This window comes from Lethenteron reissneri, chromosome 22 (genome assembly GCF_015708825.2).
Source record: "Lethenteron reissneri isolate LAM-NWPU_2019-01 chromosome 22, ASM1570882v1, whole genome shotgun sequence".
NCBI lineage: Eukaryota > Metazoa > Chordata > Hyperoartia > Petromyzontiformes > Petromyzontidae > Lethenteron > Lethenteron reissneri.
In genome coordinates this window covers 8385854-8495639 of record NC_083800.1, presented here as the reverse complement: position 1 = coordinate 8495639, position 109786 = coordinate 8385854, and the positions used below count along the sequence as shown (strand labels likewise).

The 109786-nt window shown below is 45.6% G+C and overlaps 3 protein-coding genes across 4 annotated transcripts; 2 read left to right on the top strand and 1 right to left on the bottom strand.

Annotated features, from left to right (window-relative positions):
• Window positions 1-252: 252 nt before the first annotated feature.
• ZMAT4 (zinc finger matrin-type 4) lies at window positions 253-8333 on the top strand. 2 transcript variants are annotated; one of them, XM_061556515.1, is made up of 7 exons: window positions 253-412; window positions 3126-3230; window positions 3338-3421; window positions 3880-4063; window positions 5789-6025; window positions 6487-6583; window positions 7800-8333. In XM_061556515.1, the coding sequence occupies exons 1-7, from the start codon at window positions 347-349 to the stop codon at window positions 7936-7938; spliced, it is 912 nt and encodes a 303-aa protein (XP_061412499.1). In that variant the 5' UTR covers window positions 253-346; the 3' UTR covers window positions 7939-8333. The 2 variants fall into 2 exon arrangements, with proteins under 2 accessions (XP_061412499.1, XP_061412498.1); XM_061556514.1 differs by having other exon boundaries at window positions 254-412; window positions 3338-3424.
• Window positions 8334-16682: 8349 nt separating this feature from the next.
• On the top strand, window positions 16683-22837 carry TM2D2 (TM2 domain containing 2). The gene is made up of 5 exons (XM_061556513.1): window positions 16683-17248; window positions 18608-18740; window positions 20025-20112; window positions 21016-21131; window positions 21884-22837. The coding sequence occupies exons 1-5, from the start codon at window positions 17017-17019 to the stop codon at window positions 22095-22097; spliced, it is 783 nt and encodes a 260-aa protein (XP_061412497.1). The 5' UTR covers window positions 16683-17016; the 3' UTR covers window positions 22098-22837.
• Window positions 22838-25553: 2716 nt separating this feature from the next.
• Window positions 25554-101731, bottom strand: LOXL4 (lysyl oxidase like 4). The gene is given in 15 exon segments (XM_061556512.1): window positions 25554-29748; window positions 30660-30771; window positions 32057-32193; window positions 34076-34191; window positions 38188-38431; window positions 39217-39310; window positions 39312-39383; window positions 45971-46126; window positions 49741-49895; window positions 53202-53385; window positions 54354-54570; window positions 70793-71010; window positions 88738-88913; window positions 94262-94641; window positions 101618-101731. Coding segments are annotated over 15 exon segments (2385 nt in total). The 5' UTR covers window positions 101671-101731; the 3' UTR covers window positions 25554-29677.
• Between the last annotated feature and the right edge of the window lie 8055 nt (window positions 101732-109786).

The following is a 109786-nucleotide window of genomic DNA, read 5'->3' as shown; positions in this document are numbered from 1 at the left end:
GGGGTGGGGGGGAGGGACGAGGGTTGGGGGGGAGGACGAGGGGTGGGGGGGAGGGACGAGGGGTGGGGGGGAGGGACGAGGGGTGGGGGGAGGGACGAGGGGTGGGTGGGGAGGGACGAGGGGTGGGGGGAGGGACGAGGGGTTGGGGGGAGGGACGAGGGGTGGGGGGGAGGGACGAGGGGTGGGGGGGAGGGACGAGGGGTGGGGGGGAGGGACGAGGGGTGGGGGGGAGGGACGAGGGGTGGGGGGGAGGGACGAGGGGTGGGGGTCTCTCCACCGCGGCTCCGAAACGATTGAGGCGAAGGTCTGAGCAGCCGCGGGCGACCTCAGCGCGGCGCACATCACGATGCCTCTCTCGCCTGCCAACACGTCTGGCGACGGCGGCGGCGGAGGCGACAACAACAACAACAAGGTTTGTTTGCGAGCCACGGGAGGGGGAGGCTTTGTCTTCATGTTTCTACGCCGAGCGAGAGACGAAGCCGCTCCTCTGAGCTGCTGCTGCGGCTTGGGAGCGCGGCGGGTTTGTAATGGCGATTGACGCCGAAGCCTCGGGCCTAAGGCCTTGTGGCTCACGGCTTCGGTATTTTCTAAATGTAGAAATGAATTAAAATAAAATAAGCTCTGTTATCGGTGTCGCAACGCGCGTTGAAATACCGATGTTTCATTTGCTGATGAGTGATGTTTGCCGGCGTGTATGTGAATGTTGCGGTGTTTGTGTTGTGTATCACTGCTGCTGCTGTTCATTGTCCTGATGATGGGGAGATGCAACACAGCGGGCATTGAAGGTGTCCCAAGTGGCACCGCAGAGAAGACGACTTTACTATTTAACTACCTTTGTGTGCACCCTTAGAGGGGACATTTGTCTGTGATTGATGGGTTATTATTTCGGGTATCTGGTATTTTAAGTCGGCGGAGGGGAGATTGTGCTTAAAGTGTGTTTGCGATGGTCACGGTTTTGCAAGGTTATCACGTAAATGTGCGTTGCTGCCCAATTACGTTATACATCTTAAGTTGCAGAGTGCAAACCACTGGAATTACGAAATTATGTATCAATAGTGGACGGTAAGCTATCTTGTAATTATCACAGGCACAGTGCAGAGAAAGCAAGGGCTTTTGTTAAACTTATTGATGGTCAGTCACCCTTATTGAGTTCTAAAGTGGATGGATTAATACGTTTAGTAATGTTACTGATATTGGCACATTTAAATATAGAGTGGGGTGCGATATGGTTTTTAATAGTAAGTTATGCTTTCTCATGTAATGTTGGCTTGACACCAGCTTTTGATGAAGTTCTGGTATGTTAAGCTCCACGTGTTTCCGATCACGCGAGAAGGTTTCAATGTGTTATTTAATTTGCAAGGGACAGCCGACTATAGCCTAGGTGTACATTTATTATTACTTAGAGCAAACTGGATCGGTTCATCAAAGAGTTGCCTAAAAACGTTTCAATCATGAAAACCAGTGCTAAATAAGTCTATTATTCGACAAGGAAATGATGTAAAATGCTATGTACTTAAGCCTCTCCTCCCCACCACGTGAGCATGCCTTATCAGTGCCCTAACTTACTACAGACCAATTCAGACCTTACTGGTCACCCCGTGCCCTTATACATCTCAACGTTCATCCTACAAAGCCCCATCACAAGGGAGAAACACAAACAAATAGACAAAAAAACTATTTTTTTTACCGTATTGAAACGGCTGTACGCAGTATGGACCTAAAAACTAAATTTTCCTGTACAAGAATACGGATAAACAAGTTTGCTTGAGCTATTTCGTAGGTCATCTGCCGTGTGATGTCTCGCTATGTGGCTTGTTATTATCGCTAATTGAACACTTGTGAGCAAACCAATGTCAGAAACGCCTTCCAGAATCAATGCAGTTTGCAGATATGTTCTCATTCAACACAGTCGTGATGGTCTTTCGCAGCTGCAGGAGATGCCTGGCTAACACATTAAATACGATTTGAAAAAACAACTTTTTTTAGGGTTATGACTGTACAGAAACTAAATAGCTTGATTCAAGTATCAACAATTTTGTGTCTTGTTTTTACTTTCTATAGTATCCGTTTTGTGTATTTTTTCATTAGCTACAGTTACATACCATTTGCATATGTGTAAGACCATTATTTTTTAAACATGCGATTGAGTACATGTGGAGTGAGTACTAATGATTGATAATGCATATACAGTATTTACTGTTACACGCCTAATTTGAGATTTGATGCACGAATCGTATTTTTTGCGAATAATAAATAATTTCTAAATCTCAATCTGTCGTTGGGTTAAATCTCAGCAGGCCCACTCCAAGAACCTTCGTTGGCTGCATATTTTAATCTTAAAACCAAATGTCACATATTTATCCTCTTTAATATAACACACATTCACATTGGACTATTCATATTAATGCAAATTTTAAGACCTGAAAAGGATGATGATGTTACTATCAAGAAAACAGATTGATTATGTTTTTTTTATAACCGTGGAGTCGAAGGCAGGTAAAATCTGGAGCCAGCATGGAGTTGAGCTACTGGAGTGAGCACTTCGTACCATAATTTTAAAAATTTTTAAGCAAAAGATTTCAGACAAGCACGATTAGCCATGTCCAATTACTCAATTCAATTCAACATTATTAACTACAAGCTGTAGTTCGTGGTTAATTTTGAAAGTTGAGTTAACAAAAAAAAATCTTGAAATGAAAAGCAGCAGGCCCACGAGACTTCCAGCTGACTTGCCAGGGACTTAAGATGACATCTGATATAGCCACTTCATCTCATGGATGAATGCAAATTGAGGGACAGTGGCTTGCAATGACAATTATGGTCAGAAGCAATCCTCGTATTTTTCAGTGGAACTAAGGCAGTTGGGGCTGTATAATGGTTAGAAGGATATTTTGTTCCAACGAAAGCTGACGGAAATGCAGTACTGTAAGAAACCAATCACAGAAATAAAAGTTAAGGGTATTGCTATATGTCACATGCCCTCCAAGCATTGTGGTCGAAAGTACAAAAACACCAACCACAAATTAAGGAAATGTGTAAATATTGTCATCAAAATTGTCAGATGTTAAAAGCTAATACGTAGTTATTTTGTTTGAATACATTCAAATGACACTTTTTGTTTACAGATGAAACCAGAGCTCGAGTTGGATGGCGTCCTGTTCACTGAAACCTTCTGTAAAGTTTGCTCTGCAAAGCTCATCTCCGAGTCACAGCGCCTGGCTCATTATCAGGTGCAGTTTTCTTCATCTAATTTAATTTGTGGTATGTTTCAACATTCATATGTGCAAAATGGATGCTAAATATATTCATGTCCCTGTCCTATAATTTTTGTATCCAGAGCCGTAAGCATGCCAATAAAGTGCGCATGCATTCAATGCTGAACTCAGAAGATGGTCCTGTGCCAAAGATGCTCCGAACAGAGGTGGTGAGTCTGATTCATAAAATTCTTTGGACTTAATTTTTTTGCAAGAAGTTCTGTTGCTGTTTTGGCCAAACAGATGACAATACATGCACTGTCGGCTTCATTTTTTTGCAATCTTATCTACAAATTGTGAAATACTAAGTAAAAATACACTAATGTATTAAGGAATCAATGATTAGTGTTTTTTATTCACGTGCATTAAAAACACGTCGAATACTGTATCTAACTGCTGTATGGTTTAAATAATTTGACTGCTTTGTGAAATGTTTTTCTTGTCCCACAAGTCATGCATATTTTAACAAATGGAAATGTGAGGCCTTGCCACTAAATAACAACTCTTATTATATATACAAAATATCACTTTTATCTAGTTCTTTAATAAAGATTTCCATTATTCTGTAATTGGGATTTGTCACGTACAGAGATGTTACTTTTTGCATTTACTGTGTCACTGGCAGCCTGGCGGCACTGAGGATTCCACAGAAGTGGAACGTATGAAGGCATGCACCCTTTGTAGCATGGTCTTCAATTCAGCTGTAGTGGCTCAGGCACATTACCAAGGCAAGACCCATGCCAAGAAGCTGAAGCTGATGTTGGGCACTGAAGATGCCACTGCTACTGTGAGCCCTGCGTCCAAAAGGGGTAAGTGCATTTGCAGTGAATGGAAGGATTTTAACACAATGGCATGCGCAAACAATTGGGACAACAACTTGTATTAACATGCTATAGCCATTTGAAGGCACATTGATTGAGCAATCATATTTTGAAAGTTACTGTAAGGTTGTGTTCACCAATAGATGCACATGAATAGGCAATAATTTACCAACAAACTAGCTTGAAAATGATATACTATGTGGCTTTTTCAATATATATTCACAGTATTTTTGAGGCTGTGTAATCATTATGCATCAGCTGTTATCTAAAATATGATGTAACTGTGTATCGAACTGTAGAGTAAAATTGATAAATTTTCTTGCAAAATACATTAAATGTATTGTGTATAATAATTTGTTAATATGTATGTACATGATTGAATCATGAAAACCCTGCAAACACTCAAGTTTCTTCACCAGAATGCCCAAAACTGATTCGAACTTAAATTGGGAAAAATAACTTAATTGGTATGTACTTGATTGTCTTAATTGGAATTTGTAAATGTCAATCTATTGCTGGATGATGGCCTTTCCATGCCACACGTGATACGAGGGCTATTTGACCATCCTTCACGCTGGTCAGGGTTTGTGAAGCCAGGGACCTTAGGCATTGGAACACAGTACAATACAACAATGTATTGTGCTTCACTGCCCTCTGCTGTCAACGTAGCTTCACAACCGCCCATCATACCTATGTTTATGCACGGTAGTCACCCATTCATGTGATATCCAGGATCAAGCGAGCTTAGCTTATGAGATCTGATGAGATCGGGTGTATGTAATTTGTAACATTGCTATTGTATTCTCTGAGTTGTAAGACACTACATCATGGGACCTCCTTTGCCAGTACCAAAATATGGGAATAGGTTTTCCCCTTTTTTCTAGCAACAAAACAGGTGTTAAGATGTTAAAACGCCAAACTGAAACCTTTTACAAGGAATCATGTCTGCATTAACCACAATACTTGTGGTCAGAATGCAAACCAAAAACATACTTTGATAATATATGCATTGTCTTTGAAACTGATCCACACCAGAGACAGCTTTCTTATGAGCCTAGTCTCGAAACGGTGTTAGACCAGAGGACGCCAGTTTCAAAGACAATGCATATATTATCAGTGTTTTTTGTTTGCATTCTGACCACAAGTGTATTGTGGTTAATGCAGACATGAAGGATTCAATTTAGTGTTTTAACATCTTAACACCTGTTTTTTTTGCCAGAAAAAATGGGAAAACCTATTCTCATATAAGACACTTTTTTCTCTGTATTTTAAAGCAAAAGTTGGGGGGGGGGGTGTCTTAACCCTCCAGAGTGTCTTATAATCTGCAGAATATGGTAATATATTTAATACAGTATATTTTGTTGAGTGAGGAGTAGGCCTCGGCAAGGAAAGGTAATTGTACCTTTTTTTACCGGGTAAAAGGGTAAAGGTGTCGACATGCCAAGGGGTAAGGGTAAAGGGTAGGGTAGAGTGATTGTATTGTGGTAGGGTAAAGGGTAGGGTAAAAGGTAGACTCGTTGCTTTTTACCTTTTACCTTACCTGCTAAAGGGTAAAAGATAGGGTAGAGTGATTGTATTGTGGTAAGGTAAAAGGTAGGGTAAAGGTGTAGGCTCGTTGTTTTTACAATTTTACCTTACCTTGCCGAGGCCGAGTGAGGAGACTGGTGTTAAAGTATAGAGTAATTCACATGTGTTGCCTGTTTATATCCGCAGTGGTGATCCCTCCAAGTGGTGCTGCAAACCCGGGCCCAGTCGAAGACGCTGCATTGGTCAATGCTTCTCCTCTGGCAGGATCTGACCCACAAAAGCTGTGCAGGCTTTGTAATGCATTTTTTAATAATCCTGGAATGGCAGCTCAACATTATGAAGGAAAGAAGCACCGAAAGAATGCTGCACGCGCTCAAACATTAAGGGAGCCTGCAAGTGTGGTCACAACTCCTACCCCTGCACGTAAGAAATAATTTTGTAGTTTTACATTAATATACAGCTTGTTGGTTCTTTCGGTAAAGTCACGTAGAAGGGAAGTAATAAAATAATAATAAAAAATAATAATTCTCACGACGTTTTGGCCACAACGCAAGCAGCCGTCGTGAGAATTATTTTATTATGTTTTATTTTTATTATTTTATTACTTCCCTTGTACGTGACTTTACCGAAAGAACCAAGAAGATGAATCCCTGCAGTCACGAAAGCTTTAAATCGAAAATTAATATACAGCATAATGTGAAGCTAGCACTGTGTACTGGATAATATATTTCATGTCACCATTGCTTTGTAATACTAGTTTTTCTTCAATGCAGTACTTTTTTAAATAAAATATTTGTATGTATAGTGTTGAAAGCACATGTATTTTAAGGAATGGTCATATCTTCATCTTGTGATGATTAACAGTGTAATTTTTTTTCTTTTAGCCGCCAAGACCACCTATGTCTGTGATTTGTGTAATGTGAACCTAAACTCAATGGATCAATACCAGAATCATCTCAAAGGCAACAAACATCAAAACAAGTAAGTCATGGTCTTTTGCAGCACTTGATACAAATAATGTTTTTACATATGTAAGATAAATTTATTCCCATTAGTTTCATGTAATAGTGGTATTGAAATATAATCGACGATAATTATTTAGATTTTGAGGCTTTTGCACGAGGGAGAATTTATAATTTGTCCTTGATGCATTGCAACATGAAAACTCTGTCCATATATTGTTTGTGCAGAAATAAGTTATTTAGCATTTTTAATTACATGTTTTAATCTATAAAAAGCTAAACAAAAAATACTACCTTTTAGCATTATAAATATTCCTCTAGACTCCAATATACTGTCGTAATAGTCACATTTAAACAGGCGAAGCATGTTCCTCCTGACACGGAAAGGTTGATCAACTTCATATAATGTAGTTTTTCCACTAAAATACTTCAGTTCTACGTGGCTTTCATTTACAAGTCTTGAGATGTTTGTACAATTTCTTATTTTGTGTATTTGACAATCTGATTATCTGGAGAAAACTCCTCTATACCTGGGGATATAGTAAAACATCTCGGCAGATGTGAGCTACTTGCTAGTAAGCATGAAATAATTCCTCTCCCTTTGACACATCGTGAAATGATTAGATTTGAGCGGATTATATTTAAGAATTTTTTGACCATCTGTTGCCTTTGTCTTGATAATTCAATTCGCTTAAAGGTTGTGTATAATTTGTATTAATAAATACCTCATTCAGATATGCATGATTCATTACGTCGTCTTGTGTGAGCGTTACCATAAGTTATAATTGAAGAATCGTTCGTTCATTTAATGGTTATTTGCTGCCATCTGCTGGTCACAAAGAATAAAAAAAAAATAGACCGACTGTACGGGAGCCGGAAGTTAGTACTTTATTATATTTACGTGTGATTTAATTAATTATATTAATGTCCCTCCCACAACATGCATATGTTCTCATGGCTCCCACACAAATGTATGCATATATAGCACGATTACCACTTCCTCGCTTCCTTTGCATCCTCCACCAGTGATCATGGCTTGCAACTCAACATAATTGTCCCCTACCCTTTTATTCTGCCCTTTACGTCCCTCTGAGCTCATCTAATCCCAAGCGACCAAACACGCCTCCCACTGGACACTAGGGAAAAAGATTGTTTACAGTTTTAGTTATAGAGAAGCCTGTACAAAACTCCAACCGAGTCGAGATTTTGATTATTATTTTGTGGTTGTTTTGCAGGCTGAAGCAAACATCGGCAATACGACCAGTGAGCAGTGACGCCACCGCTGAGGGGAAAGATGAGGAATGGAAGCCTGAGACATCAGAAGAGGCATTCGCCGAAGAACCCACTCCTGGCATGGACCCAGAGTGGCTCTGAACACCTCCAGTCACACCATCTCTTGCCACCCTCCCACTTTTGATGTGGTTTCTGCTACAGTACAAGTCCGTCTTTGCTTACGATATACAAATCTAAAAGCTTCACTGCTGAAATAGATTGACTAGTCTTTAGTGTATTGACCATATATTGTGTTTTAATGTAGTAAAATAAGTAATGCTCGATTTGTTTTAAACTTGCATAAAGCTTTTCAAAAGGCACCTATTATAGTACGGTGTGGAAAAAGTTAAACGTCCATAGTTACAGTATGTAAGGATAAAATGTCGTTTGGTTTAGCTTTTTTTTACATAATGCGTTTCAGATATTCAAATGAGTGTTTTTTTCATTACATTAGGTAGTTAATTCAACAAACAATAAAGTTGGGGTGTAAGAATCGCTATACTGTACTGTAGTCCACTAAATATTAAACTGACTAACCTCTATGGGGAGGATACTTTTCTTAAAACCAGAAAATTGGAGAAGCTCCGCATTAAGCGGATGAAATTGATATCTTCATTGGCGTTCCTCAAAAGGTGCAGAGATTCGAAGGTAATACCAAACTCAGTTAAAATTACAATAACCTCCCCCCCTCAAATCGTTGCACCTGATGAGTTAATGATGACGTCACCCTGCTGCTGCTCTATATAAGAACGGGAGACAGAGCAGAGCCTCACCATTCTAGCGAATTGCCCAATGTTGGATGCAATTACCAGCGAAACGTCGTACTCAAATTGTAAATGTAGTTTCACGCTTCAACACACACCGGTGGGCTAAAGCAGTGAACTATTTGTCTTTTGTCAACGTGACACTTTTTTTTACTGATTGACTGCATCGGGTGGTGGAGGGCTACGACACATTTATAAATAACGCGGTCTAAACCCAAAAACGTTGATTATGAATACTGTACTGTAGTCCACTAAATATTAAAATTGGTATGAAGGGTCTAGTTTGATTCGCCAGAGCATTAGTTTCAGCACGTGGGAATGGTGATGTCAACTTGAGGGTTTTTATTGCATTACATACACCGAAGGATCGTAACCTCCTTGGTTCTTTTGGTAAAGTCACGTAGAAGGGAAATAATAAAACTAAAACATTTTTTATTATGTTTTATTAAAGTAATAAAAATAAAACAATTTTATTATGTTTTATTTTTATAATTTTATTGTAATAATAAAAATTAAACATACTTTTATGTTTTATTTTTATTATTTTATTACAATAAAATTATGTTTTATTTTATTATTTCCCTTCTACGTGACTTTACAGAAAGAACCAAGAAGATGAATCCCTGCAGTCACGAAAGCTTTAAATCGAAAGATCGTAACCTTATTGTGGTGGTGGGGTTTGTGTGTTCCAATAACCTTCAGAGCTGTTGCCTGGAGTCCTTGTACTCAGAGTTGGCTCTCCCTTTGTGACCAGGTCTGGGGGGGAGGTTCCAGACAAATAATTGTCCAAAACAAGCCCTTTATGAATGGTTCTGAAATATAAAAATCCTGAGAACCTTTCCCAGACAAGGTATACTGGGACACCCCCCCCCCCCCCCCCCACCTGGAGCCAGGCCTGGGGGTGGTGTTTGCTGGCAAGCGCCTGGGTGACCCACGTAACCCAGTTGGACCCAGCCCGAAATGGCTATTTGGTGCCGTCCTGTGGGCCCACCATCCGCAGGACGAAGGGTGAGGGCGGTTGGGATGCCAGTATAGCAGGGAGAGGGATGGTCTTGGATGGACTGGACTTTGGCAATGGATACTAGTTATTGGGACGTCCAATGTCAGGCTGCTGGGGGGAATGAGCCAGAGCTGTTGGAGGTCAGTCTCACCTCCACACACAGAATTGGCACGAGAACCAAACTTCTCGATCGGGGGTGGTTTCTCTCCTATTCCAGAGTATCCCCTGATGAGAGGCCCTGGATGGTTGTGGGGATACTCACAAGGACCCCGGCTGGGTGCTGTTCAGTTGGAGAGTGTCCCAGTGGATGAGAGGGCTACCTCAATGAGACTTTGTGTCTCGGAAAGGAAAATTCTGTGCTTATGCACCAAACAGCCATTCAGAATATGCTGCCTATAGACTCCATATTCTTACTATATTTCAATGCTCACGTGGGAAATGGAGATACCTGGAGAGGCGCTATTGGGAGGAATGGGCCACCCTGATCTGAACCCGAATGGTGAGATGTTATTGGAATTCTGCAATTGTTATGGAATGTCAATAAACACCTTGTTCGAACACAAGGATGCTCATAAGTGTACTTGGTACCAGAGTACCTTGGGCTGAAGGTCAATGATTGACTTGATAGTTGGATCATCGGACCTAAGGCTGTATGTTCTGGACACTCGGGTGAAGAGTGGGGCAGAGCTGTCAACTGATCACCACCTGGTGGGAAGTTGGATCCAACGCTTGGGACACTGACCAGATAGACATGGAAGGCCCAAATGAATAGTGCGGGTTTTCTGGGAACGTCTGCCGGAAGACCCAGTGCAGAAAGATGTCAACTGCCACCTCCGAGAAAACTTATTCTACACTTCGAGGTCATGGATATTGAGTCCGAGTGGACGATGTTCATGACCATGGTTGTCGATGTAGCTGCAAAAAGCTGTGGCCTGAAGGCAGTTGGTGCCTGTCATGGTGGCAACCCTAGGACCCGCTAGTGGACACCAGTGGTGAGGAAAGCTGTCAAGTTGAAGAATGAGGCTTTCTGAGCTATGCTCAGGAAAAAGGTCTCTCCACTCGATTGAGAGGTACGGGCTTGCCAAGAGGGCGGAAGCGGTAGCAGTCACAAAAGCCCGGATGTGGGAGGAGTTTGGAGAGGGACTCCTGGGCATCCTCAAAGATGTTCTGGCAAACCAATCGATGCCTTAGGAGGGGTCGACGGGACGTGACCAAGGCTGTTCTCAGTAAGGGTGGCGTAACATTGAACTCAAGGAGATGGTCGAGAGGTGGAATAAACACTTTCAGGGGCGCCTCAACGCCGTGGATATGCCCTTGTCTCAGGAGGCAGCCCTGGAAACCGCTGCGGGGGGGGGGGGGGGGGGGGATCCATCCACCTGCTGAAGTCGCTGCAGCGGTCGAGGGCCTTCGTAGCGGCAAAGCTGCTGGGCTGGATGAGATTTTCCCCCAGAGTTGTTAAAAGTGCTGGAAAGTGTAGGAGTGTCATGGTTAACACGCCTTTTCAATGTTGCATGGGAGGTGGGTACAGTACCTCTGGATTGGCAAACGGGTTGTGGTCCACATTTTTAAGAAAGGGGACTAGAGGGTGTGGTCCAACTACAGAGGGCTCAGCGTCAGAGGCGTAGCTAGGGGGGGCAGGGGGGTACATATGTCCCCGGGCGCCAAGGTAAAGGGGCGCCAAAATGAGGCTTACAACGTTACATTATAACTTATTGCGGCGGGCGCGGCAGCCTGAAACTACTGCACAAATCTACACCTCAACCTAAAAATTTATATGTCCCGCCACACACAGCCTACATGTCATGTAATTACATTTTGGTATGTGATTAAACGGGGGGGGGGGGCGCCAATTTTATAGTTCGTCCCCGGGCGCAAAATATCCTAGCTACGCCACTGCTCAGCGTCCCAGGTAAAGCCTATGTCAGAGTGCTGGAGAGAAGGCTACCCGTCCGGTGGTCTAGCCTCAGATTCAGCAGGAACAATGCAGATTCCATCAGGGTCATGGAACAATGGACCAGCTCTTTGCCTCTCAGATGTTTGAGGGGTCATGGGAGTATGCTTCTCCAGTCTACCTCTGCTTTGTAAAATTAGAGAAGGCATATGACCATGTTCCCCGCAATGTCTTGTGGGAGGTGCTGCGGGAGAATGATGTACCGGTGCTGCTTTTGCATGCTATCCGGTCCCTCTTCCCGCAGTGAGAGCTGTGTGTGTATTCTTGGTGTTAAATCGAAGTCGTTCACTGTGGGTGTTGGACTCTGCCAAAGGTGCATCTTGTCTCTCCTCATGTTTGTGATTTTCATGGACAGGATATCAAGGCGCAGCCGAGGTATGGAGAGTATCCAGTACGGGAGCATGGAGGTAGCGTCGTTGCATTTTGCAGATGATATTCTCTTTCTCTCGTCAGTCTGTGATCTCCAGTGTGCACTTGAACGGTTTGATGCCGAGTGTGAAGCTGCTGGGATGAGGATCAGCACTTCCTAATCTTAGGTCATGGTTCACTCCTGGGAGACAGTGGATTGTGCTCTCCAGGTGAGGTGGGAAAAGCTGCCCTTAGTGGAGGAGTTTAAGTACCTCGGGGTCTCTTTCACGAGTGATGGTATGTGGGGAGCGGGAGATCGGCCAGTGGATCAGTGTGGCGTCCGCGGTGTTGTGGGAGCTTTACTGTTCTGTGGTAGTGAAGCAGGAGCTGAGTTCTCGAACACCTCTCGGTTTACCGAAAGAATGAGATCGTGATTACAAGGGGCTGAAATGAGGTTTTGCCACAAGGTTGCCGGGCTCAATCTCCATCATAGGGTAAGGAGCGCTGTAATCCTGGAGAGCCTTGGTGTCGAGCTGCTGCTCCCCCGGTAGACTCCCGCTAGAACTCTACTGGGCACGTCCCACTGGGCGAAGATCCTGGGGCTGGCTCAGGACATGCTGGCGGGACGATGTCACTCGGCTGGCCTGGGAACACCTGGGAATTCCCCAGGAAGAGCTAGGGTTTGTCACCAGGGAAAGAGAGGTCTGGACCGCCCTACTCAACATTCTGCCGCCGCGACCCTCACCGGGACAAGCAGATTGAGAAACAAACGAGCAATTTCACAACAAAAAAACAATTTTTTACAATTGGAACATTGGTCGCAAGTCTGTTTTTAACTCTATGGGGCCTGATAAAGGCCTTTATTTTAGCTGCTCTTGTAAAGTTGAGTGTGCAGCTAAAGACAACCTGAAAAAAATAATCCTTGGCCTTTTTTCTGCCGTGAGGATTTGGGGGAGAAGAGTGAATATCAACATTCTTGTAATGCAAAGTTGTGCTTAAATTTCAAGACAAATAAAATGTTGAAAAATATTTTGTGTTCGCATTTTATCTATCACAAGTCTGGAAAAAATATGTCACGTACCAGGAGGAGCTTATGCAAGTTTGGAATTACACTTAGGAAAAGTGTCTGGATCAGTTACCATCCTGTCACCTGACTAATTTGTTAATAGCCCTTTGTCACGCCACTGCTGGATTAAGGCATCCCCTCGCTGTTCTTTAATGGAGGTTGTTGCAACATTGTCAGCTTTACGTCATTTAAGTGCAGATGTTTTCTTACAGAACTACGGTCAACTCAACACATGGTGTAGTCTTGAGCCGTGGGCGTATAAACACCTTGCACGTGGAGTACTGTAGTAATGCACAAACTACTTAAAGTCAACACTAAATCATCTAAGGGCAACAAACTTTATGTGTACAGATTGTGTTTATTTAGAATTTCAACCGTGGTGAATAGAAACGTAAGAATACTCATTTTACCACAGACTAGTTTTGTGTTGGCCTGCCTCTTTACACGTAATCCATTCATGTACATTGTCTCATTATGCATATAATTTTGGTGATCTGTAATGCCTCACTGTATGCTGTGTGTAACGCTTGATATGCTCCGTGGATTATGCAAAAAAATCATGAAAGGCTTATTAAAATGGTAACTAATTGTTAGTTTGTTACAAGAATAATAAAAACCAAATGACCCCATGTTTTTGTATTTTATCTTTGCGTTTTGCACACCTTTACATAATGATAATAAATATCCGGTTAATATGTGTGTGACAATAGTTTTTATTTATTTCTTATACATAGAATAGAAATTGAAATAAAAAAGCAGCATCACTTAATTTGAACTCGATGCATTTCACTTTGACTTTTGCTCGCACTTATAGTGAAAATTAGTGAACACCGACCTGTCCTTTCGGTTTATAGTAATTTATTTTGTATTTACATCAATATAAAATCTAGCAAGTCTATACTTATTCCTGTAACGATAAAGGTGATTTACATAGAGACATTTTTGATTAAATTAATTCAATACAATCTTTACATTTTAACCTTTTCATAATTTTTTTAATGAACCCATCATACGAGGGGCAATTACACTAGTCTCTAAATGTTCATGAAATTGCTAGAAAATGCAATCTTGGTGTGTCGCGAAGTCATGGAGCTACACTTTATGAACCTTAGTTCTATTCACAGCCACAGCTAACGTGTCTGAACAGATATCATTTGTGTGGCACGTATCATTTAGGCCAAAAACACGTCAATGAAATATTTTTCCATTAATATCAAGTTTTCCAATCGACATGTCAGGCAGGTTACATGTCACACCTACGTTGCCATACAATTATTTACAACATTCCCAGCATTATTGCAAATACGGGGAAGAATTATGGTTCTGAAACAACTGGTAAACCGGTAATCGTTTTATAATCAACTAGTATTAGTAATTTTTAGCAATGATAGCGTGGTAAAAAAATTAACCCGTAAAAACAAAGTTTTTCACTATAAATCCTTTATATGCGTGGCAGCGGTTTTATTAAATCCTTTATATTAAGTTCACTTGCTTGCTTGCTTGTGCGCTTACAACCGTGCAAATCTTTTGGTCGTTTTTTAACCCACTTCCCGTGATCCAATCGAGCTGACATTTTGCACACAGACTCGTTGTGCGTGACAATTTATTTTCGTGAAATTTTTTTCTTCAAAATTCTACACTTTTTAGGAATTTTTTTTTATATTTAATTACCAATTGCTTAATGGTGGCAGGCAATCATCTGACCCATAGGTGGAAGCCATCTCAAGCCAGAGGACGAGAGTTTCATTTTTATCACATTGGTATTTTAAATTAAATATGAAAAAAAAATTCCCCTAAAAAGTATAAAATTTTGGAAAAAATTTTTCACGAAAATAAATTGTCACGCACAACGAGTCTGTGTGCAAAATGTCAGCTCGATTGGATCACGGGAAGTGGGTTAAAAAACGACCGAAAGATTTGCACGGTCCTAAGCAAGCAAGTGAACTTAATATAAAGGATTTAAAAAATGCAGCCCCTGCAATGTCCTGCTGACCCGACTGATGGTGGAAGGGCCTCGATTAGAAGGAACCCGAGAGGGTATTTTGGTCTAATCTTCCACGCTCAACAGACGTCTTGGAAGAGGTCAGTGTGCCCACCACACTTTACCCCATCGCACGCGAGTTGCCAAATCGCTTGTGGCTGCAGACTGCTGGGTGGACAGGCCAGGTGGCTGGGGATGGAAGAAACTCACACCAATGTTTCAAATGCCGCGCCGGGTGATGGGGTCGAATCGGAGACCCTCTGGACTGCAAGGTCCACTGTGATAATATAACCAAGGCCGTAATTATAATATATATTGGGGGACACACATCCCCCCAATCATCAAATATGCTCAAAATGTCCCCCCCCCCAATATATTGCTATAAAACAATTATAATTGCGATGCTATGTCAATAAAAACAACAATTTGCTAAACCTTGGCCACAATATCTGGATTTGTCTTTATATAACAATGCATCGATTTCTGTTGATAAGATTGTGGTTATGGTTGTACTTTATATCTCTGGCATTACATACAATGAGACAAGAAAAGGTAAAAAAAGAAAAAAACAGCAATGTAATACAATACACTATTAGACATTATTGTAAAAAATAAATAAAAAGTCCATCCCATGTGTTAGTGAATTTTAAAAAATATTTTAGGCAGGAAATGGCAGGAAATTAGTTTTTAAATTTAGATTTTTTTTATGGGGGGGGGACCCAGACCCCCTGGAAAATTTGGTCCCCCACAATGTTGACTCCATGGCTACGGCCTTGAATATAACCAATACACCACGGAAACTCCATACGTTTTTCACTTGAAATGTAAAGTTTGTGGTGGATATGCAGGCAAAACCCGGTAAGCGTTTAAAAAAAATCCGCTTTCAATGTGGTTACCGGTGATGCAAATACATAACTCAAGTAAGAATGAATACAAGTCTTAATTACCTCGAACACTAATTTTACGTGCATTATTATTGATTATTATTGAGCGGTGGCACAGTGGTGTAACACACTGCGCCTTGAACCCGGCAGACTTCGAAAAGCGGCCACGGTTAAGATCAGTGGCGTATATTATCAGAGCATGTTTTTGTTTGAATGTTCGCCACAAGTACGTGTGGTTAATGTAAACATGATTCTTTGCAAGAGGGTTTCTGTTTGGTGTTTGTTGAACATCTTGGCACCTGTTTTACTGCCAGAAAGGGTCAAACCTCTTATTTAAATCCTTTATATTAAGTTCACTTGCTTGCTTGCGCGCTTACGACCGTGCAAATCTTTCGGTCGTTTTTTAACCAACTTCCCGTGATCCAATCGAGCTGACATTTTGCACACAGACTCGTTGTGCGTGACAATTTATTTTCTTGAATTTTTTTTTCCTAAATTTTCCACTTTTTAGGATTTTTTTTATATTTAATTTAAAATACCAATGTGATAAAAATGAAACTCTTACTTAAGAAAAACAGAAATGAATAATAAAAATAAAACCGATGCCACGCATATAAAGGATTTATAGTGAAAAACTTTGTTTTTACGGGTTTATTTTTTTTCACATTCATTCATTGGCATTTTCCTCGAACGTGCTGTCACAGCAGATTGCGTCACGGTGTGGTAAACGTCAAATCCCGGTAAGGTTTTTTTCATACGGGACTGGAGTGAGTGAATCCATTCCAGTGGATTCCGCTGTTAAAGACCACTCCGTTCCATGAACTCCAGTTCAGGTTTCCTCTCCAACCCAGACCTGGAAGTCCTGCTCAAAACATCTTCGCCACTTTCCGCGTATTCTCGAGGCGAGCTCAATAAAAATTAATCAACGAATGCGCGCACAAGACGCGTGACAGCGGTAATTAGCACGCACAATGCACAACAGTGAGCGAGTTCGTCTTTAAGCAGCACAGTTGACAAGTCGGAGCCACATTCACAGCTCGTTCTCGAGGGCCTCGTCACACCTCGAGACCTCCGGCCTCGCCTGGATTTCCGCGGGGTCTTAAGCGCTCGAGGCCTGGCCGAGGCGACCAAGCGAGCCCGGTTGGGTGGCTTACGGGGTTTGCTGCTGTTTGTGGCGCTGGCAACGATGAAAGCGGCGGCCTTGAGCTACGTTCTCGTGGGCGTCCAGCTGCTGCTGCTGGCGACGATGCTGCTCACGCAGGGCTTTGCTGTGGAGACGGTGAAGCCACCGAGCCTGGAGCCCGGGGCGGGCGCAGGAGCCGAGCTCGGGGCTGAGGACGCGGCCGAGAACAGCACCGACCCACCGCCGCCGCCGTCGTCGTCGGCTTCATCATCATCATCACCATCGTCGTTGTTAGGTGTGAAGCGATTTCAAGAGTTCTAGATTTGAAGCTTTCGTGACTGCAATGATTCATATTCTTAGGTTTTTTCGGTAAAGTCATCTACGTGACTTTACCGAAAAAACCTAAGAATACGATTTCAAGAGGTCAGAGTGCTGAGCTAGCACTCGCTGAGAACCCCGTGGTCGAATGCAGGTTTACAGCCGCCCTTGATTAAACCGGGTTGTGTAGTGAGTTGATGGTCTTAGCCTTGGTCAACATTGACCAGGCACAGAATTAAATGCGGTTCCGCACAAAATGTAGCCAAATCGCAAGTGTGCGGATTGAATATCTCGACGTGGTTCCACGTCAATTGAAGCTTTCTCGGGGGTAGCTCTGTGGTATCCGCTTCCGTGGGCTGTTCTCTAGCACGAAGGGCTTTGCTGCTGTGCTTGATATGCGGATGGATACTTTTTAAATCCTTTATATTAAGTTCGCGCGCTTGCGCGCTTAACCCACTTCCCTTGATCCAAACGAGCTGACATTTTGCACACAGGACTCGTTGTGCGTGACAATTTATTTTCGTGAAAAATGTTTTCCATAACTTTACACTTTTTAGGAATTATTTTTTATATTTATTTAACAATTGCTTAATGGTGGCAGGCAATCATCTGACCCATAGGTGGCAAGCCATCTCAAGCCAGAGGACGAGAGGACTCTAGCCGCCACACATATAAAGGATTTATAGTGAAAAACTTTGTTTTTACGGGTTAATTTTTTTACATCATAACATGACGCGGATGGCGCAATTGGGAAGAAGGGAAGGTCTGGAAAGACTGACCACACACATCCTTCCGTTCCACCCGGTGATTTGACACTTTGTTTTGCTCAGACACATCCTGTTGGTGTCTCATTTGTATAAACTATTATAGTTTGATTTGAACTGTCCGTACTGTTGATCTCCTTTGTCTCTATCGTTCTATCTTTAGTGTCTTCTACTGTCCTCGATTATACTGTTTGTCTTTCCTGTATTCTCTCCTGTTCTATCTCGTGTGTAGTCAGTCGAATTCTGTATCATTTGTACGCCTATCTCTTAGTACTTGTGTGTACTGTAAGTACTATCTGTCTTCATACCGCCTTGCCTGCCTCGTTCTGCACAGTCTTGCTCTATGTCATTTGTACTTCTCTATTTCGTTTCTACTGTGTCTCGCATGTACTGCCCATCTGGTTTGTACTTGTTTGTTCCAGCCGTTTGTTTAAAGTGAAAAATTGCATGAATGCAAATGCTCAATTCGCTTGCCCCCCCCCCAAATTGCAATCGTGTATCATAAGCATGAGGATTGTTGACCTTAATTGATGAACACTTCTCAGATGCCTGATCTGTATCATCCTGCTCAGTGGCTGAGGAGTCGGCTGAAGTCCAGGAGGACACGATGGGAGCCGAAGTCAAAGACTACGACATCTACGAGGCTGGAGAGACGAGCGGCGTCCAATACGACCCCACGTCGCCAAATGTTCTGTGCAGCTTCTTGTGAGCAACTCCCTCGGTTCCTCCTGGCTGTGGTTTATTGTTGTTCTCAAGTATGGCCTCTTGTTGACGCGTCTTTGGTACCCCCAGACAATGAGAATTCAGCTATCTGTGAGGAGGGCAAATGCTGCATGTTTGATGTGTTTTGGGCTCTCTTACAGGGCAGCAGTACAGATTCTCAGGCATTTCACAAGTGTGAGAATCAGTGCTCTCCAAACAGTGGAACATAGCTTCTCTCCACAGCCACCCACCCATGGCCTCTAACGTTCACCAGTCAACACAAACATTTGGCGTATAATATATTCCCTCCTCACAACTGCAGTAGATACATTCTCTGTTATGAATGTAGCTCATCTAGTGGCTGCTGCAGGGTCACATTAAACTAGGTAATGTAGTTTTAAGTATTTGAGCGGAAGAATACATTTTAGTTGCTTAATTGATGCATCTCTCCCTGATTTATTTTCGGTTTGTACAATGTGTTATTCTGCATAATGTCCTCCATTTTGTTAAATTTATTCGGAGCTTCACGATTCAGTTCTTGAAGAAGCTCAGATTTTGAAGAAGCTCCCAGCACATTGAGAAAAACGTCGGACGTTATACAGAACAACACTGGGTACAACCCTAAAACACATCAGAAAGCTACACAGCATAACCATGAAAACATACACATCGGTAACTGATGAATCGTTACATGCTTGATTAGACATTCTCTTGGAGTCTTCACCAAACTGCACTGATCAGCGTGGCAACGTTTTATTAAATAACCCCCTTAGGGCGGCCTGTAGGGGGCCCTCGTCCAGCAGGAGAATGACAAAAGGATTGTACATCATGCATGTATATGGAACTTGTTTTGCACCATTGTGCCCAGATATCCATGTTATGCATCACCCATTTCTCAGGTTCTTCATGCTCCCTCTCTGTCCCCTTATGCCAGCTAGCCAGCAAAACGTTTTAAATGCTATTGTATGATAGTATGATAGCCAAGGTGGAGGATGGGTGGGGGGGACGTGTCTTCATCACACTTGCCTGCATGCTAGCCACCCCAGTCAGGAAGCCAGCTAGCAAAAGTTTTTAAAAATAATATCGTATGATATTGTTCCTGTCACATTCAGGAATACTAAGGCTTTTCAGGCCAGCGCTGGAATTGTTGTATACCCAGACATGTTTTTTTTGATCGGTAATGACAGCATGGCATGAAACATATTCTTCCGTAAGTTACTGAACTTTAGATCTGTTATTATATATTGTGTAACTTTATTTGTGCAAACTTTGTCCCTATTATTGCAGGCCTGATGAGTTTGTGGAATGCGAAGAGCCAGTGGACCATAACAGCAATGAAACAGCCTTGCACGAACTTGGATACGGATGTTTAAAGGTGCTCATGAAGCCTATTGAAATGCAATTCCTGATACTTGATTTCGCTGCTGTAATGGAAATCTCACAAGCATAAACCTCAAACGTGCATGATCCTTGAACATTATTCTCAGTTACATTCCCATGAATATTGGTTCAGACCTTTGTTGAAAGCAGTTGACACTGTTATAAACAAACCTAGGACATGAACAAAAGCAGCAATATATTGAAAGTGGAAAATGCTGCAAAAATTTTGCTTTTGTAAATTTCTTAACCATTCATGTTGCTTGTTACTTTGAACTGAGAACATTTTCGTAGTTTTATTTCGTTACAGCTATTAACAGGAATTTCAAAAAATCTGAAATTAATTTTCTGCATGCATATTGCCAAACTCTTGTGGCTTTCAAATATATGATAAAAACTATTGACTATGGAAATGCCTTTATCCAGAAGTAGATTGACAAAGTATTGTAAATTATGTTTTTGTATTGGTGACTGTCCCATACCTGTCAACCCTGAAGTTTTACCCGTATTCTTGTACAGATACATTTATTATTTTGGTCCATATGGCATACAGCCGTTTCAATACGAGCAAAAATATATATATTTTGTCTTTCTGTTCCTCCCTTGTGATGGGACTTTGTAGGATGAACGTTGAGATTTATAAGGGAACGGGGTGACCAATAAAGTCTTAATTGTCTGTAATAAGGTAGGCACTGATTAGGGGTTGACAGGTATACTGTCCTATGTGCATTGTGTTGTACAGTGCAATGGACATTAACCTCAAATTACATATGTCACCTTTTCTGCAACATGGTTTTATTAGAAAGTTATTGGTTGTAAAGATAGCCATTGGCAGTTTTGATGGGTTGAATAATGCGTCTTTGTGCCACTTCCTCGCATCCCTCTTCACTCCCATTCCTAGTTTGGGGGCCATGCTTACAAGGATGTGAATCACACTAAAGTAGTCTGCACGGCTCTCCCTAAGATTGAGTGCGTTGGCAAAAGGACTTTTCTTCGGGGACACGTGCCCTGCATCAAGTAAGTGATAAGTATCACATCAATAATATCAACTTCAAATGTGCAGTGTATTGCTTTTATGTCATCCGCATACAGGAAGTGTGCTGAAGTGTTTTACTTGTATCATAAAGAAATTCCGATATTTTTGAACTGCCAATAAGTCCCATTGATAGCAATTGACGGTATCAATGAGTTTCAGAGAAAATTCTATACATCTATTGTACAGTTTTTTAAACTAGTTTTTGATCATCAGTTTATGGGCCTTCCAGGATGATATTTTTCAGCAGCATTTTTGTTAAGCAGGAAAACTAGTCTTAGCAGCAGAGTCGGTTACGTTAAACTTCTGCTGGGTTGACCGATAATATCAGAGGCAAGAGCGAGAATATTTATTTGATAAACATCTTACTATTAAGGAAAATATGTAAGTTTTAATATATAGGCAAAGAATACAATTGTGATATATAATTTGCAACATGGTGATGTAGAACAGTTTCACAATGGTTTTGAATAAAAAATAATTGAATTCAGAGTACATTCAATGCCCATTGGGAAAATGTGTGGATAAGAGCTTTCATTCTATTTGTGAATATAACAAACTTTGACAGGGAATGTTGGAGCAGCTGCAACATTCCTTTGCGGTCATCAACACTGATGTTGAAGATACACAAACAAAAAATAAACGAGCAGTAGATGTGGATTGTTGTTCAAATCTAACATTGAAATTTCTGCTCGTTTTGGCATGTGTAAACATGTTTTTGCTTTGTCTGCTGCAGGTACAATGGGCACTACTTTGTCACCACGCTACTTTACTCGTTTTTCCTGGGCTGCTTTGGGGTGGACCGCTTCTGCCTGGGCCACACGGGCACGGCGGTTGGCAAGCTGCTGACTCTTGGCGGGCTTGGCATTTGGTGGTTTGTGGACCTGATCCTGCTCATCACAGGAGGTCTCATGCCTAGCGATGGCAGCAACTGGTGCACCTTCTATTGAGCCGTGTAGGCTGAAAGGAACTTGTGGCAGCGGACCCAGATTCTGCTAACCTGCAAATTTTGCTGCATCTGGAATGACAAACTTTCCCGCACCTCCGTTGGCTACGTGTGGCGCGAAAGAAGTTCTACATGCATACATATAAACTTCTAGAAAGACGAACACTTGTAGCTGGCCTGACTTCAACAGAATGACTTAACTTTGTGCAATCAGTAGAGATGTTTGTTCTTTTGTTTGCATTTATTTGGCACCGGGTTTGCACATGCACAGGTTTGTATAGTAAACTGTAAATGAGCCTGCTTAAGCAATGCTGTTATTTTTTTGTAAAACAATTTCTTATTTTCTAGGAAGAGAAGTCATTTGAATTGTCAAAAGGAAATGACCATTATAAATGCCTTGCTGCCGTGTGGTCAAGTCATAGTTTTCAAATCTTGATATATACAGTAAACATGCTCTTTTAAATGCATGGCATCATGTTCGTTAAAAGTTTTTTTTTTACTTTTGCATGTCTTTTGATTTTCACACAATGCAGTCCCAAAGTGGGAACTGTTTAAACAAAACAATTATTGGGCCTTTGGTCCAATGGGTTAATGTATATTTATGATAATTTCCGAAGAAGTGCACAGATGGTCCTAATTTTTACACGCTCAAATTTGTGACGGTTAAGTAATTTAACATATTTGTTTGTGTCATGTTACAGGTTGTGTTCTTTTTTAAGTTGAGTGAATAAATGTTTAAGTTTCTGGAAATACGAATTACAGCAATTTTTATGACTCCAATCTTTCCTGAAACAAGTCTGATTGACGGCAGCGAGGAGATCGGTTCTCATTAGTCAGAAATATCCCCGCCATCACTGGAGACTTAAGTAAGCGCTTAGGCAATCGAGGGGGGAGGATAAGGCTATGGGATGCACAGTTATGTATACAGAACAATTTCCACAGTGTAACTTTTATACCTGTTGGCTTTTAAGAATATGTGTGGATTAGAGCTTTCATTCTATTTGTAAATATAACACTTTTTATTTGATACATGTAAAACTTGTAGGCCATTTATTAGTGTACTTTTGCATGAAGACCTTCCGACACCATTTCAGTCTTGTGGGTTATTTGGACACTTTCACCAGGATGATCAGTGTGGGCTGGTGAAGGGGTGGTAATTAACTGGTTAAGATATCAGCCGACATTGATGCTAGCCATGGGGTGGAATCCGACTCGGGTGCCTGGTTTATAAAACGGTGATATAACCATTATGTCACTACTTCACGATGGATACATGGCTAACAGGCAGAATTTATCTCCTGCAGTGAGTACGTTTGGGATGATGTGGAAGAGTGAAGTGGTGTAGTGTAATGTGCTAACCTTGTGGCAGTATTGGCAGAATGTTAATGTTGGCAGAAAAAAAGAAACATCCTTACCAGCAGCCATTGCCTATACACTGCTGGATACTTTCCCTTCGCCATCGACATCTCAAAGTTCTGCGGTGCCACAATCCTCATTCGTGAAACATTAAGGAACATTTTCCCTTGTAGTAATCCTGCATAATGCACGGGCATAATATGACTTTGAAAACCCCCCGCCCACCTACGCATTTCACAAGTAGTACTAATCACATACCTGCATTTCCCATAAATATGCAAAATTCCTCTTGATATGCAAATTATTTTGTCAAGGCGCCCTCCCCCCCTTCCAACCCAGCTTAAATATACGCTCCAAGCGTGGTGGTGTTTCATTCAGACGCTGTCTCCGCCGCCAGACCTGGTCTTCACATGAGGACGGCTGCTTGCGTTGTGGCCGAAACGTCGTAAGAATAATTTTATTATGTTTTATTTTTTATTATTTTATTACTTCCCTTCTACGTGACTTTACCGAACGAACCAAGAAGATGAACATTTTCCCTCTTAGTCATCGCTGTTTATTCATTTATCGGCGCGTTCCCTTCTTTGGCTGTGCTTCAACGACCAGTCTCATCCACGAGCAGAGCAAACGACCCCGCACGGCAGGTGACCACGTCCAGTCAGGGGAAACCTCGCACAGCAGGCCAATGCGCACAATGGGCACCTGCACGGCGTGGGCGACTGCAAGCTGGCAGTTGTGCCAGTGAACACGTGAACCTGTCACCTGCATTCCGCAGAGCATGTGCGGCACAAATGTAGCCCCTGAATGCACTGCAGAATGTCTAATGACTCCTCCCCCACCCCCGCATTTTGTCTTGCAGCCCTCATACTTTGCATCATTATCACGATCATTAAAACAAATTTTTGTATCATATATGATCACCTGAGGGGGGGAAGGAGTCGTCACTGCATTGGCAGCATGCATTTTCATCATCAATTGTGAATTTGTGAGTATGAAAATGTAAACGCTAATCTTCCTATTATCTGTTGTTTTTTTAATAGATAAAAGCTCTGAGACCATTCATCATATGTGCACCCGCCCCCAGTGAAATGGATAATGATGCCGACTACGTTTTCATATTGGCCAATTTCTAAAAGTCGGTGTGGTGAAGTATGGTCAAACCCCGAGCGTAGGGAGGCCTGCACAGATCACTCGCAACACTGCAAATGTGAGGCCGTTATGTACCTACATAGGCAATACAGCACATTTTACTGGTAGGAACCTCCTGGTTACACCAGCCCACAGGGGATTATTGTGTCCGTCGTGCAGGGAGGGGCTGGGTGGGGAGGGAGGGGCTGGGTGGGGAGGGTGGGGCTGGGTGGGGAGGGTGGGGCTGGGTGGGGCTGGGTGGGGAGGGGCTGGGTGGGGAGGGTGGGGCTGGGTGGGAAGGGGCTGGTCACCCCGTGATGCCCTTATAAAACGAAACGTTTAACCTACTCACGCCGGCTTGTGCCCGCCCTCACAGTCGGGCATATTTGCGGAATACACCACGCCGCTGTTGACCCTGGCCATTGACTGAGCAACCCAACGTTCCTACCAGCTCCCTCCGCAGGAATGTGTTCTCAGCGAGATCCACCAGCCCCATACTATGGGTCAGTGCTGGAATGGTCCTGGACAACCACAAAATCGTGTGAGAAGCGTAGCGGCAGCTTGTGGTATTGTAGCTGTACTGCGGGATCGCCAGTGTCTGTGCGTTTGATGTTTGCTCCGGTCCAGTCTGCTCTGAAGTTTACTCTGCCAGTTTTCTGTCGGCTTTGCACTGACAAATGAGGCGCTGTCCACTTTTTGCCTGTTGTGGCGGGGCTTGGGATATGAAGGATTCACTCTCATTGAAAGACTTTGTCGGTGCGAAAGCTCCACTCACTTTGTATAGCCACCATAATCCCTCCCTTTAGCCTGCTGATGGTAGTGCCGGTGTCCTACTGCCGACAGGCTCACTTCCACATGGAGGGTAGTTAGGGTGTCAACGTTCAGCCAATACATTGACGTACTTACAATACAATTTTGACTCGTATAGCGTCAAAATGCCATTACATTTCATGACGATGCACAGAACAATCGGACATGGACAACCAGGGGAAAGGAGTCATTTATTATGTATAGTAAAGCAAGTCCGTCACAAGCAGAGGAAAATGATCAAGGTCTTGAGCCTGGACTTCAGGGATAGCGAGTCGATGGTACGCATGGCCGGGGGAAGAGAGTTTCTCGCTATGGGGGGCGTCAGATATATAAACAAGTACATAATATTCTTAGGTTTTTTTCGGTAAAGTCACGTAGGTGAAAAATTAAAATTAATAAAAGTAAAATAAAAATAAAATAAAAATCACGACGTTTCTTTTTATTATACTTTTATGATTTTGAATTTAAATGTTTCACCTACGTGACTTTACCGAAAAAAACCTAAGAATATGATTCCTTGCAGTCACGAAAGCTTCAAATCTAGAAGTACATAATATACATACGCACACAATATACAAACGAACACATGCAGACTACTCCCACATTGTATACTTGCCCACTTTTGGTCTCGATACACAAAGACACATACATTGTGTACATTTCACATGTTCAATATACAGCACTGTATTTCATATCGCGCACAGCTCCACGATCATTGATCTACAACTCTGATTCACATGGCTCAATCCGAACCTCAGTGTCATCCTCCTCCACCCAAGCTTCGAAAATGCAAATTTTCATTTCTCCAGAATCTGGTTGATCCTTCGGATCTTACTACGTGCGTAGGTTTTCGCGTTTATGCGACATTGCACTCCGATGTGTTTTAGGGTTGGACTGCGACTGAGGCATTATGTCTGAAGTTTCGCTCCATGTGCTGGGAGCCATTGAGTTCCGAATGAAGCAAGGTGGAGCATAACGTCGGACATCATGCCAAGCAACACGTGGTACAACTAGGGTGGCCACCTGTCTGGGTTTGACCGGGTTTGACCCGGACAGTTCAAGAATTGGCATCTGTGCTTGGGTGGCAAGAATTGATTTGTGCTGAGATCTGGTGGTATTGTGTTCAACTTTATTACGATTTACTGCACAATTTTGATGGAGAAATATGTCCAGGTTTACTCTGTGGAAAAAGTGACAACGGCAACCAGAGGCTACAAGCCAAAAACACATCAGAGAGCTATCCTTTGGGCCCAATAGGAAATGGAGCTCTATACATAACTGTCCTTCTCGTCCCTTATTGTGTCTTGGTCCTGTGCCAAGCTGTAGCGACCATGGAGAAATATAATGCTGATGATAACACAATATCCTTGTACGTGTCAATCCACTGCTGGATGAGGGCCTCCCACGCTTCACCGAGCTGGTCAGTCGGTGCGAGTCGGTCAATGTGGGTAACAGAGAGGTGGGAGTGTAGATGTACTGTAGTACAACTGGCTTTTGTTGCATTGGTTCCTGTGATCCACAATGTAGCCCCACAGTCCAATGCCAACCTGTTTGTGCGTTGTGATCACCCAACAAAGCACTATCCAGGTTAGGCCCTGCTGAGATCTGATGGGATTGGCGGTATTCTGGGTGATTTGGTCATAGGCAAATTCCCCACATTCCAGGATGCTGCGCTCTAGACTTGAACTTCAGACATCGCCTGTTCGATGCTATCTCCCGGTGCGGCAGTTGCAACAATTGACACGTTTCTTAAAATCCCACGCCTCTGTCAACCCAGCAGTCTATACTAGGGCACGCCACAGTGCGTCGATTGGCATGTTGTGGATGACGAGGGAAAGAGTGGGTACTCCCACCTCTTGCAAGACATCTGGCTCGTGTGGAAGAGTAGGCCAAATTCCCTCGGGAGAGGCTCTCTTGAGCTCCCTCTAGTGGAGGCCCTTCTGCCAGCAGTGGCGTGAGCGAGATATTGCAGGACTGTGCCTTTACCTTTTTACAATCTCCTAATTATAGCTGAAATATCTAGTTTTTATTAATGAAATGCTGGTATACCCCAACTTGTATTTTTTTTTTACTTCGTAGCTGTAACCTGTAAATAGAACAGAGTTGGGTAAAGCTTTACTGCTCTCAAGACTTGTATACGCATATAGTGTATACATTTTATTCTTAATTTAGTTACACATGTATTAAATACTTATATTGGACACTGAAGTCCCTCAACAACAATGATAATGGTTTAAGTATTTCATGACTTCCTTATGAGCAAAGGTTTAATATATTTCCTGATTTATAAATGAAACGACAGATTGCATAAAATCCAGGAAACAATTATGAAAACAATGACATTTTAATTCATGACATTTGTTTTCATGAAGTTGTGAGGCATTTAAGTGGCATATTCAATCACCACAGCAAAATAAAGATCTTTTTTTTATTTAAACGCACCAAAATAACGTGCCCACAATCATACCATTGTTAACCTTAACTTCAAGTAAACTGTAAATAATATCAATACAGTAACGTTACTTATGGCAAAGCATTCCTCGTAAAACTGAGGAGCTCATAGCACCAGATTGCTAAACTTGTAAGAAAAGACAGATATAAATGCGTACAATATGAGAGAATAAGAGGTTTGGAAGGTTTTTTTTTCTTTGCTGTATACATCTAAGAGTCAAAAGAGAAGGGTAAGGAAGTGATGGAATTAACCGCAGCCTACTGTATGGAGGCACGCTAAGTATGTAGTTCGGGCATGTGAAGGGAGGACGATCAGGGCCTATACAAATGCAGAGAAGCACAACAGCAGCCATCAAGAGCACCTTCAATGAGACTGGAGTGCAACCAATCAAGAGACACTTAAAAACTCACCTCTACAATCATGCTTTTGAGCGACTCTGAGCTTGGCTCCGCGCCTCTGAGTTGCGGCCACTACGTCTGCAAATTTGCGCGCGTTATAAATTGAACTATTATTATTATCAAAATCAATATCATAAAGTGCCCTGTGAAACTTTGTGCAGCCAAGACGAATGTCAAATTTGGTTTCCTTTCTTCCCAGAATAATTGGCAGCCTTTTGCCTGCTGGATGAAGGCCTCCCCGTACCGTTGGGTATTGTTTGACCATACTTCACCACGCTGGTCAGTGGGTGTTGAATACCCCAGATGAAAAATACTATCCGAGATGATTTGTCTGTAGAGATTGCTTTTAAATCTAATCTCTAAGTTATGAAAAGTTAGAGTTTATGGAGCTTTTTTTATTAAGTGCTTCTGTGTATTTTTATTGGTTCTGATGCTGTGATTTGATTGTATTAACCTTTTTTAGATGTTGCACAGCGAAGATAACTTTGAATACTGTATATATTAATTAAACACTATTTTTATTTTACCAGGTAAGGCCCACTTAGCTATATAGTTATTTTTTTCAAAAGCGACCTGGCTACAATCGTAGCTCAACCAAGTGGCTTATCACGTGGAAATTTATAGCAGCCAAATACTATAAACACGTTTCTAAATGTGGAGGGGAAAACCAGCGGAGACGGAGAAAAATCCACGCAAACACGGGGAGAGAATATGCAAGCTCCAAATATACGACAGTCGTCAGGGTCGGGATCGAACCCGCGACCTGCTGTATACCAGGCGAGGTCGTTGACATCTCACCACCGTGGCGAGATTTCCTCAAGTACTACCTGCATACATTAAACTATACACAGCAATTACCATGATCGCTGGCCCGATTTAAAATAGAGCGGTCGTCATATGATGTCTAAATAGGAAACAACAATCCAAACTGGTGATGGAAAGTAAACCAAGGCCCCTTTGTCCTTCCCCGTGCTCTCCGAGTCTATCAGCAGAGGTATCCCAGCTGCATGTCTTTGATTCAATGGAATGCAGCATTAGATTTAATTTACTTTATTTTCGAGCAGCATATGCCAAAGTACGTTTTATAACAACGTAGTGAAATAAAAAAAAAAGCTCTGCCGTTATTGCAGTAACCTTGGTGCCACCATGTTGTAAGGAAACAACATTCAAATGTGTCTCTTCTCTCCCCTTCCTGCCACCTCCATATGCAGTCCTAATGGAAAGTGCCAGCTCGAAGCTGGTGGCATAAACTATGGATAAACTTGAACTGACGTGCGGGCACCGTAGTGTTAAGACATGTCACCAGAGGGTAAAGAAGAGCCTTCATTTGAAAAGTACGTCCGTACATGGGACAATGATGTGAAGGCTCTGAGTTAGGGGGGGGGGGGGATTGTTGCGTGGCTTAAAGACCACGAATCTGTTGACGGTGGTGGAGTGGCGTTATGAGATGAGGTTGTTTTCTCCCGGATACAGGTCAAACAGCTTCTCCACTTCCGCACTGAAGGCATCGCCTGGAGGCACACAAAAGCAGTCCGGAAAAAAATGGTAAGATTCCGCAAAAATGTTGTTCTTGTGGAATCGTTTATGGGTACAGTATATTTCCTGAAAATTATAACTAGATTATAAACTTTGACCGATTCTTAATAGTGTCTCTAGGAATTTTTTTTAATTATTTGTAACTATTTTTATGTTAGTAGGTTAGGCCCACTGAGCTATTCAGCTTTTTTTTCCAGAAGCGACTTGGCCATAAATGATAGCTCAACGAAGTGGCTTATCACGTGCACATGTATAGCAGCCAAATACTCTAAACGCATGTTTATGCACATTAACCGACGTTTTTTTAACCTACACTGATATGTTTTTGCACGCATTGGCCAACGGCTAATTGAATGATTGATAGATTTCCATACACAATTCTCATCAAGTCTGATGACAATACTCGTGAAGTGTACGCAGGGTCAACTAAAGCCTGTTTTTGGCCAACCTTTAACTGAGTGAGAGGTCAGTCAGTTCCTTTCAATGACATGGGAACCTAGGAAATTCAGCGGAGGCATTGAAGACTTCCATTCAGCTTCCCCAGAGGCTGTCATTTAGCTGTCAGACCTGGATTTATGAGTTGCTACACGCAAGAAGACGAAGAATGAGAGAGGTGATGAAACATGATAAAATAATTCTCACGACGTTTCGGCCACAACGCAAGCAGCCGTCCTCAGGTGAAGAACAACAGACTTGTTCTTCACCTGAGGACTTGTTCTTCACCTGAGGACGGCTGCTTGCGTTGTGGCCGAAACGTCGTGAGAATTATTTTATTATGTTTTATTTTTATTATTTTATTTTTTCCCTTCTACGTGACTTTACCGAAAGAACCTAGAAGATGAATCCCTGCAGTCACGAAAGCTTTAAATCGAAATTTAAGTCGTACCATTGTGACAGTTGTACATCCACACGCGGTGTCCGTCGTATTTGCAGTTGCACTTCATGGCGTTGTTGGTGAAGTCAGTTTCCGAGACCTCGTAGTTGGGGTTTATGACAACCTGGAATTGTGTACAAAGCAGAGCGCCTTTACTTCACCGAATTATTAATGCCACTTGTCATCCCCAAAGGAGCTAATTTTTCGTTTGTGAACAAAACACATTTTTGATCGCACTCAATTATTATTGCTACTTTGAACCAATTATAATGATCGAATGGCTATATTTTGATCATAGGTAAGGGGAACAGGATGCTGTGTGAGCTCAGTTTGAATGTTAATTCCATTGACTCATACTCCTTAAATTTCTATTAAACATAGTTCAGGTTTAAGTCATGCACAGGTACACCGACAAAGGAACCAGATGCTTATTGAAATGCAATGTTTACATTATTTCATGAGCATCTTTGCCTCCTGTTTTCGCTAAAAAGCTTTTTGGACAATTTTAATACGTTTATAATAAAACACTTAAATAGTGCCTGGAATGTGAAATATCAACCTTGCTATATAGTTACTGTGATTTGTATTATAGTGGAATCTACACGTACAGCCCTTTTGCCAATCCACTGCTGGATGAGCGCTCCCCATGCAGTATGAATCATGTGGATAATTGACCGTACAGTACTTCCCCACAATTAATGTAATGGAATAAATTAATATATATTTAATGTCAAATATTATTTGGTTATAATGTATCAATTCAATATCATTATCACACAATATGATGTTTTCTCCCAGAATCTAACGAAACAATTTCATTATTTTATGACACACATGCTAGACTGTATTTAATACATTATACAGCTGATGCTTTGCTTTGTATTGTCATAAAATCAAATCTGGACAAATATGGCCAGTTCTTTGAATGAGACTAACAATAAATTAACAAAGATTCAGGTGCTTTGGAGATGGAATTAGTGCATCATGTATATTTTATCACGTGGGACTCCAAACTGCAGGTTCGTGAATTGTTGAAAACAAAGCAAGAGACGTCTGCCGGTGGCTCAAAAGTTTGGTGGGGCAGTATTCTGGGTGAGTCTCATGCAAATGCAGTAAATCCTTGGATTGCGAGCATAATTCGTTCTGGAAACGTGTTTGTAATCCAAAGCACTCGTATATCAGTTGTGATCACGTGACGCTCGGCAGACAAAGCGTATGCACGTACTACTCGTATTGCAAGACCTCGCTCGTTTATCAAATTCATATTTATTTTAAAAAATTGCTCGTCTTGCAAAACACTCGCAGACCAAGTTACTCGCAATCCAAGGTTTTACTGTACATATTATTATTATTATCATGATAAATGTTCAGTTTGTGTTGTTGGTTCATTACGTGGCAGCGACACTGACCTGGAAGATGTAGTCTCCGGGTGCCACATCCGTCACGTCGACCCACTGGCAGTCGATGTCATGGCGGTAGATGTCTTGGCAGCCGACTGCAATTCCCTGGTCTCCAAAGTTCGCACACTCGTAGCGCTTCTGCACACCTGCACGGAGCCACAATTCAAATTATAAACGAAACATTTTTTTATTTTATTTTATCAGCTAAGGCCCACTGAGCTATATAACTTTTTTTTCAGAAGCGACTTGGCCACAAATGAGAGCTCAGATAAGTGGCTTATCACGTGGAAATTTATAGCAGAAAAATTATATTCTAAACGCATGTTTTTAAATGTGAACACTGGAGGACCCAGATAAAAATCTACACAGCAACGAGGAGAACATGCAAACTTTAAAAATACAGCCGTCAGGGTCAGGGATCGAACCCAGGACCTCCTGCATACCAGGCGAGACGGTTAACATCTCGCCACCGTGGCCACTGGTAGTTAACTGTTCGTGTAAAGCCCTTAACACTTTTTTACCTCAATGAAACGGACATTGCAGTCTCTTGCAAGAAAGTCCTCTTGGGGCCACTTAGCCAGAGAACAAGCATCCTCGGTTTTCGTGTTTAATTAGTTGACTAAAACTAACAGTTTGTGTCCAGATTTATTTTTGTTATGCCAGTTTGCGGAATACACATTGTAAATGGGTATCCAACATTACGCAGGCCCTGCCTCGCGTACAGAGTTTAGCCAGCAGAGGGCACAGCGGATAAACAGATTAGCGAGTTGAGTTTGGACTGGGAATTATATATCTACAAATTTTGGGCAAATATACAACAATTATTCCATTAGTTTCAGCACACAAAAAATAATGTATGCGTGTCAAAAATATTAAACAGTGAAGGAAAGTAAAAAAACTGTTGCCCTTATTTTTTCAGGCAAAATATAAAAAAGTTATATAATGAACCTACGCAAGTTTTGTAGTTTTTAAAAAATAAATATGCAAATATTAACATTATTTGACACAGACAAGTTCTAAAGAGAAAAATATATGGCCAAACATCCTTATCCAGTTTCCCCCTGAAAAAAAAGAGTTGAATGTATTTATATATACTTGAGGGTGAAAATCAGAATGACATGAATTTTAATCAAATGAAAACAAAACTCCAGACTCAATGCAGCATTGATGAGTAAAAACTAAAAGATGCCAATGGAAACTCTGACACGAATTCAACTCGAAACCGTTTGTCGTATTTTTTTTATATTATGATGGTTAGCATGTGAACTCTTTAGTCCATCAGTGAAGAGTCATCAGTGGCCAAGACTGCCGTGCGTATTGAGCCAGAGGGCCGCCGTCCACGCGGACGTCCGAAGAAGCGATGGATGGACCGAATAAAGGAAGACATGAAGACGGTCAACGCATCCCCTGAAGATGCCCTGGACCGAGCCAAATGGAGAAGACAATGCCGAAAAGCGGACCCTGCGCCACAGCGGGAACAACGCTAGGAAGAAGAAGGTTAGCATGTGAACCCACGTTCATAGAAAGTCTAAAAAAACATTATACTGGTAGGAACCCAGTGGTTCCACCAGCCCACAGGGGATTATTGTGTCCGTCCGTCGTGCATCCAAAAATTGGAGGGGTGAGGTGGGTGGAGAGGGGAGGGTGGGGAGGGGCTGGGTGGGGAGGGGCTGGGTGGGGAGGGTGGGGAGGGGCTGGGTGGGGGGGTGGGAGAGGTGGGGCTGGGTGGAGAGGGGCTGGTCACCCCGTGGTGCCCTTATAAAACTCAACGTTTAACCTACTCACGCCGGCTTGTGCCCGCCCTCACAGTCGGGCATATTTGCGGAATACACCACGCCGCCGTTGACCCTGGCCATTGACCGAGCAACCCAACGTTCCTACCAGCTCCCTCCGCAGGAATGTGTTCTAACATTAATGACTCAAGCTTCTCCCCCACGTTGCTTCTTAGTGTGCGCTCTTGAATTCATTCACAGCAACGCAAATGTTGGCGATGAGTTTGCGTCGGCGCAGCGAGTTGCCGTCACGAACCTGGCTCGCACGACGTGTCCTCCAGGCAGAAGCTGGCTTTGTGTCCCTCCGCCACCTTCGTGCCGTTGAGCGTGAGCAAGTCGTAGTGGGTGAACACCTCCATACTGTGGTAATGCCTGCGGTGGTACAAGTGAGCAGAGCACAGTCCCATCTCCTGCATCGGTGAACAAAATGGGATCTCGCCAGTTGTAACCGCAGTTCAATGTGCTCACGAGACGACTGCAGTGACAAACATCGACACGTCGAAATCAGCTCAAACTTCCCGTAAACCACCACGTGACTTCTGTGTGGTCACTCTGAATCCCTCCCCTTTCCCAGCCCCCTATGAAAACACACGCTGCCGCTCCTCCGTGCAGCTCACTCTTGTTGCTCCTGATCTTTCCTTCCCTCTCAATTTCCCTCATCCCCAACACCTCCCGGTCGTTCCTTCTCCTCTTCCCCCATTTCCTGTCCGGCTTTCCTTCTATGTTTTTAAAAATTACGATGTATTTATTTATTCCTGCTGCTCATCTTGAGCTGTGCTCTCCTCTTTGTCTGGCTTGGGAACTTCTATCCCGCCATATCTTCCCTTTCCCATTCCTTTTTCTTGCTACGTGCATTATATCCTTGACTCTACTCCCCTTCCCGTGGTTTGTCATATTCATCAAGTAAGATTTTTTAAAAATATTAGTCAACAATAAATATGAGTGGACTAAAATCTTCAAGCGTGGCAATGACTGCAACTACACAACACGTACCTGAGCATGACTATGATGAAATCAAATTAATTATCCTAAATGAAGATGCAGACTAAGGTAATTGAGTATTTAATCATGTTTAATTTTCATTATTTTATTATTTCCCTTCTACGTGACTTTACTGCAAGAACCAAGAAGATGAATCCCTGCAGTCACGAAAGCTTTAAATCGAAATTTAATTGAGTAACGTTATCAAACAATACAGTGCACTGAGGAAGGCCAAAAATGGTAATTGGATATTTATGTAAATGTAAATAAAACATTTGTACAGTGTTCGCTGATTGGCTGACCAGATATTTTCTGAAGAAAAATTGGAACCTCTCACACAAACATTTAATAACTAATCGTTAACAAATGTTTTACTGCGATAGTGGACCAGACGACAAAAAAATTCTGAGAACTTAAGACTGGTTCTAACAGTGTATGAATGATATTCAAGTTGACTTTGGCTAGGCTTTTTGAGTTTTTCAAGACAACAGAATGCAGTGTTTAGCATTTTCATTGCTTGCTAAATTGTAAAGCTGTTATCACTAAATTAATAAACAACAACGTAATGTATAAACACTCATCGTGTGCTGCAGTGGAGGATTATGGGTAATAAAATAGATATCCAACTTTGTACATGAAAATACAATACTCTTTAGTCTATCAGCTGATAGGCCTTCCAGACTAACATTGACTTGCTTAAATAAACACTACGGGATATTTTATTTGGACGTGGAACGACTAACAGAGGCCGGATTATTCATTTCCCCATGATCATTTACTGAATTGCATAGTCCGATCTTATATAGTACAGCTGTTTTGTGCTGAAAAGGGGCCCTCTACATATCTCTTATGTGGAGTGCTCATGCCAATAACATCTGGCACCGAACAGGACTTTCTTTAATAAGCCTGACTCTGCTGATACGTCCTACAAGGTGAAAAAGCAAAACAGGAATGATATTCAGTCATATTAAAATCCTTTACACGTGGTGGCAGGGAAAGTATCCAGTGGATTGGTGTGACGGTAAAGCAAGTCTGTTCAAATCAACAATGTGTGGATTTGACCGGTGGCCTTAGCGGAGAGCTTTTGCAACTGCCAAGAGCCTTCGGAGCAAACTCGTCCTGGCGAAGGCACTGTGGTGACATCACCATCATTACAACGAGTTGTACTCATGTGTATACCTTTACTATTAATGTACTTACTGCGTGTTGAACTTATTTCGCACTGTACGTAGTCAACCGTGCTAATCGGATGTAGACATGTACATATTTCAACTTAATATGTAAAACAACTGCTCATGAGCGTGGTAGTTAGGGGCTATACAACTGTGTTTCGTGCATATGGAGGCACACTATAAAGCATATTTTTACGTGTGCAACATTAACCAATACGATACGCACATCGAAACAGATCGGTAGACGTCCACTGCTTGCTAAGTCATGCAAATTAATCAGGATGCCCGCATTAGGGCTCGCTTGTAGCATCAACAAACTGTGCAGAGAGAAGTCACGGGTTGATCACGCGCGTCCGAAGCAACTAGCCACCCCACGATGGTGCCATGAAAATGTCCAACGGTGACCTTTCCGTGGCCTCTGTTTGAGAACCTCAGACATGTGCCTCTGTGAGTTAGTAGACGGAGTTGCTTTGGGGAATTGTGACTCATCGGTTTGCTCATACGCGCACTCTGGGCAATTCCCGTCATCAATCTGCCGTGTTGCGTGCCTGTCGAAGGTGCTGCTTTTTTAAAACGGACTAGCCACGCACATTCTGTGGGACTAAAAGGAAGTCGCGCACAAAACCAGCTGCAGAATCTACATTACATTTCAGGGGGGTTATTTCTCAGGACATCAGTTGCCTCATCGCTTCCCATCATATATCGCTGCAATGTATATTCTTAATATACTGTACTGCATATATCGGCATTAGCTATAAAGATACAGAGAGGCGGCCTTTTGTCATCAGTTGTGAAATGTAGTGAGGCGTGATTATTATGATCTGCACCACTGCCAACAAAGTTTTAAGACATTTGAACTATTTGACTTTAGCATTATATAACACGGAGGATAAACCTGCCACCATCCGACACAGCCGATTAGTATGGTTTGTCACGTAAACAGAACATGCCAATCCAAAAAAAAAACCTATATTATATATTCTTAGTTCTTTTTGTTTTATATATTTTTTATTTTATTATTTCCCTTCTACGTGACTTTACCGAAAGAAACAAGAATATGAATCCCTGCAGTCACGAAAGCTTTAAATCAAAACTATATTATGTATTTAGCATTATTGAAATAGGCAATCAGCTCATAGGTAAATGAGATTGTGAATTTTATACGTAAGGCTTTCGTGACTAATATGATTGATAATGATCACATATCTTAGTAGATGCTTCCACGGAGTACTTTTTCGCTCTTGTCTTGATACATTGGCCGTAGACATTGCAAAATGCATCTGCCGGATACTTGGAAAGTTCTAGAATGTTCTAGAAGTTACTCCAAGTTTACTCAGCACAGAAGCTATCTGGAATGTTATGGAAAATAGGTAAATTTCAAAATATTACTGTCCTGGTCACAAAAGCAAAGTTTGTGGGGAATAATAGCCATTTTCTGTACTTTTGAGGCATAAGCAATTAGGAAATAACACTTACTACCCAGGAACAAAAAATTGTTACACAGTGTAATTGTAACAAAAAATTGTTACACAGTGTAATTGTTTTCTCTTGGGTTAAATCGTGGTGGTATAATGCCATTTTTTTACGATAACTCTCCACCACCCCGACACAGCCTATCAAATCTAGTTGTAACGTGGACAGATATGCAAATAGATTTTGGTTTATTATCAAAACCGGAATGTTGAAAGGCAAGCAACATTTTTACACTTTTATACATGCCGTTTCGCTTGGGATTACATCCAGCATCATCAAGATAGCTAGATTATATTTGATTTATTTCAGCAGAAAAGGCCCAACAAGCTGCTAGGTTGTATTGCAAGAGCTCGGATCTCGTGTGAAAGCTTTTTTACAGTAATACCTCGGCTTACGTCAGGGATGCGTTCCAAAACGGTGCGACGACGAATATCGAAACGACGTCAATCAAAGCAATTTCCAGGCTAGGTGGAGGTGAAGGCTGAGAGGCGATGGATACGAGAAAGGACAGATGATGCTGTCAGTGACGTAAGTGTGGGGTTGAGGCGACGCAAATCAGGTCAGTGGTATTACATAAAGTATACACGTAGCAATGCCCAACTTCTCTTGCCCTCTACGTAGCCAACTGTGCGAATCGGAGGTGCGACGTATTAGCGAAATGACGTAAAACGAGTGGGAGAAGACCGCATCTTGAAATGCCCCTGCCCTCCCTCTCGACCGGGGGCCGTGCCATCTCTCGTACCTGTGACACTGATGCCAGACCCACGCGTGGCTGCCGGCCTTGGGCCTGAAGTCGGTGCGTCCGACGTTGTGGATCTGCGAGGAGAAGCGCAGGAGGCGCCGCGAGCCGTACGGCCAGTTCATGGCAGAGGCACTCGCCGACAGGCAGTTCTCCTCGGCGGCGCAGTACAGCAGGTGCAGCGGGCGGTCCTCCAGGTAGGCCGACTCCTGCACGATGCGCGCGTTCAGCACCAGGTCCGGGGCACCTGCCGGGAAAGCCGCGCGGTGCTAGTGGTCACGGGGAGATCTGCGCTGTTGGTCCACAGTTGGACCACGTCTCGCCCCCCGACCCCGGCGCTTCATGTGTCTGTGTGTGTCCAATTTGGGGTGGCTGGAGTGAGCGGCAGACGTTCAGTTGTGTCTTATTTTTCTCGAGTCCTCTTTCTGATTGTGTAAGGTTACCGAATGACTGGAGTCGTAAGACTCAGCGAGGTTTTTCTGGGTGAACTGTAAATCGAAATATTAATACTGGGAGGCTCAACCGCCCGGGATGCAAGGTGATGTTGCACCTCCTCCCTCCCTCAATCCTCTCTACCTTTACAGTATTTAACAAATATGGTGATGCTGCGTTGGCAGCGGTGCACAAGCAAAAACATAACAACAAAACTCAACACATTCGTCAATAACACTGCATAGGCAACGTTTCGGAAGTGGCCCCCACGGTTTAATGTTTTTGTTACAAATGTCCAAAAATATTCTGATCAGCTGGTGACAGGCTGAAATGTTTTATTTTGCACTTTGGAGTGCACTTTAAAATAAAACCTTTGTTTAAAAAATATATATTTTTAAGGAGTTTATTTGTAGCTTTTGAAATAGCCATGCCCAAATCAGCCACTATCCACACCACACCCGCTAGGGGTGAGTGGCCTGCTCATCGGGCCCTGCCTGGCGCATGAACGCTTTCCACCTCGCTTAGAGTTGCCGACTGAACGAACGCCGCTCGCGATTTAAAGAGTCGGCGGTACGAGGCGGTAGCTGTTGTGCGGCGTACTCTCGGTGCAGACGACGCCGGCGGCGTAGCGGCCGCCACCTCTCTTGCATTTGACGCGGCTGCCGTGGTGGCGGCAGTGAGCCAACGACATCTCAGGTTCCCGAGCACTGCACGCCGCTCATGAGCACCTCCTCCACGCCGCTGTCGCCCTGGAAGTACCACGTCTCCTGGGGTGGAGGGCGGCCGGGGGTTCAGGGCAAGATGGTTAAATTGAGCGGAGCAGTGCGAGACCTCAAGACTGAACTAAACGAAACAAATTTTTTTTTTCCAGGTAAGGCCCACTGGGGTATATAGCTTGTTTTTTTTCAAAAGCTACCTGGCCGCAAATTATAGCTCAAAGAAGTGGCTTATGATGTGGACACTTAAGAGCACGTTTAGAAACGCATGTTTCTAAACGTGATGGGATCAAGCACGCGACCACGGGGATAACGTGGGAACTCCAAAATACAGGCGTTAGAGTTGGGATCGAACCCACGACCTCCTGTATACCAGGCGAGGTAGTTAACATCTCGCCACATCGCCTCTCCATTTTTCAGCAAAACAAACTCCACTGCCTGGGCCCATCCTCTTCTCAGATTTTTGTCATGGTCGATTACCTGCTGAAATAGCAACTATTGTATTATACAATGTGTGTGTAAGACTGTTGTAATATATATCCTTTGTAAGATGTCAGGGATTGCATTGGCAGTGGAGTAGAAGCACTAGTAAGGACAATTAAAACAACTTCAGAAGATACAGACGAAAACGCCATGAGGGAAGCTTATTACACACTGTTCCATTTAAAAAATGTGTCATATGTTGCTCATGGCAGCGAAAAGTATTTGCAATTTGTGTACTGTATAAACAAAAGCAGGGTATTTTAAAATGGGGACTTGAGATCATGCCTTGGCAAAGTCGCGAAGAACAGGCCGCTGCCGTCTGCAGAAGGCATGTGATGCCATGTTATTGTTGGGTTTCCTATTTGCGGGATTGCCAGCTGGGCAGGAGATGGTGAATGAGTTATGTCTCGGAAAGTACGTAAACTGCCATTAAAAGAGGATGGCCAAACGGCGCAGTGCGTAATTGCGTTAAGGACGGAAAGGTGAAATTAATCAACCCGACTGCAAGGAAAGCGGGTCTCGACCCTGAGGGGAGGGCAGCCTCACGCGCTGCCCTGCGCTGCTGACTTTGAGGTGGCAAATGAGGTTCCAATGGTGTAAATGCTTACGCCAAGCTCTCATACTCTGATGGTGCATTGTCTTTGAGTTGTGCACCTTTTGGCGTCATCTGGTCCAACCTATGTGAGACTAGGCTCTAAGGAAAGCTGTCTCGGGTGTGGACCAATCAACTTCAAGGACAGTGCATCTATTATCAGAGTTATGTTTTTTGTTTGCATTATGGCTGCAGGTATTGTGGTCTATGCAAACATGACTCCTTGTAAAAAATGTGTCAGTTTTGTTGCCAGATAGAAGGGTAAAAAAAACAATTATCGTGGCCAAGGTAGTTGGTGCATGGCTAGGGGAGCGGTGGCGCAGCAGTTAGCACGCTGCGCGACAAACCCGGCGGGACCCGAGCTTCGATTCCGGCTCGCAGCCAACTCCAGCGACGATTATCTGAGCTAGGTCTGGGCCTCCCCTAGGTCAACTCAGCGTAAAATTAGTACCTGTGTAAATATCGCCACTAGGAAGACAAAGGCTGCCAGGCTTGGTGTTGGCCACCCATCCCCTCGTGTTGAGCTTCCCAGAAATTTGGTGGCCTTACACGTGGATGCAATTCAACGCTTTGGAGGCAGGGCTGGTGGATCGTGCACAGATCTAAGGGCTTATGGCGGTAGTCTCTACAAGGCAGTACTGCATATAAAATAAGTTGCTGACCTATCTGTGTGGATGATTTGAGTGTTTTTCCCTAGTGTGTGGGTGTTCTCTAGGTACAAATGACTCGATTAGCCAAAAGTGCCACGCAGGATTCTCTTGAAAAAGAGACTTGAGCTGTTACGCGTAAATAGTTACTGTCCGTTGTATATATGTTTTATTGCAGACATACCCATTTATTAATACTCAAGCAGAGAGGAGGCCGGAGAGTGTGGATGGGCGACCACCATGCATGATATGTTTTATCGGCTGGTGGACAGCAGAGGGCAGTGCAGCAGAATCCATTGTTGTACTGTACCTATATGCACCCACCTCTGTGCTCCCCAACTTTACCAACCCCCTACTGAGCAAGGAGGTTAAGTGTGGCCCAATAACCCCCACGACCAGCACGGCATGGGAAGGCCCTCATCCGGCATTGGTTTGACACGTGGACCGTACATTTACTAAAGGTGCACTATTAACACGACCGGGCCCAATGGGATCCTCATTCAAATAACATCACCAAATTGGCAGTGCGTACAAAACCTCAGTGAGTTATGATTTTAGTGAGGCCCCCTCCTTTCCGTGCTCAGCATGGCTGTTTATTTCTGCTGTTGGTGACGGGAGAAATATGTGTGTCTCCTGCCCAGCTCCGAATTTCCGCTGACTCTGCACCCATTTGGACTGGGAGTCTGGCTTGCAGCCGTCAAGGCTACCGGTGTAAAAAAAAAGATGGTCTGCTGGCCAAACAGTAACACGTAACACAGATGTGAAATAGATTAGAATGGGGATTTTTTTTTTTAAAGGTGAAGTTGAAGATAAAAAAAAGTATCTTTATGTTGTCAGACCCGGAATCGCCGGCCAAACAGAAATATTAATGAGGTGCCTAAAAGGTTAATTCCCATACCGTTACCAATACAACATTGTAGCCATTTTGCGGTGCCATTTAATGTGTTAAATGCAATGACCTTAAAATGACATATACATATATACAGTGTAATAGATCTAAGATCAAAATTCCCAATGAGGTATAAAACAAATACTGTGCAAAAAAATGTCAAATTATTTCATGGCAGAGCTTAATAAAATTATACGTTTAAATGTCAGAATCTGAATTTTATGGACTAATCAGTGCCAAAGGAAAAGCATAATCGACATATGTTGAAAATGAACTAAGTAAGAAAAAATAAATGTTCGAGTTATACTTCATATCAATGGAAAGAAAGCCTAATCATTTGTACATTTTTAGTTTTTGAATCTTGAAAGCAATTCTATGAGCTTGCATACTTGTGCAATTGCACAATTCACAAAGAAATGAGATTGCAATACATGCTACATCTGCAGTGTTACACGGCGTTTTAAATAAAGTGAATGTTACTTGATGAAAGGAGCAGATAAAATACCCTGAGTGTGCACAAAGAAGCTATCCAAGAGTTGCATGAGCTCACAGTGTGCATGCGCATGTGTGTGAACCGGTCCTGGGCCTCCCCTAGGTTAACTCAGCCTCTAATGAGTACCCGGAGCGATGTATAAACATCGCTACTAGGGAGACAAAGGCGGCTAGGCGTGGTGCTGGCCACCCACCCCCTTGCGTGCCATACCGCCCTTTATAGGCACTGGCAGAACCAGTGGGGGTGGGGTGGCACGTGCCCCCCCATCCGATCGAAATTAGTGACGATTATCTGAGCTATTAGGGATTTCGATCGGATTATTTGGGTTTATTAGTAATAAATCGGCATTTTGCGACCCCCACTGACACTGTGTAACATATTATTACGTGCCAGGCACTCTATGAGATGATAGGACGATAGTCTGAGTCCATAATTGGCAATAAGTAACGGCAAAGCAGTTATAAGTAACTCAGAATTGTGCGCAGTTGCGTACACACGACACGACTTCTCTGAAGGCATCAACACCTTCAGCGAGCGCGATGCCGATCACACAACGCGGCTCGAATTTGACCCTCGATCGATGGCTGCGCCATCGCCGCACACGCGTCGAATAAAAAGCAAGGGACAAGTCCTTACTAACTAACAACTCCTTACTTACTCACTAACATGTCCTTACTTACCAACAAGTCCTCTATAATTTTTCATTGCTGGAGGGGTTGCCCCCCCTACCTAAAAATCCTGGCTCCGCCATTGTTCATAGGTGCTCGCTAAGAGCACATGCCCCAACAGCCTGTTGAGGCTATACGGGAAATCTTTGTATTGTCATATCAAAATCTTTTAGATTGATCATGAAATCTCATGGCAGCTGCATAAATGTAACTGAAAAATTCCTCCAGTTATGGGTCACATGATGCAGAAAAATGTGCGGAGATTAATTACTTTCCGCTGCCCTGTGCCTCTCATAATGTGAAGAATGAAAGAAACTCGATTCGAAAGAAAATACAGCTTTTAAGAAAATTGCAGTTAAGTGGTCGAGGTTTTGCTGACCAAACAAACACAATGGGCTACCGGCATTACAATAACCAAGACCGGACCCAAAATGGCAACTTTAGGAAACGCAGTTACCTGAAAGAATTCTAAAGTCACGACAGCAATTTCAACGGAAAAGTGGTAAAAGCGCAGCCCTGCAATGTCCTGCTGAGCCACTGTTGGTGGAAGGGCCTCTAGAAAATATTTTGGCATACTCTCCTCTACACTGGTAAAACATCTTAGAAGAAGTAGGGGGGGGCGCACCTTTCCCCACTGCACGTGACCTCAATATCAGTAATATCACAGTTTCGCTGATACTTCTCATTCCGTTGGCCGGGGCGAGGATGGGTCTCAATTTTCTGGATCTACTCTGAGTTCCGTGCTACCACCGGTCACTAAATCTTGCGTCTATTTAGACGTGACTTGGGGGCAGCTCCCGATTACATTTTTCTGCAGAACACTGACTCAGTTTTCCGAACAATAAACCTCCACAGGCATTTACACAAACACCAGATGACACGCATAGACAAAGATGCCCCATTTTAGCCTTGTGAAGCTGCCAATTGAAATGTTTTCGTTGCGCATTTCAAAAGGCAATGCAAGGCGGGCCATGGTAAACACCTTGGCTCTGCCACCTTTGTCCCTAATTCCTGACATGGACACAATGAATCAGATATTTATACATTTTAGGCTGAGCCAACCTTGACGAGGTCCAAATATAATGTCCCACTAGGTAGTGTGCGTGCGTTATGACAACGAATTTTACCCAGATCCCTGTGCTGCAGGTTGCTGATCAGACGACTACACCCACACACACACATACGGACATTCTCCCTTTTAACCTTACAGACTGCAGGGGCAAATGGTCTTAGCGAGAATCAATTGTTGCCAGCATGGTGCACAAAGGGATGCTGCGTTCAGCGAATCGCCTGGCTGCATCTGTCTCCCCAGTGCTGATGTGCATGCGCTGCGCTGGATACTCATTTAAGGTCGAGGTGACCTAAGGGAGGCCCTGGATAGATTGAGACACCACCAGCCGACGATGTTATCTTTATCCGTGGCTGAGAATCGAGCGACAGACAAAGATAGCGCATCGTGTGAGCAACTGTCCTCCACGTGCAAAAATACACAGGTCCTCCATGCAGCCTTTAACATACTGTTGTTGGGGCAAGTGCTCTTTGTGAGCATCTATGAAGGGCTGGCATGGCACACACAGGCATGGTGTGGTCACCACCACCAGACCTGCTGTCTTTGTCTCCCCAGTGGTACACATGGCCCCATGTACCCATTTTATGCTTCGTCTATCTCGAGGAGGCACATAACAAGTTCACACAAATATTATCCTTGGCTGAGAATCGAGCCCAGGTCACTGGGTTCATGGCGCAGTGCGTGAAAAGCAGCAATGCACCCACATGTACGCACACGCGCTCACACACGCACACATAAGCGCGCGCACACACACCCACGCGCAATCAGCATGATTGGTAGAAACTCTGAATAGAACAATAGCTGGTTTAGTGAGAGAGGGCAGCAGCTGCGTAACCTAATGTTACCTTAAGTAACTCAAGTAAAACAAGAATCACAAAATTAATCACAAATTCGACCTACCCGGCCACAGAGTACATTCCGTTCCCCTTAGTGACCACACTTCTTCTGAATTGAGCCAAGGCGTGACCGCATCGCGAAACACACGCTACACAATCGTGAAATATAAATGTGAAGTTCAGTGTTGTGGCGGGTCAACAATTACCACTGCACATTTAGCGTGGGATTATTGTGTTGTCGTGAGTTAACAATAGCCACTGGGAAGTTACCAACAGAATAATGTCTTGTAGTGGGTCAGCAATGATCTTCGGCCGTGTGTTACTTTCAGCCAGAGGTCGCAACCGGGTACCCGATACCCGTACCCTACCCGATACCCGGCTATCCGTACCCGGCCGGGTACGGGTACGGGTAGCCGTTTGCGACCAGGGTGCTGCCGGGTACGGGTAGGCTGTGAGTCACTGGTGAGTAGCCGTTTGTCACTAATTTCGGGTAGGGTACGGGTAGGGAACGGGTACCCGTACCCGGCTGGGTACAGGTACGGGTACCCATTTGCGACCCTGGTGCGGCCGGGTACGGGTACGGGTAAGGAATCAAAACCCGTTTGCGACCTCTGCTTTCAACACAACGTTCTGATGGACCATCACAGCGCCCGTCGACGATGTGTACGCACCCATCCTGAGGTCACCGCAGCACTTAGGAGGGTCAACATTGGCCACTGGGCACGCACCAAGACACGTTTAGCTCTGCGGTGGCTCATCGCTGCCAGGACAGCAGTGCGTAACACTGGGGGGGGGGGGGGGGGGTGGGGGGGGGAGGTCGACTGCTAGCCCAGTGGGCAAGTACGACGACGACGACGACAGCACATCCTTGTGGCCAGCTCAACACCAACACCGCGGAGACCAGGGCGTGTACAACGGCAGCACAGAGAGTTCTCGGTGGGGGTCAGCACCGGCCACATACCGTGAGCGCATGCACAGCAAAGCCCAGGCCCAGCTGACGACAGGCCACCATGGCCTCCAGCGTCGTCCACCCGTCGCCGCAAACCGTGCCCCACCTTTTGGATCGCCTCACCTCGAGCCGGCCCTCCCACTCGTTGCGTCCGCCCGTTAAGCGGATCTGCGAGGAGCGAGCGACAGAGCGGCGGCAGAGAGAGAGAGCGTGGAAGTGGGGGGGGGGGCAGCGGGGGGCAGCGGAAGGAATGGGGGGGGGCAGCCGCGTGCGTTCATCCAACGGCGTTCATGCGACAGGGCAGCACTTGAGAAGTGGCCTCCCGCTCACCAGAGAGGCGTTGGCGTCTCCGTCAGAAAGGCACATAGACATCTTGAAAGACTTTTCCATTTACTCGTTGGGTTTTTTTTGCGGTTGGGCTGTAGAGCTCTCCCAAAGTGTTTTTGGGTTGGATGGCGGCGTTGTCCGACGTTTCGTTCCACGTGCTGGGAGCTTCCTCAGGAATTCTGGGTAACTGAATTCGGTTCCTGAAGCTCCCAGCACGTGGAGCAAAACGTCGGACATCATGCCGAACAATACGCAGTTCAAGCCGAAAAAACATTGGAAATTGCCAATTATCGCTATTCACACCGCTGTTTTATTTTCTTACGCTCTCTTGAGGCAAATTTAGATGTGTATGGGTACACATATATGAGAAATAAAAAGTATATTTTTCGTAACCGAAGCCATAACACAGGCTTGGGATGTTTGGCCAATTCCTTCTTGAGTATTTTTAGTATGTACTCTATACACAGTATTTTGTTACGCTTGTATATTTAATGAAGTATAATATATTTTATTTAGACAAGGGTATATATTTTAATAATGCTATGAGTATATGACAGCCGTTATTATTTTATAGTTATTATCCGACTACCTCTCAGCGCGTGTCACTGTGATCGTCGTTGCAAAGATGACAAAAGCGAATGCCGTTGTTGGCCGAAATTAACAAGTCAATGGGAAAAAAAGTCTTTCACACCCAAAGTGGCGGTGTCCATTTACCTTTCAGGTAGAGCCCTCTGGACTATGCGGAGAAGCAAAAAAGGGAATGACTGAGATAGCTCCATGCTGCTGAAATCTCGGCATTATGCTGCAGGCAAAAGTCAGAAACCACCGAGCTCAAGCGCCCGGCACCCGCCTGAGTGATTTGAAATCCCAAGCCGAACCCTGGACAAGAGAGCGGAGTGAGAGCTGAAACAATGGATGGCACAAATTCCACTTTCATGGAGATGCTGCGGCCGCTTCAGCCAAAGCGACGGGCTGATGCCGTCCCCTCGCTTAACGCGACGAAGCCACAAAGCCGAGCTCGTTCCTGCAAAAGAAGGCCCCCATCTCAAAGCGCAGCCGTGGAACCTGCGGAGTGAAGGCAAAAAGGCGGCGGCGGCAGACCGGCGGTTTGCGGGCGGCGCTTTGATCTCGCGGTCGCCGTCGATCCCATCGGCACAACCGTCGCGACAACTTCCCTTGCACATCCACTCGTTTTGTTTTTGTTTTCAACGATCGGAGGAACCCCCGCGGGTACATACTTCCATAGCCTGGGCTGCGAAACCCAGGCCGAGCTGCCGACACACCACCGTGGCCTCCAGGGTCCTCCAGTCCTCGCTGCAGATGTATCCCCACTTGTGCTTCCCATTGCCCTTATCCACTAGCACCTCCACCCTGCCCTCGCGCGTGTTGCGCCCGCCCGTCAGGCGGATCTGTGCCATTAGCAGTGAATACGGGAACAGGGGGACAGGCACAGGGGTGAGCGTTCGTCCGCTTGCTTGCCCGCCCGCTCGCTCGCTCTCTCTCTCGAACGGAACAACAGCCACAGGGGTGAACGTTCGTCCGCTTGCTCGCTCGCTCTCTCGAACGGAACAAATGGACGAATGGGCGAGTGAGTGAATATCGCAGGGATGGGGTCGTGTCCGGTCGCCCATGGGGTCACACGGTGTGGCAGCTTGACACCTGCGTGTTTAGGAATGCTTCTGTGAATGCACAAACACGCGCACGGTGCGCTACTTTATATGAACACACACACACACACATGGTGCAGATAAACAATACGGATACTGATACACACAAAGTGCGGGTATACGAGGATCAAAGAGCGCAGTACTTAAATTTATCCACACACGCACGCAAGCCTCGACACATAAATTACGAATATAGGGTGTCCAAAAACATGCAAATATAGTCCTTAACTGTATACAAACACACACAAAAACACACGTAACAAATTACATGTGTGTACAATGTGCATAACGTTTTGATACATGGTGCACATGCAACACAAAACACACGTGCATTCATCAATTTCAGGAACAGATGCAAATGGTAAAAAATCACCGTTAATGCATTTACAACATTCTTGCGTCAAACACATTTTGAACTGTAAAGGAAGCAGTGTTATTTAAACAATAAAAAAATTTACATTTTACAACAAATAACATTTTACAACAAATCCAGCAAAATCACAAAGCATTCAAATTTGAACAGGGCTAAACTCAGCGCATAGGTAAATCACTCGGAAAAGCCAACGCATAAAAAGCATAGAAGCAATCGTTATTTCTAAACGTGTAAAATTGTTAAAGCGTTCAACGATAAAACGCAAAACCTTACCTTCTCACTTCCAATTGCAGCGCGAGGCAGGAGAGAAACGACACATTTGCAATTGATCAATTGAGCGTGAGCATTTTGACAACAGTCGGCAAAAAACAATCATCTCGGCAGTCGGTCGGTGCACACGTTAAGACCTGCAATATTAGCCGCTGACGCTCTCTGCACTCTGAACTGGCTTGCCACTGCTCTGCAGTGTAGATGTCGTTTGCAACCCCCCCCCCCCCCCCCCCGCGGTGTCACCAAGAGAGGCATGTGAATGTCTCTGGTCGTGCCCCAGTGTGGCAGCATTCAGATTGTCGGGCAACGGGTTCGGGGCGGCGATAAAAGTCATGCATCGTAAGCCTTTAAACTTTTATCTTGAACTCGGCGCCCCTGATATTAAAGGGAAATATATGGGGGGGGGGGGGGGGGAGGATAAAGTTAGACTGTGCTTGGACCGGGTTGGCGCTACTTAGCGGACACAATTCAAATGTGAGCCACATTTTTTTTTTACAACTTTCCAGTTAAAAAACAATGAATATCAGTTTCTTCGCATGCCCGGTGCATGAATCTGGAGCTCCACTCTGGGACATTCAAAGGGTGCAATGTAATGCAGCATGTGCTTTTTGTAGGAATCTTGATCACATGGTTGTTTTTTTGCCTTTGTTGGGAATTAAAAATTTGGAGGTTTCTTGTCCCTTACACTGTAATACATTTTCATATTTAACCTTAATGACTTACCGTTTATCGTTCATATTTGTGGGCTATTTATTTATTTATATGCACACACGAGTGTCATACAGAGTGCAACCTAGCAAGGCCCTCTTCAGGGACAGAAGTGACTGACGGATGTACCTCGCCAAAGGCATTTGAAAATCCTTTTCGACTCTCTGTCCGGTCCTGACCATAGCAGCCGTCACCCATCCTTTCTGTTTAGCTTCTGTCTGCCACCCACCCTCATCTCTAGCTGCCACCCACCCTCTCATTTAGCTGCCACCCACCCTCGCTCCGAGCTGCCACCCACCCGTGTCTAGTTTCTAAATGCCACCCACCCTCGTATCTAGCTGCCACCCACCCTCATCTCTAGCTGCCACTCACCCTCGCATCTAGCTGCCACCAACCCTCGCCCCGAGCTGCCACCCTCGTCTGCATTTGCCACCCACCCGTGTCTCGAAGCCCATGGCCGGCACGTGGCAGCGCACGGCCGCGTCCTCGCGGTGGCTGCACGAGTTGCCCCCGACCTCGCTGAACTTGCAGTCGGTGAGGGACTTCTCCACGCCCTTGCACACCACCTGCGTCATGTGCACGGGCCCCGTGCCTGGCGGGCAGCAGGTGGCGGTGGGGTGCGGCAGGGAGACGGGGTGCGGTGGTGAGCGGGCGATGGAGGGCACACGGAACCGCCGCGTGGTGTTCTAGCACGTGTGCTTGGTTCGCTCGTATTTTGTTAGTCACAGGTAATATGACGGAAGATTACAAGCAAAAGAATCTGACCTCTATGCAGCCCCCGAGGTGACTTATGCTTGGCAAGAGGATACTGACTAGAAAGCCCGTGCCTGCTTCCAGTAGCAGGGTAGGAAGGTTTCACAAAATCGCTCTCTGTTGTAATGCTGCTGGAAAGCCGAATCTTGTAACGAATCAACTGAGAATAAGGTAGCATGTCGTGCGAAAAGAAAGTTAACTTCATAAGCGTGTCCTCTCCACAATGCCTTTACACTAATTGTCTGCAATGTCCTCTTTACCCGGAGGTTACCGAAAGTTGTGTTGGGTTCTCCTGTGTTTGTTATTTTTTTGGCAGCGCATTCCTTCGTTGAAGTTTCTTGCGCCACATTTGCAGCAAAGCGAATGCCCTCTCGCTCAGCCCGCGACCTCTCCGGGTACCTATCGACCTGCGTTGTAGGAGACACCGCGGCCTTTTAAGACGCCGTGCATTCTGGGCGAACGTTGACTTTCTCATGCATTTTTGGAGGTCACTGAGTTTCTAGTCCTTAACTCCGAGTTCATTCGCAATGCTCCATCCGTATTGCATTACAAACCTCACAGGAATCCGTGTCATAACAACCAGCACTGCGTGTGCGCGCCATGTTATTTTACAGTGGCCAATAACCCATGCTTTTGAAATAATGTGTACATGAACAGCCCTTTTGTCAATCAGATGATGGATGAAGGCCTTCCCATGCTGTGCGGTCATGGGGGAAATTTAACCATACTTCACCATCTTGGTCAGTGCGGGTTGGTGAACCAGGTGCCCAGTACTGGTTCAGATGATAACACTCACCACTAATATTAGCCATGGCCGGGAATCTAACTCGGGTTGCAAGGCGCATAGCACAGTGTGCTTTCTGCTGCGCCACCTCTGCCCCTCCCCACAATCATCACTGCATAGGTGCAATGTGAAAATAGAGACCAATAAAACAGGCTTCTGTCATTGAAACAGTGGTGGATGCCTTCGCCAAGAAAGGACTTTTCTCGGTAGGGCACCGCGATATTTAAGTAGTTGTTGTAGCAGTTCAGGTTAATTGAGTTCGTCTGCGCCCCCTGCCGATGCCGTTATTGCCCCCCCGAGGGCTCAGAGTCTGCCACTGCCAAATTCCTGGGTTCTTTCAAGGCTGTCGCTGGGGCGTGATAAGCAGCTGCTCTCACGCACTGCTCGCGCGCTCCCTCGCCCCCCTAAGGGACGCCGCAGACCCCCGTCCGGCCGGGCCTGAGTGACGGTCGGCGGAAGTGCGGAGGTGGCTGCAGCGTGGAGCGCGATCGGCAAACGAATCCAGACCGACCAATGGCGCGCGTGCACTAACGGGCTCTCGGTTTTTTTTGAGCCGGTTGAAATTCGACATTCCTACGGTTAAAGGTCAGTTTATCCGTAAGGTAACCTCGGTTGGCCAAATCGCCCGAAATGCAGCTTATCTCAGAAGCCGAGCGGGGTTGAGCCTGTGCCACCACATCTACGCTTTTCACCCTCACCAGCCTGGTAAACTATGGTAAAATAACCGCCACAATCCACATGGAATGGGAAGGAATCCTCGCATCCAGCAGTGGATCGCCAGAAGAGCTGCACGTTGTGTGTTGTACCATAACCTCGAATGACTTTCCAGCGGGTGGATGCTCAGCAGGCATTGATCATTTTTACAACACCGGAGGGACGTGAGGTTAAAAGTTAACCGTGGCCGGGATTTGAACTGACGACCTCGTGATCACGAGCCGAGCATTCTACCGGGTGAGCTGCGCTTAAGATAAATGACCGAATTGTAAAATTGTGACTATTTGCCACCTACGTGTTGCATGCTTCAGGCAGTTGCCACACCACTAGTATAGCAGCTGATAAAGGCACTCTCCCTGTCCAGTGTGAAGGATTGCAGCTTCTGATGTAGCAGGTAGTCCAGGAATGAGACACAGATGGTTCATGAATATGTGAATGTCCTCTTAAATTTACACTTAACTCGCAAAGGTACTTTCTCATCCCTGCCTTCATCCTTAATGAAAAGTGAATTTGATAAATGTTAAGAATGTTGACCCTCGATGGGAGAGCGTTTGAAATTGGTTCTCAGCAAAAATCAGTCCAGGCATTCCACAATGTGCACAATTCCATTTAAAGGCCGGTTTTGTTCCCTCTATACGAGAGCGACTGCTTCAGTAGCAGCAGAATAATGCATTGAGTTTCACATTTAAGTCAGAGAAACCTCGTGTTTATCTATTGTGTTGACAAAATGATACATATGCTGGGTTACCAGATGCTATTGGAAAAATCTTCCACGCTACTGATGAGATCAGACTTCAAATCCGCTCCAGAGTTTTCTTTTTTAAACATACTGTATGCTCCTGGATAATGTTGGTCTGGAAGGTCCACGGACTGATAAAGATCAATATAACTCAATTAACAAATTTTATTGGGCATAATATTTCACGACGGTGCATACTCGGTTTTTATACTTTGCTCATATTTGTTTGAAACTCGGAGTTTACGGTACGTGCGATGGCCGACTACCAGAGGATTGGGATTGATTGGAGTGCAGAAGTGGCACAGTGGTAGGGGCACTGAACATGATGCCTGAGTTCGATTCCCAGATTCACGTTAATGGCGAGTGCTCTCTGAACTGATTTTAGGCCCGCTTGACCAACCCACATTGACCAGCGTGGTAAAGTACGGTTGGTTAAACAACCACCGTGATCAACACGGCCTACGGAGGCCTTCATCCAGCAGTAGATTGACAAAGGTCTGTACGTAATTTTACTTGACTTATTCAATAATGCCGGAGGTATCGGTGGCGCCGTGGATCTCGCACTGCATTACATCATCGCTCAACCTCGACAATATCCTGACGATGCCGATGATCACGCGGGAATAATCACAACCTGCCATCCGAGATGTGAGTCTGCCCTGTCCCTCTTTCGGACAAGTAAACTAAATAAAAACTTTGATTTCATTTAAAAAGATACGACCCACTGAGCTATACAGTTCTTTTTCAGAAGCGACCTGGCCCTAAATGAGAGCTCAACGAAGTGGCTTATCGCGTGGAAATGTATAACGGCCGAATGCTCTGCACGCACGATTCTAAATACCCCGCCGCCAACACCCCCCACCACCACCTTCCGCGCCCCCCACTCCCCCCAGCCCCGGCATCATCACCTTGTCCGAAGCGCGCGCCGGGCACTGCCTCCTGTGCGGCTCCGAATCCCAGCTCGCGGCACACGACGCTCGACGCCACCAGGTTCCAGCGCTCGTCGCACACCGTGCCCCACTCGCCGTTCTTGAGCACCTCCACGCGGCCTTCGCCCATCTGCGCGCCGCCCTTCAGCCTCACGAGCGGTTGCTGCAGGAGAGCGCGGTTGCGTGGGACGTTCGTGTGTGTGCATGTGGAGCCTCTTTCGCACCGTACGTAGACAATCGTGCTCGTCGGAGGCGCAGCGTGAAGGACAACAAACTAAGCACAAAACGCAGTTCTCAAGGAATGAGTTTTGAATGAAGATTTAAAAGTGCACAGCTCCAGTGGCTTCCTAACATCGGAAGGAAGAGCGTTCCAGACGGCCGCAGAAGCGCATCTGAAAGCGCGCGATGTGGTAGCCGTTTTTGTTCGATGGCCAGCCAAAATCCACTGCGAGGATGACCGGAGTTTGTGCGATGGAACTGCAGGTTTTTGCATACGGTGGCAAAACGTGCTTGGTATAGGCGCTGGTGCAAAGAATTCAATGGGCCCCTGTCTAGTTCCCCCCCTCCCCCCTTTTCATAGCCGTGCAACTGATTGTATTGAGGATGTGTTGAGGCAGATGGGGCTATGCCGAAAGGCCAAATCAGAGTGTCTCTTCGCAATCCAGTACATACGCATGGATGATATAAAGCTTTTCCCCATGTGTGTCTCTACTGAAGAATGTAATTATCAGTAAGGACGCTGACGGATAGCTGTCACGGCAAAACGCTTCTGCATAGTTGCAAATAATCCTGTTTGTTCTGGATTGCGGCTTCAAGTTTGGGCGAGGCTAATTTCCCAAGAACAACACAATAGTAGAGTTGTGCTCATATTCGACCATCTTTACAAGAGCAATAGTAGACAGACGGAGAGAGCTAAGGCATACGCACCTTCAACCTTAGCTGAGAAGCATTAATATTGTAATAACTCTGAACACCTGTGCTCCTAGCAGTTTGGTGGTCAGGTGAAGTCATGTTAATTTAGTTTCAACCAGAGGTGGAAACTTGAGAGACAAAAGGGATGAATCTCGTTCGCGAGAGAGAGAGAGAGCGAGAGAGTGACCTGGGTGGCGGTGGTGGCAGTGAGGGCCCCACCTCGCTGCGGTAGGCCTTCCTGAAGCCCGAGTTGTGGCTGTGCGCGTATCCGGGCCCCGGGACGCAGCTGACGACGGCGGGGCCTCCGTCCCGGCAGCCCGTCACGTTGTTCCGCGCCGGCACCGTGCGGAAGCGGCACGTGGCCAGGTGTACTTCGTTCCCCGTGCAGTTCACGTCCCGCATCCAGTAGCCGTGCGTCCTCTTCTTCAGGTGCGATCTGCCAGCAGCGATTCCCAGCACGGGGAGGTTCATTGACATGTACGCAAACGGCTGGGACACGGTTACGTACCCGTACGGTGCGTCAAAAGATGATGAGAGTGGAGCGTTCTAGGAGATTGTTTTTTTTTAGGTCTTTTTCTTTCGTTCAAGTCGAGATGAAGTGTCTCTATGCTCTCATGATTGTGGTGAATTTCAGATGTCCAGTTAGCACCGTTGGCTACGTACGGTGCGAAATAAGTTCAACACAGTACATGTTGGTGGCCATTTATGTTAGCCATGGCCAGGAGTTAAACACTCAGTTAGCCTGGTTGACACAATGCACCAACCTCTGCGTCACTGCTCCACACATACATTTTTCTAGAAATTCATAGAATCTTAATTAAGGTTAAATTCTAAGAAGTGCAACCTTCAACATCTCTACAGTATTAAGTAACGGCCTCTACGGCTGGACAGATTCGGTGAGACAAGCAACTGGTTTTGCTCCTTCACCAATGGACCAAAAGTGATTTTTGACACTGGGAGGTTGGAAAGCCCCTTGTAGAGGGTCCACACCTGTCTGCCTCGCTTGGATTATTACAGCCATCGCTCACGTGCCATCTGTTTTATTTCTCGTGCTGAAAAAAAAACTCCGTTGGCGAATGGTACGAGATCCACAAGGGACCCACAACTGCTTTCCTGAATGAATAAAAGTTGACAGTGAATGCAGAGTGAGCGAACCCGTTTCCACTTAAGACACGATGTGCCGTTGACCCGGGGGGCACTTGGCTTGAAAACAGGAACTTGCATCCTCATTCTGCAGCTTAAGTATTTTTTTTTGTCTTCTTGGTTCTTTCGGTAAAGTCACGTAGACAGACCTGGTTTCACCTGAGGACGGCTGCTTGCGTTGTGGCCGAAACGTCGTGAGAATTATTTTATTATGTTTTATTATTATAATTTTATTATTTCCCTTCTACGTGACTTTACCGAAAGAACCAAGAAGATGAATCCCTGCAGTCACGAAAGCTTTAAATCGAAATTATTTTTTTTTGGTTTTACATTTGCAGTGGTTCGGTATAGTAAGTAAATAATAATATCAATAATGCTTTCATGTTATGTTGCATCGTTAGTTGCGAATTGAATCTCGCAAATCGCCGAGGAACTGCAAACAAGCAGGAAGGCAACGGCCAGGCGATGAGCCACCGCCGCCAACAATTGCCCAAGCTCTGCAGTCCTTTATATTTAGAAATGTTTTCAACCAATTCATGAGTGTTAATACGTATAGGAGGAAACCGCAGCGCCCGGAGAAAACCCACGTGTGTGAGGGAGCAACACTCTATCCCATTAAGATGGGACAGATGATATTATTCCGCACTTTGTCAACCCGTGTTCTCCTGGAAAGCCAGGGGTATGGCAGCCCGATGTCCACGGAAAGGAAGTTTCACAACATTCGTGTGATCTACCGACCCTCGCCTCCACGGTATCGGATCACGGTCATACGCTGCCAATGCTGTGAATTATTAAAGTAATACGTAATGTGGCCCTATGGGGTTGAGTGGTGGTTAATGCACTGCATTATAAACCTGCTTAAATTATCTTCTTGGTTCTTTCGGTAAAGTCACGTAGAAGGGAAGTAATAAAATAATAAAAATAAAACATAATAAAATAATTCTCACGACATTTCGGCCACAACGCAAGTAGCCGTCGTGAGAATTATTTGCGTTGTGGCTGAAACGTCGTGAGCATTATTTTATTATGTTTTATTTTTATTCTTTTATTACTTCCCTTCTACGTGACTTTACCGAAAGAACCAAGATGATGAATCCCTGCAGTCACGAAAGCTTTAAATCGAAATCTGCTTAAATTAGTTTGATTCCAGGCCAAGGATAACGTCAGTGACGAGTGACATCTCAACCGCTTCTGGAAGTTCCCCTACAGCAACCCACGCTGACCAGTCTGGTGAAGTATAGTTAAAATACTCCGATGGCTAATGTGATGTTAGGGAGGCCTACATAGATTAATTGGCGAGATGTATAATGTTGTTGTATTATTTATAGTGCATTACAGCATTGCATATCCAACTGTCTGGGATCTGGGGTTTCAAGTTTCAAGTTTCATGTATTAGGTGTAGCCCTGTGAGCCATGCGGCTCTTGAGTCGGGTGCAACCGCAACAAACTAAATATGAACAGAGAACATCTTAAAGTGACGACGCGCAACAGAAATATCCTCGATAAACCATATGTGAAAAGGTCAGATCAAAGGTCAGATATCTAGAAAATGAAAGTTACACATTGCACAAATACTGCACAGGGTGTGAGCAGTTAATTGATGAGGGAGGATATGTGACGCTCGGAGATGCTACGTACTGTTTAATAGTTTGATTACTAAACCTCTGTGCACCAGGACACCCACTAACCATGTGGTCCATTTGCAGGGGTACGCAATGTTACTTTTGAATACGCAATTAAGAAAAAATGAAAGGAAACTTTTCACTTATGGCGCAATAATTTTAAGCGGTGGGTGCGGCGAATGCCCCTCATGAAAATCACGCTCACGAGTTTGAATTGATCCTTCAGTACGTACCGGTCACACCTAGGCTGAGTTTAAAAAATGGGGCTCTCTTTAATTTTTAAGGTGGGCCTCGAAACGTTGGCGCTGGTATGAATACGACCTAAACGACACGAGTCTCTAGTGTGTAAAGCACACCGGCCGTGGAATGCTTGCTCACACGGTTCATTCAAACTCGTGGAAAAAAACCGAACTCGAAGGGCAGTGCACAGTCGGCGCACTCACCGTCATGTGCCACATCCCAAATTTCTCGCGAGCTCTGTTCGCCTGCAATGTGGGGCTTTGTTTGCGTCCGTGGAAACGTGCGAGCCGGTTACGCACGAGGGCGTCGTAATTCGTGCGCCGACTTTTTTCACCCTCCTAATTTATCCCGCCTTGATAACTGGAAGCCATGCCTCGTGTACAATAGGGTCATTTGGTTAACAGCTAAGGCTGCAGTGCAGTGACTGAAGGCGGCCGATGTGTTACGTAGGATGTTGGAGGGCTTTCATTGGGAAAAGCCCGTTTAACCCTGTCTGACAAAGTTTCTGTTGGCAGCTCTCACCCCACATAGTTGGACGAATTACCTTAAATCAGGGGTAGGCAACCTGCGGCTATTTAAGGACTGCTTCGTGACATTATTTATTCAGGACTGCCGCCTCGTATTCACGTGCATTGCGGCTCTTGAAATATTGAGTTTTATTTTTTTACCAAATAAGGACCAAAATGGCCCTTCTTGTTATTTTGGTTCCTGACACCTGCCCCAAATGCAACCTGATCTCATCGGATATTGGAAGCTAAGCAAAGTTGGGCCTGGTTTGTTCTTGGATGGGAGACTGTCTGGGAATCCCGGGGTGTTGTCGGCTTGAGCTGCAAGGTGTCCCGAAGTTAGCCGTGCAGTATTACATCTCTCTGTGCTGAGCTTTGAATGGTGTCCCCTTGTAAGTGTACGTTTTCTCTGGGTACTCCCACAAGCCAAAGACTCATTCGTAGAAATAACCAAATATCCCAATGCAAGATCCTCCTGAAAAATATTCACTGGGTAAATTTTTTTGCTAATTATAGCAGAAGCTGGATATAAGCACACCTAATATAAGTATAGTTCTGATATAAGCAACACATGCTTATGCTACAATGGTGGTGGGAGGACAAAGAGCACATTCTGATTCAAGCACACTTCTCGATATAATCACCAGATGGTCTCGTTTCCAATGGTTGTGTTTATGCCCAGTGTCGATTGTATTTATATTATCAGCTCAATTCTTATAACCGCAATCTTCCGTTAACCAAATATGTTGAATACCTAGACTAACTAAACGACGCTCTGATTGAATACATTTTTTGCTATGAGGCGATATAAAGTTGATAAACATTCGACTAAAATGTAAATACTCTGGCATACGTGTGCGTGAAGAGTAAACCTTGCGACAGGCGCCATGATTGCACCAGACTTAGGGAACGTTTGTAACGCTGCGGATTCAAGAACACTTGAAACCAAAAAAATCCCCTACATTTTTTTATCCCGATTGTGCTGTCAGCATCACACCACAAGACACAGCATCCATTCTGGTCTCTCGCAGAGTCCGTGTGGCCCTTTGTGTTGGAGAACGGTCCACAAAAGCGGATGTCGCAGAGTAACTTCTTCAACATCCCTTTCAGTGACCTCTGGTCCGCACACGGTAGAGGGCAGAATTCGCTCGTAAAATTACAACAAAACCCCGCCATGATCGTAGGCGATCCGGTGCAGACAAGGTCACGAAATCAGCCTCAGGAATGTTTCCTGCCCCCTCTGTAGGGTATTCATGCCGACACAGTTGCACTATTTATATTGGAGGGAAATGTTAAACCGGAAAATTGTGAAGAGATTGGAAATAGTCTCAGGTTATGGACACCGAAAATAAAAGGACACAATAAATGTGTCACGTTTTGAGTTGTGGCGTGTGGACATTGACATGGCTTTTAAAAATTTCGGTTGTTGCGTTTGTTGGTGGTAACAGCCACAGACTTTATGGCATTTTGCCCACAGAATTGGACATGTTTTGCATGATTCATTCAAAAGGAACATTGGAGAATGGAAAATAGTTGAACACAGCATTCACGACTGCCCACAATTCTTTCCATATCCCTCGTCACTGTCTCATTGTCTGCTGTTGCTAAAAGCTTGCGACGCGGATTTCGACATATTCATTTATTCATTCATTTGCGAGCGAGGTTGCTTTTTAGCGTGCCCCAAAACGGAAACCAGAAGGAATTTTACAAAGGCTTTCCCTTTTGTGAAGTAGAGTCGTGCCACTGGAGTCATATCTTCGTGTTTGGCAATGCCAAGAATGGTCAGTACGGTGGCCTTGTTTAACAACAAGCAAAGAGGCACAAGATTATTTTAGCAGCGGTGGCACGGTGGTTTGTGCCACGGGCTATGAGCCCCTCCGCCCGAGCTGAATGCGATTCCCGGTCGTGGCTAACACCAGTGGCGAGCGATATATATCTGAACTGGACCTGGGCCACCCCCACCGCCAACCCCATAGGGTGCCTGAACGTGGTGAAGTATGGTCCAACAACCTAAGCCACCAAAACAGTGTGGGATGGCCTTCGACCAGAACTTTATGTACAAAGAGATGAAAACAGCTGACAGCACGTGGGGCCTGAAAATCTTTTCAATTTGTTATGGGCAGTAAGACATGAGAGGCAAATCGTTTTTAAACGTGTTCCACTTGTGTCTCGTTAAGATGGTTCAGAGATGATATATTCGCACAAATGTTTAAATGTTCGTTCGAGTAACAAGTAGATAACTACTCTCTTTGTATTTCGTTAATTACAATTCTTCTTTAACTAATCTGAGCATAAAAAGTACGTCCTATGGGGCAATGATATGATGATATGGAAGACACAGAAAGTCTTTTGTCTCATCCAGATTTATTTATACAGGAAAAAGTGCCAGTGGGGTCTCGGGATTCTTTCTGGGACCTTCTACGCAGCCACCCTGAATGCTCCTGACCTCGTTGCATCTCGGAGAGCTAAGCAGGTGCGAGCCTGGTCGGCGCTAGGGAGTGCCGTGACCGGCAGGGGCTTGCGGCGCCTCGCATGCCAGGAGCTGTGCAGTGTGGCCAGGGAATGGTAAAGCCGAGCGTTGCCCTCTGGGTTTTCTCCGAGTAGCGCCGGTTTTCTTCCCGATACTTTTCTACTTTATCGAGTGTTGACATCCCCAGCGTTTAACAGTACTGCTTTTTTGTATTTGGATTCTCAACCAACATCGGTTGAGGTCGAAGTACACCGATTGTTTTCTTGCACAGGTCGACGTTGACCAATTTCTCTTGTAGCCCCGCCCACCACCCCCACGTTCCATTCCCTGGTTACCACATTCAGGTAAGCCCCTCCCCCCTTAACTTGTATTTAAGGGCTGGTCTTTTGGAATTTTCCTCACTTGATGCAGTAATTTTAGCTGTCACGGTCCCACCTGATGACGGAGACTTGTGTTGCCTCCGAAACGTCGTGATTTATGATTTTATTTTATTTCCATTATTACTTTATTAACTTTTAATTACATTTTTTACCTACGTGACTTTACCGAAAAAACCTACGAGTTAGAACCAAACGCTCATTCGTGGAATTGGCCAAACGTCCCAGTGCAGCAAGATCCCCCTTTTAACCGCGTAGTGAGATTTTTGTAACACTTTTCTGGGTACATCATTGACGTTGATATTCCGATATCACCGCAGGCATCAGCAGAGTGAATTGGGTAATGCTGCAGACAGGAAGGGTTTTGTCGAGTTCTGAAAATGCACCGTGCCACACAATAGCTGGCTCCAAAGAATTTCCCACCTGTCTTGAATTTACGAAAGTATGGACCTCAGCTAAATGGACCATTAAACCACAATGATTACAGAGCAAGGTATTTTATTGATAATTTAAGGATAATTAAAGCAATCTACAAATACGAAACAGATCAGTAAATGGTTGCAGTCAGTGATGATGAAGGGTGGCATTTTAAAGTTGTTTAATTAAATTATCCTTTAAAGGCAAATTCTACATTCAGTGTTTCTTACATGTAGGTATGAAATAGAACATTGACAATAATGATGCATTTAACAACCATTTGTCTTTGTAAATACATAATAAATGGGCGTATATATTTATATCATATCAAATGCGGTCATAAGTTCTATCATTTATGCAAATTGTAATTTCGCTACTGTGAATGAACAAACAAATTCCAGTGCAAGTTTCAGAGTAAACTGAACGTTGATGCCAATTATAGTGTCATCATGACATCTCTTTTCCAAAATCTGAAAAGGAAACCGTTTTATATCTATAATATTTATTTGTCACTGAGACATTCACATTTCAGCCAATAGAATGTAGAAAACATCCATACGGAAAGCATTCACATCAGTACGCGCTACCATTCCACGACATTTAGGTTTTAAATGGATCTGACATTGGTCACAAACATCCACAAAGGGAAACCTGCGGGTGCAAGTCCTCTACCCAGACATTACTGCATGGAGAGGGGGCGGCAGTGCTTCAGACTAATCACTAACACGTGCACTCGGCAGTCAGGCTTCCACATTTAAGTCGTGTCCTTCCTAGGGTTTCACTGCTGTCTGGTCTCGAGTAAGAGTCGGTATTCTCTCATAAGGCAAATACATTATGCCATAAGCCACCGTAGAGACACTGTAGTTTTTCCTAGAAAGAAAATAATATCTTACCATTAAATTGCATTTATTTATAGCCTCCACTTATGCTATTTTGTATTGATTAATTATGACTTTTCTACAAGTGGATGTGACATAGGCCATACAAGAATATCTTGACACATAGTCCAATTATGCAGTCCTGGCCAAAATCTCAGTGGCAACTACCTTTCATACAACTCTACGTTCGACGTAATTTATTTATTCAGGAAAGCCTCACAAGGTCTCAATTTGATAATTCTAATTCATATATTGGGAGGCTCCTTGCTATGTACGGAACGATTGGGCAATTGCATCAATGAGCTTTTGGCTTCGCGTGGGCGGAGTGCCCGGAGAAACCCCCCCACCCAAACGAGGAGAGGCTCTGCAGGGACACCAGCGCGTGTACCACCCATACGCCCAGCTAACAACCCAACTTTGACTTTTCTCCCCTTCCCCCAACAACGGAACTTCACGGTTGCTTTGCTCTGAAACGTTGCGAAAAAAACCTGCCTCGCTCATAGAAATTCTGCTAATGACTTTTTTTTTACGTAATATTTTTTTGGAAAAAGCCTGACGTTCAACACGATCTTGGGCGTGTAAATAGTGCCGCTGTTGTACTGGCCATTGGAACGCCAAGTGTGTTTACTTAAGGGCGTTTTGAGAACAAGTTTATATTTTTTCTCATTGCGAAATCACATAAAGGGAAATGACCCCAATGTTTGTGTCTGCAATGCACGTAACATTCAGTGGGAACGTTGCCAATGCAGTTGGGTGTATTCATGGGTTGCCCTCAACATTGTCCAAATACTGCTAAATATCAAAGACATAAACTCAACGCTGTGTAACCGTTAATAAATCGTGAGAACAATTTGAAATCAAGTAAATAAATAATATATCCGGAAACAAAGATCATTCAAGGGAGTTTGAGGCAGAAAAACTCAATCGATAAAGGGCCCCTTCTCTCGCGAAGTTTGGATTAACTTTGAGAACATAAACACGCCACGTGTATCCATGACGCTAATGACCCTCGGTACTTTACGATCCGAGATCCACAGTCGGCTGTGCCAGTACTACGACAGGATCCGTGCGCTTGCGCTGAGCTGCTAGCGATGAATCACACGTGCACGTGTGCACACGCGTATTTTTTTGATAAAACACTCGCAGGGTGGAGGTTGGAGACAGGATCGCGATGTGCTTGGCAGGAACCTGGGAAGGGAACTCGATGTGAGTTGCAGCCACCCAGCTCTCCGCACGGGGCTACTGGTGTTTACCACGGAGTGCAGAGGCCACGATGATTTACTCAGGTAGACTGCAGCTATAGCAGAGTGTCTGAAGAGGTTAACGTGCAGCCCTGCAATTGCTTGCTCATGCTACTACTGGCTGAAGGGCCCTGTGTAAAGCTAAAAACTATTTTTTAAAAATCTTTTATATTAAGTTCGCTTGCTTGCTTGCTTGCGTGCTTGCGTGCTTGCGTGCTTGCTTGCTTGCTTACGACCGTGCAAATCTTTCGGTCGTTTTTTAACCCACTTCCCGTGATCCAATCGAGCTGACATTTTGCACACAGACTCGTTGTGCGAGACAATTAATGTTCGTGAAAAATTTTTCCCAAAATTTTACACTGTTTAGGGAAAACAAATTAAATATTTAATTACCAATTGCTTAATACTGGCAGACAATCATCTGACCCATAGGTGGCAGCCATCTCAAGCCAGAGGACGAGAGGACTCTAGCCGCCACGCATATAAAGGATTTATAGTGAAAAACTTTGTTTTTACGAGTTATACTTGTTAAAAAGTGACCTGGCCACAAATGATAGCTCAACGGAGTAACTTATCGCGTGGAAATGTATAGTAGCAAACACTCTAAACGCATGATTCTGAATGTGGAGAGAAAATCCGGAGAACCCGGAGAAAAATCCACGTGACCACAGTCACGCAAACTCCAGGTTCTAAATCGAACCCACAACTTCCTGTATACCAGGCGAGGTAGTAACATCTTGCCACTGCGGGGGAGTTTTAGATTGCCTATCGAAAGGGTATTTGGCCTACTCTTCCACGCTGGCCAGATGTATTGGAAGAGCTGGGAGTACCCACACTTCACCCCACCAAACACGTGACCCTGCCGATTGGCTGGCTAACTGGGTGTACCCATTTATACTGCTGGCTGGACAGGGGCGGGAGGATTTAAGAAACGTTCCCATTGTCTCCACTGCGGTGCCGCCGGCAAAATAAACCGGCGACCTTTGGACTGCTGGTTTAGTGTCCTCACCATTACTACACGGTGGGATGTCTAAGATTATTTATTTTGTCCTCTTCCCGCCACAGTTTATTCCAATTGTGCTCTCGGTGTCACGTCATCAGAAGAAGAATACTGAAATCTCGCAGGAGAGCACGCGTCCAGGTGTCAGAGAATGGCTGTATAATTCATTATTCACAGGCCTTTCCACCGAAAAATCCTAATACTTTTGCACAATAGGGAGCGGCACTTTCCCATGCACTTTGCAATGGCTTTGTTCATTGCATGACAATCAAACCAATTTTTTTACTCCCAGAGCTGAAATTTCACTAAATGAAGTGTAAACCCCAATTGAAAATGGGTGGGTTTGTTTGTGCAATCACCCATGGGATCGGCTGAGACCATGACCTCAATACAATCGAGAGCTCAGTTTAATCACAAGCGACTGGGACACAGATTCAAAGCCAGAATCCAGAATCTTAGCAGTGCCGACTCAGCGATTTGACCTCTGGGCCACCAAGCCACCGTAAGAGACACTACATAAAGAAGCTCAAGTAATGAAAACCAGATTTGTTCCGTCAAACCAAACACAAACCAACCATTCACTGTCACATTGATTTCCGGACATCACTTAATCATTTTCTGAAATCCACTTAACATTAATCTACTTTCAACGTAGGATAATAAAAAACCCTTAAACTTTAAAAACTATATATTTTTAAAGGCTTCGGGTTATATTGATGCACCGGTGCCAGTGGGTATTAAAACTATCAAAAACGTTATAAACAATAACTGCTGAGGCGTTGTTTTAAAAACAGTCCCTGAAGCAATTGACTTCGAACTAGGCCTCGGCAAGGTAAGGTAATTGTACCCTTTTTACCGGGTAAAAGGGTAAAGGTAAAGGTGTCGACATGCCAAGGGGTAAGAGTAAAGGGTAGGGTAAAAAGTAGGCTCGTTGCTTTTTACATTTTACCTTACCTGCTAAAGGGTAAAAGGTAGGGTAGAGTGATTGTATTGTGGTAAGGTAAAAGGTAGGGTAAAGGTGTAGGCTCGTTGCTTTTTACACTTTTACCTTACCTTGCCGAGGTCCTAGCTTCGAACCACCCTTTACGACAACTGATGATTTATGTACAAATAAGACAACCTTTCGGGGAGCTGTGTCGCTTTGGTTAGCACAACGTGCTATGAACATGATGACCCGAAATCGATTCCCGGCCATGAATAACAACACAGGCGAGTGATGTCGAAACGAGTACTGAGCTCCTTTCCACAAACTCGCATTGACTAGCGTGGAGAAGTATGGTCAAACAATACCCACGACGTGGGGAGGCCTTCATTCAGCAGTCGTTTGTCTAAAGGCCTGTTGGAGACAATATTTCATACCATTGGAATTTCAAATCCCGTTTCACGCCGTTGTTTAAATCCTAGCAAGTTTTTTTTTTCCCTTTTGTAAAAGTCTGGAGTCACATTCCTGTCTGGGGTGTGTGGCTTTTACGAGTTCCAGTGCCATGAGCCGAAAACATGGGAAGCCATTGCTCACAACGGGGAGCTGCGTGGGTCCACAAATGTCTCCCTTGAGATGGAGAAAAATGACCTTTAGGAGACCACTCTGACCGAGCTGGGAGATAATTGTTTTTTAGGTTGTTCCCATGTGGCTGTTTGCTGGGAAAGCCCTGCATTGTGTGGGAGGCTCATGCAGGGCACAGTGAATGGATGGCCGCGGCGAGGAAGGGCGTCACGGGTCACCCTGGAGAGTGGCAGTCATTCCCGCACGGACGAGTCACTGGCACAAACAAAAGGGGAAAATCTGCAAACGGCGCTTTTGACTCTTGCGTTTCTCCCTCACCAAAAACAAATGTTTGACTTTTGCATGAGGTCTTCGTTTACGTTATATGCTATGAACATGTATGTATATGCAATAGCGAATGCTGTACATGCTATGTGGTGTAGAATCATTATCAATAGTTTATAAACCTTGGTCAATCCACTGCTGGATGAAGGTCTCCCCATGCCGTCTAAGTCACGGGGGTTGTTTTGACCATACTTCACCATGTTAGTCAGTGCACATCGGTGAAGGGGTGTGGGGGTGACCCAGGGTTGGTTCAGATATCACTCGCCACTGATGCTACCCAAGGCTGGTAATTAAGCTCAGGTCGCTGGGTTCATCGTGCAATGCGCTAACCAGAGCGCCGCCACTCCACCCATTTATTTTCAAAACGACCTCGGAAACGATCTCTTTAATGACATACAAGCAGCGGAGTACACTAACCACAATCCCACGATGGAATGAAAGCATTGATGAGTGTCCATTCCAGTGGCGGCTCCTGCAAAATCTCTCAGGGGGGGCAAATGTCTGGATGATTGATAAGGATAAGGTCCACCCATGCAATGGATAAATTAACAGCTTAAGCATGTAAAGGCAACTTCACTTCTTTAATATTAATGAAAAATAAAGTGACTCTTACAATACATCTTGTTTGTTTCTATACTCACTATTAAAACAAACCACTCAAGTTTATTTTATTAAAGATTCCACTAGGTGGCAACAAATTATATTGTTGGATGAAACGTGCTTACGTATGATGACGTAAGCACGTATGATGACGTAAGCACGTTAGGGCGAGCCCTCCCGGAAGCCATAGAGAATGCATTGCAGCGCCACTCGGGGCGATTCTCAGCCGGAGGGAAATCGCCCAAAAAGAGGCGGTACTCCACAGAACGTGACATGACGCTGATTGGACTATATCCAGAGGCTGCAGTGACGGCTAGCGTGACTCTGTGGTTGAATGACATTGGTGGTGCGTCGCCCAATCGCCCTAATGAAGAAACCGCCCCTGGTCCATTCATCGTATGTAATGATGCCGTGCCCTCATTATGTCATGTAAAACAGGGGCAAATACATTATATATGTCAGTGCCTCTCACACCACAACCTGCCAAGACCCACACAGACAGGCCGACCGCCAGCCAACCCTTCCAGGATCATGCCCTGGCCCTGTTTACGTAGCTGGCCGCCGCTGCTGCTGCCGCTACTGCCGCTACGCTCTGTTGTCGCGCGTTCCCGAGTGGCTCGGTAAGCGGTCGGGCTACGACAGCCGGCACGCCGCAAACAACGGCCTCGTCGCCCTGTCCCCCGTCTCGCCCCGCGATTCCTCGCTGTTTAAGGCGCTCTGGGCAACACATGCGCACGCGCAAAAATATGCGTGTTGGGAGCTCATTCAAAAGCTACACACGAATAGGGCCCCCATTGAATTCTGCCCTGTGTGAGTTGTTTGGATGCTTGTAAGAGCACATTCTTCAAACGTCTGATTTTCATCTCGGGTTATATGACCGGGCTACTGGCTTTGCCACTGCATTCCAAAAGCTGGAGGCTGTAGGAAGCCACATTGAGGTTGTATCCCACCATCATCATTATTATCATGATCATCATCGATTTTTAATCTACAACTAAATAAAGACATCACTAAGGTGATGCGTTTTTGGTGGGTAATGAATGAACACTAACTATAATCTTCTGGCCGTAGTCTGCAGACATCTGCGCATAAAACTCATTAATATGTTTTTATTACATCGGTTTCAAAATAATTTAAAATCACCATCGGAATTTTTTGAAGCGATGACTCCTATCATTACTTAACGGCGCCTCTGAGATCTTTCCGTAATTGCCAACACGTGTCTTTCCATGACTGCGTCACTTGAAACGCTATCGCATTATTTTAGAACGGACGCCGTTCACAGGCGAAGTGCCCTGGCCACTGCACGCCTTCATGAGGACCCCATCCCAAAATCATAATCCCAGCGCAGCCAATGCCAAAATAAATCCAAACTGGGTCTGGCCAACAACGGCAGGGGGCATTGAAGATGACGACCGAGGTCTGTACGTGGAACCCCCGCGCTGAGCGGCGCCTAAGAGCGAAGCGGAGAGCAATATGGTCTGTTCTCACATAAGGCGTGTTGTTATAACACGAATTGGATATAAAGCTAAAAGAATAAAATCACGACGTTTCGGAGGCAACACAAGTCTCCGTCATCAGGTGGGACCGTCACAGCCAGATTCGCTGCATCAAGTACCTACGTGACTTTACCGAAAAAACTAAGAATATGAATCCTTGCAGTCACGAAAGCTTCAAATCTAGAATGGATATAAAGCAATGAATGTATTGGGGAACATATTTTTTATAACGTGGATTGTGTATTGGATACAATGCGATTAAGTGAACAGAACTATGTCACGCGAGTCGGAATAAGCGGTCGTACCGCTGCCTTGGTGTAGTATCATCACCAAACACGGGATGCTGCTGGATGCTTTTAGATGCTACCCATGCGCATCAGTCTTTGTTCAGCCTGCGTACACATCTCACGTGTTATCGCGGACTGTCCTTGACCCTGCATCATTATAACGCGATTTCTACATCACCCGGTGTTCATCAGGAACCCAACTACCCCGTTATAGGAGAACAGACTGCACCAATAATAATGATAACCCTGGTCAGACGCAGATGTGACACAGACGGGCGCCACTCCCTGAGCGCACGCCTCACCAGACACGGCACACGTGGGATCGTGCACAAGGCCGCTTTGTCTCGCTGCAAGGTCACGCACGTGGCGTCCTTCACGGGCGTTCTCCGTCCACGTTCTGACGAGACGCGATGGGATTCCCGGCGGCGCAAATTTTCGTGAGTTGAGATCTCTCTGGGGTTGCCACCTCGTACGTATCAAGGTGAAGGATACCTCACAATGCCAGAAGAGGGGAGAACCACTGATGTGAGGGTTGTTTTTGTCGCAGGACAATCCGTTAAGATGTTTGGTGGATAATTATACAACTGACAAGAACTGTACCAGGGAAGAATTATAGATTTCCCAGGAGAGCTGTCTCAAAAAGAGGCAAATCCCAGAAAAACCAGGACAGTTGGTAACCCGCTAATATTTACACATGAGCATGGTCACCACGCTACAAACCTCTGGTGAGCTGGGTTTAATTCCCGGTCAGGTTGATCATCAGTGGTGAATTACTCCCTTAGTTAGACTCAGCCGTAAGTGATTAACTGGTGCAGAGTGTGAACATCAGGTAAAGGCAGGCTTGGTTGTGGCCACACCGCTACTGTTCCGGCCTTAGTAGGTGCTCGTTAATGTTTATTCGGGGGACCTTTATGTTCTGTCTGTGGGTGTATGTGTTATAAGGGGGTGGGCGTAAGTTTTGAGAATGGTGGCTAGGGATTGTGACGCAAATATAATGTCAGACTTATTTAGTTTTTCAGTTTTATTACCAGAACGATCCCAGCTGTGCTGTCGCGTCAGACTACGTCTGTGCTCGAACGAGCATCGGGCTTCGTGCTCACCTCGAGTGACATCCCTCGGCCAGTGATAGAAACTCTACATTCCTATGCAAGTGTTTCAGTCCTTCCGCACGAAAGCTGCTGTTTATCGACTCCGGGAAAGATGACAGGCTGAGTTTACTCCTGACCCACTGACTCATGTCCTCCTCGTGCCCTTTCGAGTCTGAGTCAAGCGCACTAACAGCAGCACTCTACTCATGAATCTCCAGCAGCATAAATAAGCAGACGAAAGTCCGTTAAAATTTGAATAAACATTTTTTAGTCCTTCAAATCATAACAGCGTGTGATCAAGCAGCCAAACTCTGGGATAAGTTTCGACCATTTCAGTTGTTGAACAAACACGGGCCACGCCTGCACTTGCGCTAAAACGCAAGGCAAAGCTGCAGCGTCCCGTACCACTGTGGAGCTACGCGACCTCGGCGTTCAATTGACCGTGACCTCGACCACCCACACGGCCCTCCCAGGAGCGGTGGCCGGCGTGGGCTCGGGGTCAACGGCGTCGTAAACGCCTAACGGCCGAGCGGCACGTGACTCCACAGGGCGAACCGTACGCCTCGCCGAGTTTGCCGATTGGGTACAGGACAAAGGGCCGTCCACGTGGGGAATTGCATATTTTAAATTTTCGTATTTTGTATTTTTTTTACGTGGCTTACAATGCAACACTGACGCGTGCTTTGCGGTAATTCCGTACATACGATCTGGATGCCCGTATCGACTCGAGCGTTTACGTGTCTCACATCTTCACCATTTCAATGCCCTGCTGCGGTTTAGCCAAGGGGACCACCAGTGGCAGCTGTCCCTGTGCAACACAAGGTGTATGCAGTGCCGGGCTGCAACTGAGCATTAGTTTGCGAGCAGAAGGTGATGTTGCTCTTTGGTTTTTACTCAAAGCAGTAAACAACAGTTTATAAAATTTTGTACATTTGGACCGTGACGCCGCAACACATAGCATCCGCGAATAACGTTGCGGCGTCCACTGTGAAGCTGACCGCGTAAATCTATGGTCATTCCACTCGTGGGATTAACCAGGGCGGCCGCTGGCATGGGTGGACACCGTTCGGTTGCATCACCGCTCTTCCCCTGCTCTGTCGTCGCCCTCACACCACCCACACCACCCATCCCACCCACCCCACCCACACCACCCGCGATACCCACGGCACCCACGCCACCCACGCCACCCGTACTACCCACACCACCCATCCCACTCATCCCATCCACCCCACCCATGCCATTCACGCCATCTATGCCACCCGTATCACCCACACCGCTCACACCACCCACACCACCCACACCACCCACCCCACCCATCCCACCCACCCCACCCATGCCACTCACACCATCCATACCACCCACACCACCCACGCCACCCACCCCACCCACACCAACCGCGATACCCACGGCACCCGCGCCACCCACACCGCCCGCACCGCCCGCGTCGCCAGCATTGCCTCACCGGTAGGGTTGCGCGTCGAATCCGCGGTGGCTCGGGAAGCCCAGCATGCCGCACACGACGCGCGCCTCCTCCTCGGCCCAGCCGGCGTTGCACACGCGGCTCCACCGCCCGCCGTGCTTCACCTCCACCACGCCCTCGGTGACCGGCACGCGCTTCGCCCCGTTCCTCAGCACGGGCTTGAGGCGCACCTCCGTGAAGAGCCGCTCGCCCGGCAGCATCTGCCACGGGACGACGGCGACGGCGAGGAGGAGGAGGAAAGAGGGTTTGGGAAAGAGGGGCAGATCACACGGCGATGAGCGATTAAACTATTTTTTTATTTTTTTCCCAGGTAAGGCCCACTGAGCTATGTAGCTCTCGTTTAGAAGCAGCCTGGCTATCACAAATGATGGCTCACCAAAGTGGCTTATCTTGTGGACATTTGAGCATCCGGTTACTCTAAATGTGGAGGGAAAAACCGGAGGACCTGGAGACAAATCCACACGACCACGGGGAGAACATGCAAGCTCCAAATATACAGCAGCAGGCGTCAGGGTCGGGATCGAACCCACGACCTCCTGTATACTAGATGACGTAGTTAACATCTCGCCACATGGGCAATTCAATTTTCGTTGGGTTTGGCAGTCGTGCTGCGCGACTCCCCGATGTGGTTTTTTTTCCAGTTGTGCCGCGCGGTGCCCGGCGTCGTTGTCGACTCTGTTGTTCATGAAGAAGCTCCCGGCACGCTGCGGCTCCTGTTCACGATGTGTGCGTTTGGCTCGATGCGTGCATCGCGAGCCGGGGGAGATACGTTGAATCGAATGAGTAATTTGATCGTTCCACGCCCGAACGCGCTTGACAAATGGAAAGTTTGAAAACTACTTCTCTCTGCGCATAGCTGTAGGCTGGATGGAATAAAACTGAAGCCACTTTGGACTAACGAATGGACACTTTTTAAATTGCTACAAAATTGCTAAATAATTTGACGTTCTCTATGTGCTTGTTTGAAGCAGCTATTAAACAAGCAACCTACATTTGTAAACAGATACAAAAGCAAGCGACTGTGAAGAGGTCACTGTTTGACGGTCTGGTAAATATGAACACATTTTCTCTGCACGCTGCAGTTTGGCCGTGAAGTATAAATCACGGAGCAAAAAAAGTCCGTCTCCAATTTCACGATAAGATTTCACAGCCTTCGATTTCACCACAACTCAGATGTCCCGGGAGGAAACCCCGTGGACCCACGGAAGCTTCCTGCCCAAGAAGCCACAGAACCGCAAACGGGCGAAGAATAAAAACCGATCAGTACACACACCTCCCGGGCGACGATAACTTCGTGGATAGGAACACGGAATGGCATTCGGGTTGCACCTCGGTGTGATGCAGAGGTCGCAAACGGGTTTTGATTCCTTACCCATACCCGTACCCGGCCGCACCAGGGTCGCAAATAGGTACCTGTACCCGTACCCTACCCGATACCCGGCTACCCGTACCCGGCCGGGTACGGGTAGGGTACGGGTACGGGTTACGGGTACCCGATTGCGACCTCTGGGATGAAGCCATTTTGCAGGCGCGGGTGGGTTGATTCTAGGAACTTGAATTGTGAGAAGAGACAAGACGTTGGGAAATGAGTGATAAACAGTTACTCACCAGTGACTCACGGCCTACCCGTACCCGTAACTGGCCGCACCAGGGTCGCAAACGGGTACCCGTACCCGGCTGGGCACGGGTAGCCGGGTATCGGGTAGGGTACGGGTATCGGGTACCCGGTTGCGACCTCTGGTGTGTTGGTTACCAACTGGACTTGAACTCCAGAGGTCGTTGTGTGGCGGTTGAAGCAATGGGGAAGTTAATCTACATGTGCACGCTGCTGGGAGTCTGTTGGCAGGTTGCGGGTGGTGGGGTAAAGTGTGGGTACTCCCATCGCTCCCAAGATATCTGGTCAGTGTGGATGAGTAGGCCAAAAATACCCTCCAGAGAGAGCTGTCTCGGGAGCCACCTCGAGCGGAGGTCCTTCTGCCATTAGAGGAGTGAGCAAGGATTTGCAGGCCTGCTGCTCCTTTACCGAATGCAACGTCGCGCACAGCTCATCAATGAAGAACTTGTCATGCCCTATGTATGTATGTTGCACTTCTTTCGCACCGTACGTAACCAACCGTGTCAGTCATTGGGGTTGTTTGACCACTCTTCGCCATGCTGGTCAGCGTGGGTTAGTGATGGTGTTGTCGAGAACTGATTCGGATATCTTACTCTTTGGTTTTTTCGGTAAAGTCACGTAGATGAAAAAAAAGAATAAGAAAAAAAATATATGACTTATTTATTTATTCTTTTTTTTTCTACCTCTGTGACTTTACCGAAAGAACCAAAGAGTAAGGATCCTTGCAGTCACAAAAACTTCAAATCTAGAATGATTCGGATATCACTCGCTCTGGCCGGGAATCACATTGAGGTCACCGCTTTGATAGCCGAGTGCGCTAACCAGTACGCCAACTCTTCACCGCCACGACAATAACCTCAAGGATATATGGAACATGCCGTGCACAGTTTCAACTGACAACGTGTCGCCGATCAGCATCAGTGTCAGCAGCAAAGCCCCGTGACAGTCCCGGAGTGATTAATGGGAGACTTTGCCAGACATATCCCAGGGGTAAGCGGGCTTTTTCTTTGGTTGTCTGCGTGCTTCACAGCTGATATATCCATCCTCCAAACCCCCGCCAGCCGCCAGGGAATGTTCTCTGCAGTCACTGCATGAGTGAGACATTGGAAGATTGTATCTCTGGCCTTCCCATAAATGTTCACAATTTTGTTTTTACGACTCAGGAGTGCAGTGAAACTCCAGCATTCGTGAACTCTAACCGGTGTAATTTACCGCGAGGGTATATTCGGTGGCATGTACATGAACAGCCCCTTTGTCAATCCACTGCTGGATGAGAGGCTCCCCCACACTATGCGGCTCGTGGGGGTTATTTAACCATACTTCGCCACGCTGGTCAGCGCGGGTTGGTGAAGGTGGGCAGCGTGGAATATTTGGACAATAGCACTGTACACTCATGGCTTTTGCTGGACTGGTCTCCTCTTGAAAAGATAGCACCGCAACAGCCTATAACACCTATGTTCTGATTGCTGGTCGCCTGTTCCAAGCAATTTCCAGGCTCCCACCTGCTTAGCTTCTGAGATCTGACAATATCGGATGTGTTCTGGGTGATTTTGATATAGGTTTAGGTGAGCTGAAGGGGAACATTTTAGGACAGAAAAATTACGGGGCGAATGATGTACATAGAACGAATGGAGCAAATAGCCATGCAAAACAATGCTAAAATTGTAGCGATAAATACATACATTGTAGCCTTCCAAAGAGATAACCTAAAACGCCATGAACTGAGTCAAAACGGTATCCTGAAACAGAGCAACTGCGCAGTAAAAACACTTTTCCATTTGTTTCAGGCTGCAGAGGGAACTGCACACCTAATTCTAGATTTGAAGCTTTCGTGACTGCAAGGATTCATACTCTTAGTTTTTTCGGTAAAGTCACGTAGGTAAAAAAATTAAATTAATAAAAAATAAAATCTAAAAAAATCACATAGGCTCGCGAGATTTTATTGACCGACACTGCTTTGATAGAAACGAGCAACAACAGTGAAGGGACGTGTGACCTCGTTTCCGCGTGTTTATATATTTTTGTACAAGTTGTCAAATAAAGGGGGGCCCCAATTTAAGATGGAAAAGTCTCGCACGGCAGAGCGTCTGCTGTTAAGGGGTCTGAAACGCGAATCGGGCGAGGCGTCTCATTCCCCGCCTGCACGCGGCTGTGTGGTTATGCCGAACGCCGACTCCACACAACCAGTGGCGTTTACTTCTGAATCAAGCAAACCACAGTCCGGAGCGGCGTTTGAAAGTTTCTTTAACGCGCACCAGCGGGTCGCCTTTGAGGAAGCGGGGTTGGAATTTATTTTATTTCATAATTCTGCTTGCATAACTCTCACGCAGCTGGCTTAAGTGGTAATTGCATTCGCTCAAAGGCCAAGACTGGCAAACTGGCCGCGTGTCAAGATAAGCAAACTTCAATCCACATGTCAAAGTATCGTCACAGACCAGCCCTATACACACACACATATAAATAGACTGTATATATTTTACAAAAATCACGTGATTAGCATCTCTAGGAATAAGACAGAGTAGTTGTATAGACCACCAAGAGAGTGAAATGCAAGCCCTGATTTTATTCCTATTTATGAAACACATTCATCCGGTAACTGGGAGCCTCTGGGTTTCATTACCGGATGTCACAATATATATTGCACTATTTATGTTCATATGACTTCCTAATGTTAAATATGTGTTCATAAGTTCAACGAAGATTTCAGAGCAAGCCACTGAATAATTTTTTTCCAACTAAACATTTAAGGCTTATTTTTACAGGTAGGAACAACAGGTTCCACACTGCCCACCAGGGATTGTTTGTCTCTGTCGTGCATATTTGTCTGTCGTGCACAAATGCGCTGTCCTGCCAAGTTCCTACCTGCCCACTCCGAAGGAACGTGTTAATCGAAAGAAACATGGGTCAAAATAGCCACAATAATTAACAGTCCATTGTCAATTCACTCCTGGGTGAAGGTTTCCACATGCAGTGTTGGTCACGGCGGTTGTTTGACCATACTTCATCATGCCGGTCAGTGCGGGTTCACAACCAGAATATTTATACTGGAGGAATCCGATGAGCTATGAAGCTCATTTTCGCAGATGTCCAGTAGTTAGTGAAAGGGGAAGCTCAAACATCACTCGCCACCGATGTTGGCCATGACCGGGAATCAGACTTATTTCGTTGGGTTTATAGCGCAGGACGCAAACCACGACACCTCTGCTCCTTCGCCACGGTCAGTGAGGTAGCTAGCAAGTGTGCAGGCGGTGCAACTGCACCAGGGCACACAAGCCAAAGGGGCTCAAACCCTGAACTACGAAGAGCGGGGGAAATTGGACAGGGGCCCCTATTTAATTATTGACACCAGGGCCACACGATGCAAGCCACACGATGCAACTGTCCAAGATTAGGCTAGTAATAAAAATACAGTAAAAAAAAAGTAAAGTGCTTCATATCTCAAATGAGTACACGGCAGCGTTCATCTGCTGTTAAAAAGGCATTGGCGGAAATTCCACATTCCCATGGTGGGTGTGAGTTACTCATTCCGATCACCGCTGTAGTAACTGCATTAATGGGGGAGGCTATAATGAAAAATAAAGTGTTGTTTGTGAGCGTGTGCATAATTTTAGGGTCTCAGTTTCAAATATGTGAATTGACTCAACCAAAGTGTAGTATGTGTAACGGCATACAGTAGCAGCAGTGAAACACTCTCAATGGTGGCACAGTGGTGCATTGCACCATGGACCTGGCAACCTGAGTTTGATTCCCAGCCATGGCTCACGTGACATCTCAACGGGTCCCTTGATGCCCCCTTCACTAACCAGCACTGACCAGCGTGGTGAAGTATGGTCAAACAACCCCCATGACCGACACAGCATGGGGAAGCCTTTATCCAGCAGTGGATTTATAAAGGGCAGCACATTATTTATTATTCTATATCCGGATGAATAGATGCATAAGGATTAGTATGTTTGAGTGCTTAAATGCCACGACATCTCAAAGCAACCTTGCATAAGTAAATAAGCCACGAACATGCAAATGGAACAATTTGGGATCACAATACGATTCAAGGATCTATTCTTATTTGTATCATTTTTGTTTCATTTGTATTATTTTGTTCACTCCATATCCTGCTATATAACATTAGCATATCATCCTATATTGCTTGGATAAGTCATAAAAACAGAAATGCTATCTCACACAGACACACAACTCAATGCATGTTTCTTGCATATAAGAATTTATTTTAATTGATGAATCTATGCATTTTTTTCGATTTAAAGCTTTCGTGACTGCAGGGATTCATCTTCTTGGTTCTTTCGGTAAAGTCACGTATAAGGGAAGTAATACAATAATAAAAATAAAAATAATTATTTTATTATGTTTTATTTTTATTATTATAAAATAAAAATAAAACATAATTATTTTATTACGTTTAATTTTTATTATTGTATTACTTCCCTTCTACGTGACTTTACCGAAAGAACCAAGAAGATGAATCTATGCATTGTTAAATGGCCATTCAAAAATATATAGCTTACGGTAAAATGGTAAACCTGAGTGGACGTACAAGTCGTGTAAAGCGTCCTACAATGGCACGTGACGAGGTGAAAAGAGCACCTGCATGGTGTCCTGCACCTGCCTTGGTGCGACCTGCATAGCGCTGCAGACGGAAGCCAAAACAGCAAGCTCGGTAAGCAGAAACGACGGCCCGTGACGCTAGGCAGCTCGCTGTCAGCCAGTCGGGGAATGTTGCACTGATATTTATTTAATTCCTCTGCGCCTTTGGGTATAAAGCTGGCGTGGAAGGCGCTTGGAAGTTGCAGTGGGGAAAATAAAAAAAGATATATATTGGGCTCCACCATGGTCTGGTCTTGCGAATAGTCGCGTGGAATAGTGAGACGTTATTGATGGGCTTTTGTTCTAATACACAAGCAGATTTCAACAGGACTCTTAATGTCAAGAAAATTTTTTTCAGAAAAAAACGTTTCAAGAGACAGTGCCAGCACCGATTATGAAAATAGAAGGGTTTTCATTATGAAAACAGAAGGGGTTTCATAATCGTAAATATTTGAACAAATTAAGTGCGCAGCTGTGTGTCGTTTAAGCCTGAATTACCTCCTAATTATTAAAAAAATCCCTGTCTTTGGAATAAAGTCCAAAACCATTTTACTTGAGCAAATAAGCAATTTATTTTATGACTTAGATCAAAGTAAGCTAATGTACCATGCTTTGTGTTTCACAGGAAAGCGCCTTATTTAAGAATACATTTTTTTATCATTTGGTTGAATTTGTGTTAGAAACGTGGCTTGTTTAGATCGGTGTTGGTCACTGGAACGGTGTTCCTACCTGGCTTGACGCAACAAACAGGCTCAAGAGCGCTTTGCAAAACGAACATCGGGAAACAATCAGAATCTTTATCTAAGCTACATGAATCCGATGAGCTATGAAGCTCTTTTTCACAGATGTCCAATATGGGCGGGTCAGCGAGTTACAACACCAAACAAAAATTATAGGAGTGCAAAATAGAGAAAATCCTAAGCAAGTCACGAACTATAAATACTCTTTGGTTCTTTCGGTAAAGTCACCGCTTGTGTTGCGATCGAAACGTCGTGATTTGTTTTATTTTATTTTATTTCTACCTACGTGACTATACCGAAAGAACCAAAGAGTATGGATTCCTGCAGTCACGAAAGCTTCCAATCAAGATTGAAATACAAATAAGTAACTGCTTCATTCATTATATGTCTGATTGATCGAGATTGGGCAAGGCAGCAAAAACGACAAAAGACTTTTTGCCTTTTGGCGTCCTCTGTTCCTCTGAACTAACACCGTTTGAGACTAGGCTCGAAAGAAAGCTGTCTCTGGTGTGGACCAATCAGTTTCAAAGACACTGCATATATTATCAGAGTATGTTTTTTGTTTGCATTCTGACCACAAGTATTGTGGTTAATGCGGACATGATTCCTTGTAAAAGGTTTCAGTTTGGTGTTTTAACATCTTAACACCTGCTTTTTTTGCCAGAAAAAAGGAGAAAACCTATTCTCATATTTTGGGTACAGGCAAAGGAGGTCCCATGATCTATCTCCATTGTTAGAGTGGAATTATCTAATGATATGAAAAAAGCTATTGTGAATTCTCACAGAGCAGAATATTCTACGGAAGCAGATGTTACAGACCTCCTTCTGAAATCTCTTCAAGTGACATCATAGCCACCCACACTCGGGGCCAGCTTTCTCGCCTATCCCTCTACAAAGTGATATTTGTCGCACTGCAGTGAAACTGATGTTTTTAAATCCTTTATATTAAGTTCACTTGCTTGCGCGCTTACGACCGTGCAAATCTTTCGGTCGTTTTTTAACCCACTTCCCGTGATCCAATCGAGCTGACATTTTGAACACAGACTCGTTGTGCGTGACAATTTATTTTCGTGAAATTTTTTCCAAAATTTTCCACTTTTTAGGAAAAACAAAAATTTCATATTTAATTTAAAATACCAATGTGATAAAAATGAAACTCTTACTCAAGAAAAACAGAAATGAATAATAAAATAAAACCGATGCCACGCATATAAAGGATTTATAGTGAAAACTTTCTTTTTACGGGTTATTTTTTTTACTCTCAGGGCTGAAACTTAGAGCCACCTTCCGTGTAACATTTAATACGACGGGCATGTGTGTGTGTGCACAGTCATTGATAACCAAGCTGAGACAATCGACTTTCCTACGCTTAAGAATCCGATTTAATCGCAGGCGGTCGAAACCCACATTCAACCTGATGATCGTAGTGGTGTCAGCTCATCGCTCTGACTTATTAGCCACCTGGTCACCTTATGAAACTATTATTCTTCAATGTTATCAGTCTTTAAATAAAATATATAGATGTCTTATGATACGTTTTGGACATTTTGTATACAACGGCCTAATAATATTTTTTTATTTGCTCTGCTTCATAGCTATGATAAATACTGCGCCACATGTTGTATACAAAAAATAAATCTCACATCATGTGCTCTGAACGTGGCTGAATGGATGCCACTGGTTGTCGTTAATGCAGGACAGATTCCGATGGTTTTGAAGTCCGCTTGGCCCAGTTTGCTTCCACGTGGCTAACTTTTGGCAAACCTGGGGCTCTGCTTTCCCTGCCATGTTTCTTTAGCAACATGTGCTTTGCCATTGCAAAGCGTTGCACCACAGAATGCATCAAATATGATCCGTGCTTTTTATCTTTTTTCTTTCTGCTGCAGGTTTTAACAATCGTGGATACTATAAATTATGGATATTTCAGAAAAGCAAGAGTTTTTGGGTTTTTTAGCAAGTAACAAACCAAACCGTTTATTGTTTCCAGCCGGAAATACCACACATAATATATTGGACCCACAACACTATGCTACAAATGTCTTGGACAATTATTCTCCCATTATCCTTCATTTGTTGGAATAAATAATAAGAGGCAGAGTTGTTTGTGTCTTTAAAAAAGTTATTTTAGACGGCACCGCATGGCATCTGCGTAATATAAATCTTGCCAATATTGGTCACGATGATTGAAGCTGTTTCCTGTCATGTGGCACTGTTAGAGTTGTTTTGCACTGATCTTCCACCACTGCGGCAGTCAGGATAATACATAATAGGGTAGAGGCACAATGCATCAAGATATGCAGATAATCTGAGCACGTAGAAAAGGTCACAGTTAATTCTAGATTAGAAGTTTTCGTGACTGCAAAGATTCATACTCTTTGTTTTTTTCGGTAAAGTCACGTAGGTAGAAAATTCAAATAAATGAAATCACGACGTTTCGGAAGCAACACAAGCCTCCGTCATCAGGTGTAACCGCTCCAGTAAAATTTCTGTAGCGTATGAAGAGAGCTATTCAGAGAAACGTGTTTTTTATATAGGGTGCTAGGCAGGGAGGAGCCAATGAGGCAGGGGGGGGGGGGAGATAACCATCTCGGTGCTTATACAATAAATGTACGGTGCCTGTACGATGAATGGCGAATGGAAACACAAAAGGTCACAGGTCAAAGAACTGGGCTTTAAAGTTACACATTACAGGTGGCCACGTGGCTCTAGGTTCAGAGCCTTGAACTGGCTGCGCTGAGATCCTGAATAGGAATCCAGGTGTCAGGCATCCGTGGTTAGATCTGGTTCTCCGGCACAGTGAATTAACGGTCTTATCTTCAGTCACCAAAGTCTGAACAAGATTACCCGCTCCATCATATCAAATGCAGTGTTGCACTTAATTTAGCAAAATTACAAGATGTGTCATTTTCAAATATTGATTTGACTGTCATGTGACAAACAAACTCGTAGTCAATGCCGACTGTGTTCAGGACAAAAAGGGGAACTGGAAGGGATTTTCGGGATAAGTCTGTTCACGGATACACGGAGAACAGAGTTCCATGAGATCTCTGAATTGATTCTGTGGCCCGTAATAGGACGCCAGTAGCGCAATTGAAAACAAGTAACTAAATGGTAACATTTAAAGCTGTTCCATGGTGCGTTTGGCTGAGCAAAAGCAATGGAAGCCTGACTTCCGGAGGCCTGACGTATTATTTGCGAAGAGGACACCGACTATAAACAGCTGACATCTGTTGCCATTCCCAATTGCGCATCCATGCGACAATACGCAGGGCCGTAGAGACGGGGGTACAAGGTGGGGCAGTTTGCTCTGGGGCTCAGATCGGGACGGGGCCTCAACAAAGGTTGCGGGGGCCTCTGAGGAGTCCGTCTGACATTTTATCTCTGGGACTCCACAAATCCATTAATGGCCCTGGCAACGCGCACCATATTCATTGAGAAAAGCCAGCATGGCCCTGAACTCCAATAACAGTTTGGCAGAGCTCATCTCTGATGGTGGGCTTGAGCAACTAATGGCAATGTCATATTCCTCTGGCAGAGGCCAGTCCGTTGGACAATCACTGTTGACTTTTCCACATCTTCCTCTTGAGGTCTGTGCCTAATGGCAACGTCTTTAGTTCAAGTTTCCTTCATCTTTCACGTCGTGTTACAACTCAGTGGTTCTTTCTTAAACTCATCGAGCATGTGTCTTGCTTCTTCTACTGCTTCTCTCTTCTCCCACATGCTTCCGTCCTGAGCTTCCTTCAGCAAACCTTCCCCCGAGCACAGTGCTCCCAATTGCAATATGTTGCCTTCTCTGAGTTGTTTCAGGCAGACTTCTCTTCCCCTTACTCCACTTTAGAACTTCCTCAATACTCTGTCTTTCGGTGCAACTGACTTTCTCCATTCGACGCCGCATGCACCCGCATCTCTAAACTTTGCAGGCGTCTAACATCTTTCTTTCCACATAGGGGCACCCAATTTGTCAACTCCAGAAGTATGATGGGCTTCAGTTGACCTCTGACTGGGATTTGAACTCCCAACTATCCAACTGCGATTGGGTCACTGCGCCATAGCTTCACTCAGTCGGCACAACATTCACTACGTGCATCTACATTATTCATATTTTTCAAATATGTTTTTTTTTTCTTCCACAGGGATTCAGTTTCACCGTTCACGATGGGTCACACAGCTGCCTTATCACTTCCCAGCCAGGTCCATTCATTCATGAGGGGCTGCCGAGCGATCTGATAGCGATACCAGTATACTGGCGTGCCTATAGCAGTGTCCTCTTATAAGGTGAGACACCCACCACTCCGTGTCCCTGAGCAGCATCTAACGCACGCGAGCACTGGTACACCCAGCGTTTTTAAATATATAATTTACAGCCATAGGAATGTGGAATTCTAACCACTGGACAGGCGGTGAGCACCTACCCAAGCGCCTACAAGCAGAAATCAATTGTGAACTTTTGAATCCAGCAAATAGCATTATGCATCCACACAGCGTGCCCATCTTTCTTTTAGAATGTACAGCCCATTTGCCAATACACGAATAGATGAAGACTTTTCCGTGCCGTGTCAGGTGTAGGATTCGTTTGGCCATACTTCTCCACGCTGGTTAGTGCAGGTTGCTGAGCGGGGTAGCGGACCAGGGCCGGTGACGGTAGCCGAGGGCGGAAATCGACCTCAGGTCACTGGGGGTTTGTGGTGCAGTGGAGCGCAAACCACTGCACTGGCATGCTACCCCGACTCCACATTGTACAGTGTGGTCATCGGACTCGTTACAAAAAACAATTGTAACAAGGCACTGTCATCTTAAAAAAGCCCAAGAGCAACACCAGAAAAAAGTCTACGGGTTACACATTGCGCATGAGCGCAATAATCCTACTGGAATTTATTATTTGCGGTATTTCCAGCAGACTTCAGATGACAGAACAGTGCATCTCCTGGCGGATAACTCCCCCGGCACAGACGGGCCACAATTCGCGCATTCACATTTCAGCTTCTCTCCCTTTCCGCTTCTGCCGCTGCAGGAACACCCCCACCGTGGACTTTCTCAGTGCACGTCGGACTGAACGCTGCTTCCCCAAATCTAAACAAATGTTCCCTTCCTCCCCCCAACCTTCCACCCCCAACCCCCCCCCGCAACCCACCTTCCCGCCCTTCAGATTACAGATTAGATCTCTGGAACTCACTGCCAATCCCAATGGGGAAAGTTGCGTTTGTACAAACACAGTCTGCTACCCTTCGCTGAAGACCTCCGCACCGCCGTCCCCCAGGCTGGAGACAGCGTCAGCGTTCCACCGGGCATCAGCGATTGATGGCTGCCGTGGAATTTGCGCGTGGCACCTTTGACCTTTGCAGAATATTCTTGGTGAAAAAAAAAAACGCACACGGGCTGTAGCGGAGGCCTCACAGCAGTGCGCGCACGGAATCTCAAACACATGGAGGCTGTTTATTTAGGATCGAGTTAAGTGACATCATCAAAGCCCAGAGTCTAAATCCGACGGGGAAACTCCGACACCCACATGACACCAGGCGAATTGCCAGAGCTCTCGGTGCCAGCGTCAGGGCCACTCAACGAGAGAAATGTAGAGAATGAGCAGAGTGGGAGACTTAGGAGGGTGGCCGTAGAGGCGGGTGACTTTAGATTTGAATGGTTTTCGCGCTCCAGGTTCGCACTTCTGTGTCCACCGCGGAATCACATCCTCGCTTGTTAATTGGAGACAAATTGGCAGATTTTGTTTTAACAGCAATGGCTCCGTGGTAGTGCAGTGGTAGATGCAGAGGGTTAGTGCACCACGCTATGGACCCACGAACCTAAGCTCGATTCCCGGCCACCGCTAACATCAGTGGCGTGTGATAACTGAAGCAGTCCCGGGCATCTCCCTTCACCAACCCGCATTGACCAACGTGGTGAAGTATGCTTAAACAGCGCCCACGACCGATACGGTATGGGGGAGGCATCATCCATCAGCGGACTGGGCAAACGGCTGTAAATTATTATTTTTGTTATTGTTGTCTCTGGTGCTAAGGGTTGGCCTTGTTGAATTCAGTGGCCTGGCCACAGCTGCACACTGCAATGAACCAAAACTGCGGAATGCTGCTTCCCCAATAGGTTCTGAATATCTGAACGCTCACATAAAACCCTCCCCCCTCTGGTCTCACTCCACTCGCCTCCACGCACTTTCTCCGCTACAAGCAACCCAGGCTTTTCTGTTGAAGCCCCCAGTCAGCCTTTGGTCAGTGGGATGTCGCTCATTCTCCTTTGCTGGCCCCATTGGTTTGAATCTCGCTTCTCCCAGCCGCTGGTGATATCAACTCCCTGCCAGACTCAAGATCTTCCTTTTCCCGCTGCCTTGGACTGACCGCCCCCGCTGTATGAAATGAATATCCGCACAGTTTGCTATGCGGTCTCATTGAAATGTTGTATGAATCCAAATTGTGTTGTAGGTGCACTATGTGACGGACACTAAAGTACACTATGTGTACCAATATACGGATTTTACAGACGTATGATCCATGCAAGCATGAAAACACGTAGGTTTACACGTCTGGGTCTGCGCCGCATTTAAAAATCCTCACTCGACTCCTGTTTGCTAATTGGAGCAGAATGTCCCGACATTGCAGCGGCATTGCTTTGTTTTGCAAAGACTACGGTGACCCGTAATTGACGCACCGTGTGAACTTTAGAACGGACGACAAAACCAAATGAATTAACCCGGATCCTGGGCGGTCGATACAGCACCACCACCAGCCCTGCTTGGCACAAAGACGCAGTGTACAGTAGAACTAAGGGGCAGGGTGCACGAGAAAGCAGCGTTTATACGAAATGTTCACGTGAAGAGTACAAACAAAAGAACAACCCTAAGTCTTGCCACTATTACAACTGCCACTCGGCAAGTATCGACGACAACAACAAAAATACAGTCTTAGAATGTAATACTTTACACAATAATTGGGGATGCTGCCGCTGCGGTGCGATGGTCAGTGAGCACTCGGCGTGCAGTCACAGAGGTCACCGGTTCCATCCCAACTCCCAGCGTGGCAGTAGAAAGAACGATTAAAGTTTATTCTGTATGTATGTATGCACGATATGTTGAACTTAATTCACACCATAAGTAACCAACCGTGCTAATCGGAGGTGCTGGGGAAAGGACAAGTAACCAAACAAAAAAAGTATTTCTAAAGAAATGAGATTTCTATTTAGTTTTAAAAGTGCAATAGCCTCCGGTTGCTGGAGCTATGCAATGTCCACCCAGCAGGGCACATTGGCTACAGCACAGGTCGTCGATCGGCAGGTCTGGGATTTTGCTCGCGTTATGGCTTCGTGGATAGCGACGCGAAGATCCACGCCCAAGTTTGAAAGCCACGCGACGGCTTCGGGCGAGGCCGAAATAATTGCTGCTGTGCCTCTGTTGTGGCTGTGGTGTCGGGTAAATTGTGGGCACTCCCACCTCTTCAAAGATCTTTATTTAGACCGGAGGAGGAATCCGATAAGCTATGAAGCTATATCATGGGACGCTTTTTTGCCAGTATCAAAGTATGAAATAATAAGAATAGGTTTTACTCTTAAATTTTGACTTAAAAATTCTTGACTGCAGGAATTCATATTCTTTGGTTCTTTGGGTAAAGTCACGTAGAGAGAAAAATACTACGTGACTTTACGGAAAGAACCAAAGAATAAAAGAATAGGTTTTACCCTTGCTCTCTCTGGTGTAGGACAATCAGTTTCAAATACAATGCGTATATTATCAGAGTATGTTTGTTTGCATGTTCACCACAAGTACGTGTGGTTAATGCAGACTTGATTCATTGCGAAATATATATCTATTGCTCTCGCCAACTTCAGCATTTCTTGCTGTGGTTGTTCCACCCGATGAAGATTGATTGTGTTGCGATCGAAACGTCGTGATTTATTTTATTTTATTTCTACCTACGTGACTTTACCGAAAGAACCAAAGAGTATATCTATTTGCTGTTTGAACATCTTAACACCTGATTTATTGCCAGAAAGGGTAAAACCTATTTTTATTTTTTCATAGCTATGAAGCCCATTTTCACAGATGTCCTTACCAGCATGGGCAAGGGGGTCAAATACCCTCCAGAGGGGCTCTCAAGAGCTCCCTCGAGTGGAGGCCCTTCCATCAGCAGTGGTGAGTAAGCAATTTCAGGGCTGTACCTACATCTTTACATTTAGTTTTTTAAACAAAATAATTAGTTAATCGCCAACTTTGTAATGGTCAGCAAAAACAGGGAACAAATTCTGGCTCGGTGTCTGATCTTCTATACTCTTACAAAAATGACTTTTACACTTAAAATGACTGTTACACTTACTATAACATTTTATCTACATAATTACACCTTTCCATACTTACAACGTGTAATCTTATTTGTATTTTTGTATTTTAAGATTGTTTAATACAGCTAATTAACATTTTACATTCGCATTTTATAAGGTCTACTTATTCATAATTTTAAAGATTTTAGCCCTTTGGTATTACTTATACTTTGTAACGTTAGTATAGTTAGAGTGTATACCTTTTATATAAGTTAAGATTCCTACTTGTTCAATGTATGCACCGTCCCGCCATAGTGAATTCCTTGTTTGTGCAAACTTACATGGCGATTAAAACCGTTTCTGATTCTGATTCTGAAATTGGAGGGATGTGATTTAAAACCAGCTAGGGACAACTTTTTTTCTCTCTCTCAAAAGACGCCAGCAGCCTACGTTTTTTTTCCATGAGGTCATTCCAATTAGAGTCCAATAATTGGATTTTTAGGCACAGGTCACAATTCGAGGCCAACACCAGATTTCTGAGCCGAAGCCTGCAGTGTTTTCGCGTCTACGCGCACGTTTGGTGAGGATATTTGAAGAATGCTGCTGCTTTGCTCTCAGGGCTACCCCAGGTGCCTTTGCACAACAAAGGACAAAAGACACGGAGGGGTTAAGGCAGGTCATCCAAATAAAGAAAAAGCTCCCATCATTTCCATGCGATGGAAAGGGAAAAAAGGCTACGGGGGCCCAAGCTTGTCATTGAAAAGCAGAGGGGCTCTGCGTTACCTCGGCTTCTGAGAAAGCAAACGGTCGTTGGGGAACATCCTTTCACCCCTTCGCCTGCCACCTCCCCATTGTGGCAGTTGAGCACAGGCCATCATTAGCAGCTGCCACACTCGGCACAGGGCATCTCCGTTGTGCCTGTTGCGTTTTGCTGGGTCCACCGCTGATGGCTACCTACTCGCTGCCGCGCTAGCACGCGTGCTGGTACTTTTCATCTTACAAATACAGTTACACGTGATAAGCCACTTCGTTGAGCTATCATTTGTAGCCTGGTCGTTTATGACAAAGAGTGAAATAGCTCAGTGGGCCTTACCTGGTAAAAGAAAAAATAATTTAGTTTAATAGTTTATAGTTTCCCGAGATGTAAGAAAATGCATTCGTTTAAAATCAGCAAGACCATCTACGTGATCGTGTCTGTCGATGAAAATTCACAGGCGAGGTCACATCTGTAAGCACAGTATACGGAAACAAAGAGTAACAGATCACTGCTCGTGTTCTATCCAATGAAGGACTGCACAGGCAAACACTTTCATGGCATACGGTGGGACGGGCACTCTCATCGCACTGGGCGGGCGCGCGGGAAATGTGATCATAGTACGAGCCTCGTAATGGACGAGTTTTCTCTCTTTTTTGTATGTCTATTTCGATTGTAATTGCAACGGGGCTGTCGGTGCCATATCATGAGATAAAGAGGTTGCCAATTTTGGACCAATGCAGTGCGCAGTGCATCACCTTGCTTACGGAAGTTGAGATCATAGAACTGCTTCTGAGCTCTATTTAAGTACCTTCTCAGGGACAATGTTCATTCTCCTTTGCCCTGGTATAAAATGTTTATCGTGTGGCAGTCAAACCGAAGTCAACATTATTTGCTGTGAGTCCTAAATTTTGTTAAATTAAGTAACAAAAATCGAATATGATGGCTTTCCTGTAGTCATTGTGACCAAGCAGGGACCACCAACTGGCTGTACTTGAGAACACCGGTATATCATTATCAAGGGTGGCGCTGAAACCTCGATTTGTGAACCCGGTCCGGGCTCATCTCACTCACCCAGCCACCTCTTTGGCCAGGTTTGCCTGCAACTGAATGTGCCACCGTTCCTCTACAGTCCAGCGGCTCTGAACCGGAGGTACGCGCGGTGATTTTTAAACGTGTGAAATGATTTCATACGTGAGGAATAGATCACGTAGGGAGCGTGTTTTTGTTTTTGTTTGCATGTTCACCACAGGTACTGTGTGTGGTCAATGCAGACATGCTTCCTTGCAAAAGGTGTCAGTGTGGTGTTTTAACATCTGAACACAACTGTTTTATTGCCAGAGAGGGTAAGGCCTATTATTATAAATTACGTGATGCATGCAGAGCGTCCTTTTAGTATTACTTTTTATTCGCTTGCAGTTACGAGCTAGTTAGGGATACCTCACAAAACGAACAATTGAGTTAAAATATTGATGTTCATTAATTCACAGATTTAATTCTCAGAACCATGTTGGGTCAGGTAAGCAGGGACGGGCGGGTGGGCGGGGGGAGGGGCGGTACTCGATTGAAACAAACTTCAACAAGGGGATAAGGTTGGAAATAATAAAATAATAAAAATAATAAACATAATAAAATAATTCTCACGACGTTTCGGCCACAACGCAAGCAGCCGTCCTCAGGTGAAGAACAGGTCTGTCGAGAAGAACAGGTCTTTCGAGAAGACAGACCTGTTCTTCACCTGAGGATGGCTGCTTGCGTTGTGGCCGAAACGTCGTGAGAATAATTTTATTATGTTTTATTTATTTTTATTATTTCCATTCTACGTGACTTTACCGAAAGAACCAAGAAGATGAATCCCTGCAGTCACGAAAGCTTTAAATCGAAATTTAAGGGGGTAAGGCACAAGTAGCCGCGAGGAGGTTTGGGGGGGGGGGGGGCACTGCTCTGCGACCGGCACCTCGATGATGTTGCTGATGTCTTCGTGTCCCTCGAATCCCGGCAGCCTCTTCTCCAGACAAATGACGCTCACGTCCTCCGAGTGCTTGCAGTCGTGGACTCCCCAGCCATTGGACTGACACTGGATGAGTGATCGCTCTTCTCCATTGCAGTAAATGTTGTCCAACAGAATTGGTCCTGGAAACAGGCGGGGGCAGAGGGGGGGGGGGGGCGGGCAATCCTTGTAGCAAATGATCCAGCTCAAAATGTGTCGGAGAACCGACAGCCGACCGACAGGGTGACGATTGCGATGCCTGGGATTTCTCTCTCTTTGCCGCGATCGTGCGGCAAATCTCAGACGCTGTTGCAAAAGCAGAAGCAGAGAGCGTGAGTCGATATATCTTCTCGTAACACTTCAGCCTGTGGCGACGGGTATTAGGGTACACGGCGCATTGCGTGCGCACGCTACCGCCAACTGCCATTGCACAATGGGACAAGTACAAGAACGCTTGCCAAACTGACTGCAGCCGTATCCAGATCAGATAAAGGAACTTCCTTCGAAGTAGCGCATTACTCTATCTGAGGGGCTCGATCAGCCCTGAAGCATCAGACCGTTTAAATGCAGGGCGCGAGTGACCTTCAGTGTCGATCTGTATTCCTCACAGAAATGGACCTCAGGCGACGCTGCTGTGGCCGCTGGCATGCGTTATTACTGCTTTTCTTGTGGCAATTACACGGACAAGTCACAAAACAAATTGTTGTAAATATACACGTGGTATTTTGGTTTGCCGAGAAAGTCTCGCGTTGAGTCCATGCGTTGTGATTCGGCCCGCAAGTGGGACTTGCTTTAATTCGTGCTGTGTTTACATTTCTAGTCTTACCCTGGGAGTAGCGGGGGTTGGGGGTTGGTGTGTTTTTTTAAAGACTTCTCAGATCTGTTCATTTATACTTGAACTTTAGTTTCATGAAATTCTCGTATTTTGTTGTTATAGTACTAATCTTATTACTTTATAAACGGCATAAATGTATATTCTTGGTTCTTTCGGTAAAGTCACGTAGAAGGGAAATGATTAAAGAACAAAAATATAAAACATATTTTATTATTTCCCTTCTACGTGAATTTACCGAAAGAACCAAGAATATGAATCCCTGCAGTCACGAACGCTTTAAATCAAAAGCTATAAATGTAGTTTGATAAGCAAAAAAGGTTTTAATAAATGTGAATTCTTTAATGAACACGATAATTGCTTACTCATCCATGCGATTCGTTACGCGACTTGAAATCAGTAGCTGCAATAGAGCAGTACAGTCGTAAACTTAATACATCTGCGCGAAGCGTGAATATAAATGTTCCATTCAACCCACCACCATCTGGCACAAGCAATTAGTAAGGTTTTTCAAGTAAACAAAACATGCCAATTAGTTGCTAGTTCAGCACACCGCTGTGTTGGAGAGTAAACCCACAACATTTTTAATTCGAGTACGACGTTTCGCTGGTTGTTACAACCGACATCATCGAAAAGTGATTTTAAACATGTGGGATTTCGACGATGACAGCATAACCCTTGTAAATGATACAACAGCCCCGAGTAGGTTTTTAAATTTTGTTTTTTCAATGCTAATCCCTCACATTAACAGAGCCACTTCCATGCTATTTTCTCTCATTAACATCACTAGCCCCGGCCACTTCCTTATAATCCTGGAGCTACACCCATTTCAAACCTTTTAAAATAGTCTGCCTCAGCAGCAGACCACGCTTTTCCCACCTGACAACGGACGCTTGTGTTGCGCCCGAAACGTCGTGATTTATTTTATTTTCTACCTACGTGACTTTACCGAAAGAACCAAAGAGTATGGATTCCTGCAGTCACGAAAGCTTCAAATCAAGATTGAGCCTTTCAAGTAGCGGCTTGTGAGTTCTATTTCAGATTCTGGCTTTGAAACGATTCCACCCAGAGAGGAGGGACCTTCGGGAGACTGGGAGGGCCCTCCACCTGGATACGCGGACCATGAAATGCACACCCTGTTGTTCTATATTTGCAGTGCACAGGGTGCGGTGTTCACCAACTCTCTTCTGTCCTGATCCAGGTCAGGAAGCAAGGCCGTGTTTGTACTTTCACTCCGAGTCACAGTGGACTTCCCCCCTCCCCCCATCTTCCTCTGGGGCTCTTTTACTCAACGCATCTTTTCATACTCGTTTATGAATGGCAAAAAACAACAACAGCAGCAGCAACAGTAATTTGTCGTCTAACCCATAAGGCCTCATGTAATCCTGCGGCTGACTCATGCTCAAGGAGTTGCTACAGAACTTGGGACGTTCAGGCAACGTAGGCCGTTTTGTGTGTGGGAGTCAACTCGATTTCCCGGAAGAAAATAAAAACCCACACACACACTCAAACTCAGAAACCTATTTGCTGTACTGCCTGAATACAAGCACTTTGCTGCCATGCAGCTAGCTGTCACCTCGATAATAACTCCACTAACTCCACCACCCGGTTACCGAATAACACCTGCCCACCTTAATACGATCTCCATCAGCCTCTGGGCCATCTGAACTCATGCTTTCCATCAACATTTGTTTAAACGGGCAGACTGGATCGCTTTTGACTCGCCGGGTCTCATTTAGCAGTCAGGCCCGTGCAAGAAATGCCCTCTCGATCGCGAGATGTCACAGGCAAGGGTCGTCGTTACGAGTGGGGTGAAGTGTATGAATAACTGACCTCATGATCGCATTGCGCTTAATCGGACAGTGATACACCAGCGTTAACGTTAGCTGGTGTATCATTAGCGTTAGCTGGTGTATCGTTAGCGTTAGCTGGTGTATCGTTAGCGTTAGCTGGTGTATCAATGAGAGCGAGTCAGCAAGAGGTTTCATTATAATCAATCATCATTACACAAATTGATGCGTTACATCCTCAATTACTTTCGATGTCTGGAATGCGTTCTGAGAGTTGACAGCAAGGACTAAAATAGCAAGTGGATGCCACAGGAATATTTCTTGCGTAACACTCGTGTGCACTGAGACCCCAGATCAGTGTTCTACACCACGGCCTGCTGCCATCATTCGCTGGCACCGCATTGTCAGATGTTCATCAGGTGACTCCTGCAGCCATCCACTGGCTCACTCACCAACCTCGGCATGACCGCAATATTTTGCTGTCTTTTCTTGGATTTTCTGTTTGCACATAGTCACATAGTCGCTTTAAGATGTTTTCTTGTTCATGTTTTTGTTTGTTGCGGTTGCACCCAATTCAAGAGCCGAATGGCTCACAGGGCTACACCAAATAAATGAAAGTGAAAAACTGACCATATATACGGTGCTGATCAACTCCCGACCAATACGAAAGGAGTTGAGGTTTCTTAAAAAAAAAGCCATAACACGAGTAACCGAGCAGCGATCGGCGGTCTGGGTGGCGATGATCCAGCCAAATCAAAAGGGGGTCGGTCGGTCGGGGGGGTGACCTTGATTCGTTTTGGTGAAGAGCCGTGCTTGCGAGCGAGCTCTGTTCTTTGAACGCTTCAATCAGATTACACTGTGCTCCTCGGGCGGATCTCTCACTGCGCACACTCACGCATTGTGCGCCCAAGTGTTGAATTGCGCGTGATAAAAGAAAGACTGAAGCAGTGTCTCTCCACACAAAAACTAGAAATATATATATATGCCCGGTATATTTGTTATCCCATGCGTCGATGGGCCTTGTGAACCACAATGCTTTTCAGCAGCATTTGTTTGAGCAGGACTACTCCAGACCACTGTAGTCTCTCATTGAAACAGTCAGGCCACATTTAACAAATGTTGCGAGATCGCTTATTTTCGTTGTTGTTGAGTTAACAGACTCGGCTTATTATGTATTGTTAACTTATTTGTTACGATTGTGCACAGTTTCGGGATCAGTCGGATGAGTGTTTCGGTGCTTATACAGGGTGCTTCAACAAATGTTAACACTTATATGGGACTATCGTTTTTAATGGAAAAATAACGGATAATACAATGTGACACGATAACAAATGTATGTTAATAGCTTCAAAAAGTGAAAGAGTCTCTATTTGTTCGTCATCATTGTCAACACGTGCCTGGAATCTTCTCCAGATGGTCTCCAGTGCCCAGAGGCACATTTCTCCTGGTATTGTTGTAAAATGTAAATACTAAGAAATGTTTAAAAAAATTTAAGCGCCCTGCTTATATATATAAAATAAATTGTTAAACATTTTTCACGCAACATTCTCCAGTGTTACACTTCCCAGGCAGTGGATGTCGTGGAGGGCTGTCAAACATCTCGGTGCCCTTGTATGAGCCCCCACGTAATCTATCTCCCAACAGGAAATGTAATACGTACGGTTCTTAGTCATCTAAGTTATTCGCCCTGTCACTATATTTGCGCTTGTGAACTAATTGGCTCGGCATGCGCCCGATCTCATCGGATCCCGGAAACTAAGCAGGGTTGAGACTGGACATTGCTTGAATGGGTGACTCTGCATCCATGAGAGTTTGTTATAAGCTCAGAGTGGGGGGGGGGACGTGGTGAGCAAGAGAGGGTAATATATTCTTGGTTATTTCGGTAAAGTCACATAGAAAGAACCCCTTCTACGTGACTTTACCGAAAGAACCAAGAATTTGAATCCCTGCAGTCACGAAAGCTTTAAATCGAAATTCAAGAGAGGGTAGTGCAGCATTGCATTGTTGTCCCATCATTCCATGCTCCCACGTCAATGTTCCCCACCTTCACCAACCCACGGTGACCAATATGACGAGGTGTGGTCGAACAACCCCCCACAGCTCTAGATGCGTGGGGAGGCCCTCATCCAGCGGCAACAAAAGGGCTGTACACGTACGATCGTGATACAATCGTAAAACAAATTAAACATAATATAAAAAACTGTGAAGATGTCCCAGAAGTGGAAAACCTATAGAAGGGGGCTGGTCAGTGTGGGTTGGTGAAGGAGGGACCCCAGGACTGGCTCAGATATCACTCGCCACTGATGTTAGCCGTGACCCGGAATAAAATGCAGGTTTCCAGGATCAGAGCAGAGTGTGTGAACCTCATCCGCTTCAATGGTTGGGCTTGCTTACAAAAGAGTAACATTTTGACTTGTAAAGTATCTAAATATGAGTCCACCACGAGCCGCTGCACAAGGATGGGAGCGAGGCCGAATTTCTCACAGGATAATTTTCGGGGTCTCTGGAAGACCCGGAGGTGGCACGTGGCTAATATCCACAGCCATACTAGATGTGGTGTGCTGGGTCGATACATATTTTCTGAGTTGCTGATCCAAACAGACTCGGCTGAAATTAAGCTCTGGGTGGGAGAAATATGAGCATCACGATGGCCCTGGAGATGCTTGTGTGTGTGTGTTCTTGTTACAGGGGGCAGAGGTTGTGCTGTGATTCCCACCGCTGGCGGTTAACAACTCCAGTGCTCGCAACCAGTCGCGTGGTGTGATTGGCACAGGCCCAAGGCAGAGCACAACAATCCTCGGCGACAAACGCGGCCTTAACCCGCCCGAATTCCATCAACGACTGCGGACGTGACGGGGTCTCGCCTCACCTGAGCCCTGGCCGAACTTGGCGCTGTGGGCCCACGTGTTGGCCCCGGTGAAGCCCATCTCGCGGCACACCACGTTGGCCGACTGCAGGTTGAAGTCGTCGTCGCACACCGTGCCCCACTCGCCGTTGAAGTAGACCTCAACGCGCCCCTCGAAGAAGCGCCGGGTCGGTCCGGCGAGCCGGACCTTCACGGCGGGCTCGGCCGCGTCACCCCCCGGCGTGCTCCCGTCGCCCTCGCTGTTGTCCACCTCTCCCTGGCCCCAGCAACCGGTGACTCCAAGCAGCAGCAACAGCAGCAGCAGCAGCGGCGGCGTCGCGACTTTGGGCGCGCACGCTCGGGACGCGTGGGGTTTCATCGCTGGAGGAGACGGTGCACGGTCCCTGCACGCGGAGAGCCATGCGCACGCAAGTTAGGCGCGCGCCGTATTGACCCTGAAGGTGGAAACGAGCGGGCCTTGGGCCGGACGCATCGCCAGACGGGATGATTGTATGCTGACCGAGGCGAACGACGACAGAAGGCTCAGACGGAGGAGAGGATGTTCGCCAAGGGAGATGGGGCGACGACAGCGGCTTGTGTGCACGTGCTACGTGGCTTGTCACAGGGCGCAATCGTGAGAGGCGGCGATGGCTTGGGGAGGCCTTCATCCAGTAGTGGACATACCTGTCAACCCATGCGGTTTACCCGTATTCCTGTACAGGGAAATTGAGTTTTCAGGTCCATACGGCGTACAGCCGTTTCAATATGGGCAAAAATAGAATTGTTTAGTGGCATCATTTTTGCTTATTTGTTTGTGTTTCTCTCTTGTGATGGGACCTTGTAGGATAAACGTTAAGATTGATAAGGGCATGGGGCGACCAATAAGGTCTCAATTGGTCTGTAATAAGGTAGGCACTGATAAGGGGTTGACAGCTATGAGTAGATGTCATGGCTGATGACCATGGTTCTGTTTACGATGGTTCTATTTGCTCAAAAAGGGTCACACGTGGAAAGTGTGGACAATTCCTCCATAGATATTCGCCGGCTACTTCAGCGCGGCGTTTGGGAAATGCTTTCAATGGGGCAGACGTTGTGCCGTGATTCCCACCGCCCGGTGGTTATCAACTGCAGTGCTCGCAACCAGTAGCGTGCTGTGATTGGCACAGGTCCAGATGCAACGTAATTCAATGCAGCCGCCTTTCAAATGCCCGTCCCCCACTCGTCTTCCTTGTGGCCCACGGGTCTCGATGCTGCAGCACGGCCTGGCGTACTCAGTGGCGACCACGCCACTGATCGCAGCTCATCTACAGTCCAGCTTTCAACCACGCCAAATGTTCCCCGTTCACACGCTGGCCAGGTATAACGATGTGCGTTACGTAACAACGCCACGCTTCGTGAATGCGACTGTTGTGTGTTTTTTTCGGACGTGGAATAATGAACGGCAAGAACACTGGCGAGAGAGAGAGAGAGCTGGTGTTGAGGACCACTGTCGTCCTACTTTTGCACAGTTCTCATCGACAATCGATGCGTGTGGCTGTGTGGAGGACGCATGCAAAACACACACGCGTGTGTACATCATCCGCACCTAGTTTACACAACAAAGGCTCATTCCGAACAGCGTGCTTCAGCCGCACCGAACCTCACAAAAATAATATCCAGGGCCTACCTTGGCTCCTCCCACCCTCAACCAGTATATATACAAGGACTGTTTTCTTGGAATTTCTCTCACTTGATACAGCTATCGTGCTGTGACGGTTCCACCTGAAGACGGAAGCTTGTGTTGCCTCCGAAACGTCGTGATTTTTATTTTATTTTTATTTAACTTTTATTAATTTTATTTTTTTCCTACGTGACTTTACCGAAAAAAACTAAGAATATGAATACACACGCGTGTGTCTTCTGGACAGTGGGATAACGAATGGCATGACGCTGACAAGTTGCGCTGAAGGATTTGCTTGTGAGATTTGACTGAAATCTTGATTTGAAGCTTTCGTGACTGCAGGAATCCATACTCTTTGGTTCTTTCGGTAAAGTCACGTAGGTAGAAATAAAATAAAATAAAAGAAATCACGACGTTTCGATCAGCCAGAAGATTTGACTGAATTAAAAAAACCCATCCGATCACAGGTCTAACCACGTGGTGGTGCGTCGACAAAGGGCTTGTACATTTATTCTCATTAAAATTGTAAATAAATTAAAGAAACAAATTCCCAGACATTCTTAATCCACCAATGAGTGAAAGGCCTGCCAACGCCATGTGGGTGTTGTTTGACCATACTTCACCTCGGCAGGTCGGTGCGTGCGGGTTGTCAACGGTGCTCGGGAAAGAGGCTCGTTCCAAGCGATTCTGAATTATTACGAATGCGTGAGTTCACGCAAATTGCCAGTGGCCCACTGCAAACTGAGCATATCGTGGCGTCGTGTACACAGAATGGCTGAACCCTCTTCTTGGTTCTTTCGGTAAAGTCACGTAGAAGGGAAGTAATAAAATAATAAAAATAAAACATAATAAAATAATTCTCACGACGTTTCGGCTACAACGCTGTCTCCCCGACAGACCTGGTCTTCACCTGAGGACGGCTGCTTGCGTTGTGGCCGAAACGTCGTGAGAATTATTTTATTATGTTTTATTTCTATTATTGTATTATTTCCCTTCTACGTGACTTTACCTAAAGAACCAAGAAGATGAATCCCTGCAGTCACGAAAGCTTTAAATCGAAAAGAATGAGTGAACTTACATTCGGCGCAGTTAATATATTCTGAAGGCACTTACACCTGACACGTGGAAAAAGCATGGACTGCCGTCCATATGGCAGTGGCGGCGGTCAAACGGGAAAGAAAACTGGCACGGATGCGCGTCTATCGCCCGAGCACGATATCCCTACACACGTGGCACGCACGCGTCCCACAAGCTCTTCGCGAGCGAGCTGGTCTAACGTCAGCAAGTCTACACGGTGCACCGATGGTGATATTTGGCACAACGTAAAGTGAGTCGTCTACCAGGTTTGAACGTCTATAAATGCAACAAATTAATGAGGCTTTTAAGAATGGGGGGCCTTTGAAATAATGGGCTAGGTTGTTCAAAGTTAAACATTCCCGCAAAAGACATTCCAGCGGTTCGTGCATAAATTAGTGTGGAATGCCCTGAACAGTGCTGGACAATAGTGAATGCAAACGTTTATAACGGCGCTGCTGTTTGTGACGAGAATTTCGCGGCCCGTTCGTGACAAGGATTTATTTTTTTAACCGCACCTCCGCGTTGAAGTTTCTTGAACACAGTCGCAAAATTGAAACGGCACCGCTGCTATTTTTCATTAAAGGCTGGCGTACGAGTGTGCGTGTCGTGCTAAAAGCCGCTGAAAAACTGGCTACGTAATTGTGTGGTTATATTTTTGGCACGGACCCACATCAAAGGTTTAGTGACCACCACGTTTGAACACGGTAGAATTTGTACATACTCAGCGGGCGACCTTTGTGTCAATGCCCAGTGGTGAGTGATATAAATTCATCCGCCAAGAAGCCTGGAATTATCCCAGTAACTCTGGGATAAAGGGTCGAATATTTACACCGCCACTCACCATGGCAATATATTCAGGAGATCAATTCCAATGCCGAGGTCTGCTAGGCGCGAGAGTGCTTTGAGAGATTTCGTGTCGTATTTCTATTCCTCCTTCATTGAATGAGCGCAGGCTGCAGTGGTTTACGATACGGCCCAGAGTTTGGGCTGAATAGCCACAACTCACCCGCGTGTTCACGCAAGGCTGTGGCGTGAATGCAGCTCACTCATCGGAATCCCGTGTATTCTAGACATTAGTTTAAGCCGTAAATGGGGTTTGCACCTAACGTGCACCAGCATGCATCGACGCAACGTAAAACCTGGACCTGGTTAGCCAGCCCCGCTGGAACGGAGACAGCTTTGGCATGCAATTTTATTCAACTTGGATTTTCACGATGAGAAACGTGGAATTTAGTGCATTAGGTTTAACCTCTTCGCGAAGTTCAGAAAATGTTACTGTACACACACACACAATCATAACCAAATTATTTACACCCAGATGTAGGCTCTTGGTTTCATTACAAACCTACTACTCACACCCTCTCACCCAGTTTGTCTTTTGATATTCTCCAACCATGTATCATCATGCCAACAACTCACTTGTATTTCAATGCAGAGTATCGATATGCTCTCCGTTGTGAGATAGGCACGGAAAGCCAGAGAGCGATACATAGTTGTATAAATAAATTCATAACTCAGTTGGGAATTGGTGTTATATTCTGGATTCAATATTGGCACAGCAAATCATTGTGTACTCCTGTGAACAAGGGCTCGACTTCAACTGCGATCCATCATGGCCAGTGACCCCGAATTAATTCCGCAGCCAGCACACCACATCCAGTATACTCCTCGCCATGACTTTGACTACAAGTCACGGGCCTACTCCAGACGATCAGCCACCCGGAAAAATATGTACTGTGGTGAGAAATTGAGCACGACTGCTCGTGAAAGATGAGGCCGCGGGGTCCTGAATATACACCCTGCAACGTCTAACTTTGGTGATTCCGTTTCGAAGTTACTAAAACTAAACTGAAATATGTCTATTTTACCAGGTAAGACCCACTGAGCTATACAGATCCTTTTCAGAAGCGACCTGGCCACAAATTATAGCTTATCATTTAGAAATGATATAGCAGCCAAATACTCTAAACGCACGTTGATTCTAAATGTGGAGGGAAATACCGAAGGACCCGGAGAAATATCCACGTGACCACGGGGGAGGAGAGACACGCAAACTCCAAATATGCAGCAGGCGTCAGGGTCGGGATTAATCCCACGACCTCCTGTATACCAGGCGAGGTAGTTAACATTTCGCCACCGGTGGCGCCATGAGTCTAGCATCCGCTGCCGTGCGAAGTAGCGAACTAGCGAGCCAGACGCGATGCGGAGCGCGGCCCTGAGCTCTCCGTGTACTCGAGAGAAATAAAGGAGTGATTTGTGTGTGCACAGTGCTCCGGCACTATGCACCAGCGTTCAAAAAGTCAACCCATGGACCCATACTCAGGTGGGGTTTTTTTTTGCACCTAGCTCGCCTCCATTATCCATCCCGAGCCAATTTTGGAAATTCCACATTCCTATGGCAGGGATCAGTACATTCCGAGGACAACACGACGTGCTTCATGCGGGTTCGAAAGTAGTTGTTCTTTGACGACAAGGCGTGTTGAACTCGCGGCATTACGCAGACGCCGTTTCGTTGTTAAATGATTGACAGGCCTCTTGTGCATTTCATTTACAACTTGTCAGTCTGGGTTTAAGCCACCGTCTGTCTGCATCTTAGTTTGTCGTTGTCATGACTCAGCTTGACATTCGTAGTTGTACAACAACAACAACAACCTGGTCTGCCAGTCTGAGCATAGAGGGGACCACTTTAAAAGTTCAAAGACTGCAAATTTAAATTTCTACGGGGTCACCGTCATCGCCTTCATCATGCATGACGGAACAATCTATCTCGTACCTGTGCACGAGCTTAGTGCTCTTAGCTTTTGAACCTACTGCATAAACATGAATGCTAATTAAAAAAAGCACAAAGCTGGTCGTATTGTCAAAACCTATCTTGCCAATTCATTAATTTAAACAAAAACTGCCAGAGAGTCCGGTATTGGTGTGCTATCTCAAGAGATTAGAGAACTCTGTGATATCCGCTTCTGTGATAACCCGTTCACTAACGCAATGGGTTGTTGCAACTGGATGTTGTAAGAAATCAGAAAATTTAAAGGTTTAAAACCCACATTCCGCAGGCCTATACACTGCCAGTTCTCTGACATATGAGTAATAAGACGGAACGGCGAATTATGGCAAGTTGCTCGCTCTCCATACGTTCAGACCGACGGGCAAGATGACACGTTAAAGGCGCAGCCCTGCAATGTCCCGCTTACACCACCGCTGGCGGACAGCCTTCACGAGGTTTACTCTTCCACACCGGCCAAACGCTCTGGAAACGGTGCAGCACCCACAATTGACCCCACCACTCGCAGTCCGCCTACCGACCGTTGGGGACCATTGTGCGAACTTTCTGTGTCGTAAAATTGATTGTTCTCTGGTGATTGCAAGTCCAATGTTCTATCCATGACAGCGCAGCAGCTTTCTCGGGTAGGAAACACGGGGTGAATGAGGTTTGTGCCTTGGTACATTCCGTTATGTTCTTGGACGATCCCTTTTATGAGTGTGAGTGGACGCAAATGGCAGCTGTACAAGCCTGTTTCCAATTCCATCCTTGAAGGGTTCTGCTATATATATATATGTGTCTTAGGGTACAACGTATGCACGCACGGGCACGCTATATATATATACTGCAACGACAGCTCGAAGGGGACAAAGACGCCGCCTCGCTCAGCCTTACAGACCGGCACGGCAATCCCTTGAGAGCCAGACAGTTGCGCAAGTGCTGCATAGGTGCACTGACCTCGTGTACACACAAACAAAGATCCCCCGTATAGCCTTAACAGACTGTAGGGGCAAGTGCTGTTAGCGAGCACCTATGAAGGCCGGAACGGTACACGAGGGGGTGGGTGGCCAGCACTACGCCCGACCGCCTTTGTCTCCCCAGTGGCGATGTTTACACACCGCACCAGGTACTCATTTAATGCTGAGCCGACCTAGGGGAGGCCCAGGACCTGTTCATATAATTGTCACTGGTGTTGGCCGTGAGAACCCGGGTCGCCAGGTTCATAGCGCAGCGCGCTAACCACTACACCACCGCTCCCCACACATATAGACACACACAGGTATGTGATTGTATACGCGCTACTCCTCTGGTGTGCACACTTGTGCATTGTCAGGTCAAAGTGTCCCTTAACTCAGCCGATCGCTCGTTGCTGTTGCTCGCCCTAAGCTTGTCGGCGAGTGTAAGAAATTCCCCGTTGCTATGGCGAGTACAGTATTGCCGAGCTGTTTTCAATGAACACAACTTCCACCTTTCCATCAAACATTTCCTCCACCAACTGATGCAGAACTAAGATATTGAAGATTGAAACGGCAAGTCTAGCCTGTCTGCGGATGCGAACTCATGGATCCTGTGGTCATGAGCCACCACCACGTCTCGCATTGCCTGGGCAATCCGAGCCTTGACAATGAATGACAGCTCCATCGCATACACGCGTGTCGCGCAGCATGGCAATGGGATCGTTGGGGCGAGTCGAGGCGTGATTGTAAGGCACGTGGGCATTTAAACAAGGGTTCATCCGTGTAACAAATCAAATAAGCATAAACTCAAGCGCCCCTATCTGTAAATGAAAAACATCTCATCCTTACAAAATACACTTCATGAGTCTACTTATATGTAGGTATGTGTTTGTGTGTGTGATAAACAAGGCATGAGATCTCACCGGCAGTGATGCGAGTTGCAGGAGCTGAGCTTGCTGCTGCTGCTGCTGCACATGAACGGTCGCAGCTCTGAGTGTGGGATGAGGGGGACACCGGGGCATAGGAGCCACGGGGCCCACAACAGAACCTTGACGTCAGTGAGAAGGGGGGAGCTGCTGGCTGACGTGTCTGGCTGGCTGGGTGAATGCGTGGGTGGGAGGGGTGAGGGTGGTTGTGGTTGGGTGCACGTGTGGATGGTTGGGTGTGTGACCGGATTGCTGGGTGGGTAGGTGGGTGTGTGTTTGCCTGGATGTGTGGTTGGTTGGGTGGATGGCGGGATTGATTGCTGGGTGGGTGGATGTGTGGTTGGGTCGGTGGGTGTGTGTTTGCCTGGATGTGTGGTTGGTTGGGTGGATGGCGGGATTGATTGCTGGGTGGGTGGATGTGTGGTTGGGTAGGTGGGTGTGTGGTTGGCTGGATGTGTGGTTGGTTGGGTGGATGGCGGGATTGATTGCTGGGTGGGTGGATGTGTGGTTGGGTAGGTAGGTGGGTGTGTGTTTGCCTGGATGTGTGGTTGGTTGGGTGGATGGATGGCGGGATTGATTGCTGGGTGGGTGGATATGTGGTTGGGTAGGTAGGTGGATGTGTGTTTGCCTGGATGTGTGGTTGGTTGGGTGGATGGATGGCGGGATTGATTGCTGGGTGGGTGGATGTGTGGTTGGGTAGGTAGGTGGGTGTGTGTTTGCCTGGATGTGTGGTTGGTTGGGTGGATGGATGGCGGGATTGATTGCTGGGTGGGTGGATGTGTGGTTGGGTAGGTAGGTGTGTGGTTGGCTGGATGTGTGGTTGGTTGGGTGGATGGATGGCGGGATTGATTGCTGGGTGGGTTGATGTGTGGTTGGCTGGGGGAGTGTGTGGTTGGCTGGATGTGTGGTTGGTTGGGTGGATGGCGGGATTGATTGCTGGGTGGGTGGGTGTGTGGTTGGCTGAATGTGTGGTTGGTTGGGTGCGTGGCTGGATTGATTGCTAGGTGGGTGGGTGGGTGTGTGGTTGGCTGGGGGAGTGTGTGGCTGGATTGATTGCTAGGTGGGTGGGTGGGTGTGTGGTTGGCTGGGGGAGTGTGTGGCTGGATTGATTGCTAGGTGGGTGGGTGGGTGTGTGGTTGGCTGGGGGAGTGTGTGGCTGGATTGATTGCTAGGTGGGTGGGTGGGTGTGTGGTTGGCTGGGGGAGTGTGTGGCTGGATTGATTGCTAGGTGGGTGGGTGGGTGTGTGGTTGGCTGGGGGAGTGTGTGGCTGGATTGATTGCTAGGTGGGTGGGTGGGTGTGTGGTTGGCTGGGGGAGTGTGTGGCTGGATTGATTGCTAGGTGGGTGGGTGGGTGTGTGGTTGGCTGGGGGAGTGTGTGGCTGGATTGATTGCTAGGTGGGTGGGTGGGTGTGTGGTTGGCTGGGGGAGTGTGTTTGAGTGTTGGCGGTGGTGGCGGACGCAGGAATAAAGGTGCCAGTTCTCATTCTCAACCTTTACACTTTAAACACGTGTTGGTTGCTCCCTGTATGCCCAGACTCTAGCCCTATCACAGAGAGCAGGGTGGGAACTGGGGGGGAGGGGTGGATGAGCGGTACGGCTTAGGGAGGCATGGAGGAGGAGGAGGAGGTTGGGGGAAGGGCAGAGTTAAACTTTTTTTGCGGTTCTGAGATTTTGCTATGATGGCAAAATCAGACGCATGGAAAACAAGAAAAAGAGCTTTTGGATCGTTGCCAAGGCACTGTTTTGAGACACAAAGTGTTCCTGCAGAGGATGACCAACTTAAATGTGTACAGCCAAGATTCATATCCCGCCACTTGCCAGCGACACCAATAAGTGTTTTTTTTTTGTACGTTCTGTGATGTTTCCATTTTTTTAATATGTATTCAAAGTTTCATAACAAAATTGCTACACCACATCGATAAATAACGCCGGCGCAGCTTGAAGTTGATTTTGTTGAACCAGGTGGGGACTTTTCGATTTAAAGCTTTCGTAACTGCAGGGATTCATCTTCTTGGTTCTCTCGGTAAAGTCACGTGACTTTACCGGTAAAGTCACGTGACTTTACCGAAAGACCCAAGAAGACAGGTGGGGACTCTCAAGAGACCGAGGATGGAGTCTCATTCGCGAGTGATCTCGGTCATCAACATGACGGAAAGCCAATAAACATCAGCACAAAAAGAACTCCAACGTGAGGAATTGAAAATGTTAACTCCAGTTTGTTTTTCGGCAACTTACCACCATCATCATCATCACCGCCCTCCAATTTAGCGCGGTTGGCTCCGTGCGGTGCGAAATAAGTTCGACGTACAAACATCATCCACGATCTCTCTTTACTGCTGGATGGAAGCCTCCCTACAGCAGCCATCATCTCACAGTCTCGCGGCGATGCGACACTGTACCGCATTCGAGCCGATTCCCTCGCTCCATCTCCGCAGCGAACGTCCTCTCGGGAGCGTCCCCGCATGTCGCTGTCATGCCGTTAAATTTCGATTTAAAGCTTTCGTGACTGCAGGGATTCATCTTCTTGGTTCTTTCGGTAAAGTCACGTAGAAGGGAAATAATACAATAATAAAAATAAAACATAATAAAATACAATTCTCACGACGTTTCGGCCACAACGCAAGCAGCCATCCTCAGGTGAAGAACAGGTCTGTCGGAAAGACAGCGTCTGAATGTCTTTTCAACAGACGTGACTTTACCGATAGAACCAAGAAGATATCATGCCGTTGTTCGTCTCGACCACTGCCATCGAGTGACGCTGCCTACCCAAAAGCCCCGCGAACTTCCATTGAAGGTATATACGATGTCTCTGAATATTTTTTTGGTACCTTATCTGATCCCACGCGTTCTGTCTCTCTCAGCGTAGTGCAGGAGGGAGAGACTGCAGAATATCTCTGACGTTCACGCAAAGAACATTTAAAAAAAATAGTAAATGTATCTGGTGTTTTGACTGTGGGAAGTCGCGTGAAATAGCATTCGGCTAAATAAAACGAGTTATACTCCCAAGCGTGCATCTCTTCACGCTTGTTTGCACAGCTTTTGACATGGACCAGAGTGCTCTAGCCGCTAAACTATCCCAAGCTGCTACGCCGACACACAACGTAGTCTAACTGCGAATTTATCAAGGGCAATTGTCAACAAATAAGACCAAGGGCTTCATTATTGAACGTAACACGAGTTGTGCAGTGCTCATCTCTGTGGGCTATTAACATGCATTGCATTTACACGTTCCTACGACAGGGACTTGTCTGTTCAGACGGAATAACTGTTGCTCATCGCCTCATTGGCTCGCATTCACCAGGACTGGACTCATTCCATTTAACGAGGCCGACCCTGCCCGGGATTTGAACCCACGGCCTCACTACACTATAAGCCAAGCCAAGATGCTCGAGCCAGTGAGCCATTCTAGCCGTTGGCATACATCCGTAGTGAGTTGCATTCCTATTACATAAGGCTGTTTTGCATATAGAAGTCGGAGTGAAGGAAAGGACCCTGTGGAAACTCATTTGGCACGACGCCTCAAGCGCTTTCCCAGGAACAAAACGGAACGATCTTGCTTGCATTGGACACATCTGTTAGAAAACCGCCCGCGACTCCGCGAGTGATCGTTCCGTCCTTCAGAAAACTCCAGGAAAGTTCCGGGCACACGAATGTGCTTTGGTCGGTGAATGCTGTCGCTGGGAGCCCAGGAATGCGACGTGCGGTAGGAGAATTTGACTCCTCTGACTCACGGAAAATGCATTGGAAATCTTGCGTTTGGGGAGCACTACTGGGAGGGAGGCATGTCGGGCTGACGATACGATGAGAGCATGCCGGGGGAGGGGAGAACAAGGATAAGCAATCATAGTGTGCCACATGAGTCCAATGCATGGGCAATATATAATACGCTCTACTTATTATTATACATCAGAACCAGGGCCGGATGAATATTTCGTAGGCCCCTGGGCTACAGGTACTGTGAGGCCCTCAGTAATATTTTCAAAAGGAAAAAAAGTTAAAGACATGTTTTTACAAGGCTAACAACAAATAAAATTCAGCATTCACAAATGAAATAACATTTCACTTAAATCTCTGGAGGCCCTCTAGCTGGTGGAGGCCCTTGGTCTACAGCCCCTAAAGCCCCCCACGCCTTAATCCGGCCCCCATCAGAACAGGGGCTAGCAACCTGCGGCTCAGGAGCCGCATGCGGCTCGTGAATGACTGCTTCGTGACGTCGTCGATCAAGGACCACCACCGTCTCGTGTTCACAATCATTGCGACCAGTGCCAGATTATCCTCGGAGCAAAAGTAGCTACATATGTAGTAGCTACGGGCCCCGCATTTTCAAGGGCCCCGCGCTAAATGCTTTCAAGCTATCAATTCCGCTTCAGTGATTCTACACTTGCTCTATTACTGTAGTACTATACCGCCTTAAACTTTTATGAACGACTGGGTGTTCAATGTTAGCGATTTGTCGTATTATCTGGCTGCATAGTAAATGAACAAATACAATGACTTTACTATGCAAGTAAAAAAATTGTGTTTTAATATTTGTGTATTTTAATTTTATTTAGGGCCCCTTTATAACATATATTACAGGCCCCGCACGAGCTTCATCCCGCACTGATTGCGACCTCTTGTAATCTTGACTCCTCGTGTTATTTATCTTGCCGACCCATGCACTCGACGATATTAAACCGGCCTGCTTATTATGAGCAACCAGGAAGAATCCGCTCGATCTCGTCAGATCTCATACGTCTGGATAGTGCTTGGATGGATGTCCGCCAGCACCACCACCATCACGCACAAGCGGTGGTCATTGTGCTGACGAGGTGGGTTTAGCAAGAGAGGGAGGCATTGAGGCAACATTCATTGTTGTCCTCCACTTCTACGCCCCCCCCCCCCTGCCTTCAATAACCCGCACGGACAAGCGTGAAGCGTGGTGGCCTAAACAACCCTCACAGCAACATGTGTGGAGAGGCACTCAGCCTGCAGTGGATTGACTGACACAAGGGGATGCACGTATACAGCAATACAGCAGCATCATTATCCAGTGACGGCTGCTGCTCTGTGTGGGGCGTTGGGACGGCGCCACACTTCAACATTTGCCGAATATCTTCTTGGTTATTGCGGTAAAGTCACGTAGAAGGAAAATGATAAAATAATACAAATAAAACATGATAAATTATTCTCACGACGTTTCGGCCACAACGCAAGCAGCCGTCCTCCGGTGAAGAACAAGTCTGTCGGAAAGACAGCAAAATTTGCCGAATATATTTTTTTCTTAAACCTGATTATTAAAAAAAAATAACAACAAAAAAGTGAACACCCCATTCATTACTTTCATTGAGGGGGGGAGGGGAAAAAATAAAAAAGTGGCGAATCTTAAGTGGCGTTTTATTTATTGCCAATTTGTGCCTCGCCCAACCCACGGAGGGGGCCCATCTCCGTCCCTGCCACCCGCCCCGAGGTTGCAAGCACGGGACCGGTGATCGTCGCCCTACCTGGGATTCGACTTTCAATTTGGGCCCACACGACGAGCGGGGCGAAAGCAGCCACAAAGAAGACCTCTCGTCGCGGACTTCGCTGTCGTGTGCGCTCCGTCAACAGAGGAGGAGCAGCCAAAAACTCCACCAACTCTCTCACTCTCTCTCCCATTCTCTCTCCTGAAGCGCCCTCTCGCCGCGGCGAGCAAGAAGACCTCGCGATGTTGGAATTTAGCTCCTGGACAGAGATTGCCCGATTACGCGCGGAATAGAAAAATCAGCAGAGGATGGGAGAGAGTCACAAACCCTTCAACCCGCACGGCACTCATCAGTTACTCCTTGGTACGTTCCAACAGCAACAAGAACAACCGCCACCAAGTGGCGTTGACGTCACCACGGCGCTTGTGCCAGGCTAGGTGCACAAACAGACGACACACGCCCGGGCGCGGCGCTTTTAGTGTTAGACATTTAGATAATCATAATCAGCCACGAATAATCCACTGCTGGATGAAAGCCTCCCGAAGCAGGGGCCACCCGCTCACGAACCTTGCGATGTAGTAACTAGCCCGGCACATGCGCACGAACTGCTTTTGTTGCTCCATCTCCACGTTTGACGTCACCATCGGACGCATTCCATTCCTTGGCTTGCCACTGTGTGATTATTTGTAACCGTCAGTTATCGTCTAGCCATGAGACGTCCTAATCCAGAGCCACTTTCATTTCGTTTCAACCATATCATTAACGAGTGTATGGTATACATTTTGATTTAAAGCTTTCGTGACTGCAGGGATTCATATTTTTGGATCTTTCTGCAGTCGAAACGTCGTGAGAATTTTATTGTTTTATATTTGTATTATTTTATTGTTTCCCTTCTACGTGAATTTACTGTGTATGGTCTCTTTGCCACGTATGCCTCTTTCTGTATCAGTGTAATGGCAAGGGGGCATCTTCCCATGATTCACTGCGCATCTTTACATTGTTGGTTCCATATTCTTCGTTAATTACCATGCTACTGAATCACGTGTCACAGAGCAGCAGTGCACACTGATGTCGGAAAAAAGAGACTTGCCTTCTGCAGGCCACATTGGGTTGTTTACTTTTCACGATCAATTGCATACCAGTCAAAGCACTTCCACCTGCTCTCGTCTGCCTCTTTAATTCAATACTTTGATCCCTTCAGTAGCTGAGCAAGGTACAGACATAACACAAGGTAATTGTATCAGCCACTCCTTGGTGGGTTTCGCTCTCTGCCTTCAGTGTGCGTCGGTGCAATGATTGGAGTGGGACGGTTGCTTCTGGCACGGCATTTAGCTGCTCCCCCCAGCCAGAAGAGTGGTTATTGTTAATACGCCATTGGTGGGATGTGGGGATTAGAAGGACTCGCTGGTTCTCGCAGCTGATGTTTGAGACGTGGAAATGGATCCTCGTCGGCGCATCGACAGCCGAGGCAAACGAAAGCGAGCCGTGCTGGCGGGGTTGGGGACATCTCGCTCAGCTGCGTTTTCATTCTCTCCGCTGTCAACAAACATTGACGTAATGTGGAAAATGGCTACGATCGTAGCAAAAGCCCCCAAATACGTTGTAGAAGTAAATAAGTCACACTGACACAAAGTCCATGTTTTTTTTTATGTAGTTACATAACAGCCCAACAGCTCTTAGCATTCTCCACGTGTTAACATTTTTTGTAACAGAATTTGGCAACTTGAATCAGAATGTGTTTTTGTATATATAAAACAATGCTCGCCTCACCAGGCGTATAAACGCCACTGAATGTTATCATTTCAAATACTTTTTTGGGTAAATTTTGTAAACCCTAACTTTTTTTGAATCACAACTATTGATAAAGTTTCGCGAGGTTACGCTTATTTAAAACGACATTTACGGCGTATACAAATAAATCCTCTTGATAAAAGTTTCAAACATTTACCACATGTCGACCGTCTGTGTTGACATTTCGTAAACAGTTTTGCAAATGTTCCGAAAGTCCGTCCCACATCTTTGACGACATCCGTAGTTTATTCCATCCAGTCCGGCAACTTTCCCATTCTTCATACCGCAAAGGACGTCGTGATACTCCACGTACCACTCTGCCTCCGTAATCAAGTTTTCAATCAGTGCATATTACCTGCCATGGTAGTATGTATTGGCAACCTGGACACTGGCAAATACGTTCAAACAAAAGCTGAAAAATACGTGTAAATCAACATGGGGAGGTGCATGTTTGGAATGACGATGAGAGACAGGAAAGGGAGAGAATGTACAAAAGTTAGAGAGACATATTGACTGTTCAGAAAAGTCAGTGCTTGGGAAGGACACGTGCCCTCTGACCGAGACTTGATGCTGGAGTGGCAGTCAAAGGAAGGAACATGGCCGAGGGTGGACATCCACCGTGGAAACGGAGCGGCTTGAATCAGAATGGTTGGTTCATGTGCAGGATCGAAACGTATTGTCGCATCACGTGGCCGTGAGGGATGGCAAGAACTTGGGGAGGTATTCAAGCAGCAGTGGATAGATGATGACATGATGATGATGATGCGTGAACCGTGTGTTTAAATAGCGGAAGTGAAATCCCCGTTTCGTCTTGTCGTCTAGACAGCATTATTCGATCACTTTAGCATTCACCATTATGTCTGCATGGATTTCTCTTGGCAATCAATAACATCTGCCTCGCAAAAACACATTTGTCTGGAGTGTTGTCTC

Bases quoted from the DNA above. Each gene is read 5' to 3' on its own strand.
- ZMAT4 (XM_061556514.1), top strand. From the start codon at position 347: ATGCCTCTCTCGCCTGCCAACACGTCTGGCGACGGCGGCGGCGGAGGC. The intron at 3,231-3,337 runs GTGCAGTTTTCT...TTTTGTATCCAG, and splicing joins AGCGCCTGGCTCATTATCAG to AGCCGTAAGCATGCCAATAA. The intron at 6,026-6,486 runs GTAAGAAATAAT...TTTTTCTTTTAG, and splicing joins CACAACTCCTACCCCTGCAC to CCGCCAAGACCACCTATGTC.
- TM2D2 (XM_061556513.1), top strand. From the start codon at position 17,017: ATGAAAGCGGCGGCCTTGAGCTACGTTCTCGTGGGCGTCCAGCTGCTG. The intron at 17,249-18,607 runs GTGTGAAGCGAT...CATCCTGCTCAG, and splicing joins ATCACCATCGTCGTTGTTAG to TGGCTGAGGAGTCGGCTGAA. The intron at 18,741-20,024 runs GTGAGCAACTCC...CTATTATTGCAG, and splicing joins AATGTTCTGTGCAGCTTCTT to GCCTGATGAGTTTGTGGAAT.